The sequence below is a fragment of the Solanum pennellii genome, chromosome 9 (genome assembly GCF_001406875.1).
Source record: "Solanum pennellii chromosome 9, SPENNV200".
Classification (NCBI taxonomy): domain Eukaryota; kingdom Viridiplantae; phylum Streptophyta; class Magnoliopsida; order Solanales; family Solanaceae; genus Solanum; species Solanum pennellii.
The window spans coordinates 746,450-882,785 of NC_028645.1; the positions used below are offsets into that span (position 1 = coordinate 746,450).

Here is a 136,336-nt window from a genome sequence, read left to right on the forward strand (position 1 = left end):
TACTCATAATTTGTTTCTTTAAAACATCATTGGCTGATGTGGAATCAGATATGAGGGGTATTGATAGAGGATACATATGTCCTTCCGAACTCATTAGTCCAATAGATAGGAAAACTGTTCGACGATAATTGTGTTTTACTTCAATTCATTTCAACAAATTAGAAAACAAATGAGACTAACACACAATTTGTCTTCATTCCTTCGATCAACATCATTAATATACAAACACAATTGAAGATATTTGCAATTGAAAAATCGATCAAAATCAGTCAATAGTGTTTAAAAGGAACAAAATAGATGTGGAATCAGATGTGAGGGGTATTGATAGAGGATACATATGTTCTTCCGAACTCATTAGTCCAATAGATAGGAAAATTGTTCGACAATAATTGTGTTTTACCTCAATTCATTTCAACAAATTAGAAAACAAAAAAGACTAACTCACAATTTGTCTTCATTCTTTCGATCAAAATCATTACAATACAAACACAATTGAAGATATTTGTAATTAGAAAAACCGATCAAAATCAGCTAATAGTGTTTAAAAGGAACAAAATATGGGTGATGCAATTTTAATAGAAAAATGCGTAGTTGAGGTGCCTGAAGGAAAAAACTAACAAGTTTAGGGATCTATTTATGAGTTCGGTCAATATCTAACGAAGATTAAAAAAAAATCTTCACTTTTGATAAGTTGAAGGATCAAAATTACTTTAAGTGATTCTAAATGGGCTAATTATAACCTACTACTAAACATAAGGGACCATTTTTGTTATTTTTCTTCATCTTCCCCATAACGCCTCAAAATTTCTGTTTTCTTTCAGTTCGGCCTGAGAAGGAATTTCTACCTCAACGACGGCGCAATACACAAAGGTATGCCATTTTTTCCGTTTAGCCATTCATTTTGAAGTTGAAATTTGAAATTTTGTGTTTTCTATATTGTGATTTTTTGGAACTTGATGTTATATTTGAACGTATAATTTTTGGGATTTTGTGAATGGAAGTGTAATTTATCCCTAAAACTGTTGAAAATCTGATCTAATTTCACGATGAAACAAGTATTTGAAGATAAAATTTTCAAATTCTGATTCAAAATGTAGGGGGAAAGCTAGCTAGAATTTGATTGACTGGATGCAGTACATATCCTGAACCCGATCTAGATTATAACAAATAAATTTATGTAATCAGTAATTTTTCTAAGATTCGTAAATAGGAAGGTTTGGAAATTGATTATCAGAGCCGATGGTTAGGAAGTAGTCGAGTGTTGTCGTGTGGGAGAGGTAGGAAGCTAGCCTCATCCCCTCCCCTTCTAGTAGTAGGTTTAGTTCGATGTGCGGTACTATCAGCTAATTGTGCTATCGTATTTTTCCTGCTTCGGAAAATTCTCTTCTGAGCCAGGGTCTATCAAAAACAGTCTCTCGATCTCACAAAGATAGGAGTAAAGTGAAATGGAACTATCCTTGCGACTTCTTCCCTAGATTCCTTCCTTCCTTAAGGGAAGTTCTCATTCGAGGATTTGAGAGGATTCTCATCCGGCTCTTAATCAGCTAAAGGAGTAGAAGAGGTCTCACCCAACGGACAAGTAAACACTTTACCTACGCTAAAATCAGATGATACCGAGTCATTGGAAATGTCTGTGTTCATTCTATCGTCCTCAGACCTACTTGTGGCACTACAGAACATGATATTGTTGCTGTTGTATTCGTGAATATGAACCAGACCATAAACTTCAAATCCTAAATCCACATGTGTGCGATATCATAGTTGCCATGGCTACAGAGGCAAAGGTGCTGAGTCCGAGTAACTTAGGTCACATACAACTGAAAAAAAAAAAAAAAGAGGTCTGCCATGTATTCGATATAATTACTTTGTTAATAAATTGATTTTATCTTTCCGGTTCATATATTTTGCTATAATTAAACATGTCCGTCCTCGGTGGTCCAGCAATGTGTTGAAGTATTATATAACATGAAAATTTCCTGGAAGAGATTCATACAACTAAATATCAGTTTTTTATATAAAGAAGGTAGGATATATTTTGTTTTGATGATGAATATAGAGAAATAGGGAAAGAGAATCTGATATTTTCCAATGATAGAAAAAGATGAAGCTAATTTCGTCATGTGGCCTCTTGTTTTCTTGTTGGATCTCCAGAACAGTGTGTTCACAAACACAAGGTTGTGCCCATTCCACGCGCGAGGTTCTCAGTTCTAGAATTAGAATAACTGTCCTTCCTGATATCCAAAGGAGGTAGAGCTTCAACAGTGGTCGTTGTCCGGTTTTACCTGTAGGAATTAGGCCAGACACCTTCTAAACTTGGTAAAATATAGTTGTGTTCAGATTCTAAGGACTAGTTATTCAAATCGTGGTTTTCTTTTGTTGTTCTTTGAATAAACTACTGCAACCACAAGAACATGTCCGGATGTAATTCCACAAGTGGGTCCTGGTGAGGGGTACCTTGTACGTAGACATTACACCTACCTTTTTGTGAAGATAGATTGTTCTCGATAGGTCCTCACTATCAAAGAAGGATAGAAAGGAAAATAACGACTGCCTTGTAATTAGTTTTACAATCTCTTTTTTCCAGTATATAGCTCATAGCAGATTGACAAAACAGTAGCAAAGTAGGGGGCGGAATGAGTGCTCACCCTTGGGGGCTGATCTAGAGCTTTTGCCAGACTCTGTGTATCTATGAATCCAGTTATTATTGTAGTAGTATAACTTGAGTTTTTTTGTAGGAATCCATAAGTGTTTAATCGGGTATCTGTCCCTGCTCGTCCTGAAGATGCAATGGGAGCTTCCAGTGGACCAAAGCGGCTATCTGGTATGCAGAAGCAAGCACTTGCTCTCTATAGAGGATTCTTAAGAGCAGCCCGCTCCAAGCCTGCTGAAGAAAGGAGGCAAATCGAGTCAGTTGTATCCACTGAGTTCCGCAAAAACTCCAAGCAAGTTGATCGTAAGAATTTTATTTATATCGAGTACTTACTTCGTCGTGGTAACAAACAACTTGATCAACTCAAAAGCCCTGATACTGTTGGATTGTCATCATTAAGTGTTGATTCTTCACAAACAACAGGTTCATCCTCCTCCTAGATTTTGTAAAGAAACCACTCTTTTTTTCAACTATTACAATGAGTTGGTTGATTATATAACATCTCTTTTGCTGGGATTATCATACTGAGTATACTAGTATTCAGAAACATTTATATGGTGTTAAAAGAGGATTTTCATCGAGGCTCGAGAGATGGAATAGATTACATTTACGTTTCTTCAATAAAAATTGAAGCTCGACTTGATAGTGTAAAAATTCTTTAGAAAAAAATCTTGCTTATCCTATGATTGAATGATAGTTTTTGTAATACCGGATTGTTTCATAATGTATGATAATATGTACTATTTGGTTAGCATTTTATCTATTTTTACTTTTCTTCATATGTCCTTACCAACACAACAATAACACTTTAATCGAAGCGACTTTACTTTTTGATCAGAAGTTGAATCGATCATCAGAATAAGAATTCAGATACATTTTGGTCAAAGTTGTGTTACGCAGAGTTTAAATTCGAGAATTCTGATTAAGAAGGAGTAGTTTCAATCACTGCACCACATTATTTTATCGTCGTTTAGCAATTATACAGCAGAGTAAATTCAAAAATTTATGAATGAAATGTTTTCAAATGAAATTATTTAATGTGTACTGTCACTTAAACTTTTAATGTGAAATTAAAAAGAAAGAGAATTTATGGTGGGGGGCCTAATGCACAAAACTCTGTTTCTGACTCTTTTGGAGTTTTTATTACTAAACAGTAATTATTTCAAACTTGCACACTTTTTTTTTCTTTTGATTAAGGCTTGTAATTTCGCTTAACAACGCAATTATCGATCTTAATATACAATATATGATACTGATTTAGTATTCGTTAATCGAAATCAGTTGGAGCGGGAGGGGGGGTGTTATATATTGCAATTATTTAGCGGAGTATGAATATAAAGAGGTATATATTTGTAATTATTTTGTTTTTATGAGGTGTTTGCTTAGTTTTCCTATTCTTGTATAGTTGATTTTGGAACTTTTAAGATTTCTCACTTTTATGGTTTTTCACCTCTCAATGTTTAAAGCCCAACAATGGTCAATTTTCTTATTTAGGCCCAAGTCAAATTTGGTCTCCTTGTAAAATCCACAAATATTAATTATTTTTCAGCCTATAATTTTAAAAAAATACAAAGCAGGATTCAAAATTTCTTTATATTAAAATGTATGAGAAATTTCAAAAATATAGTAGATAGTAGCAACCTAATTAATCTGAAAGGATTTATGTTAATATTAGTGCAACAATTTGTGTATGACCAACATTTTAAAAATACTTTCGAAGATAAGTTATTCTTATAAATTTATAAAAAAACAACTTTTGTTATTACTCAAAAATATGTTTTTTTTTTCTTCAAAATTTGGTCCAAAATTTCTAGAGTACGATATTTGAAAAAAATAATAATAGGTTCGATTTATATAGAAAGAAAAACAAAGAAGCTTTCTGGTGAGTCTTCAAATAAAGAAGCTGTGTTTCTCACGTCACTAATTTGAGTTCACGATTAGGTCTATCGTCTATCGACCTTTTAAGATTTTTTACACTACGAAAAAGTCACTAAAACGCAATGTAAAAAAAAGGTAAAAGTAATAGTAAACTTAGGTAAAAACAAGTTGATAACAATTGGTGAATTTTTATAGGATTTCATGAATTGAATTTGGACATAAACAAGAATGTCTCTACCTCTTTGTACAATATATGTACTTTACACATCCAATGAATGTTATCCAATTACAGAAATATGTCACAATCATTTATCTCTTTTTTTTTAATTATTTTTTTCTTTTTTTTTTGTTCTGGTCCCAATTTTAATTACCATTTTTCTATAGTGAGATTTTAATTATTTCCAATTTGTTACTACATGACAATTTTGGTAGCTAGGGTGAGTTAATAAGCATTTATCATATGATAAATTAGTGAAACAAATTAGGACAGAAAACAGTTGGCACTTTTGATCTGAATTTTGGTTTAGTGGTAAAAGTGTAACACGTGATTTATATATGAGATAAAAATATATTATAAATTTGAATTTTATCGTTGACAAAAATTTGATAGATATAATTAGAGTAAGTTGGAAATAAAAGCTTATTTATCCATTCAATTTTGAATCGTGTAAGACAATTCTAAAAGATTTTTCGATATAAAAAAAATATTTTACTTTTGGAAAGGTGATATCTTAACCTTCACAAATATACGTGTTGGATAAATTGGGATTTATATGTTAAAAGTAGTACTCCTTCGTCTCAATATACGTGATATTTTTTGAATTTTGAGATTTAAATAAGTTTTTTTTTTATAAATTTTTTAGATATCTTTTAATTATTTTGAATAGTCTATTATTATTACTTACAGTATTTTTACATAGTTTACAAATATATAAATTTTATCTAAAAAAGATTACAAATTTCACGCATAAATTTACGATCAAATTTAAACTGTTTGATTTTCGAAAAAATAAAAAGTGCCACGTAAATTGAAATAAGGGAGTATATTCATGTTAATTTAGTAGTTGTAGCTATAGTCATGTGAGTTTTACCTTAAAAAGAAGAAAGAACATGTTTTTAGAGACTTACAAGAATTGTTGTTTAACACATGATTAAGTTAAGATATTGAGCATCAATTGTGACTCATTTGAAAAATAGATTGTGATATATTTGATTGAAATAAAAATCACCCAACATATTAAGAAAATCGCTATTTTTTCTTTCAATTGTTGTTTCGAAAAAAGAAATTTAATTCGTTTTGATAATCTCGTACATCATTCTCAATATGAATCGTAATTAGTTTGACTTTATTATACTCTTCATTTATCCCCCGTTTTTTAAATTTTAATATGAATATCAGATATCTGACGGAAAAAATAATCTCACATGTCTACATTATTGTTAAGGTAACATAACAAAACTAAGAGATGATATTATTTATATATTTTTTCATAAAAATTAGTTAAGTTAGGCTTATAATGTCACATGTCCATCAATGATATAATAATTAAAGATTGTTAAATTAATGCAAGTCCTATCAAAATAATTCCTACATTAAATGCATTGAGATATTCCATCTTAATAATGTATATATATATATCTTGACAACTTTGTATTTCTGTTTTTTCCTTTTTATATTATTCTTCATTGTCGGTTAAAATAGTTACTATATATACATATTTTTTATAATAAATTTAAAAGAAATATTTTAACTTTAACTTTTTTTTTAAAAAAGGTCATAGGTGTTAGGATCAAGCGCTTACAAATCATGACAAAAGTTATAGCTAATAGAAAAGACGTTATTTTATTTCTTAATTATTTCCACCAAGCAAGCGTCATGTTCGAGAATCATGACGTACTCCGACCTGGACCACCCAACCTCTCGTGGACCTTGTCATCGGCAGGATGTTGACATTACTCAACAATCCCCCTGCCAACACCTATCTCGCAGAATGTTGTTTTTGGAATCAAACTCACGACATTGACTCTAATACCACTTGTTAGGATCAAACGCTTATCAACATGCCAAAAATAACAGCTAATAGAAAACACACAACTTTATTTCTTAACTAAATACACAAAGCAACCGTCATCTTCGATCATGACTCCGACCCGAGTCATCTAGTCTCTCGTGAACTTTATCATAAACAGAATATTGACATTATTCAACAATAGTTTATTGAGCGACTAAAAAATTACTATCGATTAAGTAAACTTACTAGGCTAGAGGTACTTTTACGTGTGTTAAATGCATAACTTGAATATGTTGTTACATGAATAGAAATGCATGCATGCTACAAAACAATAGGTCGATAATTAAACGAAATTTCTTCGATTATTTTGCCTTTCTCCCCAATATTTGATAAATATCAATCGTCGTTATAATATTATTGTACATATATATTACGAATATTCAAGATAAACCTCTTTAATGAAATTACAGTTGGCCTTGGGTAATAAAACTCTCAATTATTACACACGATTATAAATTATTGATATTATACGAATTGGGCTCGAATTTAAAAGATGAATATATAAAGAATAAAAAATCTAAATAGAAAAAAGAAAGTTGCAAATAATGTAAAAACTATTTATACTGACAATGCATGGTTATTTATTTTCATCTTTTTAAATAATTTTTTTGGAAATATTCAAATCAACGTGTGGTGTAGCCTTAGTTTTGATTAAAATTTAAAACACACGTCCAATTGACAAAGATAACATTTTTTTTTCTTTCTGCAAAATGGGATTATATTGTGGTTAAAAAAATAATTTTATAAAAAATTGGAAACAGATTGGGGAACATTGTGCAATAAAATTTCTTTTGGTTTGCACAATCATATTTAAATTAAGATCTCTTGTCCAAGATATGTTTTGAAAGAGTTAAAAAATATATATTAGAAAAAAAAAAACTCTAGGGTGGTGTGGAATTATCTCTTTGCTTCTATTTAGTTATTATGTTTGAGTTGTGTTGTAGTGTGTGAATGAAGTCCCACGTGAAAAATACGAAAAAAATAATTTAAAAGATGTTAGTTATTTTTAATGATGTGAAACCTTTTAGAAAAATTGCGCTAGTTGGTTCAAAGCAGATAATATCATCACAATATTCTAAGATTATTATAACTGGATTGTTTTAGCTTAACAACATGATATTATATGAGACAAATAATTTGGCAATACGAGAGATGAAAAAAAGCTAGCGCGGGGACCGACTTAGAGCCTTGCCCATCCATGGGCTAGTTTACTATCTCTACTCGTAGCTTTGAACATGCATAGACAGAAAAAAAATCAGTAGAGTCTTAAAATTATAAATACTCAGTTAATTTGGGTGATATAGATTTAATTTAATTTCAAACTGACAGATGAATGATAATGGATCATGTGAAACTTGATTCAGCAAAGAGATCGTTCGGTATCTCTGAACGAGGTCTCATATAAAAAGTTAGAAAGAAAAAAGAAACTACTATAAAATATTGAACAGTCTTAACTAATAGTTTAGAAAAAATTATACGAATATGATTCAAAATGAACCATATGCACGTTATTTAAGAGTATGTAGAAATTAGCCAGGTAGAATGACTAGATTGCGATAATCTTAACTCATAGCCTTTCTTTAAAGTAAAAATTTGTCAAAAATAATCTTTCTACTTTTATAAAAATAAAAATAAAATCTACATATTATAAAGTAACCATACTTTAAACATTTCATATTGCAATCAAGTCTTCATAAACAAGAAGTGACACTTGCCAAAATAAATAGAACATATTTTCTACTAATTAAGTTAAAAGGTACCTTTAACTAACAATATTTGATCCCACACAAACAATGATAATGATTTTAAAAACAACTTCCACATTGTTTGTCTAAATGTTAAAAAAAGAAAAAATCTTTTTGGCCAGAAAATTTAGTTAGAATTTAATGAGAATAATATCTTTTCTATTTTATTTCACCTTTAAAAAATATTTTTACACTTTTAACTTCAATACTTTAACTAGAAATGAAAAAAAGATTAATTTATTTTTAAATTAAAAAATTATATTTTTTTAATTTTCTAATCAAATTTTTGACCAAATTTTTTGATCATTTAACACTTTTCAAAACTTAATTACCAATCACTACCTAATAACTTTGTGAACTAATCAATCATGTTTGCTTTGTATTCAAAAATCACAACAAAGTAATTTTCACACAAATTAAAATATGACTTTTTTTCATCACAAACAAACAAACAAACTATTTATATATATAGTAAGACATACATCACATTCACAAAAAGCTAATTTCACCACAACCAAACAAGTATATCTACACTTTATTTTATTTTTCAAAATAAAGTTCCCAATACTATTAGAAAAACACCAAATTAATGAAACAATTTATATTATAAAATATGATTTTCTCATCTTATTTTCAGTGGATCAACTCATCACTAGAAAAACACATAGTAAAAAATAAATTCTTATTAAAATATCAAAAAGTTTCCTAATTTTTTCATTTGAAAAGATTTTTTTTTATCGCGTATTTAGTTAAAATATTTGTAAAAATAACCGGTATTTTTCAATGAAAAAAATTGATTTAAGAAATATTGATCTTTCAATAAAATAGAGTGTCATCTAGCACTCCGCCCCGACCCATTCTATGCTTTCGAGCAATTTTTCTCATAAAAGTTAGATCTTTTTTCTTTTCGTCTTCAATTAGAAGAACAACAATAGAATGAAAACTTAAACGTAATTAAATTGTTTATAACAAATGTAACGATGTAACATTCACTCTCTATCTTCCAACAATATCATTTTTTTCTAATTCAATTAAAATCGAGAATCGTTAAAATCGAAACCAATATATATTTGAATTAAACAAAATGATAAATCAATTATCCAAATATAGTAGCAAGATACAATAGACTATACTAATATTATTACTTTTTATATATATATATATATATATATATATATCCAAAGCAACAAGCAATACTTTGTTAGACATGAATGTCTCTATTGTCTGTCTCATGAAGACACAATATCTATGAGTAAAAAGATTTTATTTTTTTTTGTATATAAAATGCATTTTTCTTAGGATAATAATATATATTTAGGGGTAGAAAAACTAGGCTCTAGCATTAACATTATTATTAGTGTTGGAATATTATATTCTTACGTTATATATGTCAATACTAAAATTGGAACACGTAATTGTATTTGGTTGGGGTTAAATATATTCAAATTAGTCAAACTAATTAATCTTTTTTTAATTGTTACAATTGTCATATATCTATGCACTAAAATTGATCAATAGATCATGAATAATATGTCAAAAGTTTTTTTTTCATATGAAAGTAGCTGAGATTTATATTAACGGACGTATACATGTTATAATCTTATTCATTAATTTGATATTTATTAAATATTAGATCGACGGATAAGATTGTGTCAAGTGTCCCTATTTGATCTAAAGTAATAAACATATATACTCTGTATTTTTAGTGATAGGGACGATAATATTTCAAAAGTGTGACAAAAGATATTCTCATATTATTTATAATTATTCAGATATATTTATTGGTTTTCCATCAAAATTTAAAAAAGTTTATACAAAAGAATCAAATAGAGATATTTTAATTTTATAAAAAAAATATCTCCTATCATAATTAAGATTTATAAATGATTGAAAAGATCAAAGTACTGTTATGCCTTTTTATATTAATTCTTGTCTATTTAGGATAGAGTGCTTGAAATTAAAATTAAATAGGAAAAAGAATGGCCTAGAAAGCAACTTGACTACAATTACTTGAAAGTGGAAAAATTGACAGCAAACAGACCTATGTAACAGCATAAATAAATAAGAAATAGAATTATATATATATATATATATATATATATATATACACACACACATAAGGCTGTTCAAAATCGAACCTAAACCGATAAGACGAACCGATAAAAAAGTTATTGGTTTATAGTATTGGGGTTATTGGTTTAGTGGTTTTGATAACGGTTTTGTTTTTTTTTTTGGTTATCGGGTTATTGGTTCTTAACGGTTTAAAGTTTTTTCTTAACGGATTAATTGATAACCCGATAGTAAATTAAATATTTATATTTATACGATTTTGTATATAAAGTCCTCGACTTAGAGTTTAATTTCCTACTTTAATTTTTTGTTGTCTCAAATACTTTATTATTCTACTATGTAAAAGTGTTTGTTTTTTAGCAGGATGTAACTTGTAAACTCAAGTACATGATTCATTTGATTTGTAACCTTGTTTCTAACTGATTTTCAATATTTTTTCTTTTGGGTCAAATCTTAACGATTAAACCGATAACCGAACCGATAACGATCAAAAATCGATAAGCCAATATCTTAATGGTTCTATAATGGTTTAGCATCACTACAATTCAATAACCAATAAGCCAACCCGATAAACATCAAAACCAAACCGAATTTGTCGATACACAACCCTATATATATATATATATATATAATACTATTTCTTGGTCCATGTATTTGCATCTTATTATTTTGTTGTCAGATTTTTTTGCAAATTTTGTGTTAAGAACGTTTCTTTTTAAATTGAGGTTTTATTGAAAACAATATTTTAAGCTACAAAGGTGAAGCTAAGGTTTAGTTTATTTCTCCAAAAATATGATTAACTACACATTTCCATCTCAAAATTAGTATATATATTTATATAATAACAAATATGTAAAGGAAATTCAATAATAAATAAGTCATATATACTTATTATTGGATGGAGTTCTTGATTATTATTGTTTTTATTGTATGGAGTTCTTGATTTTTTAAATTATTTTTTTCAAAATAGAAAGACCTAGAAAGCAACATGACCACAATTAGGACCTTTGAAAGAGAATAAATGAGAAAATATAGGAGGGGGCTTTGCTATAAAAATATTTGGAAAAGATAAACAAAATAAAAATTGTCAACAACCAATTCATTTCAGTATAATCTTATAAAAAAGATAAAAAAAAATTATATTTAATCTTATCTCCATTTTATGGTAATATAGTTGGTCAATTCGGTTTAGTTTTAAATTTTATCGGTTTGATTTATTAGTTATCGGTTTGTATAGATGAACCGTTATAAAACCATTAAGATATTGACTTATCAGTTATTAATTTATCAATTTTTTATCATTAGCAATTCGGTTATATATCAGTTTGACCGTTAAGATTTGACACAACAAAAACATTGAAAATCACTTCGAAACAAGGTAACAAATTAAATAAACCATGTACGTGAATTCACAAGTTACGTCTTGCTAAAGAACAAACACTTATACATTGTAGATTTACCAAGTGTTTGAGACGATCAAAAATAAAATAGAAAACCAAACTCTAAGTCAAGAAACTTATATACAAATTGACATTAATATAATTATTTAATTTACTATCGGATTATCGGTTATCCCGTTAAGAAAAAACCTCAAACCGCTAAGAATCGATAACAAAAAAAATAAATCAAAACCACGAAATCAATAAGCCAATAACTATTTCTGATTCGAGTTATCAGTTTTAATTCGATATTAAATAATCCTAAATAATGCAATACTCAACTCAAATAAAACATATTAAAGCAAATACAATAACGAACAAACCATACAATACTTATTATTAGATTGATTTTTTGAAGAAAAAAGAAAAAGAAAGGCCTAGAAAGTCAATAAATGAGAGAAAATAGGAGTATATAAAAAATATATTTACTAAAAAAAAAAATGATAGCAAAGAAACTATATAAAAAAAAATTCTTGCCCTAAAAATTTTGTCTTTGTATATCATCATAATCTGAGATCTCTCTCTGACACCCTTCCTAAAGATCCTCTGATCAAAAAGTTCCAAAAAAAAAAACCCAATTTTTATTTTTTGTTATCCATTCCCTGTTTGATCCCTCTGATGAAGGAACAAACTCTGTCACCATCAATCTTTAATGGGTTTTCACAGCTAAGCTTGTAGTTGAAATTTGATACAATAATATTTATGTTTAAGGTCCACCAAGAAACCAGGTTCAAGGTATGCAAAGAACACCCACTGTCACCATATTCTCTGAACTCAAATAAAAACTATTGTTTTCGTGTTTTTGGGGACAAAAGTTTAGCCCATACCCTTTTGGTTTTTTTTACTTCCATTTGCAGGTTTGTTACATATTAATGGTGTCTTGGTCTTGTTATGCTTGTGGGGTTGTGGGTTTTGAATATAAGCAAAAAAAACTGGATTTGAGGTTGGGGTTAGGGGTTTTGATGAATGTACTGTTTGCTGGTTCTTTTGGATAAATTATGTAAAAAGATTCAAACTTTATCAAGATTCTTGGATAAATATATGTTTATGTGATATATATATATAGATATATTGAAATTGTATACAAAAAAAAGAAAGAATGGTTAAACCTTGCTGGAAACCTTCTGTTGAGGGGGATGGTGGTTTAGGGAGGGGTGGGGATACTAGGGGTAGGGTTGATGGTTTAATGTGGTATAAGGATTTGGGGGTTCATGTAAATGGTGAATTTTCAATGGCAATAATACAAGCTAATAATTTAATGGAGGATCAGAGCCAGCTTGAATCAGGGCCATTGAGTTGTCTTGAATCAGGTCCTTATGGAACATTTGTTGGAGTTTATGATGGACATGGAGGACCGGAGACGTCCTGTTTCGTAAACAAGACCTTGTTCTCCAATCTTAAGAGTAAGCTCATCATGTTCCTTTTTGATTGCATTGATTATTATTATGATTCTTGATATCGTGGTGATGTCGTAGTTTTGAAAGTGTGAGTTTTTTTTGAAGATATGAATGTTAATGCTGGTTAAGTTTTGATGTAAATACTAAAAATGATTCAGGCTGGTAGATCTGATCTTTAGACTTTACATATTGTGCTATTTGTAATTGTTGTTGCAAGTCCAATGTTTCATTGATAATGAATCAAGAATGTTACAAAAGCGGTATATCAATGTACATTAAGATCCCAAAAAATCTGGCCAACGTTCGATACAGATAAGTACATCCATCTAGCTATGTCCCCTGCTGTCTAAAATGATGCCTTCCACAATATTTGATGTGTCTACAACTAAGATATTGTTGGATTTTGCCTTGTGATTCTACTTTATAGACAAAACTTTCAGGGTACTTTGTTAAACTTATAGTGTTTATACACGATATTGCTTTACTACCACCTTGAATTACACGAAAGATCTTACATGTTTGTTGTCTATTTTACATGTTCGTTAAAACTTTTAAGATATAAAGATCTGGTTTGTCACTTCTATGAGTTATGTAAACACAACTTTCATCAGATTTAGACGTACCAGCTTGTTGTTTTCCTCTTTTATTAGAAATATTAGAACGACTTAAGATTTTGATACGTGCAATAACAATCCAGAAGAGACACACTCGAGGGAGATGCTATCTGTAGATATCGTATGCTTTTTGCAGTATCGTGATCTGAATTCCTAACACCGTTGTGCTTTCAACCTTACTACTATGTGTGTTATTCACCCTGAGACTTTCTCTAATTATCCTCCAAAAATGTTTATAACTATTCCTTGGAACTTATATTCATCTGTTTTATATTCTAGAAAGTTTATGAGTAGTATAAACGATAGTAGCTCTTCTATTTACCTTCATCCCTTCGTAAACAGAATTTGCAACGGAGCATCAAGAAATGTCTGCAGATGTCATAAAAAAAGCTTTCTTGAAAACGGATGAGGAGTTTTTGTCGCTTGTGAAGCAGCAATGGTTTGAGAAGCCACAACTTGCATCGGTGGGATCTTGTTGTTTGGCAGGCGTAATCTGCAATGGACTACTATATGTTGCCAATGCCGGAGATTCACGTGTGGTGTTAGGTAGAGCAGAAACAGCTGCAAGGGGTGTGACTGCTATTCAATTGTCAATGGAGCACAATGCTAATAATGAGTCTGTGAGAGATGAGCTTAGATCATTGCATCCCCAGGATTCACAGATTGTGCTTCTCAAACACAAAGTTTGGCGCGTGAAGGGTATCATACAGGTGATTATCTGTTTATATCACATTCTTAGGCCGTCTCATGTTGATTTTTTTCAAAAATATGCCTCATATGCAAGTAAGCAAACCTAAAAGTTAGTTATGTTGTCCTTTGAGATCGACTGTTTATTATGTAATATAAGTCGCTTTGATGCCTGAATTTTTTTGAGATTTGAGATAATTTTCATTGGAGATGTAAAGATTAGACTAATTGTGGTTGCATTATGCATCTTGGTTTGGAAGAAATCGCCGCTACTGGAGGTGTCATGGAAGTGTGTATGACATACGAGTTGATGTTCGTTTTGTTATCATCTTTACAGGTTTCGAGGTCAATTGGTGATGCCTATCTTAAGAGGGCAGAGTTCAATCAGGCACCCCTGCTGCCCAAGTTTAGATTGCCCGAATCCTTCTCTAAGCCGATCCTCAGTGCGGAACCATCAATTTTCATTCATAGATTGACTTCCAAAGATCAGTTCCTCATATTTGGTTCAGATGGTCTCTGGGAACATCTTAGCAACCAGGAGGCTGTTGATATAGTCCACAGTCAACCCCGCAACGTAAGCATTCAATCTCTGATAATATGAATCGTCTTTTATATAACTATCTAAATAGTCTTGTACCAAGGGTTACCTCTAACGTAGGGGTAAGGTCTGTGTACACTTTATCCTCCCAAGATCCCACTTTGTTGAGACTCCACTAAGTATGTTGTTATTGTTAACTATATAAAGAATCTTGAGTCGAGGGTCTATTGGATACAGTCTGTCCACCTCTGACTTAAAGATAAGGTCTCTCTATACATGTATGTTGTTGTATAACTATCTCAAGANATAAAGAATCTTGAGTCGAGGGTCTATTGGATACAGTCTGTCCACCTCTGACTTAAAGATAAGGTCTCTCTATACATGTATGTTGTTGTATAACTATCTCAAGAGTACGATATAGAAGTAATTCCTCGATGAAGTTTTAGTAAATCTTGTGCTTTTTTCTCTCTTGTGACTAGGGGATTGCCCGGAGATTAATCAAAGCTGCTCTCCGAGTAGCAGCTAAGAAAAGAGAGATGAGATATTCAGACCTGAAAAAGATCGAACGAGGTGTAAGGAGGCATTTCCACGATGATATCTCGGTTGTTGTTGTGTTTCTGGATTCTTATTCCATGAATAGAAGCTCGTCTCACGTACCGATACTTTCCATTAGAGGAGGCGGTATGCCTGCTTCTCCCAAACGATAGATCCCAAGACTTTAAACAGAGAAGAAAGAGAGCTCGTCTTTTGGAGGCCTCGAATTTCTTTGCTTCTTTTCTCCAGTTTCTTTATGGTTTTAGGCTTGTAATTTACTTGTTATGTGTTCTTATATTTCCTCGATTATCAATTAATCATTCCTTAATTAATCATTCCTTGCTGAACAAGAACAACTTAACGTGCAAAAGAGTCTCGTGTTACCAGGCAATGTAAAAAGATGTACACCAGATATATTGTGTACATTACAGACAATGTACACAATATTTTTGTCCAGAACATGTTTCCAAGGTAACAAATATCCCAATACTTCACATTTAGGAGACAATTCTAGAAAAACAAACAAAAACCTCAAATTTGGGCCTGAAAATTCATCTAGATGTAAATAAAACAAGCGTAATGAACGTTAGTAGAGTGCGAAAATCAGATTGTCACCAACAAATTTACTGTCTTTACAATCCAAGTAACTGAAATACTACCACTTGCTACTGAACTTCAAGAACCAAGAACAAAATAGCAAGCAACTACCTTCATAGGTAGTCCTATACTTACTCCGACACCTATTGACTACAGCCTACGCGATTCACCCAGACCACACCTCCTTAGAGTTAATCTGATGCATATGACGACCCGCGACATCAAAATCTGAAACAGTAACCTTGTAAATAAATAGAACCCAAGCACACCAGCTTAAATATTATAGAAATATGGATTTGATAACTTCATCATCATACGGGCAGCGATGTTACAGTAAAACCTTCTCTGAATTCAAAACTCTGCAAAGATGTAGCACAATCAAGTGGTTCTTCTTGAACAAAATTTAAGGCCCTCGATGCAATAAAAACTAGTCTTACCTTTCCTACTTGCAAGGCCAACTAAGAATATCACTAACAATCTGACCAAACTAGAATTAATATATGATGCCTCCAGTATGTCATAAAGGGTGACTACTTATCTTCTAGATTAGCAAAAACTTTTAACTTTCTACCGACAAGTCATGAAGGACCATCCAGATCACAAGAGTGGACATCTAATCAAGTATCTGTGGTACTACATTGAGCACTTGGAGAAATCATAAATGGTATCACCAGTAGATCGTTGATATGCACCATTCTCTCTTTTAGGTGAAAGGAAAAACTACAAGAATGTGAAAGAACAGTTGTAGATTGATAAAGGAAAGCCCGATGATGAAGTTGTCAAAAACAAAGGTTTCAAGTAGGAAATATTGAGGTTGTAGTTTAATCGTTTTAGATAAGTTTTTTTAAAAGAAGTTAATTTCAAATATTGGTTACGGGTCATCACTTCTGACAGAATAACACACTAAGGAGGTTGTGGTCCATGTATCCTAGCACTACTGGCTAACCTAAGAGATGACAAAAGCCATTTTCCCCATTTTGAAGGATGGTCCTGCTACTAGGGAACTTGCAAATGTTAAGACTTCTAACCTACCAAACTAAACAAGGAACTCCAAAAACGACTAAAACAAAAACTTTGGGAATTTAAAGTCACTCTTAACAGAACTCCTAACCATTCCGCAGCAACAATAAACTATACATCTTAAGTAACTCTTGCTGTTGAACGAAGTTTGAGAATGGTTCATGTTCCTCCTCCAGCCTTCTCCACCGCAACAGTCTCCTGTGTTAAAGTACATGCAATAGTTAATAGAAAGTTGTACTAGTAAAAGTACGCTCAACACACGGATAGTGCACGTATGATCACATCAAAATTCAAAGCAAACACATACTGACTGCTACGTTTTTCAAATTCATTCCAAATCACAAATTTCACTTGGTATATAGAAATGAAACCTGCTCAGTTTTTTCTTTGCCGTTCTCTTGTGATTGGGAACCAGACTTGGACTGTGAAAACCTGTCAAATAACACCATCAGTCAAAGTCATATACCAATTCGACGCCGAAATATTTTAGACCCTCAGCTGACATAAAGAAGAAGGTGAAAAGGTCTCATTGTAACCTGAGGGCCCTAGCTTTCCTTTTATCTTCCTCCACAGGATCAGCCTTCGCAGGAGGTGCGAACCTTGCCAGCCTAGCTTTCTTCTTAGCATCCTCATCAGTACTATCAGATTGGCTAAGCCCAAACCTGACAGAACCAAATCTATCAACAAACACATAAACAAGTAAACTACCCAGCTGGCAGTAGCCCAAATAGATAGTACACATACCTCTCAGCCCTAGCTTTCCTCTTCTGCTCTTCAGCTTTCTTTGAAGCATCTGAACCCTGAGGTGCAGATGTGCCAAACCTGACACAAAAAAGTCCAACAAAGGGGATAAGAACAACTTAAGATTGATCCTCATATGAGTTAAATGTCTGCGGCCGGCTATTGGGTATCCCATTTCACAACAAACACAAGATATGTTTGCTGGACTATGTAAGGCATGAAGATCAACTGTATGGAAGCTGGAAAGAAAGATGAAAAGTTTGAGGAAAGATGAGAAGTTTGAGGATTCCCATGCTGGAATTTTTTTGAATTCCAACAATATTGTATATAAAGGAACCATAAATCCAAAAGATATTATTAAGCCTCTCAACTTTCAAGCCTCTACTAACAAATGAAGGGAATGCACGTTTAGATGCTTTAATCCATTCTGCTCGGGTGACACGCATCCATTTCAGCTTACACACTACTATATTTCTAATATACCTCACTAGACAAGAAAAACAAAGGGCAATTGGAACTACCTTCCCAGTACAAGTTCTGGTGCTGATTGGAGTGTGACGGTGTGACCCCTTTATGGAACGATTAAGTGTAGTTATTCATGTATTTCATATAAAATCATGACTGCTACTTCTTTATTATATACACACAAAATCCACCAGCACTTTAAAAGATGATAGCTTTAAATAATTGTTTCTATGGTTGTAAATGTAAAGCAAAGGATATGTGCAACACCACCGTCTAGGAACCTAAACATAGTGTTCAGCTACTCTACCTAACAAATTGTCGTAATAAACACAAGTACACAATCAGAACAAAGCACTAAACCTTACCAACCCAGTCAACTACCCCTCAGATGTCTAGGAACCTAAACAAAGAGTTCAGCTAATGTGCCCTCTCAGACTCGAATTCAACCTTTAGCAACCAATCAACTGTGCCTCAATCCCAAACAAGCATGAATCAACTATACAAACTCAACACACTATGTTCATGCCAGTGGTCTGCCCGAGCCAGCTTGCACGGACCTAGACTAACTACACTGTATACCTGCAACCTCCTACTCAAACTAAAACGAATCATCTATATTTGCTCCAGATTCCGACAAAGGTAAAGAGTTCCTCTTTTCTGAAGTAATACTATTCGTTTTAAACACAAATACCAAATCCAGCAACAAAATTTAACTACAAAAAGTACCTCTCAGCCCGAGTGTTTCGCTTCTCCTCTTCCGAAAGCTGAACCGTCATTCCAAACCTCTCTGCTCGCTTCATCTTTTTCTGTATATCAGTATCCTTACCGCCGCCGCCGCCTCCATCCGCCGCCTTATCCAACTTCGCTTGGTCCTTAACTCCATCAGACGGTGGCGATTTCAATGAGTCAGTTGCGGAATCATGAGTCGGAGCTTCAGAAACGGCGGTCGGATTTGGATCCGGTGACTGAATTAGGGTTTTGATAGGGTTTTCAGGAAGCTGCGCCGCCGTCGTAGTCATGATAAAGAATTCCGTAGAAGAAACAAATGATTTCCAAATTACTACAAAACCTCTACTTCAGGGATGAGTAATATACCTTCAAATTTTGTGATTTAGAGTCGATATAATCTCGTAAAATATATTATATTATTAAATAAATATTTTTATCTAAAATATTTGTATTAACGAATAATATAAATAGTTATTTATTCAAAAAATTATTGGTAAATATATAATATATGTATATTATAAATATTTTTAATCAAACGATCAATCCCCTAAATGCTTGAGTAACGGCAGATAATAATTTATTTATAAATTCGGTCTATTACTTAACATATAAGATTATATATTTTATATACTTATCGACTTTAACTCAAATCTTGTGCAGATAGCATGATTTCGACATGTTTAGATGAGAGAAGAAAGTGTTGTAATATTACGGAAGTGATCTGATAGATAAAAAGTTGAAATTTTTTATTTAATTGTTAATTAAATTTGTCATCGAAAAATAATTAAGCCATAAAATTGCTTTGTGAAATTGACGTCTTTACCTGACCGTGTTTGTAATATTGCTACCGACTTCGCCGGAGGAAAATCCGGTGTAAAGCTCCACCGTCCGACGGTGGTTTACCATGACTTGCTTAAATATGTGCTTAGCCCTTTTTACTAACACAACTCTTTGTGTGATGAACCTAATACTTATGATGATGATAATTTGATGACTAATTATGATGATAAAAATTAAAATAACTATTAATTAAGTTATTGATTATTTTTTTAAATGGTCAATTTTATTTTTTTTTAAATCATTATAATGTTTGTTTTCAATTTTTCATTTCGCAAATTGAAAATGACAATTTATCTGTTGGTGTAATATATCAAAAATATAATAAATTATAATCGAAATAAAATGACAAAGTAAAAGAAAAATGTTTAAGTTGAGGTGCGGATATCTCACTCACTTTAAGGAGATTCAAGCTCATTATGATATAATATACTCCGATCCAGTTTCTTCAACATATAATTACTCTCTTTTGTATATGAAAATATTTGAAGATTTAGAATATTTTATGTCTCAATATACATAATATAACACTTCTCATTTTTTATTGCACTCTTTCACCACTACAACAAAAACAAATTTTAGCGGCATTAAATATTGACATTAATAAGGAGTGTTAAAGTCTTTACCGACATTAGTTAAGTGTCATTAGAACCAATGTCGCTAAAGACTTTAAGGACATATACAAAGAGTGACAATTGCCGCTAAAATTACATATTTAGCGACAATTAAGAATTAATTATCGCTAATGATAATTTTTTTGGTAATGCACGTATCCCTTGTTGTACATAAACACAAAGAAAGACCATTAAGAAATTTTTTCTTGCAATGAATTGAAAGATTATGAATAGTTAATCGGATAGGTAAATTATTTACCGTAAATGACCTAGATGTTACATGAGTTAGTGGTTATAGGAGCTTAAAAATGATATTGATAGCTTTTTGGAAGGATAATTTATAATTTAAATTTAATTTTGGCACCATAAACTTATTGAAGTATTGGAAAATATTAAATTAAAATGTTCTAGCTCATGAGCAATATTTATTGGTTAGAAACCCCACAATCCTTCACTTTATAATACATAAAAAGCAATTGAAAGTGATACACTAGATGTTGAAAGAAGAACTACAACTATCACATCAAATTATAGGCAAAAATTACTTTAATATTGTCTAAGAAAATTCTCTTTTTGTTTACCTAGTTAATTTTTCATCTTAATTTAATTTCAATAATTAAATTATCATGTTCATTTCTCACCCTCTTAATGTTGTTTGAATTTAGCATTGTATACACTAAAATCATATGANTTTTTGGAAGGATAATTTATAATTTAAATTTAATTTTGGCACCATAAACTTATTAAAGTATTGGAAAATATTAAATTAAAATGTTCTAGCTCATGAGCAATATTTATTGGTTAGAAACCCCACAATCCTTCACTTTATAATACATAAAAAGCAATTGAAAATGATACACTAGATGTTGAAATAAGAACTACAACTATCACATCAAATGATAGGCTAATTACTTTAATATTGTCTAAAAAAAATTCTCTTTTTGTTGTACCTAGTTAATTTTTCATCTTAATTTAATTTCAATAATTAAATTATTATGTTCATTTCTCACCCTCTTAATGTTGTTTGAATTTAGCATTGTATACACTAAAATCATATGATATGTATTTTTGAGTTTGAACAATCAATTCGACTTTAATTGAAAACATTAATTTTCTCCTCAATATGAATTCCTTAGTTAAAAACATTAATTTTCTCCTCGAAGATGAATTTCTTAATGCAAATTTTAATTAGTTGGATTATGAATATCGGATAAATAATAAAATAAAAACTTTAGAAGTTTTTTTTATTCAAATATGAGGAAATTATTATATTGTGAAAAAAGAAGAAGACAAGTGGACACAAAAATAAAGGGTTATATTTATTAAATCTAAAAGTTTTGGTGAATTTTAAAATATATTTCTAATTTAACTTTAGAATATAAAAATACTTTCTACAGCTCCCCTTTTCCCCCTCCTAAAGGAATAATCAAATAGAATATATTTTTAAAATATATTATTTCATTTGACAATTTTTCTCTTTCTCATGTGAAATGATAATATAAGTCTTCCAATAAAAATTTATAATGAACTAGAACATAATTATATTGACTAATGTTTATCACGATTATATTAGCTTAATAATTTACTCATGAGTTACTTGTGAATTAAATATTGTGACTAGAATGGATTAATTTTTATAAATATCAAGTATATATATATATATCATCAAATAATATAAGTCTTGAATTAAAAATTACGGTAAACTAGAACATAATTATATTGACTAACATTTGTCATGATTACATTAGCTTAATAATTTACTCGTGAATTACTCAATGAATTAATTGAAAGGAATATTATAACTAGAATGTGTCATTTGGTCACTAACAGTCTAAATAGTCATGGTTTTCTTCTTCGGAGGATTGATTTGCCTTCTCATCCAACTTGAGATCGGCCAGATGGGCCTTTGCTTTGTTTACTCGGAGTTCTTTTCGTCTAATCTAATTTACTTCTTTGCGTTCACTCGATTAATTCTCATAAATATCAAATATTTAGTATATAAAATAAAATAAAATAAAATGAAAAGGGTAAGGGATATTCTTCAGAGTTTGGGAGGTGGAATAGATTGGATGGTACAAATTTTGTGTTTGTTGTTGGAAAATTCACATGAAAGGAAAGATGAAATTTTCAAAGTCGAAAAAATTATTCTCTTAGTAAAAATGATAGTAATTATTTGTTTATCGACCTGAATAAGATGTATTTTATCTAAATTAAATAATTAAAGTAAATAAAATATAAATATTATCTAAAATTAAATTACTTATATATATAATTGAGAATCCCTTGTATTTTCACTTGTTTTCAATTTTGTCAATTTTTATCACAATTTTAACAATAAAGTAAACAATGATTCATAGGCTGAAATTTGAAATAATTGATATACCAAACATAACAATTTTTTTTTCATATATGATATTATAATGTCCAATCCATCATCATTTGATTGTTTGACTTAAAATTTTGTAATTTATAATCTTTGTATATAATAATTACCTTACATCTTTTTTCATTCCCTAAAGGCAAACATAAAAGTTGTAATTTATATTTTAAAATTAAAAGTTTACTTTTTTATAACATAAAGTAAATCAAATTAAACACATAAAATTTGGGAAATTATTATTAGATAATCTTGTTCAATTGTATTTTCTCATTAAACTAGGAATAATTTCAACAATTTTAAAAAAAGAAATATCAATGTTTTATTATGTATTGTAGATGATTTTTTTTTTAAATAAGACACATTCAACCAATTATTAATAAAATTTTAACATGCATATTTCGTATGAAATTTTAAGAATATATTAAAGTAACACAAATATTTATTTAAGTTCGAACCATAAAATAATTAAATTTCTCCGAATTTATCGTTGCACATTGAATTGATACAACACAGAGTTTGAAGTTATTCGTGAAAGATCATATAACTAATATTATAATTAATATGGTGCGAGAGGAGAGTATGTTAAGACGCGTCCAAGTTAAACTATTACTTTCTCCGGTTGATGATACTATTGAAAGGAGAATGCCGTGTCGTCAAGTTCTTATTATTTTTAGTATAAATTATTTTATTCAATTCAACTGTAAATAAAATTATGCGGGTATTTTTTCTTAAAAATAATTTTTTAACTCAATCTTTGTTTTTTTTCTCTAAAATATTTTTTATAACCCCCAACTTCTTAAAATTGTCCTATTAGCATCACTATTTTTATAATACTTTATTTTTAGCCAAATTAAATTTACACATCATTTATTCTACGTAATTGCGTACAAGTAACGCATGTATACTACTAATAATAACAAAATAACAAAATGAAATTAATATGAAAATAGGACTAAAACAAAAGGGGAAAAAAAATTCAAGTTAATATTTTCCACCCTTGATTTAATGTTATAACAGCTAAAAATTAATTTTAACAGTTAATATGAAATAATTTTGGGTTGCATTAGCTACCGTTACAAGTTTACATAATATTCTAATTCAAGATTAATTTTGAATGAAATTAATTGGATCAAATCCTAAAAATCATATTTATATTATATTTGACCTTCATTAACTACCATTACAAATTTACACAATATTCTACTTCAAAATTATTAATTCTGAATAAAAGTTTAATTGGATTCAATCATAAAACCCATATTTATATTATATTTGACCTTTTATAACATAAATAAGAAAAATTATAATCATTTACTTTTTATAAAATTACTGTTAAATAAAAATCTCACTCAATATATGTATTTAATAAAAATCTACTAATTATATAAATAATTATTCGTTTATTTCCCATTTTAACAATTATTAAGTAATATATATATATATACACACGCAGCTTATATCATTTTAACAATCAAAATGATATAACCTAAAACAAAAGGATTATTTGCATAAATCAACCATTTTCTGATCAATATTTGTCTCTTAGTAGTCAAATAAACTCTAAATATCATTATAATTCGTCATTTGGTAGATTGTACTAGCATATAAAATAATATATTGATTAAATTTTTATTTGATACACTTTTTCGACTTATACATACTAATGCAAATGCTAACCATATACCCTATTTGATATTATTCTATATATAATTGACACAATGTAAATTATGATATTAACAACATCAAAATAACTAATACATACATTATAACATCGATATGTGCACAAAGCAAAAAAAATAAAAATCATTAGATATTGCTGAGGTAACAGTTTTAATAAAAACAATTTAATACCGTACAATAGAGGATAATCAATCATGTTCAGGATAACATCAAAATCTAATATATATAGCACAATAAAATCAGTTTAAACATTCAATCCCTAAATCGTCATAATTTATAAACACAATTCACTACTAAAGACTCGTCCATAAAAATCGAAATACGGAAGCTCACTATCAAGGGCTCATAACTCATAATCGGAATGTATAATACAAAGATACATATTTAAAATTAAACTCTAAAGATCTAATATGCTTAAAATATTAGTAGAAAAAAGACTTTATTAGATTAGAATAGAAAGTATAGAAAAAAGAAAATTAAAAGGAGTCTTTTCTAAGTATAAAAAATTAGTTGAAATAAGAACTTTTTTTTTGTTGACAAATAAAAAGGTGGAGATCACAGCTAAGCACACAATTTTCTCACACACACACACAGAGTGAGTCTAATTTGTCTGTTTTCTTCAACCCTTTTATTTATTCTGCATGGATGTATTTATTCTCTTTTTCTATACCCCCCCCCCCCTTCTCTCTCTCTATCNTCTCTCTCTCTATCTCTCTTTGTTCTGACACTGCTTATTCACTTCACTAATCTCTAAAGATTTCATCTTTTTTTTGCTTTTCACTCTTTTTTTAACAGTTTCCATACCATTCCTTTCTTATTCTGTCAACTGGATCAACCATCATCAGCATCTCTGAATTCTATAAGATTTCACTAATTTTGAGTTTTTGACTTATTTGCTTCTTCAGGTACTTTCTTAACCTCAAGACCTACAACCCCTTTTGTCCTTTTTTTCTCAATTTTTGTTTGATTTTCCTTTTTGGGTGTTGGTTATAACATTCAATTTGTTATAAAGTTTTGAGCTTTTTTACTTGGGTTTTTGTAGGACTGTCTTAACTTCATGACTCAGAACTCCTTTTGGCCTTTTTGGTGATTGAATTTGTCCCTTTTCTTGATTTTTGTTTAGTTTTCCTTTTTGGGTGTTTTTTATTGCATTTCATTTCTTATCAATTTTTGAGATTTTTGTAGTTGTTGTCAATTGTCATGGCCTCATGGGTTTAGTGGTTTTTTTGGGGTGGAGGGTGTATTTGATTTGGGGTTGGATTGAGTTGTATTCAATTGTTGTAAAGTACTGATCTTTACTTAGGGGGTGTATTTGATTTGGGGTTGGATTGAATTGTATTCAATTGTTGTAAAGTACTGATCTTTACTTAGGGGGTGTATTTGATTTGGGGTTGGATTGAATTGTATTCAATTGTTGTAAAGTACTGATCTTTACTTAGGGGGGTGTATTTGATTTGGGGTTGGATTGAATTGTTGTGAAGTACTGATCTTTACTTGTTAAGTTTTCTTAATTTGGAGATTACTAATCTAATTTTGGTTGTTAAACTTGAGTTTTTTTAGTTGTTTCTATGGTTTTGTGTTTTTTGGGGGTGCTGGGGTGTATTTGATTTGGGGTTGGATTGAGTTGTATTCAATTGTTGTGAAAGTACTGATCTTTACTTGTTAAGTTTTCTTAATTTGGAGATTATTACTATTCACTTTTTCAATTTGCTTATCGAGTTTTGTTTCTTCGCTGTGATTCATTGTTAGATTCTTGGTGGTGGTGCTTGGTTGGGGTTGAATTGGATTCTGTTATACAGTTGTGAAGTTTTATAAACCTGTGAATTTTAAAGATTGGATTTTTAGTAATATGTTCTTGATTTTGGAGATTAATGATCCGTTTTTGGTAATGCTTTTAACAGGTTTGATTTTAGAAGGCAAGTTTTTGATTAGGTTATGTTTGGGTATTTTGTGTAAATTCAGTTAGATTTGGTTGTTGTGATGATGAATCTGCAGTTATAGGTCACTGTTTTTATTTTTTAATTCGACCCTTTGTCTGTGATTTTTGATGTTTAATCATCCGAGTCAGATCGATGAATTCAAATTCTTAATCATCTGAGTTTGGCATGTTTGTATAGCCTGATTTAGCAGGATTAAGCTGCTGCAAGCGGTAGTTTTGAGTTTCTCTTTGTTGGCTTATGTTTACTGTTTGGAAGAAGTTATTGTATATTTTCTGTTGAATAGATTGTGTTGATAAGCTTTGTTTAACTAGTCACTTAGTCAACAGTTTATGCATTTACCTTGTTGCGCTTTTTCTTGAGAGTTGGGTTTCTTATAACTGATATGGTTTCGGAACGTCCTTATGACTTCTTTCCGACCCTTGCCAAATGGTGGAGTTTTTTTCCTGGTTATTTTTGGCCTGTGTAATTGTATCATGCATTGTCTCTTTCCAAACGAATAATTTTCCTTGTTTTTGAACCAGGCTTGAAGTAACTTCTGTTGGAAAGTGAAACAAGTTTCAACCCTGGAATGATTTGATGGGGGCATCAAACTCTAAGCTAGAGNATGTGGTGATAAGCTTTGTTTAACTAGTCACTTAGTCAACAGTTTATGCATTTACCTTGTTGCGCTTTTTCTTGAGAGTTGGGTTTCTTATAACTGATATGGTTTTGGAACGCCCTTATGACTTCTTTCCGACCCTTGCCATTATTTTTGGCGTTGTGTAATTTGATCATGCATTGTCTCTTTCCAAACTAATAATTTTCCTTGTTTTTGAACCAGGCTTGAAGTAACTTCTGTGGAAAGTGAAACAAGTTTCAACCCTGGAATGATTTGATGGGGGCATCAAACTCTAAGCTAGAGGAAGATAAAGCCTTGCAGCTTTGTCGTGAACGGAAGAAGTTTGTAAGGCAAGCTCTTGATGGACGGTGTAATCTAGCAGCGACTCATATTGCTTATATTGAGTCTCTTAAAATTACAGGAACTGTTTTAAGGAGATTTGCTGAACCTGAGGCTCCAATCGGATCTTCAATCTACACTTCAACTAGTGCAACCCCTGAGCTACGTGGATTAACTGAAAAGTCTCTTTCCCATTTTTCATTCTCTTCTCGATCCATCTCACGTCATGTAGATGCAACTGAGAATATCCTACCGTCTCCTTCACCTCCAACCTCAAGTCGATACCATGCTAATCACATGAAATTTAGAGGTACATTTTCTAGGAAAGTTGAAGAAAAACCTTCTGTTCCAGTTACTGTTTCAGTTACTTCAGCTACACCTCAGAACTCCACGCCTCGTTCCGCAGAGAGGCCTGAAGCATCACCTTTTGAAATCCCTCCTGAAACTTCACCATTTGAAATCCCTCCTTCTCCTTCTGAAACTTCACCTTGGGACTACTTTGGTCTTGGCCATGATATTGATAATCATTTGACTTCACAAAATGGAAGGATTGAGAATGGAAATGACAATAGACATCATGGAGATGAGGATATAATTTCTACATCAGAAGATGAAGAAGAACATTATTCTTCACCTGGAAGGGATGGGTCACAGGTCTCGGATGATGAATTTGATGAGCCTTCCGCAGAAACACTGGTCCGAAGTTTTCAAAATGTCAATAGAACAACTGATCATGCTAGCAATAGTGGCTCACCTGAAATAACCTCTGTGAGGAGTGAAGTGTCAGAAGCCAAGTCTCTGAATGTGGAGAAAAGCAAGTCACCTGATTTGTCCCCACTAAGAGCTGCACCTTCAGGACCTGCTGATGATAACGACATGAAGACACCAGTAAAAGAAAATGATGTTGAGAATAAGGTTGCACCCAAGGACTTCTATTTTAGCATAAAAGATATTGAATATCTCTTCATAAAAGCATCTGAATCAGGAAGAGAAGTTCCGCGCATGTTGGAGGCGAACAAATTCCATTTCCGTCCAATTTTTCCAGGGAAAGAAAGTAGGTCATCTCTCTTTCTCTCTCATATCAGATAGAAAATGCACGTAAATGCATCTTAATTGTTTCATTGTTTAAACATATTCCTCAAATTGTTTTAGCTTCTAGGTTTTTTCTTTTTAAGTCACGTGGATTCCTGCATGACATTGGCACGTCAGCTAGAAGTTCTTTCTTACTTGATATGCTGCATATTTTTCTGATTTTATGTGGTTCTTTTAACTGGTTGATACATACGGTAAGAAATGGCAGTCAGGCTGAGGTTGAGGTCAGAATGTTAACAATCATGTCTATATAATCAAGTTAATGTATACTTGAGTAGGCAAGAGAGTGAAGTGAGTATTGGGACGTGAACTGTTGCTCTCTTAACTCTTTTACATATTCGTCTTTTCTGCATAGCTCTTTAATTGATCATTGACAGATTTATCTGTGGCAGGCGGGTCAATGACCAGAGTATTAATGAAGTCTTGTTTCTCTTGCGGGGACGATCCAAGCCAGATTCCTGAAGGTAGGCCTTTTTATATAGAGATATCTATGGTGAAATTTTCAGATTCTACATGTTTAATAGTTGGTAGTGCTTCTGAATGCTGTGTGGTTCAGTGTAGATATTTTGTTAGACATTCCTGAGTTCTTTTCTCCCCACGTCACCTTTGGGTCCAGATGTTTATAATTTATGATACGGAGAATGGGAGGCAAGCACGATATGGGAAGGTTCCTTTACCTTGAGGAGTGCAGATTATTATTTAGATTCAACTTCGTTTTGAGATGATCTACAAATAAATACTGAATAAATTTTTTAGATCTTCTTTTTTTTTACATACTACTCTACATTGTTTACTATAGTCTCCTAAACCAATCTTAAGCAACCTTCTCTTCTAATCTTGCTTAACATTGTATGACCACACATCAATCATTCTCAGCATTTGCTTTTCCATAACACTCGTCTTATGAATGTGCCGGATGTTAGAGGCCTAACATTCACGACCATATGACATTACTGACCTTAAAACTGTTCTATATAACATGCCTTTTAATCATCTTATTTTATTTCTCCATGTTATACTTTCATCTTTGCTGGTATATAGAGCCTAGATTTCTCTCACATCCTGTCAGCCATCTGTTGAAACATTTGCCATTTTTCATCATCTTCGACCTTCTTATGTTACTCTCCATGCGGTCAAATGTGGTCATACACATCGAGACTAAGGGTTCGACTTCCGTAATACATGGTTCAGGCTTGGAGAAGAGAACATGTTAGATTCTTTGGTCATAGAGAGAATCAACTGAAGTCAACCGCTAGAAGAATCTTTGAAAGCGACATAATTTGGCTAATCTGTGAAACAATAAAGAAAACATTATACTTGGAAAGAGATGAACCAAAAAAGGGAAGCTGCTTCAACACTAAATTTAGATATTTGGTAGTATGCCATGTTCCAGTACAATTTAAGATACAAATTCAATATTAAATGTGCACTAAGTATCTATTAATAAATTTGAGACCATGCATATATCCAAATTCACAGATCTGCACTAATCATCCTTCTTGCTTGCTGACCATTGTATGTCAAATGGAGCTTTTTAAACTTCTAATCTGATTTTGGTTCTTTCGCTTTGGATACTATTATGCACGGTTGTGCTCATTTACCATGCATCATGTTTTCTTATTGTTTTTGTCGTCTGTCTTTTCATTATTTTCTTCTACATGAAGCTTATCCAGCCATCTTAATTTTTCTGTTCAGAGCCTCCTCAAAATTCTGTGAAGTACCTGACATGGCATCGTACCACATCATCTCATGCTTCATCCCCAAATCGGCATGGTGTAAACTCCACAGATGGTATTGAGGATGTTTCCAACAATCTCTTCGATAACTTCTGTATGGTCTCAGGAAGTCATGCCTCTACGTTGGATCGGCTGTTTGCATGGGAGAAAAAGCTATATGACGAAGTCAAGGTAAGATGTTTCTTATGTACGTATAATAATGTATTGATATGTTTATTTGTCTAGCTATATGAATGGCATACATATTTGTGAACTAGTTAGTTATACGTACACAACCCATAAGGCTTGCTGTTCTATGACATTCCTATGGATGAAGAATTTACCTCTTCGATGTTAGTTTCTATATTTTGTTCGCAAAAGGTATTTAGGTTTTAGGCCTAGGGTTCGTAGAGTAAGAAGATACTAGAACTTCCTTTCAAAATTCTTGACTGATCTCTTGATGTAACCGGTCAAAAGAAACAAGTTCTTTCCACATTTACGTTCCTTTCGTCTGTCAAGATATTGACATAGACTTTGCAGTGACGGTCATATATTGACATAGACTTTGCAGTGATGGTCATATATCTTTTTTCAAAACCCAAGGCATGGTCTTCTGTTGAAGTTTCATACTTGCTTTCATTATAGTCCTCCTGGAAGTACCAATTTCCTTTCTGGTATTATTATCGGAGATATATATATATATATAGTGTTGTGAATTTGATATTTATCAATTAAGACATACTGAGATCCCAGACTTGAAATTCAATGCATCTCAAAATGGAACTTTTCAGTTGTATAGATTAACGTTTTCCAAAGTAATTGTAGTTGAATTTTATATTTAACTTTTTAAGAACAGGATTTATTAAGTGCAAGTTTATTACAGTGCATCTACTGGTGCTTTTCTCATATCAATGGTGTTTAAGCTACTTATTATTAAATTAGTAGATCCTCTCATATTATGTACAACTAAATGTAAACACCTTTTGGAATTCAGGCTAGTGAGATGATCCGAAGTGATTATGATGCTAAGCGTAAGCTTCTCCGACAACTAGAATCTAAGGTAGAAACTCCTCAGAGGATCGACAAGACGCGTGCGGTTGTGAAGGATCTTCATTCGAGAATTGGAGTTGCAATTCATAGAATTAATTCCATCTCCAGGAAAATTGAAGAAATAAGAGACAAGGAACTTCAGCCTCAATTGGAGGAGTTGATTGAGGGGTATGTTATTAATGTTGCTCATATTTTAGCATCAGAATATCGTTAGCATTAAATGTATACATGTTTGAAAGATGATGTTTTAGAAGGTTAATGGCTGGAAGTTTCTTATTAATTTGTCTGTATGGTTATCCTCTTCCTATCTCAGATTGAGGAAGATGTGGGAAGTTATGTTCGACTGCCACAAGCTTCAGCTCCATATCATATCGATAGCTCATTCGCCTGGAAATATGAAGATCCTTATTCAATCAGATTCTCGTCGGCAGATTGCAATCCATCTTGAACATGAATTGAGTTCTCTATCATCAAGTTTTACAAAGTGGATCGTCTCTCAGAAGGCATACGTGGAAGCTATAAATAAGTGGCTTCACAAATCTGTCTTCCTCCGCGAAAAATCATCCAGGAGAAAAAGAAAGCAGCAGCCTGTGCCACTCAGAAACCACGGCCCACCTATTTATACCACCTGTTCTGTCTGGTTGGAGATGTTCGATTCATTGCCTACTAAGGAGGTTTCAGACGCTATAAAGGGGTTGGCTGCCGAAATCTCTCACCTCCTACCTCGGCAAGAGAAGCACCAAGGGAAGGGTGGAAATCATCGTCATGGAATCGATGGTGAACCAGGTCTTAAGACCCCACTGAGAGATGATTCTCCTGAAGACTGGATAGCCGGCTTCGATCATTTTCGTACAAGCTTGACCTTTTTCCTGAGCCAGTTAAACAACTTCTCAGAGTCTTCTGTCAAGATGTTCACTCAACTCCAAAAGGCCATCCAAGAAGCCAAACATGGTCATGCGCTCCGCATGAATTCTCAATCATAAAAAGGTATTCCGACCCTATCTTTGCTCGAAATCTTCAAAAGTAGTGTGTTTTAGAAGTACTCAACACAGGTGCGACAACATTTTGGAGAGTCCGAGCAACATAGTTCTGACAAAAAGATACTGAGGAAACAACAATGGATATAATATAATAGCAAAGGAAGGATTATTTTTTCTGTCATTTGTACAGGAGAGGTGAAAAATAGAAGGATAAATTTCTTGGAGCTTTACAGATATATTTTTGTTGAATCTTGAAAATAAAAAAAGCTCTATATAGTGGCTGTATATGCAAATATTGGGAGGTGAAAATTGGGCAATATTTGAAAAGGAAAGGGGTGTAGATTTAGTTCATAAGGAGAGCTGTTTATATGATAGCAAGAAAAAAAATGTACTATTAAAGCATATGTACATTTTACTTTGATGAACTACAGTTACAATTTCATTAAATATTTTGCATTTTAATGTGGTTTTTCACTTTTGCTTTATTATTATGATGATGATATCATTTGAAATGATGAAATGGTGATTTATATAGTCGATCCAAACTTTTTATGACCAAGGTGTTGTTATGATGAAAATATCTCAAGTGTTTTTTAGCTGAAAGTGATCTAGTGGTTTAGGTTTTGGNCAGTTACAATTTCATTAAATATTTTGCATTTTAATGTGGTTTTTCACTTTTGCTTTATTATTATGATGATGATATCATTTGAAATGATGAAATGGTGATTTATATAGTCGATCCAAACTTTTTATGACCAAGGTGTTTGTTATGATGAAAATATCTCAAGTGTTTTTTAGCTGAAAGTGATCTAGTGGTTTAGGTTTTGGTTTAGGTTTGGAATTTCTGTGTTAGAGGTCTCATCAACGAAGCAAGGGAACTAGTCACATCAAGCTTATCCAGTGTAGGTTACTTTTATATATGATTTGCGTTATGACATTGAAGCAAAGATTTTACTTTATGCGCACCCAAAATGTTTTAGATAACATGGGATAAGATGGGTCAATATAGGTGCAATTGAGAAAATAAATTTTTTTTCGTGAGTTTTATATTTCAACTAGTATTAGTTATTGTTTTTTCAATCAGAATTATTAGTATCTACATAATTAAACGCATCTCAAAGTTGATTAAGCTAATCAGAATTATTAGTATCTACATAATTAAACGCATCTCAAAGTTGATTAAGCTAACTATCCGTTGTTATCTTTTTCTACCTGAAATAACACCACATATTATAAAAATTTCACTTTATTATGTAAACTATTTTTACTACCAATAGAAGGAAAAGGAAAAAAAATAAAATCCTAAATTTACTACCAAATCCCAACGCTATATTTACAATCTTTAGAAATTNGTTATTAGTATCTACATAATTAAACGCATTTCAAAGTTGATTAAGCTAACTATCCGTTGTTATCTTTTTCTACCTGAAATAACACCACATATTATAAAAGTTTCACTTTATTATGTAAACTATTTTTACTACCAATAGAAGGAAAAGGAAAAAAAAATAAAATCCTAAATTTACTACCAAATCCCAACGCTATATTTACAATCTTTAGAAATTATTTTTGATTTGGCCGTTAAAGTATTCACCGTTATATCACACTTAACCTTAACGGTGATTTCCCACGTCTTAACGGCGCCAACTTCAACTTTAACGGGCGCTTTAATGTTAACCTTAAACGGAACTTTTCCTTTCTTCTGTTCATTCCTTAACGCCGTTTTAACGGCGTTACCAAGCAAGACGTTTGATCCTTTTAGCGGCGTCTGAAAAACAGTTATGTTATTTGTAGGCTGATAGAACTCCGGCAACTCGCCGTTAGTGAGACGGACATCGGAGTAGAATACGGTGACGGAGCTTCCTTTCCGGTAGTAAATTCCGATCTTATTGTTAGGATTTTCAGCTCGGATAGTAACGTCGAATTCCGGCGATACCGGAGACGACGAAGTTAAGTTGAAATACTTAATCGCAACCTCGGAGATAGTGTATTTTGGAGCTTCAGGACGGAAGACGAGGTAGAGAACAGCAGCAGTGATTCCAAGTGCGATAATGAGAATTAGAAGGAGAGAGAAAGTATAGCAAACGCACCGGCAACAGAAGCTCCGACGAGGCTTTCGTTTTCTCAAAGCTTCGTAACGGCGAGAATTTCCCGGTGGAGGATACCGATAGATTTGATCTTTTGGTACTTGAACAACATAAGTTCCCGGCGACGGCAGCACATGCTTTGTCTGAGTTCCCGTAGCTACTCCGCCAGAGTTGTTTGACGAAATCGGTGAACTCGCCGGCGATGAATCTCGAGGATGTACGCGATCAGCCATAGTGTAACAGAAAATCAGAAATCAAGGAGGCGTTTGTATTGTGAAGGTGTGATGCGTTGTATTTATATTTATAGTAGTGCGTGTGCGCGTGTAAATATTTTGAAAGAAAAAACGCGTGATTAGTCACTTAACACGCAATATTCTGAAGGATACAACTGTAATCACTCTTAATTTTTCGTAACGATGAGTCTCGGAGTAATAATAAAATTATATCTATCTTTAGTTCTTTACGAGACATCACTACGTTGGAATTTCGCTCATTGCAAAGAATAAAAAATCTCATGTAGAAGTTTGGATTGTGTCTCGATTTCAGTATCGTGGATTATTTTTTAGGATCAGTAGTCTCACAAATTAGAAGCAGATGTAGAGATTAATATGTGTGATTACAATTAGCATGAATATAAATCGCTAAAAAATGAATTATTGAATCAAATCGAAATGATTTACTGTACTGAATCAGAGTTCGTAATTAATATTCATTTATAATTATCGATTATTCAAATCAAACTTTGAAAATAACGCATCAAATACCAAACATCCACCCTTAGTCGCGATTGACTTATGAGAACTCGTAAGAAATTTACAACCTTTGTGAAGCATATATAATATGATCGCTCGTTTATTAAAAATTAACATTTCTATCTTACTAGATTAAGCTTTCACATTTTAATTTCATATTAAGAATCAATTTTTTTTTTGTGACATTAAATCACTAACTCAAATTTTCCAATATTAATTAATTATTGGACTATTTCTCACTTTGTGTGTTGAATTTATTACATCATTGTTGTGCAGCGGTGAACAAATGGAGTTTTGGTGAAAGGGAAATAAATTGAAATAGTAAAAGCTTATTTAAAATTGAGAGGAAAATATAAATTATTCAAACAAGAAACACATGAAATAATTAATTAAGAAAAAAAAATTAAATTAAAAAATCTTTCAATATTTTGATGAAATGGTAAGTATTATATATATTAATATCGTAATTTCAAATTTGAATATGGAAAATAAAGTCATTTTAAGTAAAAGAAATATTTCATCTCAAAATAAAACTTTTGATACTTTAATTAATAAACTTTGCTATAAATATCGAATATCAGATATGGTGAAAAAAAATTAGTGATTAAAGGATAAGGAGAAATGTTCAAAAGAGTAAGGCTTTCTTAAATATTGACAGCTAATATTTTCTCATAAATAAATATTGTCACGTAGTGTATGAAATAACAAACAAAAGAAAAATCTATCAAATAAATAAAATGTTGGACATGAATAAATTAATATTTTACAAGATATTTAAATTTGAATTTAAAAATGATATTTGATCATGGAATATATTTGAAGTTCTATAAGAAAATATTTAAAATCCACTTTTTAATTAAAACCTTAAACTTCAATCTTCTTATTATTTATTTCAAGAGATTGAAATAACAGATCAGATAAGCCAATACTTATTTAAAATATATAATAAACAGTTGGAAAAAAGGATAAATATATCCTGAACTATCATATCATAAGTGATATACAATTATCATTTGTCATATTTTTTTAGATATTAATATTCTTATCGTCCAAAAACTAGAGTATGTATACCATTTATACTAACGGATATGTCATAATCTTATCCACCGATCCCACATTTACTAAATATTGAATAGACGGATAAAATTGTGTCACGTGCCCCTCTTTAGTGGTCCGTTCATGTGAAGGGCATATATGCTCTAGTTTTTTGACAGAAGAGGCACTAATATCCCAAAAGTATGATGAAAGATATCTACATATCATTTACGATAGTTTAGGCGTATATTTGTCCTTTTTTCCTAAACAATTTGATAAAGAAGATGTCCTATGTATTAAATTGGTCCATCATTTAACTTCTTGAAGTATAGAATTAGAAAATTTTAAAATATAATTTTATGGTATTAAACTTTTTAAACATCTAGTTTAACTTAACGTTAAATATTACTCTCTTCATTAATAATGAATTATAAAAGAGTCCGGAGCCAAAAGGACAAATTTTTTTCCTTCAAAACGCATAAACGACATAGTAATTTTTATCAAACCAAAAAGACAAAATCGCTCACGAGGGAGCGATATTCTTCATGATTATGAGAAAAAGAACATAACTTTTGATGAGAATGACATACAAGAAAATTTTATTTCTTGTCAATAAATGTGAAGAATACAACATCATTCATCACCCTTAATGAATTTGTTTCTAAAACAATTGAATGAAAAATGGAACATGAATGAAATATCTACTTTTTAACATACAAATCTACAAACTACATAGTATTTCAAATTTACCTCTCCCTCCAACTTGTGTTATCGCGCGATCGAGCAAAGTTGCTCGAAAATCGATTTCATATCAGGCCTTTCATCAGCTGGCAAAATGCATCTTAGTGCAACCTGAAGCATGCTATCAAGAATAGTATGCATGTCTTCGTCGTTGCTTTGCTTTCCCAGTAAGAATGGATCGAAGCACTCGATTGAACGGTCTTGAAAGGCCAACAATCTCGCCCATTCGGTTAAATCCAGCACTTCTGAGTTCCCAGGAACAATTTCTGCAGAACTTCTTCCAGTCAAAAGTTCCAACAAGATAACACCAAAAGCGTAGACGTCACTTTTCAATGACGGACAAGGTTTACTTGTACTCGCGAATTCAGGTGGACGATAACCAAGTACACCGGCATTTAGAACCTGCTCAGCTGTTCCAGCAGATGTCATCAATCGATGAAGACTATAGTCGGTAAGTAGGGCATTCACGTTAGACGTGTCTATAAGTACATTTGTGGATTTCAGGTTGCCATGAGGTATGGCACTTTCATGGTGAAGGTAGTTTAGACAACGAGCAACATCTACAGAGATCTTGAGTCGATCATCTAGAGATAAAGGATGTAGCTTACAGCGTTCTGCATCTGCATACATCAAAATATGAAACCGACATCCATATCACCACTCAAAACTAGAAAGCAAGGTACAGTGCTATATGCAATAAGTGGAATACAAAGTAGCAGTCTCTAATTAGTGCACCAGGAGATGCCGATGCCCTTATAAAAATGACATCAACCAAGCCCAACCGAAGTAATCCATACAAAACGAGCCACGTGAGATAAAATTCTCATGCACAGTTTTGAATGAGAGAAAGAAGAGAGGAATCCTCTTTTCGACTTTTCACTCTCCCACTATCACCATCAAGCCACAATTAACTAAGGCAAAACTGTTTTACCTTTTAGTATTATCATGAAAGCAAAAAAACTGTGTGTATCTTTTCTGCTATTGTAATTCTAACATTTCTAATATATATATGAATTGGAAAGTTCAGATTTTGGAAGATAGCACCAGTTATAAATTTCATGAAAGTTGCTATGTGAAATGTGTATTAATAGTCTCAGATACATATTCAACCAGCAAGCTAGAAAATATTTTCGAAGAACAGTACACTTGAGGCACCGAAATGGATATCAAGTGGCAAGATGGTGATTTAACTTCAGCATATCAGGTATGAGCAATCTAGACGACTACAATATCAATATACACATTCAAAGTTGTTCATTCACAGTCCATTATGTTTGATTTCATTGAAGGAGTACTACTAATTTTCTTTGGTAAAACTGGATCACGATTTCAGCACCAAACAAAAATCAGAAAAGCTACTGAAATAGATGCAGTTGATATACTCTATAGGTAGAAAGGGGAGACTGACCTTTTCGAAGAAGATAAAGAGCTAAACATGGGGCATCGGTGTAATTCGATATGAGAAGCCGCTCATGCTCCTTGGGACCCCAGTAGTAACCCAGTAGAGAAACTAAATTAGGATGCCTAATACTCCCCAGTTTCTTAGCTTCTCTAGCAAATTCCTTCTTGCCTTTCACTATCCCTTCCTTAAGCCATTTGATAGCAAGTACATGGCCTGAACCAAGCGTAGCTTTATACAATGTTCCATGACAACTTCTGCCCACAGCTTCGGCAGGAGCACATGATAATTCTTCAGCAGTGACCTTCAAGGCATTATCTAGTAGATGCAAATCTCCAGCCAGTTTATCAGGAGAAGAAACCCTGAGAGATTTTGGGCTTTTGGATTGATCTTGAACCTTGGAAGGCGAGAGATTGGCAGATGACATGACAGATACAGATGAAGATAATGGCTCATTTTGAACCGTTGATACTGGCACGCTGTGTTCTCTAGTGTCATGTCCACATTCTATATCAGATAAAGACAAACCTGTGGAAATGAAAAGGCATTAGTATGATAGTATCAGTTGATCTGATCACCTGTCTATTTAGAAGAAGAATAGTTCCATACCTTTCTTTTCCTTGGTTCCTTTACTATCGTCCTCCCCGCCATCTCGCTGATGGGCCTTGCGGTAGATTATTAATGTCAACAAAGCTATAACAGATACACCACAGATCAGCCCAGCAATGAGGGCAGCCCTGATGGTAGATTTCATGCGAGAACCATGACTTCTCAAGCTTAAAGTTGAATCTCCCTCTGAAGGAGCTTCGGCATGCTTTGGAAGTACAAGCAAGGGATTCCCCGGATGGAATGAGGAGTCAGGAAACCTCCATAAATTTTGTGGAACAGGTCCAGAAAAATTGTTATTAGCCACATTTAAAAATTCCAATTTCTCTGAGAGATCATTAGGAAGGCCACCTTCAAATTTGTTATCAGAGAGATCCAGATTTACCATGTCCGGGAACTTGTCCAGCCCCGGAGGCAACGGACCAGCTAATGCATTATGTGAAACATCTAGAGAAATCAAGCTAAGATTCTCTGAGTTAAATGCCATGATAGGTACGCTACCGGTAAATTTGTTGAAAGAAACGTTAATATCAGTCAATTTGGTAGAGTTGAAAAGGCTGGGAAGGAGAGTACCACTAAGTTGGTTAATACTAAGATCAATTGTTTTAAGTTCGAGGTATGTCCCTAACATAGTTGGTAACACACCTTCAAGCGAGTTGTTTGAAATCTTTAACAAAGTAAGCCTCAAGAACTGGGAAGTTTGGTTGGGGAAGGTTCCTGTCAATGCATTTGAGCTTAACACAATAACTTCAACATAATTTCCCCAACCTTGGATCCGGGAAACATTTCCAGTTAGCCGATTGTTGCTCAGGTCTATGATTGCACAGCGCCCAACCTTGAAAGGCAAGGGGCCTGACAGCTGGTTATATGATAAATTTAGAAGCTTGAGATTCACAGCACTTATACCTCCGATGGGACCTGACAAAATAGCAAATGGCTTCATGAGATAGTCTGGAAAGGAAGTAGCTTGGTTTAGGCCTGTGGTAAGAACAACTAAATATAATAATTAGAAAGAACAACAAAAGACTTAAAATTCACCAGAACTCCAACCACAAGAAGAATATCTTTACGCAGCTTGTTTATAACGCAGCAAACAACAACAACCACAACAAATCCAGTATAATCCCATAGGTGGAGTCTGGAGAGGGTAGCATGTATGCAAACCTTACCCCTACCTTGTGAGGGTAGGGAGGCTATTTATTTCCGATAGACCCTTGGCTCAAGGAGAGATGGAATTAATAATGCAGCAAAAAAAAAAAATCAAAAAGACTCTGGAACATTCCACGAATTAAAATGCAAGTTTACAGCAATAACTGCCTTAGAGTTGAGTATAAGTATGAAATACCTCTAAACTAGGGAAGAATTGGGAACAATGTGAATGATAATTATACATACGCAGAGAATTATACAGCATTCCTCTAGAGCACAATACTGAAGTGCTCAGGAATTGTTTTCTATACATTACATTTGATTGCAACCAAATCAAGCATGTTTTCCAGCAGATAGCAATCTAAAGATTATTCATCTGTTATCAAACTGACTACAACCTCAGATCATAAATAGTAGTAGTAAATTAACCATAGATTACTTGGATTGACTTCAACCAAACAAATTAACTAAAGAAAGGATCAACACACCTGCAAGCTGATTCTGGCTTAGGTCCAATTCTGATAAAATCATTGAGCTATCCTCTAGAAGAGCTTCGGGGAGTGATCCAGACAACTGATTGTTCCCTAGCCTAAGAATTCGAAGGGAGACCACAAAATTGAAGGATGGAATAGTACCAGTAAGCTGATTGTTACTTGCATCAAACACCTCTAAACTGTCAAAAAATGGCATTCCATCGTGAGGAAATAGCTCTCCGTCCAGGTTATTATGACTAATGTTCAGATACTGAATTGACGAGACGAAGCTCGAATTTCCTACTTGCAGGTCAAGTGATCCAACAAACTTGTTGCTACTGAGGTCTACATACTCTACATCCCTCAATGAGGCCAGAAGAAGCATAATATCAATTGAGAAGGCATTAGAGTGCAAATCCAGATACTTCAATTTCTCAAGACTAGCAAAACCAGTTGGAACCATTCCATCGAGACTATTTAAAGAAAGATTAAGAGATACTAAGTTCTTTAAACTAGTCAGCTTAGAGGGTATAGAACCACTAAACATGTTCTTGGAAAGATCCAAAAATTCTAATGACATAATCAACCCAACTTCCTCAGTAATTTTTCCACTTAACTGGTTGTTTGCAACAGACAAATTCTGCAGCATTTTTAGGCCACTAATAGCTGCAAAATCCAAAACTCCAACCAGACCTACATCATTTAGTTCAATTGAAGTGACATGGCCATCACTGCAACCGATACCGTACCAGTTTTGGGAACAGCCATTTGATCCTAATGACTTAGAATCCCATGAAGAAAGGACTTTCCCAGAAGGGTCTTTCAAAACTCCCTTCTTAAACTCCAAAAGAGCATCCAAATCTAAGCTTCCTTTAGCTAACTCAACTAAAAATAGCAGCACTAAACAAATGGTAGATTGCATTTCCTCCTCTTATTTTCCTCCCAATGAAAAAAACCCTTGTGACACTAACAGAGAGTTACATATAATACTGAACTAAAAAGGAAAAAAAATACAGCATTTTCACAAGCTAAGAATTCAGAATGGGCCAAGAAAGTAGACAAACCCCACCAAGTAGAAAGACTAAGGATTGCACAATCATCACTAGCAAAATTTTTAAACACAAACTGCAATCATCACTAGTCAATTATGTAAGTGAACTAAGAGAGTATATAAACCTAGATAAAAGAACAAGCAGCAACAACACCAGCCACTAAAATCATTGAAGTCCAACACCAATACCAAATCACCAATAATATCCCAAAATGCAAATTGCCACCATTAAATTCACTCACCAATAACCAATACATCAAAATCAAAAAACAAGAGACCCTACATTTCTCTATACCATAAGCAAGTCAATAAGGGCCTTTTTTTTTTAGTCAAACCAACTTCCCTTACATAAATGAAGAAACAGTAGACCACCAAAAACCTTTCATTTAGACACAATTTTGACTAACTACTTTCAAGAATGATAAGTACTACAAATTGATACAGTAATGGAATGTCCTGTAAACAGGAAGATGAAAAGGACAGAACTTTAAGTAAAAAACCAAACTTTAATGTATCTAAAGCTAAGTTCTTGAAGAGCAAAAAACAGATCAGAGCAAAAGGGGTGGGGGGTTAGGTAAGTGAGAAAGACACTAGTATACTAGTAATAAAGACACCATTTTTATTAACTTTTTTTTTTGTTCTTCCAAATCCCATCTTCACACTACATCTATAAACAATTTGTGGGTTGGGAAGAGAGTAGAGTTTAGGTAAGTGTAACAGTGTTAAATACAAGTGAGCTGGAAAAGTTTTTGACTTCATTCTCTTTTACAATATCAAGACAAGAAGAGAGAGGTTTCTTTTCTTGAAAACAAAAAAAAGCCAGTCTTTTTTTTACATTAAAAAGGGGCAAATTGTGGTCCCAATCAAGAAACTATGCAGAGATCAATGGAGAGTCCATTGTGGAAGATGACAAATTATGAGGTAATGGGGTGACTTACTCTTGATTCCCAACAATGGAATATTTCTTTTACCTTATTTGTTTCACTTTCATGGTCCCCTTTACTAGGAGGGTAGACATCGAATCGAATTAATTCAATTTTTTTATATTAATTTTTCGATATTTCAATTCGATATTAATTTCACTTTTTGGAAATTTTAACTCTTCATTTCGATATTTGGTGTAGGGTCACAAAACTAAGGTGTAATCNAAATTAATTCAATTTTTTATATTAATTTTTCGATATTTCAATTCGATATTAATTTCACTTTTTGGAAATTTTAACTCTTCATTTCGATATTTGGTGTAGGGTCACAAAACTAAGGTGTAATCGAAGTTTTGTTAATATAAATAAGGAGTACTTATATATTTTTGACTCGAAATATTTTAATTTTTACTCAATTCATTTTAAAATTTGGAGCTCTAAACCTAAATTAGGCAAATAGCTAAAATCTAATGAGAAAAAGAATAATGTTTGGATTGACTTTAAAAATATATTTTTAAAGTTGAAAAAAAATTAAAATGATTTTAAGTCGAATAAAGAAAAAGCAGGGAGATCTATTTTTGTTTTTGATTTATTTAAAATCATTTTTTATCTAATCAAATTATTTTTATATTTATCAAACACTTTTAAAAATTAAAAACTGATTTAAAAATAGATTTAACCAATTTTTAGTTAATTTTGTGGTATGTATTTCTCGATTTGAATTTCTTCTCTATTTTCTTTGATATTCTTAATTCTTGATCAAAAAGTCTCGAGATTAGAGTCAATCTGTACGATATCGATTGAAAAATTTAATAAAATAAAACAAGATGTAGGGCTAGAAAATTATCTTATTAGACTATTTTTATTATTATTTTTAGCATTCAAACATAGACATAAAAGCTATGGGCCCTTGTTCCATCTCTAGTTTTAACTAAAACCTCTACTTTATTGAAATTTGATTCTATTTTTGGTACTATAGTATAGTTTTTATTTCATAAATTTAATAGAACTTTTTCGATATTTATAATATCATTGTTTCATCAGTCTAATCATTAGCATATATTAATTAAATATACATTCAACTATAGATTTTAAATATTTTTTATTCTTATTTAAAATTAACGAAGCTAAAATTTGAAGAAATAGAGATCAAAAGTGCTATTTCAGTAAATTTTAGTGATTAAATTTATTATTACAATTTAGTTTTTAAGATTAAGTATTTCGAATTAGCATTAAGAAAAACTTTTTTAATATCAAGAGCTGAAAAGATTAACTAATTTGAATTAATATTAAGAAAATTTTTTGTAGTAAATTTTTTTTTTAATATCGAGAGCTCGAATCATTAACTGTTTTGAATTACTATTAAGAAAATCTTTTTTAGCGAGTTTTTTTTTTCCGTATCGAGGGCTCGAAATAAAACATACGTTTGATTAAGGGAGGAGCAGCCACCGGAATTTCTTAATCAAGCGCCTGAGTCCGAGCTGTTGCTACTTGCTTCACCGTTCCGGTAACAATTTTTTTTTTTTTGTAATTAAGAAATTTGAATTTTATTTTCTCTATAGGTTTCAATTGCGTAGATTTTACTTAGTTTTGTGATTGCTAACATATAGAATTGATGTTTGGTAGGAACAAAATTTAGGGTTTAACTGATCCTTATTGAGTATAGAAGCATATAGATTGGAGCAACGATAAGGTTGTCTTCGTAATTGACCTATAGATCACAAGTTCGATGCTAAATAAGTAGTAAAAGTTTAACTTTTTAAGCTTTTTTAGTTTTTCGTCGGTTAGAAATAGGGATATTTTTAACAAGTGTGTTTTCGTGTGGGAAGCATACTATAACAACATAATCAGTGAAATTCCGCAAGTAAAGTCTGGGGAGGAGACTTTATCACTATCTCGTACAGGTAGAGAGGTTGTTTCCGAAGGACCCTAGGCTCAAGTCCAATGAATCCATATATAGAAAAAGGAGACAATGTATGTGAATATAGCAAAAGTACAATATGATTGGTCCAAAGGGCGGGTCATAGACGGATTTCTCGATTATCCAAAAAAAAGATCACGTGATAATGGAACACCACCTTTGCGAAGTACACACTGTAATCCCACAGTGAAGTTTGGGGACGGTAGAGTGATGTACACGACCTTACATTTGTTGATTGTAACTTTGTCAAGAGGAAAAAAAAAAACTAGTTTTGGTTTAAATTTTTTTTTCCTGATATTAGATTTTTAGTTTCTTCGGAATAAATCTGTTTGCATGATCTTTTTTTTTTCTTTAGTTTCTTGAGAATATTTCTGATTTTAGATTCACAGTATAGAGTACCGGTGTCTTAAGAAAGATCGAATCTTAATGAGTTGAAGATTTTAACCTCCTTGATTTGACCTGGTGTTACTTGACTAAATAGTTGGTGCTTTAATGCAGACGATTCAATCATGACTCATACAAATAATTAGAATGACAGAGAAGATTCAAAGGCGTTGCGAGGTTTGTGAAAATCTATCCTTTGAAGATGGTGGTGATGGGTTTTTCTATTGCACTCGTTGCAGATCTCAAGCAAATGACATAATTGACATGGGTGTTGATAATGATGATGAATGCAATGTAGATGGGGGAATATACCTTACTAGTCAGCGCCGTCTTAAGCGCCATCAAATTTCTTTGACTTATACAGACTATTATTCAGAGATTCGGTTGAGGTATGTTATGGGGTTACAAGCTATGATCCAAATGCAGTGCAAGACTCTGGTGGAGAAATTTAACGTAACCCCGCTGATTGTTGGGCTTGCGGGGCCTATTTGGTTAAGACTCTTGGCACATGAAAACGTGTTGAGTGATGAGTGGGCATACAATGTCATCCATGAATCAGAGTCTCAAATTCAAGGTATCATTTCGATTATCTTTGTATACACAAGGATGGAAATCAGGTTATTTCCTGTTCTTGTTTCTCTAGGATTTGTTAACAATCATTAGTTAGAAGCTGAAGATGTATCAATTAATTTCAGCCTGACAATGCACGTTCGACTACTATGGTTGTTGTCACTCGCATTCTTTTGAAACACTACTTGTAAAATGCAAGAGTAATTCAGCATATCTACTTGGTCTCTAATGGGTAATCTTGTGTAACGAAAATGAATTTTCTTCTAGTGTAGCATGAAGGAAAAGATGTTCTGTCCTATCTTATCTTTTGTCACCTTTCACCATCCAGAATACTGTTTATGACAAACTTCTGAATCATATACTCTGGCTGACTAGCAAAATTTCCTTTCTATATTCACCTTTCCCTTTTAGAACCTAATGCCGGTACTTATTTCAGGGGAAGGAGAACTTCCGCAGCCGACTGGCAGCCAGAAAACAGAACCTCATAATTCACTTGGAAAGCGGGCAGTAACCATATGGCATAAATCCTTGAGCAGCATGATTCCGTTACCTTGTTCTCTGGCTATCTCTTTTCTTGTCTGTCACGTGGCAAGGGAAGCGATCTTGCCAACAGACATATTGAAGTGGACGTTAGAAGGAAAGCTCCCGTATTTTGCTGCTTTTCTTGAAATAGAGAAGCAGTTAGGACCTCCTTCAAGGTCCTGCCCTATCAGTACCATTCGTATGTTCAGGCCTATCAGAACTGTCACCTTACAAAAATTAGAGTCCCTTGCTGCCTCAATCGCCACGAAAATAGGGTTGGAATTGCCTTCAGTTAACTTCCATGCTATAGCTGCCCGTTATCTCAAGCATTTATCGCTTCCTGTTGAGAAATTTCTTCCTCAGGCATGCCAAGTGTATGAGTGGTCTATGCCTCCAGAGTTGTATTTATCAGATAATGACTCCAGGCTGCCTTCTCGTGTTTGTGTGATGTCTATACTGATTGTGACAATGAGGATTCTTTATGACCTAAATGACGGAAAATGGGAATCGATTGCATCTTGTTCCAATAATTTAGTGTCTGCTGTTGAGAATGGAGCTGGAGAACGCGGTTTCAGTTGTAATGCAAGAGGTGCTGTTGACGAGGACGACTCTGCTTCACATGATGCGGATCCTCATGACAGTACATCAGATATGAGTAAATCTAATTCTGATGCTGTGGAACTCTTGAAAATTATTGAAGAAAAATACAATGAACTCAGCGATACATATGGTAATTGCACATTACTTGATTTTTTAATACATGTCGATATAGCACAGGGTTATAAGTTGCACCAATTGTTACTTGTTTGAGTTATGTTTCTTTTCTTGTTTGACAGAATTTTCAAAAGATTTACAGTCATATCTTCGGTACAGCAAAGATGTGGTTTTTGCTGGACTAGGACCTGCTTACGACGATCATGAAGAAAAAAAACTAATAGAAGATCTTTGGAACTTCTATCAAAGTCGTAAGGTATTTTAGTTTCCCCGCGATTAAGGTTGATTTATATGATCTTGCACCCGCATCTGTAAAACCTCGTAAATATGTGGTAGGATTGGTTGTACACATCAACAACCTTCAAATATTACCACGCCTTTCCTTACTGATATATCTGCATAAAGTTGTTAAATTTTCTCTGTTGGCCAACTTCAACAACATGGAGAAATAAGCGGAAATCTCTGTCTACTTCACTAGTTGCTTCAGCGACAACAACCTTGCATCCCAACCTTCTCAGCCTTCTTTGGCAAGGTTTAGGAAGATACCTCTAGAAAGTTGCTGATTCTTATTCTTTCATGGACTTCTCTTCCATGCTTTCCGTTGGTCAAACAACCAACTAACCCATTTTTTACGAGTCTTTTCCTGCTCCTACTGACTCTGGCGCTACCAGCTGTTAAGCGTGTCTTTTACATTTTCAGACATCACCTACATAATCCCAATCAATGGTGAGATATTGAGTTAACATACTAAATAATGTTTAACCACCTAAAGAAACCTAAACACGGAGTTTTGGTGAAGTAACATGATTTGTGGTTAGTGTACTTGTAAACTAGCTCTGCCTGCATCAGTATTATTTTACCTGTTTGGATGTTGAACATTCACCTAGTTTTCTTATTTGTTTTTCGCGGGGGGTTCCTATACTCGTCTTTGTTTGTTTAAATATTTAATAGCTGAATCATAATTCGTTTTTAAAATAAGGCTGGCAAAGCATCAGAAGATGGGAAAACCAGACATGGATGCAGCAGCAGACCAAAAGAAAGCGAGAACTTCAGGGATGATTCATGCAAATGCATCTGCAAAACATCAAGGGATGATGGTGATTCAAACACGACATTAAGACAGCTGAAAGTTGATATGAAAGAGAATCGATTTGTTTATATACCACCGAGGAAGAATGTGAAGAAGAAAGACGGATACATCAGGTATGCTAGAAAGAAAGACGGGGCTTATCTTTATGCAGTACATGCTGATTATTACATATTACTTCGATCTTGTGCTAAGGTTGCACAAGTTGATGTTAGGACTATGCATGTTGGAGTATTGACATTTGAGAAACGATTGGATATGCTAGAAAAAAGAATAGGTTTTTGTTTACGTAAGAGAATTCCTGATGATTCATGTGAATTTTGTCGCGATTAGAGAAGAAACTCATCATCCTTCGCGGAAGATTTGGTTTTGTAGTCCATTACAAATGTTATTTTCTTGTTAGGAGATGTATATAGAAACATCATTGTAAATATGAGCATATGAGATCATTTCCACTAGCAAAAGGGGACTATCACATCATTGGTTGTGAACTTGTGATCTAAAGCCAGTTGATTACTCATATGAAATCGAAATTTAATCAGAAGACTTGAATTCGAGATCTCTAAACAATCACAGAATCAATTGCTATGGGAACTGACCTGAGACTAGAGATTCTCAAGTAGAATATCCTTCAGGTCCGAGCCCTGAATGTGCAGTCACCTTTGTTAGAGAGTTATTTACTTCTTAATGTGGGACTTCCCACTGGAAATTTGAATTTATCGGACTCCAATGCATGTATCAAACACCGAGCGGGAAGCAAAAAAAGAAGGTAAGAATACATCCATTAACAGCATTATAGCTGAAGACATTTCTCCCTAAATAAAATTTTATTGATTGGGTTCAACATTTCATCTTATGTACACTGCAGACTGACTGCTTTCTTCCTAAAACAAAAATAGAGAAATGGTGTTGCTATCATCACCATCTTCTTTTGGCCTACTCTAAAAGGAACACTAATCTTGTTTCCAGTTCTGGACATTAGAATTTTAATCGACTAAACGAAAGCCCCCATCTGCGAAAGACGGCAAGATACAGCTCAGTATAATAGCACTTGTTGTCTCCAAGCATACTAAAAAATGGCTGGTCCTCTCGATCTGGGGGATAAATCAGCTTGTCTAGATCTTCTCAGCGGCAGCAGCTGCTGCTGAAGCTGCATCATTGAAGCCCAACTTCTGTAACTCGTTTAAGAAACCATCCATATCGGCTGCACCAATCTTATATGGGCTGTGAGCAGAGCCAGGAAATGAACCATTAGTTACTTCTTCCTTGTATTCCAGAAGAGCTTTGTTGATAACATCTCCAACTTGTCCAAACTGTTTACAGAACTTAGGAGTAACCTGCAAATGGAATAGACAGTTCTTAATTGGTACATGGAATATAGTTCATACAGATGGCGCTAAGAGTAAGAAAAAGAGAATGACTCCGGATTCAAAATAAATTTAGTTGTACTAACCTTGGCATGGTGCGGGTGTTGCATCATCCCAAGAAGATCATGATAAACTAGCACCTGCGTTAGAAGGACATGCGATTACATAACCTTAAACTGTCTATCATTACAAATGATTGTGCTACTGCTGGAGAGTGAAGACATTGACACAGCATGCTAATATCATAAGTACATGACAGGAAATGAAGTAGGAATGTCATCCTGTGCATAAGTGGCTTCTAATTATGACCACATAAGTTGATAATCATATTAATGTTATGAGACATGAAATGAAGTAGCAAAGTCATTCTAGGTAGATCACTTGTCATTGCAAGTGAGATAAACATAGATGGCACAACTACTTCCAGTGATCCACCAGACAATTTATCCAACAGCTTTGTATAAACCCGTGAGTTTTAGAAAAACTAAAAGGTTATGCAAAAAAGCACTACTGTCCAAGAACCCATTTTGAAAGAAGTTCAAATTATACCACAAAGTAACTCTATCTACGCCCTTACAACATTTTCACATAAATATAATAGAACTTCAGCTTTCGCCCTAATATTGTATCTAAACATAGTAGCACATATAAAAATTAGTGTGAATTTCAACCAACCTGACCACTGCAGAAAGGCCCAGCGCCAATTCCAATAGTGGGGATACTAAGAGCAGATGTAGTTGCTGCAGCAACAGGTGCAGGCACACATTCCAAAACAACAGAAAAGCACCCTGCTTCCTGCAAGGCCATGGCAGTTTCCACAACCTGCGAAGTTCATAAAAACAAGTATATAGCCTTGATTGTATACGTCATGTGTACCCTATCAGCTTTTAATAGGTATACCTTGACTGCACTATCAATGTTTCTGCCTTGAGGCCTAAATCCACCAAGAACACTGATGGCCTGAGGTGTTAATCCCACATGCCCTATTACAGCAATCCCCGCTTCAACAATAGCTTTAGCTGCTGTAATTCTTGATGGTGCCCCACCTTCCAACTTAATCGCATCCATTCCTCCTTCCTTTAGAACTCTTACAGCTGTATCAACTGCCTGCTCATTACACAACATACCAAAGCCATTCACATCCCATTGAAACTTATCAAGAAAAGATCCCTTACGCCAATATGAAGAGGCAACATATAATTGGTTATTGTATGTGTAAGCAACATTCTCCGAATGCAAATGCAAGTTCAATTAGGAACGTCCTCAAACATTTGAATGAAGCACATAAAGCAATACCTTCAAAAGTTGGTTTTCAGAGGCTGTGTTTTCATGCAGTTTCTCAACTTAGACAAATCCTTCACTTCCTAAATAGGATTACTCACACTTATATCTTTATACGTATAATCTGCTCTAATTTCTAGTGATATGTTCAACAGAGAAACATAAAGTTGTTAATGGTAAGTGAAACGAGAACTAATTATGCAAATGAGAGACATAAAATCAATAAAAACATCAATTCTGGGAAACTTGAGCTAGAAATGATCACCTAATGAGTATAAAGAGTCTGAGCAACTTAGGTTTTCATTATCCACTATTTTCATTCTTTAACCAATGCCTCACCATTCCAAATAAGTAACAATGTAACATCACATGACACAAGAAATTACATTAACACAAATAACAACGGCATAATAAAGCTCAACCAATATTTCAATTCTTGGACAAATTTGAGCAACAAATCATCACCTAACAAGAACTAGACTGCTAAGAACAAAAAGAACTCTTATTTCTCCTCATTTTCTTTAACCAATTTCTCACCAGTTTAAACAACACACAATGATACCATAGATGCAATCTAGCAACAATTCTCACTTCAAACTGAACAACAAATGATTACTTGTTGGAGCAATGATTTTCGCTAAAGGTAATCAAAATATAAAGAAATACATAACCGAAGAACCCAAAGATATTCAACATCTACTATCTCCGACCAAAACAAGTTCATTTAAGCTCATTTCATATCCTATCATACAATGTACAAAAACAACAACAATGAAATCCCATAACTGCAGTCTGTGTAGAGTCGGATATACATGAAGTTTAACCTAATGTAATGTAGTGCAGAGAGGTTGTTTCAAGTAGAACCTCAGCTCAAAAGAAACCATACCATACTACATACACATAAAAATATGTTTTTTGACATAATATATGTTTTCTACAAAGGGGATTCAGATTAACCCTGGCTCAACCTAGAGATGGAAACTGGGGCACAGCACTACACTTGCACAGAAAAGTAGTACTCCATTATAGTGTTACCTGTTTAGTACTAGACTCATAAGTGCCAAAAGGTAGATCACCAACAAGAAGAGGTCTTTTAGCACCTCTAGCCACAGCTCTACAATGAACAAGCATCTCATCAATGGTAATAGGCAAAGTAGTATCATGTCCATGAACCACCATAGATGCAGAATCACCCACAAGACATATATCAATTCCAGCAATATCTATATGAACACCAGATGGGTAATCATAACCCGTCACCATTGTTATCGCTTCACCCTTCTTATACTTTTGCCTCAACGTCATTAGGGTTACTCTTTGATTTGGGATTTGGGGTTTTGGTCCACCATACACTGTGTTCTCAGGAATATTGCTCAAGAACCGCAATTTTCTNCATATCTATATGAACACCAGATGGGTAATCATAACCCGTCACCATTGTTATCGCTTCACCCTTCTTATACTTTTGCCTCAACGTCATTAGGGTTACTCTTTGATTTGGGTTTTGGGGTTTTGGTCCACCATACACTGTGTTCTCAGGAATATTGCTCAAGAACCGCAATTTTCTATAATGGGTATACCTAGTTTTGCTCAATGAAGATGAAATTCCTCTTGAAATTGAACCAAAAAACACCATTTTCGCTAGTGGGTGTGTTTCAGATAAGCAATGAATCGATATATATACCCAAGAAACAGTGAAAGCCGCCCTCTTTGCGCCAACCAAAGATGACCTGAAATCTATCAAACACCAACTAAGAATTGTTGTTTATAGAAATGGAGTTTGAGCATACCTACTATTTTTGTTGTTCGAATTTCGAGAATCAAATCGTATTTTTTTCGTTGGGTGTGCGTTCTACATGACCCATTCGAGATGACGCTTTCAACATCATTTTCTCGTGAACCGCTCCCACCCGGGCATAATTTGAATTGTATTATTTTAGTAAATATAGTGATTGAATAGACTATATCGTTCTTCTTCGTCATTACGTAATGTCACACCCCTGTAATTTGAACGAAAAAACTATTTAAAAATGTAGAATATGGACTAGAGAGTAGAGTTACTGTACGATAAAAAATGAAATATGATTATTAAAGGTCGTTACAGGTCGCACATAGTAACGGAATCAGAATTTTCATTAAAGTGAGTCAAAATATGAACGATTTAAACATATGAAGAAGCATAATGAAGTTCAATATCTACTATACATCAAAATTAGTTTTAACCTTAGTGTAAACTTTCTTCTATCGGATGGATCCCGAAAGATAACATTACCATTGCTCCAAGACTCGTATCCCCCTTATCCACAATCAGCTATACACACACTAATCAAGCATAACAAAACTTAGGCAAAAACATTCTCATTTAAAGAAACAACTATTGATGACATTCATATAGCTTTCAAGCAAAACAAACTTACCTCAAGACAACTTGTTGAGTTCTATCTAAGTGAAATCCAGAGATGCACTCTTTCTTGCAGATGAAGCTGATCAAGAACGAAAATTGAACGCGTCTAAATCACTGTTTAGGCTACATGGTATTCCAATTCTTGTGAAGGACAACGTTGCAACAAAAGATAAGCTTAACACAACAGCAGGATCATTAGCACTTGTCGGATCGATTGTGTCACAAGATGCTGGTGTTGTCAACAAGTTGAGGAATGTTGGTGCTATAATACTTGGCATTTGGCAAGGCAACTATGGCTGAATGGGCTGCTTTTCGAGCTACAAACTTGTCTAATGGATGAAATGGTAGACTTGGACAAGCTCTGGCGGAGGAATGGTGAAGTCTTGGCCTGACCTATAGGTCATGCATTCGAGCCATGGAATCAATCACTATGTCAGGGCAGGCTACCAATGTTACACTCCCTTGGCACGCAAAGAGAAATTTAAAGTAAAATTCGGAATATAGAACTGTGTCATTGGACTAATAGAACATAGGTCACGTTATTAGAGATGCAAATATGCAGAGAACATGGTAACAAACATCAACATAGAAAATGTTTACACAATTTATTTGGCATACAACAGGCCAATCTGCAGGACAGTAACTGATGCTGTTGAGGTTCTTGATGTCATCGTTGGCTTTGATCGAGATGATTTTGCAGCACTTACATTCCACATGGTGGATACTAGCAATTTCTTAAAGCTGATGTGCTCAGAGATAAAAGACTAGGAATTTCAAAGGACTTGTTTGGTTCCAATGATATCAAAACTTACCAACAGCATTTCAACACCTTAAGGTAACCTTTTCGGTTTTTAACCTGCATTTCTGTATGTCATAATACACAGATAGTCACTCAAAATTGGTCTCAACTGACAAATAAACACTCAAATTTTGGGAGTGCACATCTAGACACCTCAACTCATCCCCAGTGTGTCTCGTGGACACCAGACGCTGACATGGCAGTTGGGAGTGTTCAATTGACACAATGGATCAACGAGTTGATGTGTCTGGATGTGCATCCTCTAAGTTAGAAGTATCTAGTTACCAGTTGAGGCCAAGTTAACGTGTCTACTGATGTATTCTGCATTTCTACAGTTCAGTTTTACTAGATTTCCTAAGCAAAATGTTGACAGACAAAAATAGTCATATAATACCGTCGATGAGCTTTTTATATCTTATTTTCCCTTGAGATAATGGTAAAAAACACACCTAACTTATAACTTTTTCACGAGTTTCTTACCCCAACTATCAGTCCTTCCATTTTCCTACTCCAACTTTCACCATCTATGTATTAAAACGCACCTCAACTATCAGTTGTTCCGTTTTTCTACCTGAACGATAGTGATAGTTCAGATAGGAACAGTGAACTGATAGTTGTGTTATGAAACTTGTAAAAATCGATAGCTCAACAGTGTTTTTGACCATTAACCCTCCTTGTTAATAATAAGAACACATCAAACATGTATCAGAAAACCATAGTATAAATCATGTCATACTGCATTTTTATTCGATACAAATTTTTTAAACGAACGTTTCATTTACACAATTCAGCAATGCAATAAGAAGAAGGAGCAATAGTCTGTGAGTTTTCTTCATATACACTCACATAAGCTGGGAGAAATGCAAATATCCCAACTTAGTTTTTGTTTATTAGACGAAACACGACTATTTAATTGTTGGATTTCATCTTACTGCTGATATATAGGCCAATTCCAAGAACCAAAAGAGCAATCAGAGTCATGTTCATCAATTTCCTNTGTTTATTAGACGAAACACGACTATTTAATTGTTGGATTTCATCTTACTGCTGATATATAGGCCAATTCCAAGAACCAAAAGAGCAATCAGAGTCATGTTCATCAATTTCCTTGGCATCTTCAGCTTCTCAGCTACAACATCTGCAGTTCTAGTATATGCATCTTTATCAAGTTTACACGCATAACTCGGTCTATTTTCCTCTTCCATAGTGCTACTTGCACCAGTATACTCAGCAGGTGTTTCTTTAGTGTTTTGTTCTTCCATTTCAGGCTTTTCAGCATTAGTAGCCTGATGTTTAGGCAATTCTTCTGTTTGTGTTTTTTCGTCTTGTGTTTGTTGTTCGTCTTTCTTCTGAGACGTTGGTTGTGGCTCGTCGTTGGGCTGTTGAGGATCAGATGTTGGCAATTCTTGATCTTTTTTCTCTGGTGAAGTTGTTATCAGTTTTGGTTGTTTGACATAAAGTATGCCATTTTCAAACTTTGCACTGATTTTCGTCCTGTCGCAATTTTGTGAAACAGGAAAATCCTTCTGAAATCTAAGCCATTTGTTCTCAGCAACTGGCCTTTGTCCACTAATCTTCACAACTCCTGTTCTAGTCAGTTGAACCCTCACTTGTTCCTTTCTGAAACCTGCACAATTTCACTTGTAATGTTATGTTATATTATGTTATGTCGCTCCGACTCTTCAAATATCTCTCAGTATAAATTTTGAATAGTCCGAGCAACAAATGATAACATTTAGTTTGTGGGGTTCCCATGAAAATAATGACATTGTGCTAAGGACATAAAGTTTATGTTACTTATACTCTTCAAAAATCAAAATATCGTCAGAAGTGTGTCGGATTACAGGTTTTTTTTTAGGATCCCCACATGCAACAACTATTTTGGAATTTTGGAGAAACTATAAGGAAATGAATTTTGAGTCTGACTCAACCACAAAAGCTAACATACGAGGCAAATATTACTCAAGACACAATATAAGGAGATCGACAACTCGTTTCATCGATCGAAAAAAAAAATAGTAAAAGAAGATCACCTGTGAGATCAAGGAGAAGAGTATCAGAGTCTTGTTCTTGCACCAACTCTGTAGTTGGCACAAAATCTTCATAAACTTGATTTGGTGCAGCTCCCTTTGAATCCATTTTTATTTTAATTTTGCTAATTTATGAAATTTGTAATTTTTTGTGTTGTTGGTATTGAAAATGTTGAAACAATTGTGTTATATATATATATATATATTATTTATACAATTTTGATAAACTTTTTTTTGAGATGCTTAAGGCTGTTTTCTTTCAATTTAGATATTCCTTAACTTATTTTCATGCTTTAGTCTATAGATTTCTTGCTTTTGGTTAGCTTAGAGTTTTCTTCTTGAATAGGTAACCAAATACTTAAGAAATTAATTTTAAAAAGACTTGAAATTAACCATTTGTCATAATTATTTATTATTTTTTTAAGAAAATAATTACATTTTTTAGTTCTAGTTCCTTAGTTATTACTCCCTCCGTCTAGAAATGTTTGTCATGTTGCGCTTATCGAAAGTCAACTTGACTAATTTTCAAAGGTAAAGTAGATGACATTAATTCGATATTTTAAACAAAAAAATAAGATATTCTAAAACTATATAAAAATACTATAAATTACAATTTTTTCATATTAATATGATGAAAAAGTGCATCTTAAAATGTTAGTCTAAGTTTTTATAGTTTGACTCTAAAGATAGAAATTATGACAAATAATACCGGACGGAGGGAATAGTAAATCCTTGTTTGGTCCTTGTAGTATTTACTTAAACATATTTAATTGAATATGTGTTTTTTATTAGTAACTTAACATAATACATAGGTGATTAATTGACGAAAGTAACTAAAAGAAGATTTGACATGTTAAAAATATTTAATAAGTACAATCATGTAAATAAATATATATGTAGGTGATTAATTGACGAGTAAAAGAAGATTTGAAATTAACCATCATGTCAAAATATTTAATAAGTAAGATTATGTAAATAAATATACTTTTTGGTTGATTTTACTTATGATCCTTTGATTATAAAAAAATTATTATTTAGGTTCTTGTAATATTTTGGTAATCTAATATTCATTTAAAACTAACATGTGTGTGCTTTTAGGGGTGGGTATTCGATATTTCGGTTCGATTTTTTTTTTTTGGGTTTTTGGTTCTTGTAAATTGTGTACCGAATATCGAACTGAAGTATTTCGGACGGCTGTTGCTGCTGCCTGAAAGTGGAAGAAGAGGAAGAGTTGCTGCCTGCAAGAGGAAGAGGAGACTGCAAGATGAATATTAAAAATTAAATTAGGAATAGGGACATTACATAGGGTTTCACATTCTTTTTTCTTTTTTTAAGAGATTATTTAACATCAATAATTATTAATGAATATAATATAAATATAATATAAATGAAAGTATAATATTTCGATTTAAACCGAAATATCGAAAACCAAAATAATATGTACCGAAAACTGAATCAATACCGAATCGAAAACCAAAATACCAAAATCAAAATTCTGAAAAAATTTTGTTTGGTTCGATATTTCGGTTTTCCGGTGTCTATGCCCACCCCTATATGCTTTAGACTATTTTTGAATTACACTACCTTAAAATAATGGAGTCATCATCTATAATCTCAAAATTAATATATCTTATTAAATATCATAACTCATAAAAATCACAATTAAAAATTTTCAATACTTGAGGGTTTAAAAATTCTAATTTCCTTTTTTTTCTTAAAATAATATGCATTTGTAGTTTTAAGGAATACTTTGTCATGCAATTGAATATTTGTAATATGATTATTAATGATATTAAGTTACCAAAGCTAATGATTATATGGTTAGATTAGCTTCAATTTTCTTAATTATGTTTTTTCCCTTATTCCTCGTAAAATAGTCAATACACGAAATATATTACGTGCTGATAGTCATAAAGTACAAGTAAATATGTTTAATCGCGTATTTCAATAACTTAAAATCGAAATTGCTATTATTCCTTAAATTTAATTTTTCTACTTATTATTTTTTAAAATTTATATTTTAGAGAAGCTTTAGTTAGGGACAACCTTTGTCTACGTATAGAAGTTGGTATTCTTTCTTCAAGAAATTGTATGAATATATTCTTTGGTATGTGAAGTTTTAGAATAAATTTCAATGTGGACTTTCATTATTTTTCTAATTATTTTTTTATAAGTATATTTTATTCTCTTTTTTCTCTATAAAATAATATAAAATCTTGTAAAGTTGATTCCTCTTGGTTCTAAATTAGCCATCTAATGAGGTTTAAATAATTAAATTAATGAAAAATAATAGTTTCTTAATGATTTTCCACTTTGGCATATAATTAGATTGAGTTGATGATTTACTTTTTAATGGTAATTTAAATTTATGTATGTTATTTTTCGTTTGATGTTTGATATGATTGATTAATTTTAATTCAAGTCGAGAAGTATGGCTCAGTTTTTTTACTTTTTAGTGATAGTTTGGACTTTTTCTAATGTTACGCATTTGGTGTCACATACTTGTTTTGATGTTTGAATAATGTGGACTCGCATTGAGAAGTTTATTTTATTTTGGTCCTGATTAATTTTGATTGGCATCGAGAAATCCTATTTGAAGTATTTACTTTTTAGTGATAATTGTAATTTCTTATTTGGTGCTTTATATCTGATTTGAAACCTGAAATATGAATTATTATTATTTTTGCCTAAATCTATTTCTTGGCTATAAAAAAAATTGCTTTCTTTAATTGCGTATGAATTGAAGTTATATTCACTAATAATGTAACAAATTTTTTATATCATTATTGTAAATAGAGTCGTCAAAATGGGTTTGTCTACGGGGCCGGCCCATTCAACTCGTTATTAGGATATGATTGTAATAGGACTTTTTAAGCCTATTGTAAGTTCGACCCATATAAGCTTTTGGCCTTAAGACTTGATTAGGGCTGGGCCGAGGTTGATCCATGAGCCAAAATTATTTATTTAACAAAAAATGGTCTTTGTTCATGTTGCCGGCCAAATTCAACTTGTTATTGAGATAGAGTTGTAATAGGATTTTTTTAAGTCCATTTAAAACCGGGGCTTATAAGTCCGATCCATATAAGTCTTTAACGGCTTGGCCCTTGAGACTTGATAGGGGATGGACAGGGTCCGCCCATGGGCCAAAATTATATATTTAAGGAAAAATTACATGAATAACAAATTATTAATTCAAAACAAATGCTATAAACATAGTTTGATTTAATTCTAATTCGTAGCAAATACTTTGCCATTCGTCTCTCTCCCCAGAAATCTCGCTTGCCACTCTCCCTCGTCTCTCTCACTTTATACAAACACAAATGTATAAATTGTGTTTATATTTGTATAAAGCGAGAGAAAACTGTATATATAAATACAAATACATAAATTTTTGACCTTTACATTTATAATTATATAAATATTTTATCTTCCCCTACCAGATCTCTTTTTCTCTTTATGCAAATATAAATGATATAAATTATAATATATAATTTGTATTGTATAAAATTAAAAAGTAAAAAAAAAAAGAAAAAAGATTTACTTTTATAATTTTAATCTATCCATACTATCACTATTTAATTTGTCAATTTTTTTTTTAATTATTTGAATAAAAGGATCACATGACATTTTATTTTATTGATTACTTATGACATTTTTATTTTATTATTTAATCCATGTAGACATGGTTGGCTAACACACACTCAAAGATCAATAAAATTGAGAAAAACGTGACAAAATGATAGAATGAGGCTCGTAAAATGGGTGTTTAAAATGAACAAAAATTTAATAAACTATTTAAGCGAAAGTTGGTGGCTAACTTTAAATGGCTATCGATAATCCTACGAAAAATATGTTAAAATTTAATCAACTTTCCTACTGACTTAAAAAATAATTAAGTTTATCGTTTGAATCAAATTATAAGAAATAACTAATTCCGAAATAAATTTATCTCATGTTTGATTAAAAATCAAATCACGAATAGCTTATTTCAAATTCGTAATATTATTTTTCATTTCACGATAAAAATAAAATAACGATCTTAATATAACTAATCTCGAATAACTTATTTCCAACTAAACGAATCGTAACTTTGTCACTGCTCTGCTCGCACACCACTAATAATAAATAAAAGGCTCCCAAAATTTTCATTCTCATAAAGTTCAAATTTGCGGGTCGTCTTCAACTGCAGAGAAAATCAACATCAATGGCTGCTCTGTAAGTGTAAATTTGCTTCATCTTGTGTTTAATTTGTTCAAAATAGTTCGTAATTTAAGAGATTGAGTTAAGTTTGAGGTATGAGATAAGTGAAGCAATAGATAGTGGGTAGCAGGGGCGGAGCCACATGGTGTTCGCCGGGTGCACGAGCAGCCATTAACTTCGTTACGAAATACATATATCTATGTAGAAATCGATAGGTATTTGTATAAAATTAACATAGAGCACCCAATGAATAAATCATATAGTTGGCCCAATGATTCTAGGATGGTACTTAAGACTCTTTTAGTATTGTTGTACCAAGGTTCGAATCTCATTGTTAAACACGTATTTTTTACAGTTTCACTTCAGAGCACCCAATGTCATATGAAATTGAGCTGTGAGTGATTTGGGAATGAATGATCTTTTGGGGGTTTTTGGAGGTAGGTTCAAAGTTCATTTCTTTAAATATTAGGTACCTTTTATAGGAAAAGAAGAAGATGAAGTGTTACCTGGTACTTGTTGTTGTTTGCTAGTGGTAGGTATCCCGTGGAACTAGTAGAGATTGCCCGAAGATGAAGGGGATGTGGGGGTTACAAGACCATTGATTTGAAATTTTGGATTAAGCAATGGTTGAATATGCATGTTTTATGACCCTTCGGGATGGCCTAGTGCTTTGGTGTTGGGACTTCTACGTTGGAGTTCTCAAGTTGGAAACCCCTTGCCAGCGAAAGCTAGGGGTTTGCCTTCTGCGAGTTATTGCATAGGAGCGAAAGTTTTATCATGTGCGCACGCAAAGGATAGGGGCTGCGGGTTTCCCTTGTCATAAAAAATAAATAAAAATATGCATGTTTTTATGTAAGTTGATTTTTTAAGTTTGCTTTTGATATGAATGTTGATGGGGGTTATTCTTTTATTTGTACAGAAGTGTACAAGAAGTTCTACCACCAACTCTGGATTCTACTTCCGAACCTCCGTCTCTCTTTGATGGAACTACCAGGTTTAATCACCTTTTACTTTTACTTACTTTATTGTTTGCCTTAAGAAAAGTGTGTTCTTGGTCATCATTACGGAGTTATTTATGTAAGTGAAGGTTGTGATGTGAGTCTATTGTGTTGTCTGAAGGTTGTATATCAATTATCAATGCCCGTATTCTCAGCGTGTATGGATTACCAGGAATGTTAAGGTTCGCCTTTTTACTGCTCCTTTCCATTCTATATTATCTCGCTTTTCTCTTTGCAGTCTGTTAAAGCTGGACAACTTTCTATATTTGGAGACTCTTCAACTTTAAACTAACCGTTTTACTCGTAATTACATATCTTTATTGCTATAAAAATGGCATGTCATATGTAAGATTGAAAGTTGAAACATACTTTTGATATGTGTTTTTTGATCCTTTTTCTTTTTCAAATTTCATGTCTAGTCAAATACCGCCACTTAAAATGAAAAGAAGGGCGTAGTCATTAATTTGGATGAGCATGGTTATATTAGATCTGAGTGTCTGTAAATTTAGTATGCTGTTTCATTCTGTGATGCTGTCTAGCCTGGATATTGAAAATGTGCATGAAGTGTTATATATCCAGCTAGTGCAGGACCGTTGGGATAAAACGGTGTACATATATGGTATGCAGTCTGCACTTGCATTTCTTTGAAGAGGCTTCACGCCTCTAAACCGGTGACTTCAAATGACAGTAAAGAAATAACTCTATTTTTTGTGTCAAGGCTCACTCTCCATGCTATCACACTGAAAGTAGTTATGACTTCCCGACTTTTTACTTCCACGATCCAAACTTGATGGGTCCAGCATATTCGGTTTGGATGAACGCGTTGTTCAAAAGTTCTATCCACCTCCGAAAGGAAGTGCTACTTAGAATTATTGATTTTATTGATGCCTTTTGTAAACTTCCGCTTGGAAGTTATTTCTATCCTACTTGAAATTAGTCAGTCCGTGTTTTCTTATACCCGGGAATGGTCTTGTTTACCTCGATAGATTTTTTTAACATTTTGAATTGCAGGGTTTGCAAGACAAGATCAACTTAGTTCCGATTGATCTTCAGAACATGCCTGATTGGTACAAGGAAAAAGTTTATCCCCCAAATAAGGTAATTTTCCACTAAACCAACATTCATTTTCATTAGCCCAATTCACTTGTATTCACACGAAGTGAAAATCTTGAGCTAAGCTTTTGACGTTGACGTTTGGCCTTGTTGTAAATTGTTCGAGATCTCCTGAAGTAAATGTCCATGAATTTTTGAGAAAAGGATTTTTCTTACTCTTTGAATTCAATGATTATTGACTGAGTCAGTGCATAAAATGTTCTAGTCTTTATCTATCATCCAATTGGCACATACGCTTTTATATAAAGACTTTGAAGGAAGTGAATGTTTAAATCTTCGGAGAACAGCATCTCATTTTACGTTTTCTGTTATTTATATTTTTAACTCCTCACAGGTGCCATCCCTGGAGCACAATAACAAAGTGATAGGAGAGAGTTTGGATCTGGTTAAATATGTTGATAGCAACTTCAAGGGACCATCACTTTTGCCGGATGTAAGCTGCGAAAGTTCATTTACCCGTCTGTTTAGGAAAAATTTAAGCTGTAAATTGATTTTAAAATATTATTGGCAAATTGATGCAGGACCCTGAAAAGCGGAAATTTGCTGAAGAATTGATAGCTTATAGTGATACATTTGTCCCGGAAGTATACAGATCGTTCTTCAGAGATGCACAGACACTGGCTGGTGAGATTTGAGCGTATTCTTTGTTAAATGTCTCTCATGTAAGTTAATGGTATTCACACTTGTACCAGGTGCACAATTCGATTACCTAGAGAAAGCTCTTGACAAATTTGATGATGGACCTTTTTTCCTCGGTCAATTCAGTCAGGTCATTACTTTATTTCATTTTGTTTTCCTTTCCGATGATGTGCCTGTGAGATGGAATCTCTGCCCAAAAACATACTCGACAACTAGTAAGAGTAGCGTGAATGTACTTCTCTCCTACAATTTCAAACTTCATAGATATAACGAACACTCTGTGCTGACATGAAAACTCTGTTGTGCTAGGTTGACATAGCATATGTTCCATTTATCGAAAGATTCCAAATTTTCATGGAAAAGGGGATTAACTATGACATCACATCCGGGAGGCCTAAACTAGCCAAATGGATCGAGGTATGACTAATATTAGACTACCTACATTACACTACTTTTGTGTGTGTGAACGTGGAATGCTTTTTTATTCATGCTTTAATCATCTCATAGGAAATGAACAAGCTTGACGGTTACAAGCAAACAAAAGTCTTGGAACCAGAGAAACTGGTTGAATACTACAAGAACCTCTTTCTGGTACTTGTTTTACAAACGACAGATAACTTTTTTTTTTTGGTTTGAGAATTGTATATATAACTACATTTTTGTTTTTTTTTTTCTTACAGAAAAAGGCTTGAAACTTCAAAAATGCATTTGATCTAGTTACATGGGCTAGTACTTTGATATATCAAATATGTTTGTGGAGTTCTATAATATTATGTATCAATAAATTGGCTCTGTATCTTTGTGATTGTATTTTCCTTTTATCATCATCGATGTAACAGTCATGTAGTGGATATTTTTCGATTTTACCTTTCGTTATGTTATGGTATAAAAAAATGTCCTCGTCGTCTAAAAATTAGACTACCTTCTACCCTTATTTGAATACATAAGGCTAAACCTAAACAACGAAAGGGTGAAATGTTATCTTTTTTTATTCGTATCTTAAAATATTTAACACAATTTATTATTTTATTAAAATTCATAAACTTCAAATCAAATTAAATATATTTTTATATACAAACAAGTGACATATAAAGTTCACATGTGCTCTCTTGAAAAGGACAAGATAAAAAATTGTAGAAATATCACATCAAAATAAATGTGATATAATTCATATGATAAAAACTATTCAACTACCAACCTTGTTGGCCTATCTCCACCTATAGATGTGAAAAACTTTGAATTCCAATATTATGTGTCTTATATAAGTGTCATACTCAAACTATTAATTGTTTATATTTTTTTATTTAAATTATTACCAATTATATTTGATATTATTTTCGATAAACATTCTATCTTTATATCAAATGTGAGGAAAATCTAACCTCATATGCAAACATATGAGCAAAATATTTAAACCATTAGTGATATATATATATATATATATCATACGCGAATTTTTAATATCTTAAAATTTGTGAAATGAAACGCACGTATTAAGCACGTGATTTTATTTTTCTAACTTTATCATAAAACTCTCGTCCCTCTGGAAAAATAAAAATTCAATTTACATTTCAACTTCGAATATATATATTTTTCACAGAAAAAACAGAGCGAAACCGAAGCAGAAGACTAAGGAGAAACTGTTGAATGGGATATGGAAGTATAGCCCTTCGATCATCCGAAAAACCCTAGATTCCTATTTGATCCAAAGCTCCTCCACAAATGACGGTTAAAAATTCTCATTTTCCCCCCAATTTTGAGCCCAAAAGGTACATTTTCTTACACTATTTCCCCCTTATTTCAGTATAAAATAAGCTAGAATTATTTTAGGAATTTTGATGTATTGGGTCGTAACCAAACACGTAAAAATCTGTATGAGTTAATGGGTTTTTGTTATTTTTTATTGTAGAAGTGTATTTTGTGTACGTTTAGTTTTTGAGCTATACAGGTATAATTAAATCCGAAATAGAAGGAATGTGTATGCATGGGAAATTTACACCTGGGTATTTGAATTAAGGGGAAAAGAAACAATTTTGAGTTTTTTTTTTTTTTGATGAATGGGTGGTGAAAAGAAACATTTTTTGATTGATGATGATGACTCATTAGTTGGTTAACCATTGATACATCAGAATATATGGAAAAGAATCAGTTTTGAGGTTTTTTTTCTGATGAAATGATAGCGAGTTAACGCATAGATTGATCAGTTATTGCTAAATCATTGCTATCTGTAAATGTTTCTTTGAGTTGTGAGTAGGGATAGAGATAGATTCAAGATTTTTTGCTGATTTATTGGATCTTTCTAGGTTTTGTTTCTATTTCATAAGAAGTCATGTTAGGTTTTAGAGGCATCTGATTGTATTTATTAGAATTGGGGGTGAACCTTCTCGGCACCAAAAACTTGGTGGGAGGAGGTAATGAGTTGGTGAGAAGAATGCTCTTCATGTCAATTGGTGTATGTGTTTTTGATTGACTTTACGTGAGGAGCAAAGAACGACATGGGCTGTAGGGTCAGAGACTTTAATGAAGTATGTTGTTATCCTTCTTGAGTAAGCGTTCATTGGATGTTGATGCCAGGTAAAAGTCTTTTTGTCCTTCACAAATTTATTTGGGTAAATTGCTCGATAGAAGTGCATGTTTGTACATTTCAGCAGCATTTGACTGTTGTGTATATTTTGCGTGTGCTGCTTTTTTTTTGTACACTACTTTCATGCTACTTTTCACCCAAAGAACAGTCGGTTTTCTGTACTAGGTGATTAAACATTTTTAATGATATGTATATCAAACTCTTTTGTTGTTTTGGCAGGGATGCATATGGATTTACTGTGAGACCACAACATCTTCAAAGATACCAAGAGTACGCAACTATATATAGGGTAATTGCTAGGTGTTTGGCCTGCTTCCATTAGTCACTTGCTATTGGTATTTATCGAATGATTGCAAACTTTATAGTTATTCATTGTGAACCCTTGTTTTCTTAAAATTAGATTTAATATAATGTTAAGCAAAAGGAAATTTAATGGAGAAAATGAGAATATTTGAAGAGATTATAATCCTTCTGTTTTTTTTTCCGTTTTTATTATAATTGTTATGTTGCTTCATTTAAGGAGAAGCTCAATCGTATATCCATAGATATTAAGCTTCGTTCCTGACTCGCTTAGACCATGTATCTTTGACATTCTTCTGCACTCAGGATTTTCTAACTAAATTAAAATAACTGTTCTTGTTTGGCTTGGAAAGATATACAGAAATGTCATGCGCACCTTAAAGTTTTCACTAGGCTACTTTACCTTGTTTTTTTAACGTTTTACGGTGGACCCTTGGGTTCTTCATTGCAACTCAATTGGAAGTGAAATTAGTAGAAGAAATTCAAAAGCATCAAGAATTTTGGTTACAGGTAAGAGTATAGGTTCTACAGAAATATTTACTCCTAAGTATATTTCTATAAAACAAAACACTATAGAAATTAATGATAGCTATGCTTATGCTATCAGAAGCAAGGAATACAGAAAAGAGCAGATGAAATACCACATTACCATTTCTAAAGGATCTTGAAGAACTGAACAACTGTTCTCTTTTTAATTATGGACCCGCGACTTCAACTTAAGTTTGGAGCTTTACTAAAATAAAATATTTTGTTGAACTGAAGTATATTTGAGTGCTTTACGAGGTGCCATTGTAGGGGAGGTTACATTAGGAGCTTCTGCAGTTTCTGCCCTTTATGAACAAGGGTAGAATTGTTTGTTAGTTTTGGTGCACACCTGAAGCTATGTCTGTATAGAAGATTGGGTGACATTTGGAGAGAAATATTATTGTGTAGGTTATCTATGTTTTGGCATACGGCTTGTAAATAGAGGTTTTCTCATATTAATAAAATTATTTACCTTATAAAGAAAAGGAAAAAAAGAAAAAGAAATGAAAAGAACAAAGGTAGAAAACAGTAGTAGTCTGGCAGAAATGCACACAGTCTGTTCAATCACTAGAGTATCCCTAACATACTTTAATATGTACATTTTAGGAAGAGGAAGAAGAAAGATCAGAGAAGTGGAAGGGCTTTCTTGATAACCAAGAAGAATCAAGTCAGCCACATGCTTCAGAGCAGTTGGACATCCGGACTGTGGATTTAGAAGTTAAAAACCAGCAGCAAACGGTTCCTGTTCAAGCATCTCAAGAAGAAGGCGATGATCCAGTGGGAGAGAATCCAGTCTCAGACATTAAAAGGGAAAGTGATCTTAAAAGGGAGTTGCTAGCTTATCCACCAAAAAAATCCTGTCATGCTTATACGTGGTCTGAAATTAGAGCATCTTTGAGTCTCATTGATCATTTGATGAGCTTTCGTGTGAAGAAGACACCAAAGACGAAAGTTAAATTGTCAACTGATGTTCACAATCATCTTGCAACTATTAAAGAGCAAGAGGAGTTGGAAGAAGAAAATGGAGAAGAACGTTCTGTCAATGAAGATTTGGGTGATGGTATCAATACCTCTGCAGAACTAGGTAGTGCCGACAGTGGAGTTTCTCCACAACTTTCCTTTCCTTGGAAAGAGCTAGAGTTCCTTGTTCGTGGAGGAGTTCCAAGGGATCTTAGGGGAGAGGTATTGCCTGACATCTCTACCGGTTTAATGGTTTACTGAAACTCAATATCATAAACAATCTTGTAGCTAAACGCAATTGATTTTGCAGGTATGGCAAGCTTTTGTTGGAGTCAGAGCACGTCGACTGGAAATATATTACTTGGATTTGCTTGATCCAGAAAGTGATACTGGTGATGGTCAGGAGCATGATGGATCATCATTGGCTGAAGAGAACAAGAGACCGAGTAAAGAAAGCATTCATGTGCCAGAGAAATTGAGAAAGCAGATTGAGAAGGTCGTTAGATGCATGGGCCCTGGACTTTATCGTTCAGTCTTTTCAATTTGTAGGTGCTACTTCTTTTTAGGGTCCATTCTGGTTGGTCATTCAACAATTTTGTAACAGATACTTCTGATAATCTTCATCATCTTCAACCTTTTTTGGGTTGCCCTTTTCCACTTGTCCATAATCAAATCTTACCAAGTTTATCTCATTTTGAGCATCCTCCCCACTAATACATTTCCAGCTTCCAATGGATGTTCATCCTCTTTGACTCAAGTGTACAATATCTACTTTCATCCTTTTTATTCTTCTGTTTGCCTTTTCTTTTTATTTCTTCTCTCTTTACTGACAGAAAACTGGGCACACATATCTGCATGTACATTATTACTTCCATTTCATGTTTGCTCACATTACTCTTTAGGCTAATGCATCGGGTATTTTCAGGATCTTCCGCGAACCTTTCCTGGACATCCTGCACTAGATGAGAGAGGTCGAAATTCCTTAAGGCGTCTACTTATAGCATATGCTCGACACAATCCAGATGTGGGGTATTGCCAGGTATGGTGTGGCGTTTTTGCAGAAGTCTTCCTTTTATCATTTCTTTCATTTCCTCAATATTGTTGGTTTCAAATCATGATATTAGTATGATGAAGGAAGCTATAAATTGTGCCAAGCTGACATGCTAGATGACGATATCTTCCAAAATCATTAGTGCTTGACAAATGTGGAAACCGTGAGTTGTGGAGCTAAAGCTGTTGGTTGAATACATCTAAATATATGGGTGTTAATGTTTGGATATCTCGTTCCCGCTATATGATTTTTCCTGTTATTGTGTTTTGATATGTTTATCCCATTTTTGTAAATAGCAATCAATATTCTTGGGCCTTCTTCTTTACTAGCTTAATTTTTCCATATTTAAAAGAATTCGAGCGTATAATGATTCTAATATTTCTTATTATGGTCTTAAATGTGTGGTCTCCTTTCTGTTTTTCCCCCTTTGCTATGTGGTCTTGATTTGACCTCTTTCCAATAGGCTATCTCACTTTTTATGCACTTCAATTTGTTTTAATACATGTAGGACTAGTTTGTTGGTAACAACCTAGGACTCAATTCTCATTTGATTCAGTTCATAATGTTGTAGTATTTATGCCTACGGGTTCATTTTAGATGGAAGGAGTACTTGTTACGCTAAGTAAAAAAGTATTACACATGCCATATTATGGTTGAAGGTTGTGGTCATGATTAAGAAAAAGGTTTAAGATTGTGGGACTTGTTTGCAATCAAGGCAGAAGGAGAACATTTGGCAGTGTTCTACACCCCCATCATGTGGGGTCGGATAAAAGAATAGGGAAAATTAAGACTGGTGTAGGTTCATTTGCCTATGGTAAGGGTAATGTTAAGTAGGGCTGACAAAATTAGTCCATGAAATATGACCCTTCCAACCTGCCCGAGAAGGGGTCGGTCATTGACCCGTGCATTTATTAGCTCAGTAAAAAATGGAAAAATATGTGATCAATATCGACCTTATCAAAATTCTTCTAAAATGATATATTTTTTATTTGATAATTTATATAAAGCCATAATGAAGGGTTGGGTTATGACCCAGTTTTTAGTCAATTTCAGTCCAACCCATTCCAACACGAGTAACTTTGGGTGAGTCAATAACCTGTCCATTTTATTAACTCAGCTCATTTTGACCCGTCCAAGTCCAGCCCAACCTGCCCATTGACACCCCTAATGTTAAGCTAGATGAGGTTGCTTGTTCCATATGGAGTTGTAGGCCTGGAAACCATTTCAGCCATAGCGTAGACTCAGTTGACAGAAATTAATGTTCAAGGTATAGGAGAATCTCCATATAACTTAGAGAATCTTTATGTCATGTTATCAAAGTTGTTATTATCCTTGCTTTCTTTAATCACAGATAGTAAACTTGTTGATAGATTAGGACTGCTCTTTAATCTCCATCAGATCCATATATTGTATGTCCAGTTAATCAGCCCACCTGATTTAGGTATTCTGATTTCACCAAGCCCAAGAACAAGAAGCCTGTGAGAATTATGCATCAAACTCAAAAGCTTAAGGCTATAGGTGCAGTAGATCAAGATCTTTATTGCTGCAGACCTGATAAACAAATAAAAAGTCCTCTCTAACGACTTATTTTCAGATTAAATATTCGTAAATTTCAACATGGAAGCAGAGTAGGCAGAGTTCCTAAGATCAAGTTCCATAGCCACCCATTAACAAAAAATTTTCTTGTGCTTGGTCTGCACCCACACAAAAGAATCATGCCATGCATGAGGAGTTGTTCGTGCTGCAGACACGAACGTTTTGGGATTGTAGCAAGTTAAGTTTCTCCTCGTAATCAAATGACACTTAAAAGAGTGTGATATGAAAGAAGCACAATCCTGGTGGCTTTTTGTAAATATACTTGTGGCTTCAATTTTTCATAAAAATGGAAGAGAATACCTTGAAATTCCATAGTAAGAAAGGGAAGAAAATGAGATGGGATACACATTATTATGGCTATGAGTTTTAAGATACGGGGGTGCATTGTCTAAACCTGATTTATTTTTCCTTAACAGCCTACAAGATCAGATGGAAGTAGTTACCTTTGTGGTGGTACTTATTCTTTTCGTTTCATTGGCGTGCATGAAGTTTAATTGTCCGTTTATCCTCCTGCATTCTAAGTTGGATGTCCATTACTGTAGAGTTGAAAACTTGATCACTTGTCCAAGCTATCCTTTTCCATAGTAAGTTCATCTGTTCTTTTAATTTTTGCAGGCAATGAACTTTTTTGCTGGTATCTTGCTTCTAATGATGCCAGAAGAAAATGCATTCTGGTAAGTTCCCAGTGAAACTTCTTGTATCTTCTTTTCACATGGAATGTCTTGTGTATACCCTGGCCCGTGGGAGCAAATGAAATTCTTTAATTCCATGCCAAGTCTTATGCAAGTCCAAAGTTTGTAAAGATTACACAGGATTTTGAGAAAGTATTCTATTCAAATATTTGCTTAATTTTTCACTAGAAGTGGTTCATCTATTATGTTAGTTGGAGAGTAGGGTGAATAACCCTACCAACAAGTTTAAGGAAGTCCAGTTCTCATTATTTCTTGAGTATGATATTTGGTTCCATCTGATGAATGATCAAAAGCTAGTCAACAGTAACCGTGAACTTGCAATAACTCTGGTGCAAGCTCACAAATTTTTAGCAGAACATTAAGGAGACCAATTATTAGCATATACTTATCTAAAAACAATTGTTAGAATATCAAGTGAATATTTGTCTAGATTCATATATGTCTAGATTGATTGTATTTGGCTAAGGTAAATCTTATAGTATATCCTTCAGTTTAGAAAAAGGAAGAACTTGGGAAATTTTCTATAGATGCTTTCTTTGAAATGTTAACTGTTGGATATTTGATTACCTTATTAGCGGATTAATTACCTATTTTATGGTGTATAACGTAACACTCTAATATAGGGAGCACCTCTGGACATTCTTAAACAAGTCAATGAGAAGCTTTTCTATTTCCACATGACATCTCAACTAAAAGATCAACTTTCTTCAGCATGGTCTCAATGCATCTACGATCTTGTTAGAGACTCAAACAACTTTTGCTACCGTCAGGCATGCTGCCAAAGTGTGTTCATGACCAATGTTATCTTCTATTTTTTCATTTTTTCAAAGGAATACTAAAATTAATTATGTGAAAATAGAAAAGCTTCTCATTGACTTGAATTAAATAATGTTAAAGAGGTGCTCCTTATATAGGAATCTTAGACTATGTATGATATGATAGGTTGATAATGTAAAAGAGGTGCTCCTTATATAGGAATTTTAGACTATGTATAATATGTTAGGTAATGAATCCCTAGGCTACTAATAAAGTAAGGTCCCAACTAGATAGAGTATCAACAATCTTGCTAGGCATTGTCAATTGTATGCCTCTTGAGATTTATGGAAGTCTTCCATAGCTGGTCAGTGATTCTGCAATGCAAAAACAAATGTCCCACTGTCTCAGCTGCCTCACCACATAAACAACAGTGTGTGACCATAATAATGTCATGTGTCAAGACAGCTTCTTTTGCTAGCAACCATGAGAAACATGCCACCTTCAAAGGTGCTTGGTTCTCCAGATTTGTTCCATGGCCATATTGAGTTCTGTGCCACTGTCGAGTTCAGAAGAACTAGAATTTGTAGGGTGATAAACAGGTGATGTACCTGTTTCCGCCCAACACCCTTCAAAAGAAAGAGCAAAGGAAACAGAATTTTATGAACCCCCCCCCCCTTCTTTACCTCTCTTTTATGCATTCATATATGTGTTGTAGCTCTTGGGTGGTATTCTATAATTGCTTTTGGCTTTTTTAGCTCATTCTTTTGAACCTATTACAACCTGATTAATCAGTATACTATAGCCTTCTTAGCTTTTGCATATCACCATTGCCCTTGCATTGTTTATAAAAAAATGATTTGTACTGCTTCGACTAGTCCTACCTGTCTTATTAGGACACACAATGTGCTTCTGAGTAGTAATAATATCACTTAGTACGCGACTAACATTGTTTCCTCAGAGATCGCTACGATTCCTCTTCTTCTCACCTCACTCTATTGACAGAAAATTCAATTCAATTATCAGATCCTATAAGGTTGTATTGTACCATTTCTATCTTGTGCTTTTTGTTCAATGCATTATTTTCTTGAGACTGGTACAATGTTATTCAATGTGTTATACTGGTCACTTGTTTAAGTAGTCTTGCTCTTTATCAACTTTGTTGCTCGAGGATTTCTTTCAATTTGGTGTTGTTAAGTTTGTCAAAACTGCAACTAGAAGACTGGCGCTGATATTATGATGGAATATCATAAGCTACTTGAGGTCTGTGCAAGAGACAATCTAGGATATGCGCTTTCTTCCACGTGACTTGTTAAAATACATGTACATTTGTTTGTGTACTGAAGTGGTTGTTACCGAAGTATTTTATATATTTCTTGAGATTGATATGGAAACCTTTATTCATTTAATTTTTAGTAACTATACAAACGTTATTTAATTATATTCATATGGAACTAAACTTATAGGCTGGTTTGTTTCGAATCTCCAGGGCATTGGTGGGTCTTATTGATGAATACTTTGACGGCTGTTACTCACAAGAGATGATAGAATCCCAGGTTTGCATAACCTACACGTAATTCTGGCTATGCTGGATGATCATAACTCATGCAAATGATCCCTTTTTTCCCATTAGGTGGATCAATTGGTGTTTGAGGAGTTGGTGCGCGAAAGGTTTCCGAAACTTGGTCTGTCCATGGCTTATATCTGTTTTATCTTGGTTGTCTTCTTTCCTCATCAAAACAATCCAATCGCTGTTTCTTATTAGATGATCCTTTTGCTGTAGTCAATCATCTTGATTACTTGGGAATGCAAGTGGCATGGATTTCTGGACCTTGGTTTCTTTCAATTTTTGTAAATGTGCTTCCCTGGGAAAGTGGTAAGGTTCTTGTTCTGTGCAGTAAACTTTAGCTATAGTAAAACAGTTCATGTTCTTGTTGAAGATTGTTTAATTACTTTTCACCCCCAATGGATTGTTTTACATCCAGTTCTCCGAGTTTGGGATGTGCTTCTCTTTGAGGGAAATCGTGTCATGATCTTTCGAACAGCACTTGCTTTGATGGAGTTGTATGGTACTACAATTCATAGTGAATAATGTTTTTGCATGCCAAACTCATTTAGATGGAGCAGCTGAGGCTATCTTAGACAACTATTAAGATCATAGCGAAATCTTGCAGGTCCTGCTGTAGTTACAACTAAGGATGCTGGGGATGCAATCACCTTATTTCAATCCCTTACGGGCTCAACTTTTGATAGTAGCCAACTGGTGTTGACAGCTTGTATGGGTTTCTTAAATGTTACTGAAGATAGGTTGCTAGCACTGAGAGAAAAACATCGGCCAGCTGTGCTTGCAGTTACTCAGGAGAGATCAAAGGGAGGGCCTATTAAGAAAGATCCGAAAGGTCTTGCCTCCAAGCTGTATAGTTTTAAGCATGATCCTGATTCTTTTATGAAAGAAACGAAGCCAGAGGAATGCTCAGGTGATAAGAAAACAGACAATAAAATATCAGACTCAAATTCCAACTGCGCAAGTATGGATGAATTTCTCAACAGCCTAAACATAGATTCACATGTTGATTCCCTTCCAGGTCTTCAAGAACAGGTTACTTGTTCAGTCCTCTTAGCATATCCAATGAAGAAGTCACTTCTGGGCTTCTTCGCCTTATTTTGCTTAGCTTTCAGCTGAGACTGACAATTTGATTTGTGTTCTTCCAGTGTTAACACTTTGCAAAAAATAATGTTTATGAACTTGATATTTCTTCCTGGTATTAGAAAACCAGCGGTTTGGAAAGAAAGGGGGTTATGTGATTTGGATGTCAAATGGCTCAAAATAATCTTAGTATGTAACCTTTGGTCTTTTAGTTCTTTTTGGCTTTTGACCTATCGTATCGTTTAAGGAACTACATGCGGATTCAGTCTTTTGTTTATCTTATTTGTGTGGGAAAAAATGCTGAGAGGGAGTTCCTTTATCATCTTCTAAATACGTATCTGAATCTCCGAGTTCTCCTTGAACGTTTGGGGGGGTGGGGGGCTTCCACGCCCAACCAAATTTTAATGAAAGTGGAATTTGATGTAGCATCTTTTCATGGGCCAGTCTTGTTGCTGTCTTCATCTTATTACACGTGTTTTGTGCATGAAGAAAAAATTGGCAAATTGGGTAGAATTATTGAAATCTATTCCCCCCATGTGTTTTGGTCCAATGGTAAAGGAAGTACACCACATGATGTGTCGTAGGTGCGTGTCACGAGTCCCAACCTTGCTTAGGACTAAACTCTGGTATATAAGTTGGAGGAAGGCTTAGAGCCAGGTCCATAGTCCATACTCCAAGTTCTGGACCTGTGTGCTAATTGGGGCTGGGCCAGCTAATCAACAGGATTTCTTGGTTATTGCAATCTGTTCCAATTAAGTGTGATGCATTTGGTTCATATTCCAACAAATTGAAAACCCTTGATTTCCTTTGAAACTGACAATTATTTCTCTTTCTTTGATACACTTCATGTATTAATGAAAATTTTATATTGGTGTAGAATCTGTCGTCTTACCAGCAAACTTCAGTGGCAATTGTTAGTGTTCTGTGATTAAGAAAAATACTTGTCTGTTTTATCAACTAAAGTAGTTGACCACTATCCCTTTTTAGTGCAATTATTAACAGCTGCTATGCAGGTTGTTTGGTTGAAGGTTGAGCTCTGCAGGACACTGGAAGACAAGAGAGCAGCTACCCTGAGGTGTTGCATTTTTATTTCAAAAGTCCAATTTTGATTTCATTTTTTATGCGGAATCTCCTGTAGTAGTTTTTGTTCCTGTGATTCAATCATGACGATTGCGTCCACTAATACATTTATTGACAATGCTAAAACACGAAAAGGAAAGTTCAAACCTAAAACAGATAAGTTGTAATTTTCTTTTCCAGAGCTGAAGAGTTGGAGACAGCGCTTATGGAGATGGTCAAAGAAGATAACCGACGACTATTAAGTGCTAGGGTATATATTTACTTATTTTCAATTATTTTAGTGCTCATGTTACTGGTTGAATGTAAGTTATATGCACTTCAAACATGGAAGAAAAGGTCGCTTGTAAACAGACTTTTCTAGTAAATATATATTATCTCTATTCATAAAAGTCTCCGTTTATTCTGGACTTTCTGAAACAAATAAAATCATGTGGTCAGCACATCTTTCTGAAGTTTTGTCAGCAATCTGCAGGTTGAGCAATTGGAGCAAGAAGTGGCTGACTTGCGACACACCCTTAATGATAAGAAAGAGCAGGAGAAAGCAATGCTTGAGGTAGTGAAACAACGTGCTTCGCGTAAATTTGCTTTTAAACCTATATTTACATGCTTAAGATATGACCTTTAGGTTTTGATGCGGGTTGAGCAAGAACAGAAGGTAACAGAAGATGCTAGGATTGCTGCCGAGCAGGATGTGGCAGCTCAAAAGTATGCAGTACACGTTCTTCAGGTTTGATATCCACTACCAGTGACCAATATTGTTTGTTTATTTGAAGCAACTATTACAATTCTTTGATGCATAAGCACATTAACGGAGGTTAGTGCTCAAAACTTTTACTAGCTAATTGCAGCTTGGGAAGGTATTCAGTGGTTCATTTGGCACTTCTTTTATTTGATAAGTAGAACTTTATTTTGTAATTTGCCTTGCACCAAAAATATGCTGTGAGTCCATGACTACTTATCATTATTGTGCTATTTGATGCATTGGTTTTTGAGAAGTAATGAAATAGCTAAAAAATTTAATTAAAAGCTCTCTTGTGAAGCCAAAAGCAGTGGCATTTAGCTTACAGTCTCAGCTTAGTTAGAAGTTTCATAATGGGATACTTAATTTTCCTGAACAACCTCTTCATGCAGGAAAAGTATGAAAAGGCTATGGCTTCTGTTGCTCAGATGGAGAAGAGAGTTGTCATGGCTGAATCGATGCTTGAAGCTACCTTGCAATATGAATCTGGTCAAGTCAAAGCTCTATCTTCCCCACGGTGTGTGAGAGTTCTGAGTTCATTCTAAATTTTACATCTTCTCTTTTCTTATGAATCTAGTTCTTCTGCATCCAACATATGTGTAGAAAAATGTCAATAGTTCCTTTTGAACTTCTGCTGAACTATGTCGACACTAAGGGATCGTTTGGTTTGAAGACAAGTTATGTTGGGATTAATTATGATGGAATAAGTTATGTTGGGATAAATTATGATGGGATTAGTTATGTTGAGATAAATTTTTTTTGATTGTTTGGTTTGTCAAATATGCACGACATAATTTCTAAGAGTAAGTTGTGTGTTAGCAAAAATACCCTCTAGGAATAAGTTGTTTGTTTATAAAAGAGGGTTTAAGGGGGTAATTTTGTTATTTTACATTTTTAATCTCGGGATAAGTTATCCCGGGATTAGTATACCACCCTCAAGTAGGAATAACTTATTCCAGTCATAATTATTAATCCTGGGATAAGTTATCCCCCACTTTGTAACCAAACAAAGTATTGAGGGGTACTAAAAAGTTATCCCAGGATTATTTTTCTTTATCCATCACACCAAACCAGGATATTTACATTATGAAGCACATATAGGACTATAATCTGGTCAATGAAGGGTGGAAAACATCAGAAAAAATAGAAATTCAATGACTATGGTGGCTGGCCAGGGAGATGTTACTGGAAAGGTAATATCGTTGTTTAGTAATTCCAAACACAATGTTGATGCAAAAATAGATTCATTTGACAAGCTGGTAACCTAATTTCTGTTACAAGGAAAAAGTTCCTCCACAAGGTGTATTGGTGTAATGTCAATAAATTAATTAAGTGATCATCTAATTATCGTAAGCTGAAAAGATCTAGCCCAAGTGTCAGCAAATAGTGTATGGTGCCGCTTGTTGTCCAAGTGTAAGAAACAAAAGAATTATAGTTACTTGTGATTTTCTTCCCTCAGCCTGTTCTTCTTTTTTGGTGATGTGATACTTTCAGCACTTTGGTATTTTAAATTGGGTAGATGATTCAAAGTGACTGTATTTTTCAGGGCGACAAAACCAGATTCTCCGCAAGGTGCACCAGCAAAAAGGACAGGTCTACTATCGTTCGGCCTTGGTTGGCGTGATCGGAACAAGGTATTGTTGACACTCCCATCAGTTATAGGGTAATTATTATCTGTTATTGATACAAATGATAAATGATAGCATCTCTTCTTGGCAAGTAAAAGTATAAGCATAATATTTTTTAGGAGGCGTAACTGGTGAAGATTCCTAATTAGTGGTGTGAAATCACACATTCTGAAATTTAATCATCATTGTCTAAGTGGTGTTTTTCAAGTCAAAAACCACAATTATCGTGGGGTTTAGGCCATGGCTCATGCCTGTAGAAGTGTAGATTGTATTCAATACTAAAATATACGAAGGAGGACCAGAGATGCCTAATCCTGTACAAAAGGTGAAAACATTACCAATTTCTTTCACTAATCATGATTGTGTTGAATGTTTATTATTTCCCTTTTGGCCTTCCCTAGCGGGTCTTAACTTTTGGTATCAACATAGACATAAGAACAAAATAAAAACATGAGAACTTAGACCTAAGATTGCTCAATGATGATTTTTTTGCTGATTTGACAGGCGAAACCAAGCAATCTGAACGAAATGAAATCTGCAGATGAAGGATCAGAAATGAGCAGTACGGCTACTGAAGCTAACGGACAGCAAGAACAGTAAACATGCTGTTGCTTATTGAAGGTGTATACTGAAAGTTATGATTATAAGAGGTGGTAATTACACCCTCAATTGGTTGCATGTGTAGTTACGTCCTTTCGACGTTCTGTTGGAGTGTAACTTGTACCTCTTAGCTCAATTTTGTTTCAACAGTTATTTGATTCTTCTGTACAGTTAGAACAAACCTGTAAAGAAATTTGGCATCTACTTGTAGCAGTTATGGAATGTGAGCTTCGATTTTGCTTAATTGTGAATGAGTTTAAGTTATATACATGTGTATGAATTCTCTGTATTCATCCATTTCATTTCAGTACTCAATTAAATTTCTGAGTTAGAAGATTAAAAATACTCATAAAATATCTCATTTTTTGAGTGTTATAACTTAACTATCATCAAATATTTATTGTAACACACCTTAATTGTTAGTTGTTTTTCTTACCTGAACGATGGTGACTCAAGTAGAAAAAGAGATCAATTGATAGTTGAATTGTGTTTTGCTAAACAGTTTACAATAGTTCAGAGATGACACTCAAAAAGATACTTTAAATGTGTTTTTGACTGTTCACTGAAATGTTTTTTAATCACAAAGATATGGCTAAAAAAGTATATAATTAAATACAATCATTGAGCCTGTCATTATACATCATAATTTGCCTTTTCACAATACAATACTTTGCACACGGAAATGGTTAGGCAAGCCCACTTTGTACAACAAAAAATACTTTTCCAAGCTATGCATGGCTAAAGGAAGTGAGCAAAACCATAAGCTGCACTAACACGAAACAACTACGCACTCACATGCTCGATATTAGGGAAGATAAGCACAACTCGTCTGACTTCCGAGTACAAAATTTTGGTGGTCATTGACTATATAAGTTCCATTTGGCTGAACTTGTACTTGAGGTGCGTTTGATTGTCGTTTGTACTGTGATCTATAGCTTCAGCTAGCTGTAATCCAAGAGGTCACTCGTCTTGATGTTATGTACTTGTTCATAGAGCAACTTGTTAGTCTTCCTATCACCATCTAGGTTCATAGTTGCCACCCTTTTGTCTCTTATCAGCATCACGTCTCGTTCTAGGTGGAGTAGCAGGTGTCCAGCGTGGGTTTTGAACTCCCTCAGTATCACTGTCAAATTTCTGTGCAGCAAGGTAAGATAAGGCTGTGACAACGTCTGCTATGACTGGACGCATGTTAGGTTGTTCCTGAACACACATTGCTGCAACTGCTAGAGCTTGGTATAAGCCTCTTTCTGGATATTGTCCTTGAAGCATTGGATCAGCCATCTGTGAGAATTTTCTCCGGTCTCTGAACAACGGTTTTGCCTGGAAAGGAGAGCATGAGTTTAATATTTGAACTTGGTTCTATAAAATTGGTTTTCTAATAGCAAAATAATGTTGTTTTCCATTCATATTAGTAGTCATAATATTGCCTCTATAGTTTCTTGGCCTTCGATTTTTCTTAATATCTATTGTCCTTGTACCATAATTGTCGAATTTGTTTTGATGTAGTTTGTGTTCTATTACTACCTGTTTTCTTCTTATTATATGCTGTTTATTGTACTTCCATTACTTCTTGTTTGGGACTGCTTTGTTTTTCTTTGAGCCAGGGGTCTATCGGAAACCTCTCTACCTCTGAGGTAGGAGTAAGGTTTGCAGACACTCTACCTCCTCAGGCTCCACTTTGTGGGACTATACACATCCAAATTCCCTTATTAAGTACTCCAAATAACAGAAGACTGAACCTCACTGCAATCTATGTTGCTCAGACTCTCCAAATGTTGCCTCACCTGTGCAGGACCCTCCGAAAATGCACTACTTTAGAGGATCGAACATGCCTCAAAAGGTATTCTTGGGGAGTTCGAGCTACATAGACAGCACGGCTGGATCAGCCTGGAAGCCTCTAAAGTATCAATCCGGAATTCTAGACAGTAGGGATATTGAAGTTCTATCCAAAAATGATTGTAGTATTTTGTTTCAACGCAAAAAGGAAGTAACTTCTTTTATCTTCCAAAAGGTTCTGAAGAACGGAGACAACAAGATAAAGGTACTTCCTTTGTTGTTTGTCTCGTTGTGACTTGACATGGAGTTTAAAAAGGAAAGAAGACAGTTTTTATTGTTCTAATCTAAAGATGCGTAGAATATACCCAAATGTCCTTTAATATTGTTGTACTATATAAAAACCATGTGGGAAGTTAGAATTAAAGAGTTGCAAAAGAGAAGAAGAAAGAGGCTTTCGTTTTTTAAATAGTCTCGGACTAAAAAGGAAAGTAAGACCAACAAATTGAAACGGAGGTATTATATAATCAGAAAATATCTTACCCATGCAACCAGATTGTGTTCTCCTCCAGTTTTTGAAAATTCAATTGCTTTTCTTCCGGTGATGATCTCCAAGAGGACGACTCCAAAGCTGTAAACATCTGACTTTAACGTTAACTGACCAGTCATGGCGTACTCTGGTGCACAGTACCCATAAGTACCCATAACTCTAGTAGAGACATGAGTGTTATCTCCTACAGGCCCTAACTTAGCCAATCCAAAGTCAGATAGCTTCGGGTGATACCCCTCACCAAGCAAAATGTTGGAGCATTTCAAATCGCGGTATATTACAGGTGGATTTGCTCTGTCATGTAAATATTCCAAGCCCTTTGCTGCTCCAGCTGCAATTTTCATTCTCGTATTCCAATCAAGCACTTTCTTACCGGGCGTAAGATCTGCAAATACCTCATTTAAATTCATATCTCAACCAAAAATGCATAGAGAATGGAAGAGGCTACCAATGTTAGAGAATTTACCATGAAGATGGTCATCCAGTGATCCTAGTGGCATATATTCATAAACCAGAAGTCTTTGATCTCCATCAGCGCAATAACCAGTTAAATTTACCAGGTTAGGATGGTGTAACAGACTTAGCATCAGCACTTCAACAAGAAATTCCCTGTTCCCTTGCAATCCATTACGATCGAGTTGCTTGATGGCAACAATCTACAGAAGATATATGAGAAGAGGTGTCAAAGAATAGATCCAGCCCACATCTTAGATGTCCAAAGTAATATTATTAAGCACAGTACCCGAAGATAAAATCTATATCTATCTATCTATATATTTATACAGTATTTATTAAGCAGGGGCAGAATCACACAAGCAGCCAAGTGGCATTATCTTTAAATGACATATGGCCATTGTTAAGACAAAACTAACCTCGTCACAGAACAATTCTTAGACAATTCAAATGTCACGGCTTTTAATTATTCAGTTTCCTCACTTCTCTTAATTGGCCGCCAGCCCACTACCTACTTTGGAACCACCCTCTGTAATAAACAAGCAAGAAGAAAAGAAAAGATAACCTCCATATTTTACACTTTCTGAAAACCTATGAAAGCAAGCACAGTAACAGGTGATGCGACTGTCAAATGATTTTGTTAAAAAAATTGCCAGAAGGAGGTCAAAATCAAAAGATAAAGATCCAAACTCTCTGCAATAGTTTTGAGGTTTCTATTGCAAATCAAAAAGCTCATTTCGCTTTGAGAAAAGTACCCCAATTATTCCAGTAACTCCACTTCATGCACCAAATCCCCCGCCCCACGTCCATTTATACCCCAACCGTAGTTGATTGATCTAATCTCCCTCATGAACCCTATGCGACAAAATAGCCAGTTCAACCAAAACCTGGTGGATTGGAGGCATAACCAGACTGGAGGGACCAAAAAAAGAACTTCATTCTAATATTGAAAAGAAAAAAGTGACAGAAAAAAACCTGACTGGAATTGAGCCGCCCTTTATATACTCTTTCAAATCCTCTCTCTCCACGAAGGCAATCACCTCCAAAGTGTTAGGTATGTTAATTGGGCTAACAGGTAGGCGACAACAAAATCTGGCAGCAGAGCATTTATATGTAGTATATAATTTATGGTTGTGGCTATTATTTGGAGAGAAAGAAATGGATTATGGACTAAGGTTCAATGTAGCTCACTATTTTGTTGATAAGTCTGCAGAGAGGTAGCCCTTCACATACATATCAGAGGCCAATATTTACCAGAGTGGAGGAAAATACTGGACAAACTGCATTGCCTACCACAACAATGGAATGCTGCTTTTGTATCTTCTGTATTTTCATGTTTTGTAGGTTGATGTTTATATAAATGAGATGTTATAGTGCCTAGCAAGCAGTGTTATCAAAGGCGCACTTAAGCCCTGAAGCAAGGCTCAAAACGTGTTGAGCACTTCGCCTCACTTATGTGCACTTCAATGACGTCATCAAGGTTCTTTTTAAATGCTGTATTTTTCAGCATTAAGGATATGCTGGAGAGCTTCAAAAAAGAGGAACAAAAGAAGAGAAATCCACAAGGACTAGTTGCGCACGGTTTAAAACTTGATGGATTATACTAAGTTGTTGTCTATGGCAGGGTTTGAACCTATGACATGCACCCATATCCTACACATCACAAGTAGCACCCGTACCAATAGATCACCGTCATTACCATTATTATAATAAACAAAAGGAAGTGATAAACACCAAGGTCATTTTCGTCCTACTCCTTCCATAAAGAAGAGGGTAGACTGGCACACAATTTAAGAAAGAAGAAAGGAAATTTAATAGTGAAAAACCATACTAATCTCCCTCATGAACACTATGCGACAAAATAGCGAGTTCAACCAAAATCTGGTGGATTGGGGGCATTACCAGATGGAGACCGAAAAAAGAACTTCATTCCATTATTGAAAAGAAAAAAGTGACAGAAAAGACCTGATTGGAATCGAGCCGCCCTTTATATACTCTTCCGAATCCTCCCTCTCCAAGAAGACAATCACCTCGAAAGTTTCTTGTTGCAACTGCTAATTCACGAAATTTAAAAATCTTGGCTCCAATTTGACCAGACTCGCCATCCTTAACATACTCCTTTGAACCTAACAGAGTCTTTGCCTTAAACTTATCTGAACACAAAAAAAAAAGAGAAATTACAAAAGGAAAAAAGAAAACACGGAACTGAAAGTCAAACCAAACAGTTCAAAAACATCAATATAGCCAACTGCGTGATCAAGAAGCCGAAACGATCTAGATCACTTCTCAATTAGTGCAATCGTGGGAAATGCATGATACAGAACTTGGGACAACCACTTGATGTATTGGGAAATTGTGCAGTTTCGATAACTGAGTGCTCTCAAGAAATTTTCTATTATGACAGTCATGCAAGGTACAGTAAGAACAGCATGGTTGGATTAGCTAACTCGGTAAATATCACCAAGAATTCATTTCTACTATGCAACAGCCGTTATTATTCCCAATCAACCGGTTCCCACATTACGGGGTCCATTTGGAAATGAAAACTTTCTAGAGTCACCTGATGGAACATTAAAACAGAAAAAGGGATGAGTTAAATTTGCATAACAAAATAGCTTTGTGAAACTTGGATGGTAGGTGAAATAGAAGATGAAACTCTTCGATATACAATAGAAAGCTCCTCATTTTTTTCTTAAAGAAATTTTGTGGAGTTGACTAGAGTTGGATGGCTCTTGTTTTAGTATATCTCACCTTATTAATACCAATAAAAACATTAAAAATGGGGAGTGAAAGAAGCAAAGTTGCTCCTTTCCAGAAAGGAGACAGGAATAATTGACCTCAAGACTCCTTTTAAATTAAATATTGTAATCAAACTTGTCACTGTTTAACTAATCCATTGAGTACCTACTAGTTCCCCGTCAGCATATTTTACCGGGTAACTCTGTCCACCAAAACTTACATAATGAAAGAAATCATTTAGTGTTTTTTGTCTCTATTGGTATTTGAACCTTTGTTTCTCATAATCTATTCAAACGTCATTGACTGCTAGCCACACCTTTGGGTGCCAATTGACCTTAAGATTACTGACAGCTCACCATTTTATCTTTTCATTCGTCATTTCTATGCTTCCTTTTGATCCTAGAAGCACAAATGCTCATTGACATAATATATCTGATGAAACCATGAAACAGACTTTCATGCAACCTTAAGAGACATCTTCACTTCTTCACCCAAAAGCACAGTTGACATTGTTCTAAGTCACCAGATGGCAAACTTAACCACTTCCATATTTAAGAGCAATATCCGCCAGCTTAAGCCACAAAACTAGCTCCTAGAACCCTTCATACTACATTCTGATTCATTCTCCGGCACCTCCTAAATCCTTCGTCTCTATTAATTAACTCCATGAAAACAACCCAAAGCAATAAGGCAAAATTTAGCAGGTTGGGGCTACCCCTAAATATACCAAAAAATGACCATACCTACCATTGATTGTCAAAAGGGATATACTTCCACGCCACCAAACAGTTGCAACTGTACATCTTAAAGCAATCAATCAGTCAACCAATTGTCCCTCGATTCAAATTTAATTGGGATCGGCTATATGAATCCTCTATATCATTTCGCTCAATTCGGGCTCATTCTATTCAATGTTAACAAATTCCTCATGCTTTTTAGGCAAACTAGGAGTTCTTAGACACCTCCTAAAATTCCTCTAAATAATGTAAAACTAAAGCAATAATGTAGAACTGAAGCTCCAAAAATCATAAAGACTAAGAAATTTGACAAAAATACAACTAGCCCATTTAACAGAATCATTAAAACTTGAAGCTCTGAATCATCCCCAAGTAGAGAAATTCAACAATAATACAACACAAACCCATTTCACAAAATCGTTAAAAATGAAAACTTAAAGCTCCAAATTCACATAAAACCGAGAAATTCGACAAATATACAACAAATCCATTTCACAAAATCATTACAAAAAAAAAAAAAAACTTCAAATCATTTGACAAAAGTACAACAAACCCATTTCATAGAACCATTAAAACTTAAAGCTCTAAAATCACAATAAAGACTAGAAATTTGACAAATATACAACAAACCAATTTCACAGAATCACTAAAACTTGAAGCTCCAAAATACCATAAAGACCAATTTCACAGAACTATTAAAACTTAAAGCTCCAAAATCACAATAAAGACTAGAAATTTGACAAATATACAACAACCCCATTTCACATAATCGTTAAATTAGCCTTCTTATACGAAAAAATATGCATTTTTATAGTTACCAGAACCGAGTTGAACCGAATTAGACGAATCTTTCTTCTTCTTCTTCCTCTTCTTTGAGGTCTGCTTCAAAGCTCCAGAACATGGAAACCAACCCATTTCTCTCACCTCCTTCTACTTTCTCTCTCTATACATAATATAGACTATATATATACACAAAGTATTGAAGAGTGGCACCCTAAAGAGAGGGAAAAAAGAAAAAGCCCTTTCACAGCTGAAATGACAGACAAAAGAGAGACTCACATAGTCATATTAAACCTTTTTTGACCAAAAATAAATAAATTATACTCTTAAATGTTACTTCGTATTTTTAATCAAAAATCTCAAATTTGAGTTTATATCTTATCGTTCAATTATTTTTCGATAAGATCATATCGTAGGAAGGTCGTATGAAAAAATAGTTTAACGATATAGTGGACTTAAACTTAAACTTTTGATTAAGAATGAAAAAACGCTTGATATTTCTAGGGATGTCAAAAACGAGTTCAACTATAACAACTCGTTGAACTCGCTCAGAATTTTAGGAGTACGACTCGAGATACTTTGAATTTGGCTCAATCCCGATGCAATTAAGCTTTAACTCATTTTAAGAGAATTGTCAATTGAATTTAGTTTCAACTCGTTTTAAAACTTTTTATTTGCAATGTTTTAATGTTTGTTCTTATATTGAGGATTTATTTATTCATTTATAACTTCTTTATTTAAAGTTCTTTTGAGTTGAAATTCACTATTGTGAATATAAAAGTTGAATAATAATATTTTAAAATTATTAAGATTAAGCGGGTCGAATTGGATGGATCGACACAATTTGTTAGCCTATTTGAATTCAACATATTTTTACCTCTATTAATATGTGAGTTTCTAAATTGTCAATTAAATATATTATGATTTATATATTATTTTTATCTATCGGATCATAAAAGTATAATAAATTATCAAAAAATAATAAATAAATAAATAATTTAATTCTTATTCAGCTATCAAATAATTCCTCATTAATTTAGCATTAATTAAAAAAAATAGAAATAAAAAGAAAATGTATTAGTGCGTGGCAAGTAAGTAGATATTTGTTAATATTTTAACACATGACATGTCCTAAGCTATGCGTGTTTAAAGATTTCATTTTTTAAATAAATATAATTGACCAAACACATTAAATAATTTATGAAATTAAGATACCTCCATTCTTTAATTACATAAAAAAAAATTAAAAAAAAAAACTTTTTCTTATTTATACTCTTTTTTCAAAATCTCCAACCTAATTTATTGATAAATTAGTTCTCTAATTACCAATAAAGTCGTCTCATTAACACGTCATTAGATTCTTTAGTTAAAATAATATTTACCCCTTTTTTTTGGTCAATGACTAAATCACAATATTACATAATATCGAAAACATTTTCATTACTTTTTTTAAAAAATCTTTATGTCAGATATTTTTAAACAACTATTTAAGTTAATCTTTTTTTTAAAAAAATAATGCTAATTAAGAAGATCGATAAAAAAGAATTCATAAGTTTTGATTATTTCATAGCACATTTTGCGATTTAATAACTAAAAGACACTCCTCTTTTTTTTCTACTCATTAATAACTCGAACTGGACAAATAATTTTAATTTTCACGTGACACTTTTTAATCATCAAACACGATATTTGATACCTTTATAGCAATTAATGTCTCATTCATAAATTTTCCATTCCTACGTACGATGAAGATGAAAAATGTGTGGCTCAAAACAATATATCCTCCAAATTTGTTTTTTTTTCATTTAACTTTGGTGGTCCAGCAGAAAGAGATAGTTATAAAGTACTATTTTCGTCTATTTTATATAGTTTTTTAATATTTAAATTTTTTGATCTAAAATATTGAATCAATGTAATTTAATTTAACTTTAAAAATTAGTCAAATTAACTTTCGAAAATCGTGACATAACGATTAAAAATGGACAAAGTAAATATTTAATTAATTAAGACTGCAGAAAAATAATTACAAGAAGATTAATAATGACTTGTAGCAAATCTTATGAAACTATCGAAAATAATATCTCTAATTTCACGAGATAGCTTGCATACATATTATTAGCTTGTAAATTATATCGAGTATGTTGTTGGTGGTGATGTTGATTTGTAGAAAATTCATACATATATATATATATATATAGATTATTAATGACTTGTAGCAAATCTCGTGGAACTATCGGAAATAATATCTCTAGTTTCACGAGATAGCTTGCATGCATATTATTAGCTTGTAAATTATATCGAGTATGTTGTTGGTGGTGATATTGATTTGTAGAAAATACATACATACATACATACATACATACATACATACATATATATATATATATACGAAACAATGAGGACGAGTTGAGGTGTCTGTGTAGATTCTCAAAGTTTTATATATATATATACACGAAACAATGAGGACGAGTTGAGGTGTCTGTGTGGATTCTCAAAGTTAGAGCGTTCAGTAATCTAACCGAAGATTACTTTAGTAATGCACCAAACAAAACCATATCAGTTGCATATATCAAATTATGTCATTTACCTAAGTATTAAATCAGAATGTTATCAATTACTATAAGCTTATTACACAACTGTAAAAAAATAATCATCTTTATAACTCTTAGTTGAAACTATGGTACAACAGACCTCTTCATATGAATTCGAAATTCAACAATGGATGCCACCGTATTGTTACGGCTTCAAAGTACACTCGAAAGGTTTGTTATTGACTTAAAATTTAAGCGGAAAATAGAAGGGAAACGAATCAATATGTTCTTTTTTCTGCAAAATTGTTTAACGCGTGCACACAAGCAAAGCAGCGGAGAGAAACTAAGCTGCAGCAGACAGTTTATGTTCTTGTTCATCAAGATTGAGAACTTCCAGCAACTTAGGCCATGATTCGGGGATGCCTCCCGGTAAATCAAATTCCAGTAACTTACCTTGGCTACGGTAGAAGTCCTCAACAGGCTGACTCTGCAATCATAAATAAGAGTGAGAATCAGATAGCATAGATGCTGAATGACTGTTAAGGCGTTAACTTGTGAGTGTTGCTCTGATAGTAGTTACTCGTGTTGAGGAAAAAATGCTTTATTAGAGTATTAGCGAACTTGAAAATATTGTGGTTAAAATATCAGAACAGTACCTTATCCCAGTATATACTGAGCCTTTCCTTCACAATGGCTTCTGTATCATCTGCTCGAGTGATTAACTTTGATATACACTGAGAGGGAGGATTAAGGGGAGCCATGCTGATTCTAGGAGCCCCATTTTCACCAGCGACATCTATAGATGCCACGTTGAAATTCTTTCCACATTCACTGCAGATTCTTCGGCCAAGGCATTTCTCAACCAATACCCGCTCTGGAAGCTTGAGATTAACCACCAAATCTATGTCTGTCACCTCGGTCAATATTTCCTGATGCAGAAATAGACACGGATGTTATATAACTAGCACAAAACTTTGTCTAAAACCTCTGAGATAAATTTAGTTACACAAATGTACTTGGAGAAGTGACTAGAATAGAAATAGAATTTTGATATCACTTCCATCATCTTTTCAAACCCCGCCAGCCACATACAGGGGGGGTACCTTTTCATCAGTGTTCCGGGAAGCATGAAGCGGAAAAAAGCGATAAGGCCCTGCTTCACACTTGATGAAGCACTCGCTTTCCTGAACACTGCTTTTCACTAGACAAAAAGGTAGTAAACTGTTGCAAAGGATCTTAACTTTCTTTCCCAGTTCCTATACCTCTGCCGACAAGACTAAAATCAGAAGTCTTGTCACAATGCTTTTTACCAAAAGTCATATATATTAGACAAAGAAGTAGCGTGAAGTGGTGAACAGGGCAGAAATTCCCAGGCATTCAAGAAGCTACTTTAGTGAACAGTGGTAATAAAATCCTATCTTATGAAGTTTTTAAGTAACTAATACAACAATACACTATTCCAAGCATCATTCTTGACTCCCCATATTCAGGCTAATGCATTTAACATTGACACCTAAATTGAGCAGCACTTAGCCTTGACTTCTTACTTCTATCTTTTTCAGTAAGACGGGAATGTCTAATTCATACTCCGTTTTCTCCCAGATAACCAGAGCATAACATTTCAATCTCAATACATAAGGTTTTTGGAGACAGTAGCCAAGAGGTAAAGCATGGAGAAATTGAGAACGACAGAATTATATGCAGGAAAATTAAATGTATACTCACTGCTTGTCTCACAGTTCTAGGGAAACCATCAAGTATAAATCCAGCTTCACCCTTAGCTTCCCCACTCTCAAGCCTTTTAGATAGTAAATTCAGTATAATCTCATCCGAAACCAATTTCCCTTGGTTGACAATCTCTGCAAGCTGAAAAAGGATGAAACCAATCAGGAGATGAACAAATTTCATAAAGTAACACTATAAACTGGAAATGCATATAATAAGAACAACTATGCCTCAATCCCAAACTAAAGCTGGGGTCGGCCATATGAATCCTCTATTACCATATAGCTCCATTTTAGATTATCTAAGGCTAACATACAAAAATTAAAACATAAATAATAACTTCAAGAACGTCTATATTTTTTACAGGTATATGAATCTAAATCATGACTAAAAGACTCCCCAAAAGTATAGGAATAGTCTCGTCCACTGACAACAACATAGCATACTTGATATACGAGTAAGTAAAACTCTAGATAAGGCCTCCCTTCAATTATTAAGCCTCCACCAAACTTATTTCCAGATATTACCTGAATGGATCAAATTTTCGCGGTCTCTTCTCTGCCAAATTAGATCCAATCTAGTCTACCATCCCTTCATTCCCTATCATAAAGAATCATTTTCCCAATCTTTGGTTCTCCATCCTGTGCCTCGGACACCTAATGACCTAAAAACTTCCTCCATTCTCCTTCATAAGGATCCAGTCCATATTGATCTAACCTTTACTAGAATCAGATAAGACTTATCTAAGAGCTAAGTAACTATTGAATCACAAAGATCACATTTTTACAACCCCACAGCTGGTTTTGAGTTCATCTTAATACCGTGGCCGGATAAAGCAAACAAGCAATTGATATGAGCACCCACTATCTCCAACTCTCAATGTTTCAATAAAAAAAATGAAAATATATATATATATATATATATATACATACACTGTCTTAAATTCCACATCCGCTTTAATCTACACAACACATAGGCCACTCGCGAAGATATCAACAACAACAACAACATACCGAGTGTAATAACACAAGCGAGGTCTGGGGAGGTAAGATATACACAGACCTTATACAACCTTTATGGGGTAGACATACTATTTTCGACCACTCTAGGTGAAATCAACAACAACTACTCCAGAGATGGTAGGATACACGCACATCCTACCACTACTATCACTACTTTTGTGGGATAGAGAAACCATTTCCGATTAACTCACCAAGAAATCAATCTCAATTACCAATAAGTATTTGACTTTACAGATAAACCCAAATTTATTTGAAGAAAAAAAAAGGGGCAAGCAGCTCAACATACTTGTTTCGATAAAGGACCTGAAGATTTCAACTCATCACGAACAAGATCTCCGGTAGCAATATGAGGAACGCCTAAAAGGGTTGAAAGACGGCTAGCATATGTACCTTTTCCGACACCAGGACAACCCAAAAATACCCATTGAACAGATTTAGCCTTGGGTTCAACACTTGTAGAATGAGGGTAAGATTGGGATTTCACTGTCTCAGATGCAGCTGCTGTAGATAAAGATCTACTGATAAGAGATGATGAAGATCTGAACAGGCGGATCATGGCCGCCATTGCCGGAAAATTCTCCCGGAGTTATTTTTCTAGGGAAATGTGAAGAGAAAAAGTGAAAAAGGGGAGAAAAAGGGTGGCGATTTCCTAGTAAATAGGAAAGAGTATTGAACTAGGTCTATGTTAACGGGTCAAATTAATCGACCCGGATTTATTGGGTTGGAATTTGATATCGTGTAGAGGACGGTGTATACGTAGTCTTTCTATTTAACCGTAAAAAAGGTTGTTTTGAATTTTGATAGACTTTCGAGTTAAGTAAATTAGCATATTAAAATCAAGTATGGGAAGAAAATACAATAATAAGAAGTCGTGTATAAAAAAAGAGAAAGTGATTACAGTAGCAGCTACAAATAATATGGTAATTGAAGCAATGGATCGGAGTGAGACGACTTATGATAATTAAATTGAAGATTAAGATAGTATGAGCGTGATGATAATAATATTAATAATAATAATGGTAAAAGAAATGAAACAATGTTTGATTATATATTACTCTCTCTGTCCTATTTTATATGATACAGTTTGACTCGACATGAAATTTTAAAAAGAAATAAATACTTTTAAATTTGTGGTCTAAATGAACGATAGAAATAGGTGTTGTAATAAATCATTTCATTAAGTATTAAAATAGACATTTTAAAGTTAAATTGTCACTTAAGATAGAATTGTGTAATTTTTTTTTAACGGACTAGAAATGAAGTAAGTCATATAAATTAAGACAAAGGGAGTAACAATTTACTTAATTTTCGACTTTTACATTTTTCTAAGTAAGTTGTATGTACGTCATATTTTGTTTAATCATCTCTCACTATTTTGTCTTTTCAACAATATAAATCTTTAGACAATTATTAAATTTATTGATCTCGAATTATTTATAGTATTTCTCTTTTATATATTTTTAATAAATGTTTATGAAAAGGAGTTTTTGATTATAATTTATGTCTCAAAAAGATCAACCCCATAATTTCGAATATGCCATGGTGCAAGAATATTCTATCTTCTATACTTTTTCGCACCTTTTTTTTTAAAAAAAAGAAAATTTAGATAGTTTGGTGGCACTTTTTAAAGGTATTTTATAACCATTTATTATTGTTATAGATTATAGATATTAGATTAGATATAGATATAGATATAGATAAAGAAAAATAACTCCATACATTAAAATTTTGTAATATGCAAAGTTTATAAAAAAAAAAAAAGGGGGAAATAAAAGATGATAAGTTGATAAAATTACCTATTTAAAATTAGAGATATAAAATTGATTTAAATTGAAAATTAGGTAGATTATAATCTCATTTTTTAAAAGAATTTAGTTTCAACAAATATTTTAAATTCAAACATATTAATGTGATACATTATTTAAATTTTAAGCTATTTTAAAAATATAGTATTCTTACATTTTATTTTTCAACTACTTATAAAATAATATTAACATGTTTTGATGTGACCACGTTTTCAAACATATTACTCTCTCCGTTTCAAAAAGAATGATTTAATTTAACTTGGAACAGAGTTTACGAAAAAAAACAAAGTTATGTCAAATGTATCAAAATGTCCTTTAATTTTGTGGTCTTAAATATGCCATTTAAAAAATTTACGTTAAAGTGTTGCCCAAAAAGAACGGGGTCATTCGTTTTGAAACAGACTAAAAAGGAAATAAGAACATTCTTTTTGAAACAGAGGAAGTACATAAATCGTAACAAATGGATACTGTTTCTCTTATACCAAAAGTTAGGGCTTCAACCAATATCTACGCTCCAAACTCTGAACGTACATCTGTAAACACTTAAACTTATATAAAATAAATAAAATGAAGGTACGTTCTATATTACGTTATGCAAGAAAAATATTACGTAAGACGTAAATTGTCACGTATTATTCCTAAAATATTTTTAAGAAGGGGATATTTAACCACGTGTAAGCTTAGTTTCCACATTTCCAAAATTTTGGCCCATTCAAGAATCCTCTGTTTTACACTCTTTACGCCAATGGCGATTTCTCTCAATTCTGGTCTTACTGTGGCAGTTAGCAGAAGTATTCGTCAAACCCCACTTCACAATGTTAATTTGACAACAAACCCGTTTAGTTTCAACTGCAATTTCAGCTTAACCCCCAATTTTTCAGCCATTTCTGCCTCCCAGAGGTCCTCCTCTGTTATCTACAGCTCCACAGGTTAGCTTATCTTCTTTGTCTTGTTATAAGTACTCCAATTTTGAGTATGCACCTCAATTCGTATTTACTGTGTCAGTTGGATACTCGAACTTATGTGTTAACGTCAACATTGGGTGTCCATGAGGTATAGCGTTTAGTTGCTAGTTAACACTAAGTTGAGGTGTTGTAGGTGTACACGTTCAAAGTTGGAGTGTTTAGTTGCTAGTTAACACTAAATTGAGGGGTGTTGTAGATGTACACGTTCAAAGTTGGAGTGTTTAGTTGCTAGTTAACACTAAGTTGAGGTGTTGTAGATGTACACGCTCAAAGTTTGAGTGTTTAGTTGCTAGTTAACACTAAGTTGAGGTGTTGCAGATGTACACATTCAAAGTTGGAGTCTTTAGTTGCTAGTTAACAATAAGTTGAGGTGTTGTAGATGTACGCGTTCAAAGTTGGAGTGTTTAGTTGCTAGTTAACACTAAGTTGAGGTGTTGTAGATGTACACGTCCAAAGTTGGAGTGTTTAGTTGCTAGTTAACACTAAGTTGAGGTGTTGTAGATGTACACGTTCAAAGTTGGAGTAGTTACGTGCTAGGTGAGGCCAAGTTGAAGTGTTTATATATATATTATGTCTAGTGATATTATGTGAATTATAGAGGTAGTGTTGGGTGTCCACTTGACATAGAGCAACTTGTATCACGTACTCATGTTAGTGTCGGGTGTCCATGAGACACATCGGGGCGAATTGGAGTGTTTAGTTGGTCGTTGAGACTATACGTTGAGGTATCTAGACGTGCACGACGTGCACTTCTAAAGTTGGAGTAGTTACTTGTGAAGTCAAGAGTTGAGTGTGTGTTTATAAATTAATGACTAATGTTATTATGTGAATTAGAGAAATAGTACATTGGGTTCGAATCACAATTCCTTTCGTATATTGGGTTCTGGATAGATTATTTATACATATTAAATGAATTTCTTGAAACAAATATTGGGTTTGAGCCTAAGTTGCTAGTTTTGCCGAACTCAAAACTAGAGGCAGACCCAAGATTTGAAGGCGACGGGAATACCACTATCTTTAGTATGTCAATTGAAGTAAAGAATCAATTAAACTCCATAAAAATACGAAGTGTTGTAGTCAAGACTCGAATGCAGGTTGCACATTCGCGCTCAAGGGCCAAAGTGACACGATAACCAGACGTCCCAATCCAACAGATATGTTTTAGGGGTCCTTTTATAAAATATGATAGTTCTTCAAGGTATGTTATACACGTATCTACACAGTTTGTCCTTCAAAGCTTGGGCAGATGAGAAAAAATCACCTAGTGTTTTAGCCTCCGTTAGGAACTGAACCTCAGACCTCATGGTTCTCAATACACTTCATTGACTACTAATGATAATTAAGATGTTTAGTTTTGTTAATAAATATTAGAGTATTGATTGAAATAGGAACTGAGACTCCAGTGGTGAGCGAGGACACCATCAATGTGTTGGACGATGTTCAAGTATTTGATCTGGATGGACAAGGAGTACCTATTTCGGATTTGTGGAAAGATAGGAAGGCAGTTGTCGCCTTTGCACGTCATTTTGGGTAATCTTTCCATGCCCTTATGCTCTATTTCTTCAAAAACTGGTAATCAAAAAGCATGTTATTGGTGAAGTATCTTCTACTTATTCTAGATCCCGATTGCAGATGTGTCCTTTGTCGCATAAGAGCTGATTATCTTGCAGCTGAGAAGGTAATGCTTCTTGACTATATTTACGAATGTTATATTTTTTCTTGCATGTGTTCTGCTGAAACTATCCCAAAGCTGACTAATGTATTTCCAGGTCCAAATGACTTGTCTTAGTATCCTTGTTTGATGTTGGTGAGTTAAGTCGTGGGAATAACATAAGTTGCAGTGTCTACTATAACGTACATATCATAGTTTACAGGCCATATTTTCCATCGGAAATATTCTCTCTACCTCCCAAGGTAGAGGTGACGTCTTCATGCACACTGCCCTCCCTAGATCCCACTTGTGGGATTAGACTGAGTATGTTGTCGTTTTAATTCAGATTTATGTTATCTTCAGTGCGTTAAAAAAGTTATTCTAGCCACACCGATGACTGTGCACATATCCTTAAGTTCCACCATTACTACAGTTTACATCCTTATACTGTTTTCTGTTCACAGGATAAGATGGATGCAGCAGGAGTCGCACTTGTTTTGATTGGACCTGGTAGTGTTGATCAGGTAAATAGCAGCGATACTTCTTGCTCTGAGTTGCTTATCAACGGATTAACTTTCTTTATTCGTTCCCCTTCGAGATATTTTTTAAATGGTTACTTATCAACAACAACAAACAAATCTTAACCAGTTATGACACCTTCCATTTCCTTGTCCTAAGTTACATCATCCCACTTTTAGAAGTTGCTTATCAACTCTGGTAATCATTTGGGTATGACGAATAAAGGCATAATTGATAAAGAAACGATCAAACTTGGCCTCAGCTGACAAGTAAAAACACTCAAACTTTGTGAGTGGAATCTAGACACCTCAACTTGGTCATAGCTGACAACTAAACGCTCCAACTTGTCCACATTGTGTCTCGTGCATACTCGACTTTGACGTGACACATACATTTTGGAGGTGTCTAGATAATCATTTTTTAAGTTGGAGTGTCCAACTGGAATAACGGAGACGAGTTATGGTGTTACATGTGCATACTCAAAATTGGAGTGTTTACTTACCAGTTACGGCGAAGTTTGAGTCTATTTATGTATTACGCCAAGAATAGAAGCTTTTTCTATTACAAGGATCTTCTTCTTCCTTTCTGTTTCTTGCTCTTTTATGATTTCAAGAGCTCAGTAAAGCTGGATTGAGTTATGACTTGAGTCCTCTTCTTTTTCTTTTCTCCAGGCCAGAAAATTCTACGAGCAAACAAAGTTTAAAGGAGGTAAGTTTCAAATAAAAAACCTTGTGTCCGCAGTGGCTCAGTGTCTGTGACTGGAAGTCCGAATATCCCACGAACTCGGTTCTAGCAATGTCCACTAATATATATGCTCCACAGGACCAGTGACCTCGCTCGAATGCTACTGCACTATAAGTTACAGTTTCCCCTGAAAGAAAATTTTCAGCATTAGTAGAATTAACAATGTGAAGAACTGAGGATATACGATATATTATATCTGCTGTGTATAATTCTAAAGCTACGGGAAGGGTTAAAACAGGTAAAAATTCACAAAACGGCTAAGAGAGTTGCTACATCATTCACTACTAAAACGTACATCCATCCTCGAACATAAAGAGAAAGAAAGTACCAGGTCCTGATCATGTGATGTTATGTTCCTCTTCTATACAAATTAGAAAGATCCAGAAGACAAAAACCTGTCACGACCCAAAAAAAATTGAGAATTCATTTGTAAGACAGCTGCTAGAAGTGTTGCTAGTTTGTTACATTGGCATTCTTATTAAGTTAAAGTATAGTCTGGTTTTGTTTCAAAGCTTTCTTTGTCTGCGATTTTTCAAAAAGTTACACCTGACGGAGATTCATTTGTTATTTCAGAGGTTTATGCTGATCCAAGCTATAGGTCTTATGAGGCTCTGAGATTTGTGTCTGGCATTACAACCACATTTACTCCCGGGGTAATGCAAAGTAGATCGACACTCATAAAGTGCAACTTCTCAATGTATTCTAATAGTGGTCTTGCTCATCTAATCTTATTTACATCAAATATAGGCAGGTCTGAAAATAATACAAGCATACATGGAAGGCTATAGACAAGATTGGGAGCTTTCTTTCGAAAAGGACACCAGGACACGAGGTGGCTGGTAAGTCATTTTCCTCATCTGCTATTATAATCTTCTGATTTGTTTTTCAAAGGTTTTTCGGAAACAGTCTCTCTACCTCCACGAGGTAGGGGTAAGGTCACACCCTCTCGTCCCCAAACTCCCCCTAGTGGGATTACACTGGGTATGTTGCTGAATCTGTTTGCTAATCGTGCAAGTACATATCTTGTAATTGGACGAGACTTACTATTTCTAGAAGTTGCACAATTTTGATGGTTGACTCCCGATTTCCTAACACCGTATCAAGTTTGGTGTAATAAGAAAACAAGGAACAATTAGCTTATCTAAGCAATTCCGTTGTTGTAAAATCCACCTGAAGTGAATGGGGTTTTAAGCTAACATAAAGAATTTCATCATTTCCGTTTATCTATAGGTAAACCATAAGCCATAGTTTCACTATCATTTTAGCTTATAGTTGGTATATGACATTCTTGGTTGTTCGATTCTTTAGAGTTCTGCGCAAAACAACACAAATGCAGTAACATGTGAAACTAATAAGCTTGTTAAATTATCAGGCGACAAGGAGGAATTATTGTTGCAGGTCCTGGTAAAAATAACATTACATACATACACAAGGTAAGTCTCCGTCCCTTCGTCTTGTCAATCTTGATACACAATTTCTACTCCATTAAATAACTCGTCATTGTCTGAGAATAGCTCGGAGGTTCATGCTCTCCGACTAGTTAGTTTTCGACTTTACTTCTCAACAGAGATTTACAAGTTTCAATACATAATTAGAGTTTGAGTTTTATCAGTTTCATTCTGTATCTGTTCGTGTGGAGCTGTATTGACTCCGCTCTGATATACAGTGAACAAATACAACAGATAGAGTGAACTGATACAACGTATCACGAGTTTTTTTTAAGTAAATTATTGCTACATGTGGTAATTAACTAAACTATAGCTATGATTGATAATTAAGGCTCAAAGTTATGCTATTTTCGAAATTTCGTCATGATTTTATCATATGAAACTTGGATAATTCTTGTTTATTTACTTGATTGTGGCAGGACAAAGAAGCAGGTGATGATCCAGATATAAAAGAAATCTTGAATGCGTGCTGTGTACAAGGCTAAATTTAATCAATACAGTCTACATATTATGTGTATATACAGAATATTTGAAGAGATACGTATCTCGATAGACACAGACTAGTACATGAACAATCCACACTGTTGGTTCAAATAAGCAATATTAGAGTTATTATTCCACGAACAACGCGATTAAATTAAGAGAAAATGTGACTATTTTACGTGAGGTAGGGTAGGTAAAAACTAAAATAATGAATTTTGATAGACTTGGACTAGAGATTGTAATAGTTAAGCTAAAATTTAAATGTTGAATTTGAAAAAAGGGTAAAGTTAAAATACTTAAATGAATATATATATATATATATATATATTAGACAATTTTCACGTAATTTTTCGTAAACCAAGTCCAAAACATATGACATTCCAAACCCTTGTGAATATAGGAAAGGAAAAACTATTTGGAGTAGTAATTTTAAATAAATAATTACTAATTTTAGCGATACTTTTTATTTATTACAATTTATAGCAATAATATGTTAAATTTGTAATATGTATTAAAAATAAATTATATATGCAATATATATGAATAATAAATTATTATTTTTTTGTCATACGTGATTAAATAAAAAAATATTATAATTATGAATTATGATTGATAAATTACCTTCACACAATTGTATACTTGTTGAAACTTTCTATAAGCTTGTCATTTCGATATCGGTTCAGTCCCTTGGAGCTTACAATATCGATGTCGGGTCAGTGGATAAGATTATGACACGTGTATGTCCGTTAGTAATGACGTATATATGCTCTAGTTTTTTTATGATAAGGACATCAATGTCCCTAAAATATGACAAAGAGTATTTACATACCATTTTATAATACTTCAAAGATATATTTATCCTTTTACCTAAAAAAAAATTGTGATAACCGTACTTAAAAATAGACATGTTTGTAAATTGTAATACATCAAATTAAACAACGAGTAATCATAATTAAAGGCTAAATCGCCCTTAATACACCAAACCAAAGAATAACAAGTTAATAACTAATTTAACATTAACTAATCCATCATTACTCATAAGTAATATTATTAACATATCATATTAAATACTATTTTTATACGTTTTACTAAATCAAACTTTTTTTTATATATATGGAATCCAAATCACTTCCTTAAAGATTTTTATATTATTCAAATATAATAATTTCCTCAACAAACAAAGTATACAACAATGTGCAAAAAACTCAGCCTTTCAAATTCCATCCCACTATATACCCAAAATATTTATTTCAATTAACCCAAAAAATAAAATATCTTACAAATGGACTTCACATTCAACAGAAAAATAAAAAAAACAAACAAAAAAAAACGGTTGGCTAAGAAGTAATGAGAGAAGCTTTGGTGATACTTCCATCTTCGTCGATTACTCTCCCGCCCAACTCCTCCCCTACTCCGCCGCCGCACNACAATTTTCACGTAATTTTTCGTAAACCAAGTCCAAAACATATGACATTCCAAACCCTTGTGAATATAGGAAAGGAAAAACTATTTGGAGTAGTAATTTTAAATAAATAATTACTAATTTTAGCGATACTTTTTATTTATTACAATTTATAGCAATAATATGTTAAATTTGTAGTATGTATTAAAAATAAATTATATATGCAATATATATGAATAATAAATTATTATTTTTTTGTCATACGTGATTAAATAAAAAAATATTATAATTATGAATTATGATTGATAAATTACCTTCACACAATTGTATACTTGTTGAAACTTTCTATAAGCTTGTCATTTCGATATCGGTTCAGTCCCTTGGAGCTTACAATATCGATGTCGGGTCAGTGGATAAGATTATGACACGTGTATGTCCGTTAGTAATGACGTATATATGCTCTAGTTTTTTTATGATAAGGACATCAATGTCCCTAAAATATGACAAAGAGTATTTACATACCATTTTATAATACTTCAAAGATATATTTATCCTTTTACCTAAAAAAAAATTGTGATAACCGTACTTAAAAATAGACATGTTTGTAAATTGTAATACATCAAATTAAACAACGAGTAATCATAATTAAAGGCTAAATCGCCCTTAATACACCAAACCAAAGAATAACAAGTTAATAACTAATTTAACATTAACTAATCCATCATTACTCATAAGTAATATTATTAACATATCATATTAAATACTATTTTTATACGTTTTACTAAATCAAACTTTTTTTTATATATATGGAATCCAAATCACTTCCTTAAAGATTTTTATATTATTCAAATATAATAATTTCCTCAACAAACAAAGTATACAACAATGTGCAAAAAACTCAGCCTTTCAAATTCCATCCCACTATATACCCAAAATATTTATTTCAATTAACCCAAAAAATAAAATATAATAAAATAAATAAAATATCTTACAAATGGACTTCACATTCAACAGAAAAATAAAAAAAACAAACAAAAAAAAACGGTTGGCTAAGAAGTAATGAGAGAAGCTTTGGTGATACTTCCATCTTCGTCGATTACTCTCCCGCCCAACTCCTCCCCTACTCCGCCGCCGCACCACCGTCACTACCGCCGCACCACCGCCAAGCCCAAACGAAAGCCCACTCATACTCCGTCTCATTTCACTTCATCCATCACGACTCCTCAATCTCCGCTCCTATCCTCATTCCGATGGGATTCCGCTTCCGCTTCAGGTAAATATAGCTTTGGCTCAAATCATGTGAACTATCTGCTTTAATGTAACTGAATTTCGAACTCATAAACGTCAAATTTTGGTCTCGCTTGTGTGTAGGTAGCTGTAATGGTCTTATATACTATGCTGAGTTGGCGTCTAAGCTAGCGCAGGATGGGAGGTTTGATGATTCGTTGATGATCGCGGAGAGTGTTGTGGTTTCTGGAGTGAATGCGGAGGAATTCACAGCGTTGTTGAATGTGAAGCTTGTTTCCGGTGGGATTGTTCGATTGCTTGAGGAAAGGAAGGTAGGGAGTGTTGTTGAGCTTCTGAATGGTGCTCAGCAGCTTGGAATTGATCCTTCGAAGCTTCTTGATGAAGATTCAATAAATGCCCTTTCGCGAGAGTGTAGACGGACTATGCAATGCAGCGAAATTGAGGAAGTTGTGAGCTTGATGGAAACACTTAGAGGTATATACTTTGTGTTATATTTGGTGCTCTTTGTTGTGGTACAGTTACTATTAAGGTCTTTTTGAATGGATGGATACATACAAGATGTATTATGTTTCCAAGTGTGTTAATTTGTTAATCTAAATTAAGGACTGAAATGACCAGTGTTTGAGTTTGTATCTCAAGTTCAAACCTTTGTTAACTACATTTCTAGTATAATCTTTAAAGGTGCAAATGTTTGTAGGTTTTCTTGAATTGCTTATAGCCAAATTATTTCCCCATTTTGCATTATTTCGTTGTTGTTATTGCTCTCATTTTTGTATCCATGTTTTCAAATTGTTTGGAAATACTTTATTTAAGCCAAGGGTCTATTGGAAACAACCTCTCTATCTCTATGAGGTAGGGGTAAGGTCTGCGTGGTATGATACTGGGTATGTTGTTGTTGGGCTCTTGAAATACTTGATGAATACGTCACCGTTTGATATGTTTTACATATGCTACTGCTACAGGGTGTGGTATGCCAATAAAGGATTTGGTGAAGCCGTCTGAGATTCTAAGACTTTGTGTCAGCCAAAGAAAGCCAAATGCAGCAGTAAGGTATTGTTTTTTCCAACTTGGCATGAATTTGAAATGTTCTTGACATGTTATCCATGCTCCATTAGAGATGACTTCGCACCAAAAATGCTTTTTTGTTTTTCATAAATTAGTCGTAAAAAAATAACTGGTTTTTCATGAGTATGAAACAAGTAGTATCATTAAAGAGTTTTCCTTTGTCTTTTCTGTGATGAACACCTCTTAAGTTCTTTTAGCAAAATCCATGTGCCTAAGCATGTAACGTATGCATTTTCATATTATCTTCTTGGAATAACTATTTTTTGTGTGTGTGTTTGCACGCTCTATCAGTGGTATGCTTAGTTAACTTTCCTATCTAAACATAGACCTCTTAGTGTTGGGTTTTGGTTCAAACTTTTAATTAATATCTGTTTGTTCTCACAAATAGTGCAGTTTGATATGTCTTCTAATGGTGACTCCATTAAAAGAGTTTTAATTTTATGTGAAATTTCGTTTTGGCATTTAAGAATGATTATTGGAAGTACAGATTTGTTAGTCTTCCCTCTATTTCTTGTGAGGAAGATATATACATTTGTAGTCATACTAAGACATCGCTCATCTAGAATATGTTTGACTAAAAAGTGGCGTGAATAAAGATACTTCATATGTCTATGGACATTAAAACATCGAGCTATGTGCACTCAAAGGTGTAGCATAGTGTTAATAAAGTGGCAAAGTTCCTAGTAGGCAGGGCTCAGATACCAACAGAAAGTAAAAATGCAGCGTGATTTTTCCCATTTAGTAGTCTTGGACTCTTGGTGGACAAAGTTATCTGGTAACTGTATTGGTGCTAGGTAGTAGGTACTTTGTGAATAGTCGAGATGCAAACTAGTTGACGCATACACCTAGTTTAATAAACTTTGAAGTACATACAAGTACTTATGGAAGGATTGGGATCAACCAAATTGCACATTTACTTGGATATCTGTAGTAGATATGCTCCAGACTCTGGTTGATTCTTTTTTTTTCCAACATGTAAATAAGGAAATAGGATAACTAGGACCTTTTTCTACCGCTTCATATATTGGCATTATTTAGAAGGAGCTTGTTGGTTCTCGAGGTCATCTCTTTTGGTGACAACAACTTGGTGGAACTAAGGTCTACTTGTTCTTTTGTTGAGTCTTTTTTAATCGGAAAACTGTATGACTGTGTTTGATGAATGTCTAGTTTAAGAGAACTCCTAATTTGCCTTAAATGACAACTTTTTAGTGTTGTAATGAAATTGACCCAAGTACCTGAATAAAATAGTATGGACACAAAGGATTCATGTAGATGCCCTAGGTTTTTGGTTGAGACATAATCGATTGATATTCATCTGATATACCATCTTTGAGACAAGTTCCAGGAAAGGAGTTAGGCTAGTGACTTTTTCTGTTCTGTTCATTCATTTCGGTGGGTAGCTAAAGCCTCTTCAGTTGAACATAAGTAACGTGTCAATTAAACTGAGATAGTTGTTAGTCCTATTTATGGGCCCTCTTTCTTAGTATTTCTTGGAATGGGTTAGGATCTCCTTTTTCTTTCAATTATCAAAGAATGGGCAAGAAACTTTTTTTATCTACTCTTTCTTGCTTGTGACTGAATTGAGAAGTTGCAGCAGATATGGTAAAAAAATCCACAATAAGAATGATATTCTTGACCAGAGCTGTTCACTTCACTAGAAGCTCGAGATATGTTATGTGTAGTTGGTTGGTTTTACTTTGTCACCCTGGTCTTGAACTTTGTTTGCTCCATCTACTTGTCAATTTCCTTCATTTATTATCCAATTTGTGGTTTGTTTCTTTTGTGCTTGGGAATTCGATTCTCTTGGTTTTGTAACAGACTGCGAAATGCTTTTAGAATACTGCTATCATAGAGAAAACCGTGATTACCTGCCACGTCCTTACTGTGCAAGTTCAATCATGACTCTCTGCAGGTATGCACATATCTTTCCACACGTGGACATTATGTTCTGTACCATAATTCTTGAATTTGGGAAGAAAGGCGATTTGGCGTCTGCTCTAACTGTCTTTGAAGCATCCAAGCAGAACCAGGACACCCCGAATTTGTATATTTACCGCACAGCAATAGATGTTTGTGGTCTTTGTGGTGACTACTTGAAGTCCAGGTCCATATATGAGGTATATTGCACACCTTGTGTATCTTAGATAAACTTGTGCATCTGTGAAATCAATCAGATTTCCTGTTAAGGTGATTCAAGACTTAATGCTCGCAATCAATAAATTACACTTTACTTATTACAATAAAGAAGAAGGAAGATTACATGTGATCCAATTCTAGGAGAAAGAAAACCTCGTCATTTCCGAAAGATCTTGTTGGAAAGTCTGTTTTGCGGAATCAGTTTCTTTCATGAGTTAGAAGGGAGTTGGAAATATTATAGTTGTCGGGTGGCATAGGAATGGTGCATCCAATATAGTAAGAGAAGTCACAATATCGTTGACTTCATTTTTGGTTCAATTACAGAATGAAACACTTCTGTACTTATTCCTCATTTGTGTTTGCTTTTTAAATTTGTTGAATAACTAACTAACTAGTTCTCCCTTCTTTAATAAGCTAAGCTTCTATAGGAGTTGGAGCATGTTATTAATGTTACCAGTTTCAAAAAAAAAAATGTTGGAGCATGCCATTCAGAACAGGGTCCAACTGGATAGTGGTCTCAAATTTCAAGTCTGAGTCTCACTGCTACCTGTGATACCATACAAAAAAATTAGCTTTCCCATATGCTGGATTACAGATTACTGAACACCTAATTAGATAAATAAGCAGCTCTCCTCTTTGACAATATCTTACAGAATAGGTGGAGGTCATTGTGCAACAAACTTATAAAAGAACAAGTAGAATGATCATAACCTTTTTTTGGTTGTATTTTGGCTTTATTCTTGGTCTCTGTGTCTATAACGTTAAATTTCAGTGCAGGGGTTGATAGCTAGCAAGTTTACACCAAACATTTATGTCTTCAACAGCCTCATGAATGTAAATGCATGTGACTTGAGTTACACCTTGGACATATACAAGCAAATGCAAGTAAGCTTTCTCTTACCCTCTTCCTTCCACACCACAAAGCACACATGCACAGCATTGACAAGTGTCACCCGCGCACAGAAAAAACAGTAGGTGAGGAATGGATGCTTTTTAGACTTTACCTCTGGTTTAGTTCCATTAGGGGAAGTATTTGTTGTTCTTTCATTTGGTGAAGTTTCCATCATTAACATCCAGTTGTTCTCTAGCTGTTCGCACAACCAAAAAGGAAGTCTGTCTTACTTCTTCTTCCATTAAATTCCATAGGGTTTGGAAAGCTGAGATGGACTGCCGCATAGCACTCTTTTGTTTGATAAGGAGAATAACCCATTTTATCCTCCAATTCCTTTCCCTTTTCATCCCAAACAAAATCCCATGTATGATCTGAAGTTAGTTTTCTGCTGGCAGAGTGTGAATCTTGTTTTAATCTTCAATATGTTTCTTAGTGCATCTACATTAGTGAAGCTTGGCTTATTTTCCCATTTCCGCTCTCTTTTGTGATTTGTAGTTGGGAATTGGATCTTGTTTCTTTTTCACCATTTATGTAGAATTGTAATCTTGTTAGCCCGAAAATACTGATGATGAGCATTTTTATTCACTTAGTTTCTTTTAATTCAGAAACTAGGTGTTCCGGCTGACTTGACATCTTACAATATCCTTCTGAAGTCATGTTGTCTTGCTACAAGAGTTGATCTGGCCAAAGAAATTTATGGGGAGCTAAAGCATTTAGAAATGGCAGGAGCATTGAAATTGGATGTCTTCACGTACAGCACTTTAATTAAGGTATAACTTGGGTCTTCAAGTTTAACAAAGAATCATGCGGACCATCTAAAAACTTGTGATGGAATTTATGCATGATGTCTCCCACAACTACGACAAAAAACTGTGAATTCTCAATTTATTCTTTCTGCAGTATAAAACTTGATATGTCATAGGGCATCTCTGACTGAATTTTACACTTTAGTATATGGTAATAGAGGTAAAGAGCTTATGTAGAATAATAGTAAAGAAAATATATTTTTTGTACATGAATACGGAAATTAGATTACACATTTACTGGTTTAACTATCTTCGAGTTATTTCTCACATCCAGGTAATGCTGTCATGTGATACTTTGTGATTACATCCATTATATCCGACATCATTACATAGTGAATATGATGTAGAAAACACTAAGAAATTTTTAATATCAATTATTTTTGGTGTGAGGAGAAAGCATCATGTCGTATTGATGGTTGGTCAAACTTGGTGGAAGGCAATGTATGATTTAACAGTGCCACACACATCTTGCACATTTTTTTGACACTGACTTGGTGTTAATTAATGGTACTTCTTGGCTTATTCCCCCCAAAAAAAGTACATATTCATGTCCCGTCTTGATTATATAGGTATTTGCAGATGCAAAAATGTGGCAGATGGCACTTGAAATAAAAAAAGATATGCTATCGGCTGGTGTCACTCCCAACATTGTCACTTGGTCTTCATTGATCAGCGCCTGTGCCAATGCAGGCGTGGTAGACCAAGCTATTCAGTTATTTGAAGAGATGCTTCAGGCTGGTTGCGAACCTAATTCACAATGTTACAACATTCTTCTTCATGCGTGCGTTGAAGCCTGCCAATATGATAGGGCCTTTCGGTTATTCAGGTCCTGGAAGGAAAATGCACTGCAGAAGGACAAGTGTGAAGATTATGGTGGCAAGACGGACAACAATATTGATCTCTCCCCCACACTTGTGGTTTCTGCTAGTATACCCACCCGCACTTCTGCTTCCTCTCACAGACATATCTCTACAAGGGTTCCATTTATCCCTACTACTTCTACCTATAATATTCTGATGAAGGCCTGTGGGAGTGATTACTACCGAGCGAAAGCTTTGATGGAAGAGATGAAGGAAGTAGGTCTTTCTCCTAACCATATAACCTGGACTATTTTGATTGACATCTGTGGAGGCTCAGGAAATGTGGAGGGTGCTCTGCAGGTAATGTTGTCTACTTAATTTGAGATCATACACATTACATTAAAAAACAAAACAAGTTCTTCTGTATAAAGTACTATAAACTGTTAATACTGCAGTAAGAGGATTACTTGATGTTCACCACTGACCCTAGGGATTTCTCAGTTATCGAAAAAAAGAGAGAAGAAATATGTAAATAATGAAGATGATCTGTGCAAAACTTCTTTCCTCGATTTTTCTTTTTTAAGTTTTTGTTATGTGCACAACTAATAAAGAATACATAGAAAATGTGTGGTCTCATAAAAACTTTGTATGAAAAATGCAGTTTTTCATAGGAAAAGGTTTTTTTTTTTCAATATGAATTATAACTATTTCATTGAAATGCAGATTTTGAGAGTAATGCGAGAGGCTGGTATTCAACCTGACGTGGTAACCTATACAACAATCATCAAGGTTGTAAGATTTCTTCCTTTTTATTGGCATATTAATTCGTGAACACTTTTAGATGACCATTTCGTCATTCATATCTATTCGTCTTAGCCCTGCTTCGGCGATTCAATCCGACATTTCATTTCCCCCTTCATCATTTTCGCATCTAAGAGCTGATCTTGCAAAAGGAGTACAGCGCGATAACAAGCGATTTTGTGATCAATAAAAAGTACCACCGGATTCTGTACCCATCAGTCTTGGATCCTCACCTTAGACAGTTTCATTTGGTTATGAAAGAAAGGCCTTATCCCTAGCGTTAAGGTCTCTATCAAGCACACTTCCATAGTCAAATATGGTTTGATTCATATATTGTTTATTCCTCTTCACTTTACAGGTTTGCGTGGAAAATAAAGATTTCAAGAGTGCATTTTCATTATTTGCAGCAATGAAGAGATATCAGATAAAACCAAATATGGTGAGTTAATTAGTTAAGCTTGCACTTCAAATGTCATCGATAAAATTTCCTCATAAATTATTTGAATGTTTTTTTTATTCACACCCTTTGCATCGAAATGACATTTTTAATAGAATAAGTGTGAATAGGTGCTTACATGTCACTTGGATAAGAGTTATAACCTCTTTAACATTTTGTAGGTCACATATAATACACTTCTTAGAGCTCGTAGCCGATATGGATCTTTGCAGGAGGTACAACAATGCTTAGCTATATATCAAGATATGCGGAAAGCAGGGTATGTAACTTGAAATCTTTTAGGCATAATGCTCCTCTTCTTATATTTGCTCCCGATATAAAGAAATAAGGTACTCTATTCCGTTACATATGTGGAGCAGATCTGATATCGTTCTTGAACTCTTGAATATGTCAATAGATATTAGATTAATAGATTCCCACGATCTCACAGAGAGCTAGTCGTGGTGTAAAATGTAAATGCATCAATATCTCTGGAGATGGAATCTTAAAAGAACACTAATGAGTGCACCAGGGTTTTCTTTGATCCATCACTTCACACTGACTTAATAACACAAGAACTCCATAACCTTCTTTTTTGTCGTCTAAAGCCTTAGATAACTGGACGACTGAATACTTGCAACAAATAACTTAATATCAAAGACAAGACTCAAATATATTAAAGACTCGATAGCTTCCTCCAAACAAAACTCCAAATTCAAGAATTCTAATTGACCACCTCCATGATAATTATGAGTTAAAGAACTCTCCTCCTCTTCTAGCTCAGGGACATATTTACCTTTTCTTTCCTTTTTTAACTTTGTCCAACCGTGACTTGAATACCATGTACTACTCCAACATGTGTTTGTTTGTATAGCTGAGGGAGGGCGCTCTATTTCTTTCTCTTCCAATGCTTGGTCTTCTTTCTTTACGAAGATCTTCAAATGCCTCAAAGACATTTGATTTCCCCACATCAGCGTGATTACCTAGGCGATTTTCTAGTATCAATTCAAGAAATTTATCAGCTATGTTTTCTATACTTGTATAGCCACAAGAATATGGACTTCCACTTGGTGAAAAGAATAAAACACCAACGTCTGCTCTGGTCAGAGTTGAATACTCATCCGCTTTCTTGAACAAGCCTTTTTTTTTCTATTCGAGAAAGTAAAAGTGTGTGTTTCCTTGGACTCAATCAACTTCATTACAATCTTTTGCCTACCCTTCGTTTTATCCTTTGCAAAAACAAATAATTAAAGAAAATAAGATAAACATTGCAGGTATAAACCCAACGATTACTATCTCAAGCAATTAATTGAGCAGTGGTGTGAAGGCGTAATCCAGAATGCCAGTCAGAGGAAATACAACTTCAGCACTCGTAATAGAACTGATTTAGGGCCTCAAAGTATGATTCTGGAGAAAGTTGCAGAACACTTGCAGAAGGACAGTGCAAACAGCATCTCCATTAATCTCCGAGGGCTTACTAAGGTAAAGATTGTATCGAGCTATATATTCACAATCTCTCGTACACAACCATCTGATCATCAACTTTTTTTTTGCATACTGACAGGTTGAAGCTAGGATTGTGGTTCTTGCGGTTTTGAGAATGATCAGAGAGAAGTACACTGCAGGTGAGAAAATGGTTGAACTTATAAAAGGACTATGCCTTTTACTACGATTTGATTGGGGGAATGGTGCATTTCAACATACTAACGATCCATATAGTACAAACATGATCAATTTAAATACATTGTGGTTATCGTTGCAGGAGATTCAATCAAAGATGATGTGCAAATCTTTCTAGGAGTCAAAGAAGTAGGTATACGTGCTGTCAAACAAGAAAGTGTCGTTAAGGAAGCAATAATACAACTATTGCAACATGATTTGGGACTTGAGGTAATTTCAGCAGCATCAAGAATTGGAAATGGGATAAACCATCCAGACAACAAGCATTCAAACATGGAAGAAAATGCAGAAAGAGTTACTTTACGTGCAAGCATGCACTCTCCAACAAGGAAACCAGTGGTTTTGCAGAAAATGAGGATAACTAAGGAGTCACTGCAATCCTGGCTAACAAGAAGGTTAGATGCTACTGTAGTGCAATGATATACGAAACATGATATGTATAGATTTATACGAACTCTTTCTTTTCGTAGAGTTCTTTTTCATCCCTTTAACAGCCGAATAAACACTGTATATTCAATGATATACCACATGCTAAAAACTCCACATTTTACCATCAAATATAAACAAAAGTAACAAAAGAAAATGACGTGTTCTTATTCTCGCACAATATATGTAGCTGTTTCATAACATTCCAATATTCTTGCATCATTGTGGATCAAAGAAAGCATCCTATCACAACTACACAACGGAAAAGACATGATATGTGCAAATCTTAACCTTACCTTTGTGGGGTAGAGAGGTTGTTTTCGGAAAGCATCCTGTAGCAACATATCCATCATAACCCCACAAGTCATCACAAGTAGGGTCTAGAGAGATAGGACGTACCCAAAAGTTATCCCCACCTTTGTGGGGTAGAGAGGTTGTTTCGGAAAAGCATCCTGTAACAAAACAACATATTCACTATAATCCCACAAGTCACATATAGGGTCTAGAGAGATAGGACGCACTCAAAAGTTATCACTACCTTTGTGGGGTAGAGAGGTCGACTCAAAAAAGTGCAATCAAACCAATCCACTCAAAATCATAAGAACGAAGATACCGCTCCCCATAAAAATACAGTAAACGAGATACAAGATATGCGTTTAACTTTAGGCATAAATTAATACGATTAGATTGAAGTAGTTAAACAACAAGATTTGATTTTTCATAGCCAATCTTGTTCTTGCAGCTTCAATGGCAAATATACTTCGGACAGATACTGAAATCCAAACGAACTCAACGCCTGAATCTCAGCCTTTTGCTTAGTCTTCACCATCAAATTCAACTCCTCAACCCACGCGGGATTCTTCTTCACAAAGTCCTCCTCCAACAAATCTTTCCCAGTCTTAATATCCTGTTCAGTCATTGGCAACCTACATTGCTCCGGTATCTTATACTTGTCCAAATCACTCGGCCTAATACCCAACCACTTGATATCCGGGGTAGTCAGATTCGCACTATCATATGACATATTCTTCGATCCACATCCGTACACTGACAAAATTTTCAACCCATAAGGATCACTATCCACCAATGCCAAAACCGGCAAATTCAGCTCCATCTTCATCTTCCTCAGAAACAACCTAGTTGCCACATCCGGTTGACCCTTTGCAGTCACGATTATACAAGGAAATCTATTGTAAAACCGATCTTCAGACAATCTCATAAACGCAGCATCCTTTTCGACTAACAATATGTACAATGCATCACTCTGCATATCACCAACTCTATCGATATTCGGAGGTATAGCTTTCCCTCCCATTCCCATTTTCGTACAATCAATCATATCGCCATTGTCACTAAAAATCAACCTTCCAACTACAACTCCTTTCTCAGCTGCAACCACATTCAAACTAGACCTAGTACATCCAACTATACACGAAACATCATCTAATACAGCATCAGACTGCGTCTGATCCTGAAACAACTTAACGTCGGTGTAGAAAAGATCACGCTTTGTGACATGAATATTACTGGTGCAAAGCTGATGAACAAGCTGAAGGATTCTAAGAGTAATTGTTGCTTTACGAACAGTAGATACATTACCGAAGTTGCGAGCCGATGATTTGTCTTTGAGAACAATCCGGTCGAGCTCGGAGACATAGAGTTGGTTAGCGGCGGCGCGGGAAGGGACGGAGAAAGAGAAACCTTCACCGGAGAGTATGGATTTAGCTATAGTAAACGCTAACGATTCAATTTCGGACTGTACCTCATCGATTGGGAGGTCGGCGACTTCACGGCAGGTAGAGGAGAGGCCGACGTCGGAGAGGGATAGGGTTTTGGAAGTGGTGGAACAGGAGGATTTGAGTGCTTTTAGAGTTTGGAGGATGACGGAGTCGGGTTTGAGCTTGGATTGGAAAGGCCGGCTTTCGGAGTCGGAATCGGAGTCGTGAGCTGCTCGCCGGCGTTTCTTCTTGTCGGCCATCGGCGACGGGGATTAGGTGAAGCGGGAAATGACAATAAATGTGAGGATAGGTACTGTAGTGCTTAGGGCTTTGGTTAAAGTAAAGAAAATGGCAAAAATGGTCCCTAAAGTTCGGTATATGTCCAAAATAATCTCTTAAATATATTCTCGAATAATTTTCTGTCTTCGTTTCAAAAAGAATGTCTCTATTTTCTTTTTAGTTTGTTTTAAAAATAAGTCGAAAATTGATTCTTCCTGGGTCGATGCCCGAGGGGTTAATGGGGACGGACTGTAAATTCGTTGGTAATGTGTCTACGCGAATTTTCCCTTCTTTTTTTTTTTTGCAACACTTTAACTTTAACTTTCCACGTGACATGTTTAAGACCACATTAAAGTGTATTTTGATACATTTGGCATAACTTTAATTTAGACCACAAGATTAAAATTTCTTATTTCTTTTCTTAAACTCCGTTCCAAGTCAAACTAGACCATCCTTTTTTAAACGGTAGAAGTAGTTCATTTCAATTTATCAAATACTATCGTGCATCAAACTATCCTTTTTAATATTTGGGACAATAACAAAATATTTAGTATAATTCCACAAAGTAAAATATGAGAAGGGTAGATATAAATCACATCACTAAGACTATATAGTGTGTATACACATTAACCATTAAAGGGGTAGAGAAAATGATGCATATATTAATCACCAAATTATATAAAAGTTGCTCATTCTTCACTCTCTGGATGTGATGACAAATTTAAACGATATATGTTTTTCCCCATATTTACAAACCAGTTTATCTATTTGAGATGTCTTCATGTGTGGATTTGTTCTTTTCTTTGCAAATAAAGAGTTGTTTGTTATTAATTTACTTCATTATAGTGACATCTACACACAATTAAAAATAAAATACAAATGGTATTATATACTTATAAACAATAAATATATCGTGACTAGATACGGGTTCAGCTAACTCAAGCAACTTCTTTTCTTAAAACGAATTGATTTAGAAAGTTCATTAAATATGTACTGTATTACATTTAGAACTCAATTATCAATACTTAAAGCCATTTTCCTAAAATAGAAGCTATAGAATTAAAATTCCGACTCCACCTTGAACAACAATAAACTCCCCCTCCGTAAAAACTCTAACCAATGTAATAAAACAAGGGATGCATCTTGAATTTCTTTGCAACAAGCATTTAAGATTTCTTTTATATCAATCATATAGCACGAGAGAAAAGACATAAAGACACCATTAAAATTGTTTCATATTTGCATAAAGAAGTGTCCTATCACCCCCACCAAACTATTTACACCTTAATTTTCAAAGTGTCCTATCACCCCACCAAATTATTTAATATCTTTGTAAATGAATTATTTTGACCTCCTTATTTTGATTGGAAGAAGATGAAGAGGGTTTCAGGCTAGGGCAGATACAAGGATGGTAAGAATTGTAACAATGTGAGGGCGTTTTACAATAGGGAGGAACAAACCAGGACTTTCCTATATTCATAAGGATTTTGAATAGCTATTGGCCCAATATGTTTTGGACTTGGTTTACATTGTCATTTTGAAAACGGGAAACTTTCACATATAGCACTAAAAAATCTCTTCATAGCTATAGTTTGATAAATTATCATTTGTAGCTACATGTTATACGGAGGAGAGAGACGAGCAAGAGTTGGATAGAGGTGAATTGTATATCTATATTGGTTAAATTATTGTATATTATACATATGCATTTGGGGCAATTTGCACCTTTGGGCGGGGAACAGACTGCAGCTCAACTCCCTGGAGTTTGGGTTTCAATAGGTCATTATAACTGCAAATGACCTATCTTGGAGTTTGGGCAATTTTCAATTTGCTTTACTTCACCTATCTTTAAATTTTTTCTTTGTAAAAAACTATTACAAGACAGAAGCAAGATGTCATTATAACTGCAAATGTTAGATGATAATTTCACCAACTTGGTGTATACAATATGTGCCCAAGTTCTTATTGATTGAAATAAAGGAAAGAAAACAAATACTAAATTGCAAAAAAAACAACAAAAAGAAATAAATTACTGAACCTATAGCTCCTCATTCACAATGATGGTATTACCCAAGTTGGCGGACAAATACAACTTAGTGATAATTCAGGATAAAAAGATTCAATATTTCCATCTTCAAGATTGTAACATCCCATATCTTTTCCACCACCACATTCCAACGAGAAGTTATGCTCATCCCAATCATCGGTAAAATATATGTGATTACGCTTAATCACTCCTCTAAATTTGGTGGAATCGATGGAAGTTGCTCCATTAAGACCCAAAAAAATGGTTGAATCTCCCAAGTTATCAATCCGTTTCAATCTACACTTCATTTCATCTACTTCATATACTTCACATTCTATTGAACTATCATCTTCTGAAGGATATCTACCAAATTTGGCAACAAACAAGAGCACATCGTTTACCCCAACTAGATAGTACTGAATTGAATGTCGAAATAAGTCTTTGTTATCGTTAAGATAAATCAATCGCGACTCTACGCGTCTATCCTGACTTTGGACATCAACAACGAATATTTCAGCTCCCCAAGTAAGAAGATAAAATTTGCCATTGTAGTAAGTCATATTGCACACTCCACCGTGTCTTGGTCTTATATCCATGTCAAACAAAGTCCAATTGATATCTCCAGGTAACCAATAAGCCAAATGATTAACATCTGTGTTATATGAAATTACGAGTACATAATCAGATGTAACAGATGGATTTGCAGATAGCGTTGCCCGTTTGATGTAGCGATAGAACTCGGGTTCTTCAATTAAGTCGTCGTCAATTAAGAAGTCGTCAGGACTCTGTAAAGCTTTTAACGCGAATTGATTAGGAAGATGAATTTTGGTAGCCGAAAAAGGATTGAACAAATATACCTCCTCTCCGTCTAATGATTGGATTAGAAGCCATCCCATCTGATCAGTTGGAAAACAATCCAAGATCAGGAAGATATAGTCTCCGCGAAACTTTACCTTTGGAAAGAGAGTAAAATTCTCGATAATAGGTATTTTCATCGTCATCGGGAAGCATTAGCAGAGGAAGTTGAGGAGAAAACATATCGAAATTGTCCTTGGTAGAAGCTATTCGCCATGAATTACAAACACAATTGAAAGCAACGAAATCTTCAATCACTTTAACACGATTCGCAATCAGAACAAGGAGGTCATGGGGCAATCCTGCCCAATCCGCCATAACTTAGTAGATTGGAAGAAGATGAAGAGCTTAGTAGATTGGAAGAAGATGAAGAGGATTCTAGGGCAAATAGAAGGAATTTGAGGTTTTTTTTTTTTATAATAGGGAGGGAGACAAAAATTTTAATAATTTATTATTACATACATAATTTACTTTTAATGCATATTACAAATTTAACATATTATTGCTATAAATAGTAATAAATAAAAAAATATCGCTAAAATTAATAATTATTTATTTGAAATTACTACTACAAATAGTTTTTCCTTTCCTATATTCACAAGGGTTTGGAATGTCATATGCTTTGGACTTGGTTTACCAAAAATTACGTGAAAATTGTCTAATTGTTATATATATATTATTTATAAATAAAATAATTGATTTAAGTATTTTAACTTTACACTTTTTTCAAATTCAACATTTAAATTTTAGCTTAACTATTACAATCTCTAGTCCAAGTCTATCAAAATTCATTATTTTAGTTTTTACATTTTAGCTTAACTATTACAATCTCTAGTCCAAGTCTATCAAAATTCATTATTTTAGTTTTTACGTACCCTACCTCACGTAAAATAGTCACATTTATTTTGAGAACGGGAAACTTTCACATATAGCATTAAAAAATCTCTTCATAGCTATAGTTGGCCCACGTAATTAATGTATAATGCTAGTCGCGAGTAGTAATTATAACAAACTATATCTATATGTAAAATTATTTTTGTATGTTATAACTATAGTTTGCATAATTATGTTTCACAACAAATTTTATGTTTGCTATGAAGCCTTAGATATGTATAAAAATCACAGGCAACTCTAATTTGTATAAAATCTCAGGCATTTGATTTGTATAAATCACAACGATTTATATAAAATCGGGCGTCTGTGTCTATGAAGATTGTGTTTGTATCATGTATATGTTCTTTGTGTGTGTATATCTGCATAAAATTTGAGTTCATATACAATTGAATTGAATGAAAATAGTTGTATTTGTATATCAAATCTCTATCGCTCTCGCTTTATACAAAAATAAATTATACATTGTATTTTGTATAATTTGTGTTTGCATAAAACGAGAAAGAGAGAAAGGTAAAAGAGAACTGGACAAGATAAGATTTGTAATGTATAATTATAAGTGTACAAGATGAAGAGATATGTATTGTATTAATATATATACAATTTTCTCTCGCTTTATACAAACATAAAACACAATTTATATATTCGTGATTGTATAAAGTGAGAGAGGCGAACGAAATCAAAGAGAGTCGAGAGAGAGGCCAATAACAAACTATTTGCTACGAATTAGAATTAAACAAAATTCTTATTATAAAAGGAAAAAGGAGAAAACATATTTTTAGTGACTATATTTTACCCTTCTAACCCATTGTTAGCAAATTCCGTAAAACACCTTCTCACACAGAAGAACCCAATCTCCGCCTCCGGCCACACTCTTAATTTATCGTCCTAGGGTTTTCAGTCGCCGGAAAAAAAATTCGATTTTCCGACGAATCTATCGAGGTGATTGAGGATTTGGATGAGAATACAAGATGCCGCCAAAGCAATCTAAAGCCGATATTGCAAAGAAGCAGAAGGTAGTTGAAGACAAGACGTTCGGTCTTAAGAATAAGAACAAGTCGAAGAATGTTCAGAAATATGTTCAGTCTTTACAGCAAAATGTTGTGCCTAAAGCTGATCCTAAGAAACTTGACGCCAAGGTACCTGCTAATCTCCTTTTTTTTTGGGTCTTCTTTTGGTTTTATGTTTTTTTTGGTGAATATTTAGAAATTGAATTGAGTGGAGAGGATTCATGTAGCTGAATCTAATTAGCCTTTTGATTTGAATGTAGTTGTGTTATTACTTTTATGTGATTTTTCCCGATAGATATGAAGGAAGAGGCAATGATATAACTATTCGAACTTAAATAGAGAACCGAGGATTCATATAGTTTAAAGCAATTAGATTTTTGGATTGAGTAAGATTGCTTATTATTTTTGTGAGAGTTTTTCGATAGATATACTGGAGGCATATAGCTGTTTGAGCTCAAATAGAGTACTGAGGATTCGTGTAGCTGAAGACAGTTAGCCTTTTGAGTTGTGTGTAGTTGTGTTATTAATTTTATGTGATTTTTCTATACAGGAGGCATATAGTGTTCAATTAGCTTTTTGATTTGAGTATAGTTGTGTTATTATTTTTGTGTAATTTTCCCGATAGATATACAGGAGGCATGTAGCTATTCGATCTCAAATAGAGTTTCGAGGATTTATGTAGCTGAAAGCAATTAACTTTTTGATTTGAGTATAATTGTGTTATTATTTTTTTTCCCGATAGTTATGCAGGTTGAGGCATATAGCTGTTTGAGCTCAAATAGAGCATCGAGGATTCATGTATCTGAAAGCAATTAGCTTTTTGATTTGAGGGTAGTTGTGTTATTATTTGTGTGATTTTTCTGATAGATATACAAGAGGCATATAGCTGACCTCAACTAGCTTGAATTTGAGGTGTAATTATGGTTCATTCTCGCATTGTGTTATTATGTATATAACTGATAGAGAGGACAATGTAGTCATGTAGCCGAGCGACTAGTTTGGATTGACACATACTTGTGTTTTGTTCTTTTTGTGTAATAGTTCTCCAACTGAAATAGGGCAGTTCGTTTCATTGTATATCCTATTCTAGTTAGATTCTGTTTGAGACATAGTTGTTTTTGTACAATACATACATTCCTATGTTTTTAAGCCCAAACCGTTCAGGATGAATAAAGACAAGTGGCATGTGTGGCTATTTCACGCCCGAGTGGATGAAATGAATATAGAAGATTATATAGTTAATCCTGTTGTTACATTATTTTTCTATGTTTTTTTTGCATATACATATATTGACATTTAAGCTTAATTTTGTCACAGAAAAAGAAGGAAGAAGAGAAAGCTAGAGAGAAAGAGCTTAGCGAATTGTTCAAAGTCGCTATTAGCCAACCTAAAGTGCCTCTAGGTATTCTTCTTCTTTTGATTGATTTCTGTGTTGTCTTATTTCTGTGTCTCAATATTTTTTTAGTATGAAGTAGCGTCAATGTTAAAAAGTCACTGCAGCTAGTTGGATTGAAACAATTGGGAATATAGTGTAGGAAGACTTCGGGGCAATTATCTGCTTTCTTCTATATCAAACTGGGTCTATTGAAGAATTACAAACTGGACCTTAAATCTTTTGCCAGTTTTTGTAAAATTGATAAACTTTTGATATTTTATTATGGAAATTCAAAATATATCTTAATAGTAGCTTGTTAATTTATTTCAAGAGACCCTTTTTATTGTTCATAGTTCATTATCATCCCCTTATCAGTAGTGCACCAAGGGTGTGACCTAGTGGTCAATTAAGTATGACTCATGAGTCTTAGACAGAAACACTAGGTGATTTTCTTCCATGTGTCCTAGCCTCTTAGGCTTGGTGGATAGAGGAGGTATCCTGTCTTTCCCCTTTCCAGAAATTCATAGCATTATTTTCTGTTCTTTATTGATGAATTATTCATTAGAACAGTTATTAGAAATGTGGAACTGGTTGAGGTAGGCGCAAACTTCCCCGGGCACCATGTTATTAAAAAAAATACTCTCTTATAGGTGGTAGTTTGTTTTATTTCACTTACTACAAACTCTCTCTTGCATTAAAGGTTTGGTGTTATTTCAATCTTCAAAAAAAAGGTTGCTGCAAAATTTATTATATATTTATGAATGCTGGGAATTTGTGTTCAGGTGTTGATCCAAAATCTATTTTATGTGAGTTCTTTAAGGCGGGGCAATGTGTTAAGGGTTTTAAGTGCAAGTTCTCTCACGATCTGAATGTTCAGCGAAAAGGAGAGAAGATTGATATTTTCAGCGATAAGCGTGATGAAGGTGGTTAAGCAACATTAACATTTGATATTTTGCATAAACTTTTCTTTCTCATGTGATAATGTTTTACAATGGTTTTAGTGTTTATTGACTGGCATTTCTTGTCTAAAACAAGATGGAAAGGAAACAATGGACGATTGGGATCAAGAGACACTGGAGAAGGTCGTGGCGTCAAAAAGTCAAGAGTATAACAAGAACAAACCAACTGACATTGTAAGCGTTGTCCTTTTCCATAATATACCTTGTACACTACATACTCCACAATATTTTCTTATTGCTAGAGTTCAGTAGAAGTACCCTTTTTTCACAAAAAGATGGATCCCGGGGATTTTTTTCAATGGTAGCACACTAGCACAGTTCAATGTGTGTATGTGAGCGTACATATAGTTTCAAAGCTTACTGGACGAGCGCACATCATAATTTTGAACCTTGCCAGACATGATGAAACCCAAGTGGGAGAACGGGAGAGGGACAGGTCCATGCTCCCCGCAGTGTCGAACAGGTTAAAATAGGACGACCTTGAATCTTGGTTGTGCAGAATGCATGCAATATTGTTTTACATATGTGTGGACATTGAGAATTGGGAAATAAATTTCTGAGCTAGCCCTCCATTTAAGTGTACTTATTATTTTGATTTTCCATTGCATGGAGCATGGTATAATGACATGCATTTTATTGGTTGGACATTGTAACCATGACCATATTCCCTCATTTTGAGGTGTATTAATCTACTTCCATTTTTGTCTAAATTTATCACTTGAAAATTTGTATATTGTTGCAACAAATTACTACTCTATCCCAGTTTATTTGGCTTTCTTTTCTTTTCTGTCCTTCCCAAGAAAAAAGTTGCATCTTTAATCCCCAGAAACTATTGACTCATTACAACACTCATTTTCTGCTACTGTTGCCTTAACTGGATAGGAAACCAGGGTACTTTTGGCGTTTTATGCATATTTAGTGTATGTGTCTATAGTCTTAATTCCCCCCCTTAAAACTCCTCCTCCAGTCAAATATTGCCAAACATGAATGCAGTGCTCGTTTCAGAAATCAAGCTTATGATTTGGTTTATATGCAGGTATGTAAATTCTTTTTGGATGCTGTGGAGAAAAAGCAGTACGGTTGGTTCTGGGCCTGTCCAAATGGTAAAGAATGCCATTACAGGCATGCACTTCCTCCTGGATATATTCTCAAGTCACAAATGAAAGCCTTGTTACAAGAGGAAGCTGACAAGATGCCTATTGAAGAAGAAATTGATCAACAGGTGACCACACTATCTTAGTTTTCATATTGCCAACTATTGATAGCCACTAAGTTTTTCTAAATATGCTCATTAGTTGAACAACTTTACATGTTTTCTGTTCTGCCTGCAGCGTGCAAAATTGACTGCTTCAACTCCCTTGACCACTGAGTTATTTATGGAATGGAAAAAAAAGAAGACGGAAGAAAGAGAGGCCAATTTGGCCAAACAGAGGGCTGATAGAGCTAAGAATGATCGCATGAGGTATCATTCTTTGCACTCCTTTTTTCTCTATAATAAACAATATGTGCTCATCAGTTGGGAAAAGCTCTTTTGGTGGACGCATATACTTATTGGGGGGTATCTTATGCTCACTTTCTTGCAGTGGTCGTGAGTTGTTCATGTCGGACGCTAGTTGGTTTGTGGATGATGTGGGGGCCTATGACAAGTATGATAGGGAAGAAGAGTCTTCTGAACTCCCAAAGGTGAATATGTTATGATCAATCCTCTGTGCTTTTATATATCCTTTGTTGGATTGTTTTGAGCATTCAAGATTTTTCACTGTCCACTGGTCACTGTCATAGATCTACATTACTGCATTGCCTAGGATAGGCACAATGCCGGGGACGAGCAAATATGCTGTGTGTGTGAGAGAGCAAAGAGTAAGAGCACAAAAGACAACATTACATAATGCTCTGTTGACTTTTAGAAATTCACTTTCTAGTACTGTTTCTTCACATGTTCTTTTAAGAGGCACTTATGATTTTCTTCCTTTTGGGACTTGAATGTAAAAGGTTGATGCAGTAAATGGCTTCACCCTTTTGCTGAACTTTTTACAATTATGTTGTGTAAAAACTGCGCAAGATTTTCAGAGTTAAATATTTTGAGCTAAGTGATGGGTTGCACTTGGCAAAGATTGGGTCTTGCATTAAAAAAAATTGTTCCATTTAAAACAGTATGCAGATTAGATGGACTTCTAACTTCTAATATGCTGAATGGAGCACAAAATGGTAGACTAAAGCATCTACTTGAAAACGTTTACTTAACCAAATATCTTATTGATCATAGAAGAGGTAAATTTTGCTTGCTAGGGCGGTGGTTGGTCTACGACAGTGTAAACATTATTAGAAAGAGAAATGATAATCTAGTTGTGTACGTATGGGTAGTTGCAGTGGTTTTCCGTTGTGAGTCAACTAAAGAAGCTACGCCAAGTAACCAATGATCTCCTGGTTTGCACATTTGACAAAGCATGATATTGATGTGATGTGTTTGTTGCTTCCTTAAAAAAAAACAAAGCGACTATTGCCATGTGCATTTGTTGTGCAGTGCTGTTAGTTACGCACAAAAGGGCCTGCATATCATTTTCTAAGTAAACTACATTTCCTTTACAGGAGAATAAGGATTCTGCTAGAGAAGAGGCAAGCTCCTCGACGTCAGCCCAGAAGAATATTCATGATGGTGGTGAGGCTTCACATAAAGACCAAGTGGATGACATTTATGACGACGACGATGATGATGATGACTTTGATGTGGATGAGTTAAATGAACTGGAAGCTAGCCTTTCGAAAACATCGTTACAAATCAATGAACCTGGTAGTCGTGCTTGATCCTTGGACCCAAAATCTATGCACACGGTATACACTTATCAGTGCATGCACTTTCATGTCTATGTGATGCAAAATCATGTTGGCGTGCAGCAGCAGATAGAATGGAATGAAATGTAAGCATATCCCTGTCGTGACGCCTTAATAATTGATCCTCTATTTTATTACGTTTTTACCCTTATTTCTGATGAGTTGTGACTTCTTTCTTTCCAGAATTTTTGATGAATTTAACTTGTCTGGTTGTTTTGCTGTCACATAAGAGAGCTATCCTTTGTATTTTACTACTACTACTACTATGCTTTGAAGTGTGTTGCCTTCTCATTGCCCTTTATAATGATTCTACTACTATAGGTGTCGTAAAAAACTTTGATCGATGCCCTTGCTTTTCCACCTCGATCTGATTCTAAGTGTATATTTCCGTTACGTCTTCCATGAATTGGGATGTTTTGGCCTATGGAGGTAGCATCAGTAGCAGCATCTGTTCTTCTTTCACCTAGTATCGCTTTTATCGATATCCAGTATTGTGCAATAACTATTTTCTTGGGCTAGAATTGGTGTTTTGAGTTTAACAACCCTTTTGGGCTGCTAATATGCTTTGTCATGTCAGTGTGATGGTTCTGCTGGCATTCATACTAGTTGTGAAACAATTTGGTATACATACACTTAGCGTGGACATATTTTGTGTGCCCTTCGTCTATTTCACTAGGTACCTGCTATCTAAATTTAGTGTTAAAAGAGGTCGTTTGACATGAGGGATGGAATAACCAAAGTTTATTTGTCCCTTCAAATATATGGGATAATTTATCCGTCATAAAGGATAAATAATTACCAAGCACAATATAATCGTAAAATTATTGTTGCGATGAGATGTAGCCTCTCGTTATGGAACAAAGAAATGTGTTTAAAATACACCAGGCTCTACTTATACCCTCCACTATATTTTGGGATAAAAAAAACTCCGATCAAGAATACTCTCGAGTGTTACCTACCCAAATTTGGATTGTTAACTCTTGAAGGTATTTGTTGTCGCTTAGGATAAATGTGGAGGGTTTTTTTATTTCAAAATGTAACGAAGGGTATAAAGTAGTTTATTCACATAGGTAGGGACAATTTTTACCCTTTGTAAAATCTATAATTGAAAAGAACTAAGGAGACATGCACAGTAATTTGTCCCTTTAATGACTGAAAAAATTTATATTTAGTTTTGGGTAAATAATGGAAGTTAGTGATGAGTATTTTTTTTTTTTCAAATAACATATTCATCACTTCTGTTTCGAGTTGATTTTTCATATGATCACGTAATATTAAAAGATTTTTTTTAAAGATTTATATGAATTTTTTTCTTTTTCAATGATAGTTTGAATATTACTCGTAATAAGCCATTAAAACAAAATAAATAAGATCAGAAGATAATTGTGTGATAAAATATTCTCTAGCAAAAACGATTTTATTGATAAAATACTCATTTTTTTCTCTTCCACTTCCTACTATATCTATTTTGTTTTCACCAACTTTTTCATTAATCTTAACATAAAAGTATTTAGTATTATAGAATATATATCATTAAGTTCACAATTCAATGAAATTTAAACATAAAATCTTATTGAGTAATTAGTGGTTATGGCCTACATTATGGAGACATAACTAATTCTTGATTCTTGTTTTCTTTTTTCTCATAATTATTAATTTGATGTGAATGGAAAGCTCAACTTATCTATACTTGTTGTACCAATAAATGGTCATGATTTAAATTTCGATAAGCAAATATTATTTTTATCTTTAATCAGAATACCATAAACTTGAATCAACAATGCAAATATCCAACTAGTGAATTTTGAATATTACATAGTTAATGAAAAATAACTTCAAACATACCTGAACTTCGGCCCGTTTAACACCGAGTGAGAGAGAGAAGCGTTAATCTCTAGAAGCTTATGGAATGTTCGATTTATTTATATAACCTCAATGACAACATTATATAATACATTCTTTCACTAAACAAATAACTACTAAGGTATAATATCGAAAAAGATAAAAATAAACGTGTAATAAAAGACGTACAAATAATTATTCAAGCGAATTAGAAGAAGCAAAACTTAGATTTTATCTTCTAAACAAAATATTCTCTATAAACTTCACAAAACACTTGACTATCTCAACCTTAATTTTCCCTCTCTTTGGTGGAAATCTTTCTTTTTTTCCTCTCACAACAATGTCCTTCATGGCTAGTTGATAACTCAAAAAAATTCTAAACAAAAATGAGAAAATCTCAAACCTAATATGAAAAATATATTTTTGTACTCAAAAAAATTCTAAACAAAAATGAGAAAATCTCAAACCTAATATGAAAAATATATTTTTGTTTCTTTCTTTCACATATTTAGAACTAGAAGATGTCAAGTTATTTATAGAAAAAAAACTAACCATAATTTGAATAATTAGGAAAGAAAAAGTTTCTTCAAGTCAATACATGACATGCACACGGCCTTGGGACTTTTTAACTTTATCCATTTGACTCCCATACAAACGGATCGTTAGGTTCGAAGACGAGTTATATCGGAATTAGTTTTATATATAAAGAGATTGATAAGATATTAAAATTACTTCATATTAATTGTTTAATTTGTCGTATAATTAGAGATGGTTCAGATGACCTTGAGGGTACTTTTGTCATTTTCATTGTTTTATTCGGGGATAATTAATCTCGATACTATTATTTTACCCTTTGATAGGAAAAACTTATCCCGACCCTAATTACTAATCTCAGTACAATATAAATTATCTCGAGATTACTAATCAAACAAGACTTATTTGTGTAACGATCTCAAGTTAATATTACTACTAGAATATTATTCGCGGTTCAATGTGTAGCGAATCTTTTAATAAGTCAAAGTTGTAAATGACTATAGATTTTTTATTCAGATCACTTACGTGCAAAAATAAAAATGTTTTGTAAATACAATATATAATAAAATTAAAACATAAATTTATAAAGAAGTACAAAACGAATTGGCCAACCTAAAACTACTATCCACATCACCAGACAATTAAATCTTATTGAATTTTTTAAAATTCCATGTCCTCCATTAACAAATAAATATGTTTCTCTTTGTGAGAACAATGAAAGCTCTACTTGAGGTAAAAAGCAGACAAGGTCAAAGTAAAAAGTTTGAAGTCAATAGGGAAAGACCTATAATTTGTTAAAATTTCATATATGTGATGTAAATTCAATGTATCTCTTTCTTTTTGGGAAGTTCTAGATGTTAAAAATAGATATCAGGTCGGATTTATCCACGTGGTCATTAATCTCGTCAACTTGTTCGTCTCCTAAATTTTATTTATAAAATTATAATGTAAAAAATAGTATTGAAAAAAGAGATGGATTTTCCGTAGTAGTATAATGCTAGGTTTTGTACAAATCTAAGCTATGAACAAAGGAAATTTATCCGCTTCGTGAGGATTCTTGATCACTAGATAGGAAAATAGAAGGGTCGAGGATTAGAACAGATAGTATGTAGTTTAACTTTTTCTTCATTCCTAGTGGTAGAACATTGGTTTTAGTTTAGAGCATATTTTTGTTCCATTATCATTACTATTATTCAATTTTATTATTACTGTTGATTCTTTTACTTCGATTATCCTAATATTTTTACTATCAATACTTTCCTCTTTTCACTATTTTTCATCATAGCTTTCTACTCGGACATTCTTTTTCAATTTATTCTATAAAACATTTTTTTAAAGCTGGGGATCTATCGAAAATAACATTTCTACCCCATAATTGTAGGAGTAACGTCTGCATATATATCCACCTTCCACCGACACTCCACTTGTGAAATTATACTGACTGAATGCGTGTATTCATCTGTTCAAGCCTTTCATGAATCATGCAGTAAGCAGTTCAGTTGAAATAAATAAAAAATGAGTTCAAATGTCACAGAAATTGCAGCAGTTTTGCCCTCTTTTAGCAGCTAGAGGTGATTCAAGTTAAACCAGATATTATTCACAAAACACAACAAGCATAACAGGCAAACAATTAACATTTTCTTCTTTGATACAACTTTACATACTTTATACAATTTTAAACGAATCGATCATAATATTTTTTCCCACTTATACACGTAGCTGCATCGATCTAAAATTAAGCGATGTTTTACATTTCAAAAGCTCATTTTGTTATAGCAAGAATGGAATAGACCAAAAGAAATGTGACTATAACAATTGCACCAACAAGAGTGAATTGTGGACTTGTCCATAGCATAAGGTTTGATTTCTCTGCTCTCTTAATAGGATCAACCTCTTCAGATAACGGATATTCAGAACGCTTAGGATTCCATGTTACGTACTTGTTTGGAGAGAATTGCGAAAAGATGTTTGAGAAGATGTTCTTCCTGCTTCGCTTCCTGAAGCTTGACCAGGCTTTGTCCCAATCAGTCGAAGATTTATCACCTACAAAAGGAAAATAATTTTAATTCATACTGAATTACCAAGTATATAAGGTGCAAGAAAGTGCAAGTGGTACACGTTGAGGATAAAATGAGAAAAGGTCGCTTAAGATGGTTTGGTGATATGTAAAGTCGTCCGAGAGATAGCGATTCATAAGTGTGGAAACTATGGTGACGGAAGGTGTTACGAGGTAGACCTAAATCACGTGGAATGAAGTTGCCTTGAAAGACCTACAATGTCTTGGCATTACCCTAGAATAAGTGCAAACTTTGTTAAAATGACAACAACAACATACCTAGTGTAGTCCCACATGCGGGTCTAGGAAGGGTAGAGTGTGCGCAGACCTTACCCGTACCTTGGGAGGCGGAGAAGTTATTTCCAATAGACCGTCGGCTCAAGAAAAGTCATTTCAAAGCAGGTCAAACAAACTTAGCTAAAATGAAGGGAAAATATCCTCGTAGGTGATTTTTCACTTCTATTTTAATTATTAGTTATGATGATGACACGAGTTGAGCTTACAAGTAACAACGAGGTTTCGTATAGACAATTTCAACTTTTTTGAGACTGAAGCATACTTCTTGTTGTTTAACTAACAATACTAAGATCTAAGTCCATAAGTAGAAAGAACCACTTCCTAAAAGAAGACAAGGTATTGATTGCATTCAACTCTGTAACAACATGTCATCGCAGGTGCATATAGACAGCGAATACCTCCACTTTATATAATTCTCAAGTAAATAAAACCTAGAGTTAATGGTAAATTCCCACCTAAACTATCACTTTTTCGCAAGTTTCATACCTCAACAACTGTTGTTTATCCTTATTGACAAGGATTCTCCACAACAAAATCTTGTGTCCTAGTTTCTCTTATTTTATTTTTGTTGATTACCTCAGGTTGGTGCCCATTTTTATTCCTTTATTGTGAATTTATTTATGGGTGCTATTTTCTACCAATAACACACTCTAATTGCAATTCTGGTTCTTTTGTCCATCACATGATCTCTTTCGATCCAACTATGGTGTTCTGCTTAGTCTCATCTTATCTAGACCAGCCTAACCAGTTGGAATTCAATCAAATAATGAATGGAGCTCCATTTAAATTTGCCGCAGAAGCCAAACTGCAGTGAGACCAGTTCAAAACCAGGAACCATATATCTCATTATGAGAAGGAAACACTAGTATTTCAATATACTTCTTTGGGGGATGTCTGTGTGCATTTCTACAGTCTTCCCGGTAGTTCCCAATGTTTGGCACTTTTCGTACATCATGGGTGCAACGTCAACAATTCACTTATGATCAAGTTACAACCTAAGATCTATGACCATATTATGTTAACTGTTCTCCATTATTATCTTATTTACTTTGATTCCGATAACTAACTATTTTTTTTGCTACAAATACAAATACACCAAAATAGGTTTAGAAGTAAGAGGGCCTCTCAAACTCTTTCAAGTTTATGTGCTTCCGGCACATAGGGCTAACATTCCATGAACCAATAGAACAGATTTACTATGCTAATCAACATATAAGAGCCATTTGTCCTAATAAACATCCTTATAGAGAAAATTTTTAATAGCCAACACACAACAATATAGCAGGTGTCTCTTTGAGGTTGGTCAATATACATGCTGTCGAAGATTATACCACCGAGCTTTTACTAAGGACTCCGACTGACCGAAGAGTCCAAGGTACGCTAAACTAATGTCTATGATCGAGTAGGGCCATTCTCAAACAACTGGTAGTAAATAATGATTATGATCAGAGAAACAGGATACTCAAAACAGAGAAAGAATCAATAATATATGGATGAAACATATTTTCTTTTTCAATTTGGAACTTTTAGAGTAGAAGCAATGAAGTTAAGGACACATTAGAGGTTAATGGACCAAAGTTGGAGAAAAGATTATCTCACGGTCTGAGTGGTGCCAAGGCCAATAGAAACAGATAAGATATGGTGGAAAGCGAAAAAGGACAGCAGATTTACAGTTTAACTCTTGCTATAAATTGTTGAACAACGAAAGGACAATGAGAAAAAGTGTCCATTGAAGATGACCTGGACCACAAAAGCACTCTAGAAAAAGTGGCAAGCTAGCTCACACGGACAATTTGCTAGGAGGGGTTGTAATTTGTGCAACAGACGTCACATATGTAAAAGCACCCTCCAACACCATCTTCCATTTCAGGGAAGTCTGGCAGTTTAGTGCATGTTGCCCAACTTGTTTGGTGTACACTGGGTTAAGCCTAGGACCTTGAAGGAGGCAGTGCTAAGCTAAGAAGGACAAAAATATGGAGAAACGGATAAAGCCTTTTTTTTGGACAGTTGGAGTATGCATTGTATGGTGGCTAGAAAGGATCAACAGATATTAGAAGGAAAGAACACGCAGATTTTATTTGAACAGTTGATGCTTAAAGTAGTTAAAACTTTTGGTATAAAATGAACGATGCACATCATTTTGATAGTATTTTGTAGCTTCTGGATTCTATGCGATGTAACAGGCAGAGCCTTCGAGTCTGTCCCTCTTAGGTGCTCGAGTAGGCTATTCAACTGATCCAAATAATTTGTGGTATGCAGCAGCGTATTATTTTATTCTACAGAGTTTCTTTAGTAAAAGTTCTGAACAATTATACTAGGTAGAAAGCATGTGTCCATCTATTTGAGGAGGTGGATAGGAACTCCACGAGGTAGTGTACGGTCTGCGTACACTCTACCTCCCCACCCTCCCCACACCGCACTTAATGGGATTTCATTGGGTATGTTGTTGTTGTTTATAGGAACTCATCACCTCCCTGCTAGGATACATGGAACTATAACTTGGACTTGTGCAGCTCATGTAAAGATGCAGTGCGAGAAGATGAGACATTTACATAAGGTTGATATTTTCTCTTCTTTATTGTTCTCCTCATCCTCCTTTTTCTCTAATTGCTGCCTGCTTAATCAAGTTTCAGATCTAGTTTCTTTATCATTCTCAACATTGGAGTCCTCTTTTTGAAGCCTAAGCATACTACTTCCAACTATAATGCCTCAGCAGCCCTAAAACCTCCAAACTTCCATCCTCTCCAACCCTATTGCAAAGCTGTCTATTTCTCCTTTCATTTCTCGATCCTCAAACAGATTCATTCTCAAGGCATGAGGGATGCTACAAAAGCAAAACTAAGATTGGATTATGAAGCTGATTCTTTCTAGAATACGGGGTCTGAACCTCTTTCCCCTTTAATACACAGGAGTAAGAGTCAGAAATAGATTTAGTCAACACAATCCCGAGAAGTTTCTGAAAAAGAAATCCAAACAAAATTGACACTCAGTCTTATTTCTTTCTTGTTCTTTTTCGGGTCTCTAAAACCAGTAAAGATCTCCCTAAACAAAATTCACACTCAGTGGTTGTAAACAGCAAACATTGTCTTTTTAAAACAGCCAGTGATTAAATCCCAACAACAACATCCACGTTATCCTGATTCAAATCATGCAGCATATAGTAATGCTAGTACAACACACTTCCGCTATAGTACAAATTTGCAAATACTCCTTCCCATTCAGCGGTAGATCAAGTATATCATGAACCACTATCTGGGATGTATATGGTGCACCAGAGACGGAGCTAGAGGGGCAGAAAGGGGTTCATCAGAACATTATATAAGGTTAACTTTTTTCATGTATATATGAAAATCTTGTCTCCGCCACATAGGTTCATCCACTGACTTTATATACTGGATTGTCCTCTACAATCATGACCTGCAAGGATTGCACTAGAATCTGCATAGTAAATGGTAAAGCTTGCATCTTCAAAGCATCCTAAACCATACATAAGATCTCTAGCATTTCATCACCATCATCCGTTGCTTAGACTAAACGGCAAATTTAGCTTTTCAGTTTATAACTACAGAAACTAAAAAACAAAATTTGGCGACAGCCTCAACAATAGAATTAAACAGGGTCAAGCAAATATCAAAGAACGGTCTAAAGCTACTGAATTGCGACTGAAAGACTATCAGCAATTTTCACCACAACAAATATAAAGATTGAGCTATATATCAATCATGAAATGTTAAAAAGAGATATTGAATTGGTACAACTTGGTAACAATTTCAACAACACAAAGAAAAGGGTCAAGCCATATATCAATGAATGGTCAAAAGTTTTGATAGTGAAGTGAAACACCCAACCGGAGTGTTGCTGTTGGAATTACCATTTTGCTGTCTAAAGCTATTAAAAATTGTAACTAAAAGACTAGAACTTTGCAGCAGCTTTCACTATAACAAGAAAATGGTCAAACCAGCTACTGATCAATATGGTCTAAAACTACTGATATGGAACAACAATTTCAACAACATCAAGAAAAGGGTCCAAGCCAAATACCAATGAATGGTCAAATTTTTTGATACAAAAGTAAATACCCAAAACCTCATTTCCTGTTTTTATAATTGGAATCACAATGCTTCTGTCTAAAGCTACTGACTTGCAACTAAAAGACTACAACTTTGAGACAGATTACACTCTAACAAGAAAAGGGTCAACCCAGCTACAAGTCAAAATGGTCTAAAACTACTGATATGCAACTAAAGAACAAGAATATCAACAAAATCAAGAAAAGGGTCAAGGTATATATCAATAAATGTTCAAAAAAATTGACAATGAAGTGAAATACCCAACCTGAATTGCTGCTGGAATCACCATTTTGCTGAGAATTTTTTCCTGAACAACAAGGTTTGAGACCCTTTTGAGTTGTTGGACAAGACCATAAACCGTGAGAAGAAATGTTTCTGTATGATAATCGAATATCCATTGATATATCTCTGCTTTAATTTCAAGAATTTTGTGTACAACCAAAGGAAGAGTAAGAACTGAGAAGAGATATACGTGGTGCATAATGCATAGAGAGAGAGGGTCAAATATTTGACACTTTTCACCAACACCTTCAATGAGAAAACAAAATGATGTTAGTACTAATTTACGCGATATCGAGATTTAAATAATTTTATTTTTACGATAAAAATTTTATATATTTATAATTGACAATTATTGTGATTTATAATATTTTTACGTAGTTTATAAATATATATAATAAAAATTTGAAGATTCGACGCGAAAATTTTGATCAAACTTAAATTATTTGACTCTCGAAAAACGAAAAGTATAACATAAATTGGGACAGATGAAATATTTTCTTTGATTGGTACAAGAAGATAGATAATAAAACTAAGATTAATATAAAAAAGAACGAACAAGAATTGCGTAAATGATAAACACTTTTGCTTTCGAACTTAAAGATTGTGGATTTATATTACCGATTCAGGAAGCAAAGATGGAAAGCTCGTGGGGTAAAAAAAAGATTTAGCGACAAAAAGAAACAAAAACATTTTGAAAATTTATAAAGTTAGACATTGAATTTATACTAACACAAATATATGAACTTTAAACAATGTTACAAATTACATTTTATAAAAATTATACAAATTTCAAAACTACACATACATACAAACTTTAAAAAGTTATACATTCTTTTTTTTGAAGTATCTAATGGTCAAACTGAAAAATCAAAAGAAATCACCTTCACATAACAAATACAAAGCAACCGAAAAATTGTCAGTTACGAATTATACGAACGGTCAGATTATACAAACTCGAACTGCAACCCATGCAATTAACTCTAAATGTCACTAGCGACTTGTAAATTAGCTAAACTATAAGTATGTTAACCAATTAACTAATATACATTTGCTTATTCGCGTAANGCAAAGCCTAGAAAATGATATGGCCACTGACAGCGCCGCCGTTCCTCTCCCCGCCGTCATGAAGGCTCCGATCCGTCCAGATGTAGTCACCTATGTCCACTCCAACATCTCCAAAAACGCCCGGCAACCGTATGCAGTGTCGAGGAAAGCTGGTCATCAGACCTCTGCTGAGTCATGGGGTACCGGACGTGCTGTTTCACGTATCCCTCGTGTTCCTGGTGGTGGTACTCACCGTGCTGGACAGGGAGCTTTCGGTAACATGTGTCGAGGTGGACGGATGTTCGCTCCGACTCAGACCTGGCGCCGATGGCATAGGAAGATCCCTGTTAACCAGAAAAGGTATGCTGTTGCTTCAGCTATTGCTGCATCTTCCGTTCCTTCATTGGTTCTCGCTCGTGGTCACCGTATTGAATCGGTCCCTGAGTTACCTCTCGTTGTTTCTGATTCAATTGAGGGTATTGAGAAGACTAGCATTGCTATCAAAGCTTTGAAGCAAATTGGTGCTTACCCAGATGCTGAGAAAGCTAAGGATAGCCATGCTATTCGTCCTGGAAAGGGTAAAATGCGTAACCGTAGGTACATTTCTCGAAAAGGTCCATTGATTGTGTATGGAACTGAAGGAGCTAAGCTTGTGAAGGCATTCAGGAACATTCCTGGTGTTGAAATCTGCCATGTTGATCGTTTGAATCTGCTCAAGCTTGCTCCAGGTGGTCACCTTGGTAGGTTTATTATCTGGACCAAATGTGCTTACGAGAAATTGGATGCCATTTATGGTACATTCGATAAGCCATCACTGGAGAAGAAGGGATATTTGTTGCCAAGGCCAAAGATGGTTAATGCTGATCTTGCCAGGATTATCAATTCTGATGAGGTGCAGTCTGTTGTTAGACCAATCAAGAAGGATGTTAACAAGAGGGCAACTTTGAAGAAGAATCCATTGAAGAACTTGAACGTATTGCTGAAGCTCAATCCTTATGCAAAGACTGCCAGGAGGATGTCCCTTTTGGCCGAGGCTCAGCGTGTCAAGGCCAAGAAGGAGAAGCTCGACAAGAAGAGACATCAAATTACAAAGGTATAATCTTTAGAAGTTTTGCCTATTTCGTATAAAATTTGCGTTGATCTAATGCATACATTCTCTCATAGTTAAATAAGTAATTGCAACTACTTGTTCATAGGATCATGTTAAACTAGGTAAGAAGTGAATGATTAAAGAATGAAAAATCAAATATTTGCCCATAGAATTGTGTTTAGTGTTGAAGTAGGTAATGGATGAGTACTGATTAATAATCGTTGTAGATTTTGTGTATAGAATTTCTGAATCTATTAGCTGTGCCTCCCAATTGTAAGAAATATACAACTGTTTTTGTACATGGAAAACCTTAGCTATTAATATGATTGTTTGAATTGTTGATGAAATTTCATTTGGTTCAGTTGTATTCTGCTTCTTATAGTATGTCACTTAGATTTGCTAAGAAGATGCTCTAGTATAGGAATTGGTTTGGTCATGTTATGCTCCGTTTAGTGTGTCACTTGATGGTGCTAAGAAGATGCTTATTACTTTTGTAGTGATACATGTATAGGGATTGGTTCAGTCATGTTCTGTGTATTCTGGTCGTTATATTATGTCACTTGTTGGTGCTAAGAAGATCCTTATTACTTTTGTAATCATATAAGTATTGGGATTGGTTCAGTCGTGTTCTATGTGTTCCGGTCGTTATATTACGTCACTTGACGTTGCTAAGAAGATACTTATTACTATAGTAGTGATACAGGTATAGGGAAGTTATCTTTTTCGGGCTTATAGCTTAAGATCAAGTGTTACATGCATTAGAAGCTTCAAGCAAAGCTGTTTGAACTGTGTTTGGAAATTATGTGAATTTGTTCAAGTGTGGTAAAGTTTCTTAGATGCTTGGGAGAATAGAAATGGTATTTAGATAGTAATACAGATGTTGCTTTACTGTATTATTTTGTGGCCACATATGTTAGTTTCTCTTATGCTCGAGAAGCTCCTTTTATCCTGTTTATTTTCTTGTACAAGTATGGTGAATCATAAGATTACACTTGCATAGCTCTTTGTACGAAATAACATCTTATAGGTGTCTCCCATTTTGTGCCCTCTATAAAGAACATTGGTGAAACTGTTCATAAAATTTCTGAGCTGTATCATGCTACAACTTCCGCTGTTCTCTTGATTCCATATTTTTGTTGCAGGAGGAGGCGTCAGCTATCAAGGGTGCAAGTCATTCATGGTACAAGACTATGATCTCAGATTCCGATTATGCAGAGTTCGACAACTTCACAAAGTGGCTCGGAGTTTCTCAGTAAAGGAACTTTTCTTTTATGAACTCATGTTAGAAAGTTTTTTGTTTAGTCTGTTGTTTTGTTCCCAAGACATGAAAGATATTGAGTGGGAGGAAAAATACGGCCTCGTTGCCTGGCTTTTCCTTGCCTACATTTTGAGATTTCATTTTAGCTTCGAGTATTACTTCATATGGTATGGTATTAAGGATTTTGATGGAATAGTTTGTTTTTGATGGTTTGTTTTCTAATATTGCATGTTTGATAGTGCTCAAGAAAACATACAATGATGATGTTGTTCTGATACATGTTGGAGTCCAAAAGGGCCTTATTAGGCTTGGCCCTAACATCAGGACCATAGATCGAGCCCAGTGAGTTATTTCGTTTTCTTCAAAGGATGACTGCTTATTGTTCCACCTTCTTATTCTGTGTTCTTGACATATGTGATCCTTCGATATGTAGCTTAACGATGCATACTAGTTCATATTGTTATTTTTGACTCGTAGAAATCGGAATCATGACCAAGTTAGTGATAGTTAGTTGTCGATGAATATAAACGTGAAGATCGACATGACTATTTCTATATGTAAAACAATGTATGAAGTTGGCTCCATGAATAGAAAGTTGAAAAAGTGTTTAGGTAGTAGCTAAGGTTGTTTCCCATATTATACTCTCAACTCCAATTGTATCCGCGAGAATGTCGTTCACCAACAGATATTGCATTAAGAGCTTGTATTGTATCAACGATAGAAGAGAACATGCTTCAAAATTGTAAAATATAAGATAAACATAGTTGTATATTCTATTATTTTTCAACTTCACTTATGAGATTACGAGAAATGTTATTATTCTTATTCACTAGGGAAATAAGTTTGTATTTCTAAGTACTTTTTCATGTCAAAGACAAGAAATGAAATGATGAAGAAACACAATTATTAAATATTTTCGAATCATACAATAGTAAATTTCAAGGTGAATAGTAGTACAACTTTATTTGATGAGGGCAAATACATCACTCCTTATAAATTGAAATTAAAAAATTAATAAATTGAAATCAAGCAATTTGAGGAAACCTTTTTATTTTAATTTTTGATTCATATTTTCTAGGTCCAGTCCAAGCTTATGCGGTAATATGAAAAAAAATGATATATTCAATGCCTTTGACATTATAAAATTTTTTAATTTTTTACTAGCCGATGATAGGTATATTCGTCTAAATGAAATATATTAATCACAATAGGATTTTAATGTGAATAAATTGACGATAAACTCTTTTCTACTTTTAATCAGATATCTAGAATTCAAACCTCAAATAATTTCCACTTAAATTGATCGTATTAATGTAAATCTGAATTAATCGAATCATTGTGTTACAGATCAAAAAATTTCTTTAAAAAATATTCTTCTTTAAAAAAATAAAACTTGTAATAAATCTCAATCACTTACCTAATTTGGAAGATACATATATAGCCGAATGGATGTGATGGGAATGGATTACCTCTACATTTAATTAGAGCTCTCCGATTCAAATCGTAACTCGAATATTTTCAACTTAAATAGTCCCATAGGATGTAAATATCTATTAGTCACATCAGTGCGTTACAAATCCTAAAATTTTTACAAAAAGATAAGAAATATTATGGGATGAATGGAATCTCTCCATTATCAAATTCAAACTGCGAGCATTTTCAATTTAAATGAGTTTTATACCTCGTTAATCTATTTCAATATACTAAAAAAATCCTTTAAAAATATGTATATCTTTTTTATTTAATTTATAGATTATGCAAACAACCTTAACTAGGTTTAGAGGAATAAACCTCATCATAATTATCCCATGAATTAGTCAATTTAATGAGAAAAAAAAAACAAATATTAGATGACAATTTTATAGGGCAATTGATTATATTTTTCCTTAACAAGAAAGTTCATTCTTGTTTAGTACATTACTAGTGAAACTATTCGCGCTTCGCGCGATTATATGAAATATTTATAAGATAATAATATGAAATATATAATATTTAGGTTAGTATCGAATATATAGATAATATTTATATTTCTCCTCGTCTGCGATATCATAGACTTTTTTAAAACATATAAAATATTTTGTTTTGTATATGTAAATATTAGAACAAAATATTCACCGTGGTGAAGTAAATGGAATAAGGGATAATATGTTGAAATAACAATATATTATATTAGGTTGAAAATATTTTAGATATTTTAATTTTCTCTATCTTTTCTAGGAGTAGTGATGTTCTATCCAAACTCTGATTTCGTCAAAACAAAATTGTTTTCTTTTATTTTATTATTACATTTGGTTATTATATTTTTTAAACATTAATTAAATACTTATAAGATTTACGAAAAATGAAGCATATAAAGTCATGATTCATATTTAGTATTAAACTTTACAAGTAAGATGAAGAGACATGAGTTATAAATAATTCAAATGTATAATTTTATTAGCCACTAAATGTACTACTAATTATGTATTGATTTTATTTGTAAAATAAAAAAATAAAAAAA

General features: G+C 33.9%; 20 protein-coding genes across 31 annotated transcripts; 10 read left to right on the forward strand and 10 right to left on the reverse strand.

Annotated features, from left to right (window-relative positions):
- Positions 1-745: 745 nt before the first annotated feature.
- LOC107029786 (succinate dehydrogenase assembly factor 1, mitochondrial) lies at positions 746-3,401 on the forward strand. The gene is made up of 2 exons (XM_015231231.2): positions 746-870; positions 2,736-3,401. Exon 2 carries the CDS (start codon positions 2,788-2,790, stop codon positions 3,088-3,090), a length of 303 nt encoding a protein of 100 aa, XP_015086717.1. The 5' UTR covers positions 746-870; positions 2,736-2,787; the 3' UTR covers positions 3,091-3,401.
- An 8,913-nt stretch (positions 3,402-12,314) lies between these two features.
- On the forward strand, positions 12,315-15,971 carry LOC107031125 (probable protein phosphatase 2C 38). The gene is made up of 4 exons (XM_015232359.2): positions 12,315-13,257; positions 14,208-14,575; positions 14,890-15,126; positions 15,570-15,971. The coding sequence occupies exons 1-4, from the start codon at positions 12,954-12,956 to the stop codon at positions 15,795-15,797; spliced, it is 1,137 nt and encodes a 378-aa protein (XP_015087845.1). The 5' UTR covers positions 12,315-12,953; the 3' UTR covers positions 15,798-15,971.
- Positions 15,972-16,151: 180 nt separating this feature from the next.
- On the reverse strand, positions 16,152-19,522 carry LOC107031126 (protein MODIFIER OF SNC1 11-like). Of its 3 annotated transcripts, none has more exons than XR_001458184.2 (6): positions 19,174-19,522; positions 17,986-18,063; positions 17,778-17,903; positions 17,613-17,673; positions 17,333-17,439; positions 16,152-16,449 (listed from the first exon to the last, which is right to left on the reverse strand). XR_001458184.2 is itself a non-coding variant. In XM_015232361.2 (6 exons), exons 1-5 carry the CDS (start codon positions 19,464-19,466, stop codon positions 17,401-17,403), a joined length of 597 nt encoding a protein of 198 aa, XP_015087847.1. In that variant the 5' UTR covers positions 19,467-19,522; the 3' UTR covers positions 16,152-16,449; positions 17,359-17,400. The 3 variants fall into 3 exon arrangements, 2 of the variants coding, with proteins under 2 accessions (XP_015087847.1, XP_015087846.1); XM_015232361.2 differs by having other exon boundaries at positions 17,359-17,439; XM_015232360.2 differs by having other exon boundaries at positions 16,161-17,439.
- Positions 19,523-25,376: 5,854 nt separating this feature from the next.
- Positions 25,377-32,863, forward strand: LOC107031127 (nitrate regulatory gene2 protein). The gene is made up of 6 exons (XM_015232362.2): positions 25,377-25,592; positions 27,448-28,618; positions 29,049-29,120; positions 30,352-30,563; positions 31,366-31,589; positions 31,735-32,863. Exons 2-6 carry the CDS (start codon positions 27,502-27,504, stop codon positions 32,402-32,404), a joined length of 2,295 nt encoding a protein of 764 aa, XP_015087848.1. The 5' UTR covers positions 25,377-25,592; positions 27,448-27,501; the 3' UTR covers positions 32,405-32,863.
- Positions 32,864-33,505: 642 nt separating this feature from the next.
- LOC107029799 (NDR1/HIN1-like protein 13) lies at positions 33,506-34,772 on the reverse strand. 2 transcript variants are annotated; one of them, XM_027911699.1, is made up of 2 exons: positions 33,931-34,772; positions 33,506-33,716 (listed from the first exon to the last, which is right to left on the reverse strand). In XM_027911699.1, the coding sequence occupies exons 1-2, from the start codon at positions 34,719-34,721 to the stop codon at positions 33,713-33,715; spliced, it is 795 nt and encodes a 264-aa protein (XP_027767500.1). In that variant the 5' UTR covers positions 34,722-34,772; the 3' UTR covers positions 33,506-33,712. The 2 variants fall into 2 exon arrangements, with proteins under 2 accessions (XP_027767500.1, XP_015086729.1); XM_015231243.2 differs by lacking the exon at positions 33,506-33,716 and having other exon boundaries at positions 33,860-34,772.
- Positions 34,773-36,845: 2,073 nt separating this feature from the next.
- LOC107031273 (probable LRR receptor-like serine/threonine-protein kinase At4g20940) lies at positions 36,846-42,407 on the reverse strand. The gene is made up of 4 exons (XM_015232581.2): positions 40,659-42,407; positions 39,025-39,939; positions 38,425-38,943; positions 36,846-37,636 (listed from the first exon to the last, which is right to left on the reverse strand). Exons 1-4 carry the CDS (start codon positions 41,563-41,565, stop codon positions 37,044-37,046), a joined length of 2,934 nt encoding a protein of 977 aa, XP_015088067.1. The 5' UTR covers positions 41,566-42,407; the 3' UTR covers positions 36,846-37,043.
- A 97-nt stretch (positions 42,408-42,504) lies between these two features.
- LOC107031274 (TATA box-binding protein-associated factor RNA polymerase I subunit B-like) lies at positions 42,505-48,372 on the forward strand. Of its 3 annotated transcripts, XM_015232584.2 has the most exons (6): positions 42,523-42,615; positions 44,053-44,124; positions 45,037-45,496; positions 45,929-46,744; positions 46,851-46,984; positions 47,708-48,372. In XM_015232584.2, exons 3-6 carry the CDS (start codon positions 45,070-45,072, stop codon positions 48,146-48,148), a joined length of 1,818 nt encoding a protein of 605 aa, XP_015088070.1. In that variant the 5' UTR covers positions 42,523-42,615; positions 44,053-44,124; positions 45,037-45,069; the 3' UTR covers positions 48,149-48,372. The 3 variants fall into 3 exon arrangements, with proteins under 3 accessions (XP_015088071.1, XP_015088070.1, XP_027767698.1); XM_015232585.2 differs by lacking the exon at positions 44,053-44,124 and having other exon boundaries at positions 42,505-42,615; XM_027911897.1 differs by lacking the exon at positions 42,523-42,615 and having other exon boundaries at positions 43,923-44,124.
- Positions 48,373-48,599: 227 nt separating this feature from the next.
- LOC107029435 (3-methyl-2-oxobutanoate hydroxymethyltransferase 1, mitochondrial-like) lies at positions 48,600-52,293 on the reverse strand. 3 transcript variants are annotated; one of them, XM_027911898.1, is made up of 6 exons: positions 51,857-52,293; positions 51,499-51,681; positions 50,083-50,289; positions 49,858-50,004; positions 49,269-49,322; positions 48,600-49,152 (listed from the first exon to the last, which is right to left on the reverse strand). In XM_027911898.1, exons 1-6 carry the CDS (start codon positions 52,097-52,099, stop codon positions 48,931-48,933), a joined length of 1,056 nt encoding a protein of 351 aa, XP_027767699.1. In that variant the 5' UTR covers positions 52,100-52,293; the 3' UTR covers positions 48,600-48,930. The 3 variants fall into 3 exon arrangements, with proteins under 3 accessions (XP_027767699.1, XP_015086333.1, XP_015086332.1); XM_015230847.2 differs by having other exon boundaries at positions 51,499-51,757; positions 51,933-52,292; XM_015230846.2 differs by having other exon boundaries at positions 51,499-51,809; positions 51,985-52,290.
- Positions 52,294-54,382: 2,089 nt separating this feature from the next.
- On the reverse strand, positions 54,383-55,861 carry LOC107029772 (inactive protein RESTRICTED TEV MOVEMENT 2-like). 2 transcript variants are annotated; one of them, XM_015231217.2, is made up of 3 exons: positions 55,700-55,861; positions 54,761-55,293; positions 54,383-54,647 (listed from the first exon to the last, which is right to left on the reverse strand). In XM_015231217.2, exons 1-3 carry the CDS (start codon positions 55,803-55,805, stop codon positions 54,576-54,578), a joined length of 711 nt encoding a protein of 236 aa, XP_015086703.1. In that variant the 5' UTR covers positions 55,806-55,861; the 3' UTR covers positions 54,383-54,575. The 2 variants fall into 2 exon arrangements, with proteins under 2 accessions (XP_015086703.1, XP_015086702.1); XM_015231216.2 differs by lacking the exon at positions 54,383-54,647 and having other exon boundaries at positions 54,670-55,293.
- Positions 55,862-59,761: 3,900 nt separating this feature from the next.
- On the forward strand, positions 59,762-63,562 carry LOC107029498 (glutathione S-transferase L3-like). Of its 2 annotated transcripts, none has more exons than XM_015230927.2 (10): positions 59,762-59,911; positions 60,816-60,890; positions 61,016-61,076; positions 61,906-61,992; positions 62,342-62,440; positions 62,529-62,631; positions 62,700-62,776; positions 62,956-63,063; positions 63,154-63,237; positions 63,327-63,562. In XM_015230927.2, exons 1-10 carry the CDS (start codon positions 59,901-59,903, stop codon positions 63,336-63,338), a joined length of 717 nt encoding a protein of 238 aa, XP_015086413.1. In that variant the 5' UTR covers positions 59,762-59,900; the 3' UTR covers positions 63,339-63,562. The 2 variants fall into 2 exon arrangements, with proteins under 2 accessions (XP_015086413.1, XP_027775500.1); XM_027919699.1 differs by having other exon boundaries at positions 59,819-59,911; positions 60,819-60,890.
- A 592-nt stretch (positions 63,563-64,154) lies between these two features.
- LOC107029177 (ecotropic viral integration site 5 protein homolog) lies at positions 64,155-78,090 on the forward strand. 3 transcript variants are annotated; one of them, XM_015230527.2, is made up of 18 exons: positions 64,164-64,415; positions 65,450-65,519; positions 66,662-67,237; positions 67,326-67,511; positions 67,941-68,054; positions 70,278-70,336; positions 72,597-72,663; positions 72,741-72,792; positions 72,891-72,983; positions 73,093-73,176; positions 73,282-73,706; positions 74,768-74,829; positions 75,015-75,084; positions 75,307-75,387; positions 75,460-75,561; positions 75,966-76,090; positions 77,120-77,207; positions 77,706-78,090. In XM_015230527.2, exons 1-18 carry the CDS (start codon positions 64,369-64,371, stop codon positions 77,799-77,801), a joined length of 2,397 nt encoding a protein of 798 aa, XP_015086013.1. In that variant the 5' UTR covers positions 64,164-64,368; the 3' UTR covers positions 77,802-78,090. The 3 variants fall into 3 exon arrangements, with proteins under 3 accessions (XP_027775498.1, XP_015086013.1, XP_027775499.1); XM_027919698.1 differs by lacking the exon at positions 64,164-64,415 and adding an exon at positions 64,740-65,220; XM_027919697.1 differs by lacking the exons at positions 75,966-76,090; positions 77,120-77,207; positions 77,706-78,090 and having other exon boundaries at positions 64,155-64,415; positions 75,460-75,567.
- A 246-nt stretch (positions 78,091-78,336) lies between these two features.
- LOC107031680 (probable serine/threonine-protein kinase PBL7) lies at positions 78,337-85,097 on the reverse strand. Its single transcript, XM_015233124.2, has 5 exons — positions 84,872-85,097; positions 82,543-82,730; positions 80,591-80,780; positions 80,118-80,509; positions 78,337-79,121 (listed from the first exon to the last, which is right to left on the reverse strand). Exons 1-5 carry the CDS (start codon positions 84,966-84,968, stop codon positions 78,816-78,818), a joined length of 1,173 nt encoding a protein of 390 aa, XP_015088610.1. The 5' UTR covers positions 84,969-85,097; the 3' UTR covers positions 78,337-78,815.
- A 2,296-nt stretch (positions 85,098-87,393) lies between these two features.
- LOC107031645 (adenylate kinase) lies at positions 87,394-90,757 on the reverse strand. The gene is made up of 4 exons (XM_015233086.2): positions 90,398-90,757; positions 89,090-89,230; positions 88,021-88,293; positions 87,394-87,851 (listed from the first exon to the last, which is right to left on the reverse strand). Exons 1-4 carry the CDS (start codon positions 90,674-90,676, stop codon positions 87,708-87,710), a joined length of 837 nt encoding a protein of 278 aa, XP_015088572.1. The 5' UTR covers positions 90,677-90,757; the 3' UTR covers positions 87,394-87,707.
- Positions 90,758-92,597: 1,840 nt separating this feature from the next.
- On the forward strand, positions 92,598-97,867 carry LOC107029169 (thioredoxin-like protein AAED1, chloroplastic). The gene is made up of 9 exons (XM_015230518.2): positions 92,598-92,845; positions 94,270-94,411; positions 94,514-94,559; positions 94,997-95,056; positions 95,723-95,759; positions 96,369-96,448; positions 96,543-96,634; positions 97,168-97,228; positions 97,663-97,867. Exons 1-9 carry the CDS (start codon positions 92,662-92,664, stop codon positions 97,726-97,728), a joined length of 768 nt encoding a protein of 255 aa, XP_015086004.1. The 5' UTR covers positions 92,598-92,661; the 3' UTR covers positions 97,729-97,867.
- A 2,254-nt stretch (positions 97,868-100,121) lies between these two features.
- Positions 100,122-109,575, forward strand: LOC107031095 (pentatricopeptide repeat-containing protein At5g02830, chloroplastic). The gene is made up of 13 exons (XM_027911902.1): positions 100,122-100,401; positions 100,500-100,850; positions 101,339-101,426; positions 103,354-103,558; positions 104,355-104,462; positions 105,075-105,239; positions 105,845-106,435; positions 106,799-106,864; positions 107,235-107,315; positions 107,495-107,592; positions 108,587-108,794; positions 108,877-108,937; positions 109,075-109,575. The coding sequence occupies exons 1-13, from the start codon at positions 100,188-100,190 to the stop codon at positions 109,410-109,412; spliced, it is 2,574 nt and encodes an 857-aa protein (XP_027767703.1). The 5' UTR covers positions 100,122-100,187; the 3' UTR covers positions 109,413-109,575.
- A 298-nt stretch (positions 109,576-109,873) lies between these two features.
- On the reverse strand, positions 109,874-111,478 carry LOC107031096 (DNA topoisomerase 6 subunit A). The gene has a single exon (XM_015232316.2). It carries the CDS (start codon positions 111,394-111,396, stop codon positions 110,137-110,139), a length of 1,260 nt encoding a protein of 419 aa, XP_015087802.1. The 5' UTR covers positions 111,397-111,478; the 3' UTR covers positions 109,874-110,136.
- A 1,832-nt stretch (positions 111,479-113,310) lies between these two features.
- LOC107030607 lies at positions 113,311-114,706 on the reverse strand. The gene is made up of 2 exons (XM_027919524.1): positions 114,299-114,706; positions 113,311-114,234 (listed from the first exon to the last, which is right to left on the reverse strand). The coding sequence occupies exons 1-2, from the start codon at positions 114,330-114,332 to the stop codon at positions 113,468-113,470; spliced, it is 801 nt and encodes a 266-aa protein (XP_027775325.1). The 5' UTR covers positions 114,333-114,706; the 3' UTR covers positions 113,311-113,467.
- Positions 114,707-115,969: 1,263 nt separating this feature from the next.
- Positions 115,970-121,667, forward strand: LOC107031662 (zinc finger CCCH domain-containing protein 11). Its single transcript, XM_015233103.2, has 8 exons — positions 115,970-116,326; positions 117,515-117,599; positions 118,355-118,495; positions 118,608-118,705; positions 119,568-119,753; positions 119,863-119,993; positions 120,115-120,214; positions 121,121-121,667. Exons 1-8 carry the CDS (start codon positions 116,159-116,161, stop codon positions 121,334-121,336), a joined length of 1,125 nt encoding a protein of 374 aa, XP_015088589.1. The 5' UTR covers positions 115,970-116,158; the 3' UTR covers positions 121,337-121,667.
- Positions 121,668-125,355: 3,688 nt separating this feature from the next.
- On the reverse strand, positions 125,356-130,686 carry LOC107029514. Its single transcript, XM_015230940.2, has 2 exons — positions 130,428-130,686; positions 125,356-125,782 (listed from the first exon to the last, which is right to left on the reverse strand). Exons 1-2 carry the CDS (start codon positions 130,558-130,560, stop codon positions 125,502-125,504), a joined length of 414 nt encoding a protein of 137 aa, XP_015086426.1. The 5' UTR covers positions 130,561-130,686; the 3' UTR covers positions 125,356-125,501.
- A 327-nt stretch (positions 130,687-131,013) lies between these two features.
- Positions 131,014-134,058, forward strand: LOC107029894 (60S ribosomal protein L4). Its single transcript, XM_015231335.1, has 3 exons — positions 131,014-131,073; positions 131,454-132,581; positions 133,721-134,058. Exons 1-3 carry the CDS (start codon positions 131,014-131,016, stop codon positions 133,832-133,834), a joined length of 1,302 nt encoding a protein of 433 aa, XP_015086821.1. The 3' UTR covers positions 133,835-134,058.
- The last annotated feature ends 2,278 nt before the right edge of the window (positions 134,059-136,336 follow it).

Bases quoted from the DNA above. Each gene is read 5' to 3' on its own strand.
- LOC107029786 (XM_015231231.2), top strand. From the start codon at position 2,788: ATGGGAGCTTCCAGTGGACCAAAGCGGCTATCTGGTATGCAGAAGCAA.
- LOC107031125 (XM_015232359.2), top strand. From the start codon at position 12,954: ATGGTTAAACCTTGCTGGAAACCTTCTGTTGAGGGGGATGGTGGTTTA. The intron at 13,258-14,207 runs GTAAGCTCATCA...CTTCGTAAACAG, and splicing joins CTTGTTCTCCAATCTTAAGA to AATTTGCAACGGAGCATCAA. The intron at 15,127-15,569 runs GTAAGCATTCAA...TCTTGTGACTAG, and splicing joins TCCACAGTCAACCCCGCAAC to GGGATTGCCCGGAGATTAAT.
- LOC107031126 (XM_015232361.2), bottom strand. From the start codon at position 19,466: ATGACTACGACGGCGGCGCAGCTTCCTGAAAACCCTATCAAAACCCTA. The intron at 18,064-19,173 runs GTACTTTTTGTA...TTTTTGTGTCAG, and splicing joins CGAAACACTCGGGCTGAGAG to GTTTGGCACATCTGCACCTC. The intron at 17,440-17,612 runs GTTTCATTTCTA...ACTTTAACACAG, and splicing joins GCAAAGAAAAAACTGAGCAG to GAGACTGTTGCGGTGGAGAA.
- LOC107031127 (XM_015232362.2), top strand. From the start codon at position 27,502: ATGGGGGCATCAAACTCTAAGCTAGAGGAAGATAAAGCCTTGCAGCTT. The intron at 29,121-30,351 runs GTAGGCCTTTTT...TTTTCTGTTCAG, and splicing joins TCCAAGCCAGATTCCTGAAG to AGCCTCCTCAAAATTCTGTG. The intron at 30,564-31,365 runs GTAAGATGTTTC...TTTGGAATTCAG, and splicing joins AGCTATATGACGAAGTCAAG to GCTAGTGAGATGATCCGAAG.
- LOC107029799 (XM_027911699.1), bottom strand. From the start codon at position 34,721: ATGGCTGATCGCGTACATCCTCGAGATTCATCGCCGGCGAGTTCACCG.
- LOC107031273 (XM_015232581.2), bottom strand. From the start codon at position 41,565: ATGCAATCTACCATTTGTTTAGTGCTGCTATTTTTAGTTGAGTTAGCT. The intron at 38,944-39,024 runs GTATGGAACTAT...TCATTTCCACAG, and splicing joins AGGAACCAAGGAAAAGAAAG to GTTTGTCTTTATCTGATATA. The intron at 37,637-38,424 runs GTCAGTCTCCCC...TGATGTATGCAG, and splicing joins TCTTTATCTTCTTCGAAAAG to ATGCAGAACGCTGTAAGCTA.
- LOC107031274 (XM_015232585.2), top strand. From the start codon at position 45,070: ATGACAGAGAAGATTCAAAGGCGTTGCGAGGTTTGTGAAAATCTATCC. The intron at 45,497-45,928 runs GTATCATTTCGA...TACTTATTTCAG, and splicing joins ATCAGAGTCTCAAATTCAAG to GGGAAGGAGAACTTCCGCAG. The intron at 46,985-47,707 runs GTATTTTAGTTT...TTTTAAAATAAG, and splicing joins ACTTCTATCAAAGTCGTAAG to GCTGGCAAAGCATCAGAAGA.
- LOC107029435 (XM_027911898.1), bottom strand. From the start codon at position 52,099: ATGGTGTTTTTTGGTTCAATTTCAAGAGGAATTTCATCTTCATTGAGC. The intron at 50,290-51,498 runs GTAACACTATAA...TGTAATGAGCAG, and splicing joins ATGAGTCTAGTACTAAACAG to GCAGTTGATACAGCTGTAAG. The intron at 50,005-50,082 runs GTATACCTATTA...TGAACTTCGCAG, and splicing joins ACATTGATAGTGCAGTCAAG to GTTGTGGAAACTGCCATGGC.
- LOC107029772 (XM_015231217.2), bottom strand. From the start codon at position 55,805: ATGGATTCAAAGGGAGCTGCACCAAATCAAGTTTATGAAGATTTTGTG. The intron at 55,294-55,699 runs GTGATCTTCTTT...GAAATTGTGCAG, and splicing joins TCTTCTCCTTGATCTCACAG to GTTTCAGAAAGGAACAAGTG. The intron at 54,648-54,760 runs ATGACTCTGATT...AAATTGATGAAC, and splicing joins TGCCAAGGAAATTGATGAAC to ATGACTCTGATTGCTCTTTT.
- LOC107029498 (XM_015230927.2), top strand. The intron at 61,993-62,341 runs GTAATTTTCCAC...AACTCCTCACAG, and splicing joins AAGTTTATCCCCCAAATAAG to GTGCCATCCCTGGAGCACAA. The intron at 62,632-62,699 runs GTGAGATTTGAG...CACTTGTACCAG, and splicing joins AGATGCACAGACACTGGCTG to GTGCACAATTCGATTACCTA.
- LOC107029177 (XM_015230527.2), top strand. From the start codon at position 64,369: ATGACGGTTAAAAATTCTCATTTTCCCCCCAATTTTGAGCCCAAAAG. The intron at 73,177-73,281 runs GTACTACAATTC...GAAATCTTGCAG, and splicing joins TGCTTTGATGGAGTTGTATG to GTCCTGCTGTAGTTACAACT. The intron at 75,085-75,306 runs GTATATATTTAC...AGCAATCTGCAG, and splicing joins GACGACTATTAAGTGCTAGG to GTTGAGCAATTGGAGCAAGA.
- LOC107031680 (XM_015233124.2), bottom strand. From the start codon at position 84,968: ATGGGTTGGTTTCCATGTTCTGGAGCTTTGAAGCAGACCTCAAAGAAG. The intron at 82,731-84,871 runs GTAACTATAAAA...TTTTGTGTTCAG, and splicing joins TTCGGTTCAACTCGGTTCTG to ATAAGTTTAAGGCAAAGACT. The intron at 80,781-82,542 runs GTCTTTTCTGTC...TATCTTCTGTAG, and splicing joins GGCGGCTCGATTCCAATCAG to ATTGTTGCCATCAAGCAACT.
- LOC107031645 (XM_015233086.2), bottom strand. From the start codon at position 90,676: ATGGCGGCCATGATCCGCCTGTTCAGATCTTCATCATCTCTTATCAGT. The intron at 88,294-89,089 runs GTGAGTATACAT...TTTCTGCATCAG, and splicing joins CTAGAACTGTGAGACAAGCA to GAAATATTGACCGAGGTGAC. The intron at 87,852-88,020 runs GTACTGTTCTGA...TTATGATTGCAG, and splicing joins TCAGTATATACTGGGATAAG to AGTCAGCCTGTTGAGGACTT.
- LOC107029169 (XM_015230518.2), top strand. From the start codon at position 92,662: ATGGCGATTTCTCTCAATTCTGGTCTTACTGTGGCAGTTAGCAGAAGT. The intron at 92,846-94,269 runs GTTAGCTTATCT...TGATTGAAATAG, and splicing joins TGTTATCTACAGCTCCACAG to GAACTGAGACTCCAGTGGTG. The intron at 94,560-94,996 runs GTAATGCTTCTT...TTCTGTTCACAG, and splicing joins ATTATCTTGCAGCTGAGAAG to GATAAGATGGATGCAGCAGG.
- LOC107031095 (XM_027911902.1), top strand. From the start codon at position 100,188: ATGAGAGAAGCTTTGGTGATACTTCCATCTTCGTCGATTACTCTCCCG. The intron at 104,463-105,074 runs GTAAGCTTTCTC...CTTTTAATTCAG, and splicing joins ACATATACAAGCAAATGCAA to AAACTAGGTGTTCCGGCTGA. The intron at 108,795-108,876 runs GTAAAGATTGTA...GCATACTGACAG, and splicing joins ATCTCCGAGGGCTTACTAAG to GTTGAAGCTAGGATTGTGGT.
- LOC107031096 (XM_015232316.2), bottom strand. From the start codon at position 111,396: ATGGCCGACAAGAAGAAACGCCGGCGAGCAGCTCACGACTCCGATTCC.
- LOC107030607 (XM_027919524.1), bottom strand. From the start codon at position 114,332: ATGGCTTCTAATCCAATCATTAGACGGAGAGGAG. The intron at 114,235-114,298 runs GTATATTTGTTC...TCGCGTTAAAAG, and splicing joins AATCATTAGACGGAGAGGAG to CTTTACAGAGTCCTGACGAC.
- LOC107031662 (XM_015233103.2), top strand. From the start codon at position 116,159: ATGCCGCCAAAGCAATCTAAAGCCGATATTGCAAAGAAGCAGAAGGTA. The intron at 117,600-118,354 runs GTATTCTTCTTC...ATTTGTGTTCAG, and splicing joins CCAACCTAAAGTGCCTCTAG to GTGTTGATCCAAAATCTATT. The intron at 120,215-121,120 runs GTGAATATGTTA...TTTCCTTTACAG, and splicing joins AGTCTTCTGAACTCCCAAAG to GAGAATAAGGATTCTGCTAG.
- LOC107029514 (XM_015230940.2), bottom strand. From the start codon at position 130,560: ATGGATATTCGATTATCATACAGAAACATTTCTTCTCACGGTTTATGG. The intron at 125,783-130,427 runs GTTGGGTATTTC...TTCCTTTTGTAG, and splicing joins TGATTCCAGCAGCAATTCAG to GTGATAAATCTTCGACTGAT.